The 144,179-nt window shown below is 39.7% G+C and overlaps 5 protein-coding genes, 1 long non-coding RNA gene and 1 pseudogene across 12 annotated transcripts; 2 read left to right on the top strand and 5 right to left on the bottom strand.

Annotated features, from left to right (window-relative positions):
- Positions 1-9,385: 9,385 nt before the first annotated feature.
- On the bottom strand, positions 9,386-20,021 carry ccp110 (centriolar coiled-coil protein 110). Of its 2 annotated transcripts, none has more exons than XM_088355854.1 (15): positions 19,893-20,021; positions 19,356-19,507; positions 18,366-18,581; positions 15,756-16,809; positions 15,537-15,658; positions 15,202-15,334; positions 15,018-15,127; positions 14,837-14,953; positions 13,615-13,716; positions 13,412-13,528; positions 12,445-12,518; positions 12,296-12,361; positions 12,112-12,168; positions 10,808-10,895; positions 9,386-10,331 (listed from the first exon to the last, which is right to left on the bottom strand). In XM_088355854.1, the coding sequence occupies exons 2-14, from the start codon at positions 19,500-19,502 to the stop codon at positions 10,811-10,813; spliced, it is 2,400 nt and encodes a 799-aa protein (XP_088211980.1). In that variant the 5' UTR covers positions 19,503-19,507; positions 19,893-20,021; the 3' UTR covers positions 9,386-10,331; positions 10,808-10,810. The 2 variants fall into 2 exon arrangements, with proteins under 2 accessions (XP_088211980.1, XP_088211989.1); XM_088355863.1 differs by having other exon boundaries at positions 15,744-16,809.
- An 8,539-nt stretch (positions 20,022-28,560) lies between these two features.
- LOC148374953 (uncharacterized) lies at positions 28,561-37,190 on the bottom strand (annotated as a pseudogene). Its single transcript, XR_015851185.1, has 6 exons — positions 37,049-37,190; positions 30,463-30,657; positions 30,354-30,389; positions 29,025-29,175; positions 28,836-28,954; positions 28,561-28,747 (listed from the first exon to the last, which is right to left on the bottom strand). The product of XR_015851185.1 is annotated as an uncharacterized LOC148374953 (transcript).
- LOC148374954 (uncharacterized) lies at positions 32,908-37,191 on the bottom strand. Of its 2 annotated transcripts, none has more exons than XM_088342901.1 (4): positions 37,049-37,191; positions 34,558-35,167; positions 34,340-34,486; positions 32,908-33,784 (listed from the first exon to the last, which is right to left on the bottom strand). In XM_088342901.1, exons 2-4 carry the CDS (start codon positions 35,149-35,151, stop codon positions 32,945-32,947), a joined length of 1,581 nt encoding a protein of 526 aa, XP_088199027.1. In that variant the 5' UTR covers positions 35,152-35,167; positions 37,049-37,191; the 3' UTR covers positions 32,908-32,944. The 2 variants fall into 2 exon arrangements, with proteins under 2 accessions (XP_088199027.1, XP_088199022.1); XM_088342896.1 differs by lacking the exon at positions 37,049-37,191 and adding an exon at positions 36,930-37,008.
- Positions 37,178-43,319, top strand: rnps1 (RNA binding protein S1, serine-rich domain). Its single transcript, XM_088342938.1, has 7 exons — positions 37,178-37,288; positions 38,274-38,420; positions 40,141-40,326; positions 40,406-40,529; positions 41,718-41,871; positions 42,144-42,285; positions 42,994-43,319. Coding segments are annotated over exons 1-7 (861 nt in total). The 5' UTR covers positions 37,178-37,286; the 3' UTR covers positions 43,100-43,319.
- A 1,812-nt stretch (positions 43,320-45,131) lies between these two features.
- On the top strand, positions 45,132-62,449 carry LOC148374956 (arf-GAP with dual PH domain-containing protein 1-like). 4 transcript variants are annotated; one of them, XM_088342932.1, is made up of 11 exons: positions 45,132-45,344; positions 47,865-47,995; positions 48,138-48,229; positions 49,530-49,612; positions 54,220-54,332; positions 56,384-56,530; positions 57,506-57,589; positions 57,746-57,945; positions 58,014-58,029; positions 58,090-58,242; positions 60,234-62,449. In XM_088342932.1, the coding sequence occupies exons 1-10, from the start codon at positions 45,254-45,256 to the stop codon at positions 58,207-58,209; spliced, it is 1,077 nt and encodes a 358-aa protein (XP_088199058.1). In that variant the 5' UTR covers positions 45,132-45,253; the 3' UTR covers positions 58,210-58,242; positions 60,234-62,449. The 4 variants fall into 4 exon arrangements, with proteins under 4 accessions (XP_088199058.1, XP_088199044.1, XP_088199052.1 ...); XM_088342918.1 differs by having other exon boundaries at positions 57,746-57,808; positions 57,874-57,945; positions 58,014-58,242; XM_088342926.1 differs by lacking the exon at positions 60,234-62,449 and having other exon boundaries at positions 57,746-57,808; positions 57,874-57,945; positions 58,090-58,508.
- On the bottom strand, positions 61,339-99,423 carry LOC148374957 (ras-related protein Rab-26-like). The gene is made up of 9 exons (XM_088342945.1): positions 99,047-99,423; positions 94,547-94,657; positions 78,247-78,288; positions 74,373-74,439; positions 73,485-73,537; positions 65,398-65,463; positions 64,234-64,290; positions 62,069-62,145; positions 61,339-61,990 (listed from the first exon to the last, which is right to left on the bottom strand). The coding sequence occupies exons 1-9, from the start codon at positions 99,200-99,202 to the stop codon at positions 61,891-61,893; spliced, it is 729 nt and encodes a 242-aa protein (XP_088199071.1). The 5' UTR covers positions 99,203-99,423; the 3' UTR covers positions 61,339-61,890.
- A 16,553-nt stretch (positions 99,424-115,976) lies between these two features.
- On the bottom strand, positions 115,977-122,081 carry LOC148374958 (uncharacterized). The gene is made up of 3 exons (XR_015853037.1): positions 121,874-122,081; positions 121,755-121,790; positions 115,977-116,372 (listed from the first exon to the last, which is right to left on the bottom strand). It is a non-coding gene; the product is annotated as an uncharacterized LOC148374958 (long non-coding RNA).
- Between the last annotated feature and the right edge of the window lie 22,098 nt (positions 122,082-144,179).

Genomic DNA, 144,179 nt, shown 5'->3' on the forward strand with positions numbered 1-144,179 from the left:
ATGCTATTTTTAATCCTGCATGTGTATTTATCAAGACGCATGATTTTTAGATCTTGAAAAAATATATATTTGTTATTTGAGACAAACCTCTCCGCATATAGGTGTTGGGTAAAATTACAGTGTATGAAGCTTACATTTTCAGTTGCAGGAAGTTCTCAACCGTCACAATTCACCACAGGAAAGGTTTTGGAAGTTTTTGTTGGGCCCATAATAAATGTCGATGATTGATATGTAATCCATGTATTAATAAACATTTCATAGTGCCCTGTTTAGCTGCACTATGGACCTGTACTCTTGGACAAAACTCATAGGGGGCGATGAAGCTTCATAGGACAATGCCGTACAAACTAATGCCGGCTGCAGTTAAACACAAGGGAAGAAAAAATGCAATGGCAAAGCAAAACCACTAAAGAGCAGTGTTGGTGTCATTTTTAAGCAGACTTGTCGAGAAACATAAATGATTACAAGCATTTACCAGCACTTAATCCAAAATTCAAGCATTTTACAATCTTTTTCAAGATTTTTAAGCAGCCGTACTAACCCAGAATATATGTAGGAAAAACACACAGCTAATCAAAACTCTATGTTCATTTCAGATTTTATTCACTACACTGTGTTATGCTTTTTGATGTTTTAACATCAAACAAGGTAGATAACTGGCTAGCACATAGGTACAGTAGAAGATTCACATCCCGAGTCCAGTTTTCAAGCTTCCTGAAGTTTCTTCACACATTCTAAAACAAACAAAGGAGGTTAATTGGACACCAATCGTTGTCCAAGGACATAAATGGGAGAGTGTAATGTTGTCTGTGTGCCCTTTGATTGGCTGGCAACCAGTTGTGAACAACGCCTAGCGCCCGGAGACAGTCGGGATGGGCTTTAGCACGTCTGTGAAGCAGGTGAGGTTAAGCAGTTCAGCTATTGGATAGATGGAAAAGGGCCCTTTTTAACTATGATATACTTTTGAAAAATCATTTTTTTCTGATTATTTCTGCACTACTTGTCTATAAGAAGTTTTCAAGTGCAGACAGAAACCCAAAAAGACTACAAGAAGAAAAACAGATTATCCATGTCAGTTTGTCAACTAGTGGATTAATCAAGTCAACCTATTCACAGGTTATTGCGACTATTTACTCCAACTGGTGGGTTAGGACCCAAAAGTGCTTTCCAGGCCTTTGCCTTGACATATTACGGCTAAGAAAAGAAAAAAGACCGAGGGTCAATGACAATTACAGTCGATGGTGATAATTGTAAAGGAAATTATAGTTTGGTTATAGTTTGAATGTGCCTTTATATGATTTTAACCTCAAAAGTACCTTAATGAAGACAAAGATTATATCCAGGTGCTGTTTGTGTTCTTATAACAAATGTATCATCTTGTGGCCCACTAACTTTTAATCAAGATGTACTTCACTTTAGTGCCGAGAAGTCTGGTCACAAGCTTGGCTCCCCTTGATTTTACAGTAACTCATTGTTCTTTTATGTTACAAAAGTTTCACTTTTCTTACTGTCCATTTATTGTGCTTGCACGCCATCTAGCGAGCACCATTATATCGCTCCATTTAATCATGTGATTTTGTTCAAGCCATTCAGATTCCCTTCATGTATTCATGTGATCTTGTTTAAGCCAATCAGATTTGTTGTTTTACGCCTGTATTTTGAATAAATGGGCTAGTAGTTATCGGGTGGGTGTTTTTTTTCTCTTAGCCGATCCTGGAAAAAGTAAAAAAAGAAAAAGGACAAAAAAGAAACAAACATGATAAGAAGAAAAAAGTACAGAAAAAAGAGGGAGAAACAAGAAAGCTGAAAGAATGGTAAAAGAAGAGAAAGGTGCGATAAAAGGGATAAAAAATGGGCACAAGGTCGTTTTTTGTGTAGTCGTATCAGCAAGATGGCCGACACTGATGACAGCTCTACAATAAAAATATATGAAAAGTGGAAATATTTTCTGGATTCCCATCAATTAAGGTGGGCTGGTGGGTCTTAAAGTAAGACTAGTTGAAAACCACTTAACTAGTCTGCTGTACCTCACCCAACTGGTAATGTTTGGCAATAAATATGTCAAGTGTGTACACTATATTTGTATACTACCAGCCATATTCTTTTTCCAAGTGGGTATTAGCACATGTGTTGAAGTTGGACTCCACTGCAACAGAGACAGCAGGACACATGGCACCAAGCTGACATGACCTGAAGACCCCAACATACTCACACTTGACCCCTTGAGAACAGTGACATGAAAGATGATGCAAAATAAAAAGGATGTTCATCTGTTGGAGACCAAAATAGTTTTTAGTCAGTTGCAACATGACACTACGTCAAAAAAGAGAATGAAAAAGGGAGAGATTAATTTAATTAACGCCGGTAGCGACAGAGGAATTGAGGTCTCAGTGCAAAAGACAAGAAAGAACTTGATACGTGTCTCGATTAAGAACTATGTGTTGGCACTGGGGATGGGAGACCAGAGGCCATTGATTGGCTTTTGTTGCCCCCTACAGGGGATACATGTCTTGCAATATAACACACTTCTATAATGAAATTGTGAATGTATTTAATCGCTGTTAAAAGTGTCGATAAAAGCTCATATTGTTGCGATATTATATAATGAAATGAATGTGAATGTGTTTAATTGCTGTTAGAAATGTCGGAAAAATTGTTAGAACGTCATATTGTCAGATATAACGAAATTGTGAATATGCTTAATTGCTGTTAAAATTGTCGAGAAAAAATGTTCAAACTTCACATTGTTTATTTGCTGTTAAAGTGTCAATAAAATTGTTCAAAAAAAATAAATAAATAAATAACACACTTCTTGGGCAGCACGGCGGCGCAGTGGTTAGCGCGTGTGCGGCACAGTTCTGAGGTAGTGGGAACCTCCTGAGTGGGTTCAAATCCAGCTCCCGGCCTTACTGTGCGGAGTTTGTATGTTCTCCCCGTGCTTGCGTGGGTTTCCTCCGGGCACTCCGGTTTCCTCCTACATTCCAAAAAAACATGCATTTCAGGTGAATTGGCCGGTCCAAATTGTCCCTAGGTGAGACTGAGCGAGTGAGTTGTCTGTCCCCGTGTGCCCTGCGATTGGCTGGCAACCAGTCCAGGGTGTCCCCTGCCCACTGCCCGATGATTGCTGGGATGGGCTCCAGCATCCCCGCGACCCTACTGAGGATAAGCGGTGCAGCTGATGAGATGAGATGAGATAACACACTTCTTAAAGAGAAGGAGGAAAATACAGTGAGAGCGAGAGAAACAGAACAAAATATAGAGGAAGACAAAAGAGATAGACTATGTAAAACAATACAGACATTCGAAGACATTCTGAATGTATTGCTGCCTTCAGAGTAGGAATTCACGGGTAAATATTATATATAAATATTATATATAAATATTGTATATATATATATATATATATATATATATATATATATATATATAAAACCAGCTGTATTAGTCATAGTCACGAAACCCACGTACTTCATGTGCCACAAAAGGAGCTCGACAGTGGCAGCAATTATTTCAGACAGAAGATGGCGTCAGCGAATAGAACATTTCCAAATTCCAGACAGCAACTTTAAGTAAATATTTTTTTTATTTTACAATCAAACAAAACGTTGAAATGTGTTAAAAGTTGAAGAGTTACACCTCAAATAAGTTATTTAAGTCCAAGTCAAGTCATGTTATTTGTGACGCCCTTAATCAGTAGGAGTCTCAAATGGCTGCACAGACCACAGATTATTGCAAACTACAAACTATTATTACACCATCCCCTGATTTAAAACCAACATGAGGGCAAGAAAAAACTTAAAAACCTCAACATGAGGAAATTAAGAAACCTTGAGAAGGGATATGAGGTAATCACCCTTCCAGGATGACTAGGCTGCAATGGCCGCAATAACAAACAATACACAGATATTGTCAACGTAAAATATTGGTCATTCATAAGCTATAGAATAGAAGTGTGTTTTAAGCCTAGATTTAAACACTTCCACTGAGTTTGCGGATCGGATCTCAGAAGGCAGACATTCCAAACCACCGTGGCCGGAATGGAAACGCTCTCGAGCCTGTGGATCTCTTCTTGGCTCTTGGACTGGCATGTGACTACTTTCCCCACTTGGGCCAGCTAATGCCTTCATTGAGTTCTAGATGCATTTCTAAAAAGGCTTATTAAACGGCACAGGAACTGAGGTTTGCTGGATGCAGGCAGTTCAGCCACATGTTAACGATTTGGGCGGGCCGCACATACACGGCAAATATTGACGCCAACCTGCGGGTTTTCCTTTTTGGACAGGGCACTTTTTGCACGCGGGCCATAACGAGAAGGACAGCGTCTCCCTCCTTTAACCGATGGTGCCATGCCTGTTTGGTTTTCCGCAAGGTTCCCATGCACCCACCATCAGGCGGAAAAACCAAAAAGGAAGTGTGCTTGGAGTCAGCTGCTCTTCCTCAAAGTGGTGTTCTGTTTGCGAGGAAGCCTTCAAGGAGGACCCCAAATACTGCCGCTCTTTACTGCCACTGTCAAATTAGAGCCCCCGCAGTCCGATATAGTTTTATTATATTTGCACTTGTCAGAACAGTGAAAGTGATTTAGCCGACATCCGAGTCTGCAAATAGAGATTGATCGTGTAAGCCAACATGAAAACTGTGTACTGTAAGGACTGTACCGGAAAATCCAATTCAATTTTTTTAACCCTTCCTGTACTGTCAAAGGTTTTCATTCTGAAACATAATGGATTACTATCTGCAGTGGATATGTCAAACCTAGTCTGGCAAGTGTTCTGAAATTCTTTCCTACCAATCGAGACATTCTACCTATAAACACAATGAGATTTTTTTAAAGTCATTTAAAAAAAATGGAAAAAAATAGGGAAAAAGAAGAAAAAGTTTGTTTTGCATTCAAATAATTTCCAATTATACCAAGTCAATCTTGTTGCCAACATTGTACTTCCACTAAAAAATGTGATTAAATACAGTTGTGTATCGTACTACTAACGACTTAGTTGCCACACTTTGAATTGCTGTTGCTCACTGTTGTTTCAAGCGTTGCTCACCGACTTTGTGTGAACGCTCAGACCCGTGGAAAATTAACGGGAACATTGGTATGAAGTATGTGGGAAGAAAGAAGGGTGGCAAAAAACACTGCACAACCAGAAGAGGTAACCAGATCCTGAGGAAAATTGTGTAGAACTGCCAATTCCAGACACTGGGGGACCCAGGGGCAGCGGACTGAGTCTGAAGTAGAAAGATCCAGAGCCACAGTGCACAGGTGCGTGCAGGAAATGGGCTGCAGGTGAAGAATTCCACAGGTCAAGCAACATTTGAACCGGAAACAGTGGCAGAAACTGCTGACCTGGGGGTCAGAGAAGCAACACTGGACTGTTGGTCCGATGAAAACAAATTTTGCATGTTCTTCAAAAATGAAGGTGCCAGGATCCGGAGGAAGAAAATGCCAAAATGCCTGAAGTCCAGTGTCAATTACCCACAGTCAGTGATAGTCTGGGGCACCATGTCAGCTGCTGGTGTTGTTGCACTGTTTTATCAAAGGCAGAGTCGATGCAGATTGCTAGCAGGAGATTTTGGAGCACTTCATGCTTTCATCTGCTGAAAAGCTTTATGGAGATTAAGATTTTATTCTTCAGCACGACCAAGCACCTGCTCACAGTGCCAAAACCAATGGTAAATGGTTTACTGACCATGGTGTTACTATGTTTAATTGGCCTGCCAATTCTCTTGAGCAGAACCCCATAGAGAATATGTCGGATAATGTGAAGAGGAAGTTGAGAGACAGTAGACCCAACACTGTGGATTAGTTTAAGGGCACTATCGTAGCATCCTGGGCCTCTAAAACATCTCACAGTGCCACAGGCTGATTCCATCTATGCCACGCCACATTAAAGAAGTTATTTCTCCAATAGGATTCCCGACCAAGTATTGAGTGCATAACTGAGCATAATTATTTGAATGTTATTTTTTTCTTTTAATTAAAAGCACGCTTTTTGTGTTGGCCGGATGAAATGGGCTTATTATTTGAGATAGGGATTTTTTTCCCTTACTATTCTTGCAAAAATCATCAATATTTAAACAAAAAAGTTATCACTTCAGTTGTGTGTAATGAATTTAAAATACTGCTGGTTTTACTTGATTTAAAAAAAAAATGCTGTCAGACTAGCGTTTCGGAAGGACGTCTTAACAGTGTAGCACAAAATATCTTATCGAGACTTTATGTTTTTAGGCAAGCTGGATCGGTAAAAGAAAAAAAATAAGCTTTGTTTTCTGGTATTATGCTTTGTCATCCGGCCTACATTAGTAACCTACCATAAATATTCGAATCGCATATGTCAAGGGATCGTTTCAATACACAACACATTTATCTACAAACAATGGAGGAAAAATGTTTTCATGTTTGGCTTTAAATGTGTTTACTGATTTATTCTAACAGTTGGGTGAAAGCAGTTTTAGACCTGAACCAACTCACTCACCGCGCTATACAAATTCAACACTGCTCTCTAGTGGCTGGAGAAAGCATTTGATTTGCCTTGATTTAAAAAACATATATAACTTTTGAATTTTTTTGACAGACTCAGAAATTAAAAATCATCCATCGGGTTGGGTTTCAGCCAGCAGATATTCTTGACATGCCCGAGCGGTTCCCTTAACCGGGAAAACTACTTTTTGATTGTAATGTGGGTTCGAATAAAAAATTGAATGTTTACAGGGGAGGCCGAACAGCGACTGAGTGGATAGCGCGTCAGCGGCACAGTTCTGAGGTCATGAGATCGAACTTTCCTGTGTGGAGTTGCATGTTCTCCCCTTGCTTGTGTGGGTTTCCTCACACACTCTAAACACATGTATGTCAGGTTAATTGGCCGATCTGAATTGTCCCTAGGTGAGAATGAGCGAGTGAGTTGTCTGTCTCTGTGTGCCCTGCGACTGGCTGGCACCCAGTTCAGGGTGTCCCCTGCCCGCTGCCCGAAGATAGCTGGGATGGGCTCCAGCACCCCCCAACCCTACTGAGGATGCAGATAATGGATGGATGGATGTTTACAGGGGTCTCAAACTCAATTGAGTTGAGGGCCGTTGTAGCTAGGATCCGGGCTATCCACAAAAGTACTGCTGACAAAAATAAAATCCGCTGTTCTTAAAGTCACAGTGTTTTATATTTCTCCACTATATGTCGCTGTAATGTTAAGAGAAGCCACAAATGAGTCCGAAAGAATGCAAACTACAGCAACTGAAAAAGAGCAAAAAGCAGCCTTTTTCTCACAATTTTTACCCAGAAGAGAGCAAAATGGACAATGGAGAAAAAGAAAAAGTAAAGAAAGAAGAAAAATAGATTAAAAACAAAAAAGACAAAAGATCAAACACACAAAGTTCAAAAAAAATCCCAAATAAAGGAAGTGAAAGTTCTGAAAACCTAATTTGATATTCACTATAGAAAGTTATACACTCTAAAAATGTGTGACCTGATTTTTCTTCCCAAAACTCACAGGAAGGAACTACCACAACTGTACCTTTCCCCACCTTGTTTTTCTTTCACTCACTACAGCTCAGAATGGAAATTCTGCAAACAGAGAGCAAAAATAAAGAGAGTAAAGAAAAGCGAGAGTAGGTCTCATGAGATCCCCTGCCTAACGTTGTTGTCGGGTGACCTGAAGTGACTCCACCACGGATAAACTGCGTTCCGTTTTCTTCATTGCAGCATCATACAACACAAAACAAATGAGAAGAAATAATTCAGTGCTTATCCATTCCACATTTCATCTGCCATATTTAAATAGACACCACATGCGAAAGGAGCCACAGTGAACATTTCCGCTAAATTTGACTTGGATTTGGACTTTAACAAATTTTAGAGCCTCAAAAGTTAAACAGGAAATATATTGTCATGCACCACATCAAAGGCTGCTCAATCCAACTTTTCATTTTCCAGACGCTTGTCCTCACTTGGGTCACCATGCTGCAGCCCATCCCAGATGTCTTCGGGCAGTGGGCAGGGAACATGCTGAACTGATTGACAGCCAATCGCAGTGCACACAGAGACAAACATCCACAGGCTTACTCATAGCTATTGACAATTTGGACCTGCCAATCGCTCAAGGTGCTGTATAAAACATTCAGTGTACAATAAGAAAATAAAACACAGAAACACACAACGGTTAAGATGAATGGTGCCAATCATAGCTTGCGTTTTCTGTCCGTACATGAATGTTGTCATCGTGAGAACATCATATATCTTAAAAATTAGACCAGAATACGGGCCAATGGTATTTAAAACCCCCAAAAATATCTGGATAAAGGGAAAACAAAAAACAATTAATACTATAAAAATACGGTAAATAAGTAATCAGAAGTCAGAATTTGTAGTAACCTAAAATTTAAAAGAAAACAAAAAAACGCAACTTTTAGTATAGATCCTCAATACTATGCTTTGCATGAAGCCAAATCAAATACAGCATTTTCCTGAACATACATGTGCTGAAAATAATAATAATACATTATTGGACTGACAAACAAATAAATCACTAATGAATAAATGAAAATTTTAATTAAAACAATAAGTTTAACCCTCATGTTGTATTACAAATTGGCACCAATAACTGTTGTTAGCGAGTTAGCGGGCCTGTTTATGGCCATACCATCCTGAAAAGGCCTGATCTCGGGAAGCTATGCAGGGTTGGACCTGGTTAGTACATGTATACCAGGTTCTGTAAATAGGTAATTCGGCTCACGCTCTGCTGGAACAGCACCAACTGTACCCCCACTTCACCTACCCCCCTTTGTAATGTCAGTGAAAAAGAATTTCCCTAAGGGGACCAAATAAAAAACGGAAATATTAAATTTATTATCATCAATATATACCCGGGGTCTACCTCAGTCTAGCAACACTGAAAAGAAAGGAGTATCACTTAATATAGTTAATACAATATCCTAACAAACATGATCTGCATCCATAACAATATATTTCAATGGTAACTGATTTTATGGCCCCTGAGACACATCAGTCATTACATTTTTTAACCTTAAAACGGGTCACTGGAGACCCTAACACAACATAAGGGTAACAGGAGAGGTTTTTTTTTTTTGTTTGGACATCGTCTTTGTGTTGCCTTTCGGCTTGTTGTTAAGGAATTGTCCATGTAAAAAAACTGTGTGATGAAGTGTTGACACGGGAGTGGAGTTAATGTAGGGATAAGAGATAGTCCTGATTCGAACACGCAGCGTCACTACCTTTTTTGGACTCTTGAGTGGAGCGCGGAATAAAAGGTGGGAAGAGCCACGGGACAATGCAGAGTGTCAGGTTGGTTTTGTATATATATATATATATATATATATATATATATATATATATATTATATATAGTAACAAGGTAACAAAAGAAGATCGCCATCGCCTGGCTGGTGAAAAATCAGAAGCAACGCTCGTTTATTCGGCAGAGACAATGTTGAAGAAGAACAAGTTCAATTACACGCTCAAAATCACACTGATCAAGGTCATATTTTGCTCAATAAGCCATGAGAAAAAATTCTAAAATGAAGAATACCAAGGAAATTGGTATCTATGAGGCTATTTAAGAATTTATGATGTCTTTTGCTCTGTGGTATTAAGGCCACATGCGGCTGCACTGCTGCAAAAATATAATATAATTATGAGAAAATAAAAACATTACAATAATAAATTGGTAGTCTTTGTTGAGCACTCACTTTCTGTAATAGCTAGCCAACCCACATCTCCACAACATTCCAACTCCTTACTAAACCACAAAAATAAGGCTGTAACAGAGATATTGGAGCAGTATGTAAACATACACGTTAAGGTCTTGTTCGGTGCTCATTAAAGAAACAGTTTTTGCAACAATAAAAGACAATTTCAATTCAGTTAAAAAAGAAAGGAAACACTAAGAGCCCTTAAAACCCTTGAACTGATCGTCTTAAATAAGTTAAATTATACGTGATGTGCCATCACAGATAAATACCTCAGTTTGTCAACAGTGGATTATATGAGGACTAGATTCAGACTATCACAGAATATAAAGGCATTTTGAATCGGGCACATTCCCAACAGTATTTAGATAAAACGTCTATAACTGCTGCTAGTTATGTTGCTTGACTGTAGTCAATTAGCACACATTGAAATACCGGTACTTGAAAATGTGGATTTAAGAAAGTTCTTAAAATTGTAATGCGAATAATATATATTATTTTCATCACGGTACGTTATAAATCATTATAGTGGTCCCTTGACTTCAGGTTTTCCATCACTCATCAGGTTTTGTTTTCAGTGTCTAAACTTTGCACAGGATGCTGACAGAGCTTCGAGGTACTCCAAAAGAGGACCGTAACCTTAAAAAAAAACACATAAAATCAATTCTAATAAATAATGTAAAAGACAGGAGTCTGATAGCTTCATGTTTACTCAATTTTCCACTCCCTTTCAGTGTCCAGTTCAACTGAGGTTTTATTTATCAACGGTTGTTCTTATGGGGCAGGGGTCTCCAACATGGTGCCCCCTGAGGACAGCTGGGGTGCCTGCAGACCTGTTCTCAAAATAGCTCACCAGTGTGTCATTGTAATTTTCTAGTAAATTTATTTTTTTAATGGTTGACTGAGTATTTAACCCTACTTTCGATTACTTGTTAATAAGATAAAAACAACATAGTAATAACATGAGTTGTTATTTTAAAAACGCATATCTAATTGCGTGCCCTTTGCGCTTATTACTAACGAAAAGTAGCTCTCAGCGTGAAAAAGGTTGGAGACCCCTGCTATTGGGTAACATCCGTGTATTTTAGGGTGATATCAAGGGACGTGTTTGACACCTGTTAGCCCAGAGAATTTTGCTTCATCAGGTTCTTCGGGTGATCTGTGCGCTTCACTCTAGCTTCGGGGGTCTTCTTGTACCAGCTCCTGCAAGGAACAGACAGAGATAATGAATGTTTGGATTGAAAATGTGCAACTTTTTTAATGTATTAGTTTTTGTATTATCACTGCTTAACAGTGACAGAGACATAGTTTTGGGAGAAATGGTCAAATAGCATATCCTAATAATTAACTCACACAAAAGGTTTCTTAAACATCTTGAAAGTATTTTAATTTGTTGTTTTGCTCCATAAGTTCCAAGTGAAATCCGTTAGCTGAAAATAAATGTTATGGTACCAATTCAAAACATGGTTTGTACAGTCAAAAATGACACCCACAATGCACGATAGTTATAGGAACTGTGAACCATCACATATTTCAAGTGAAATTTGTATGCCAGTTTGTTTTTTTTAACAACAAAGTGTGAATGCTAGTACATACAGTACATATTCTGGTTTTATAAGGACTGACAGTAAATTTGTACATCCGCCGGCCAATTTGTTACACATTTTCACAGAATTCTTAATTCATGTGTTTTGTTATTATAATTTTAATTTAATTTGATATTGCCCCCAAACTTGTGTTTACTCGTTATTTAGACCATACACACCCAATAAATCCAAACCACCATGAGATGCTGTTCATTAGAAATACAGTAATCCCTCGTTTTTCTAAGGGTCGCGTTCCAAAAAGATCCTGCGAAAATCAAAACCCGCTAAGTAGAAAATATATTTATATCCTGTATTATACATTTAAAACAGAAGAACAACCCCAGTTTACAGTCTTAAGCATTTGTTTAACACAAAATTAAAGTACTTCATAGATTTTCTTTTACAAACAACTTCTGTACTGTTGAATTATAATTTTGAAAATATATTTGGATTTCAGGACACTACATTTTTACTTCACATTATACTTTGATGCCATCATGTGGACGATATAGAAAATGTACTTTTATTTTACTTATGCAGCGATTAGACAGCCAAAATATTGAAAAACCCATTTTGGACATTCCGACACAATGTACGATGAAAATCCGCCAAGAAGCGAAACCGTGATAAGTATAACTTGATACAGCAAAAGGTTATTGTACTTCCAATCTTCTGACGTATTTGGTAAACATTGAGCGAGATCAATGCCAGACTTTTGTTTTGCATCACTGAACGATGGCATTTGATAGCATAATTCTCGCTCGACTGCTCTACTTTTTAGATCAAATGTAGCATGGTAGCAAGCAGAGCAGTGAATGAAGACATGAACTCACCCTTGGCGGTTGAGCTGGCTCAGGACACATTTTTGGACTTGGCCAGATTTTTGGACTCTAAGAAAGTAATACATCAGTGTTGACTTCTAAGCACATGATAAAAAATAATAATGAACAGAACTTGGAATAACAAAAGACATAGGTAGAGAGGCTCAAAAGTGTGGGCACTCGGGGTTTTGAGTACCTGATGGGAGTGGGACTTTTCGGCTTCTGCATCACCTTTCGAGCCTGTCCTGGTAACTCTCCCTCCCTGAAAGAGAACCCGCAAACTCGGTTTCATGATTGGAGAAAATGTCCCATTCAGAATGGATTTTTTTTCCACCTGTCCATTACCTCTTTTTTCGGTCGAGAGATCTTTGTGTGGCAGCAGAAAGCGCCGCTCTCTCCTTTTCTTTCTTGGCTTTCTCCTTCACAGTCGGATCAACAATTCAGATTTATACAGGATTTGTACACCTTTTTCATGGCCAAACTTAAGCACTTTTTAAGGACTTTGAAAGACGATTTTACAATTCCTCCAGCACCATTTAAAGAATAAATCTGGTGTGAATCATGTATTTTGCAGAGCCACAAATATATCTGTGATTTACAAATGAGAATTTTAATCTTGAGCATGGCATTTATCAGGACAGGATTTTCAGATCTTATTTCTGATTATTTGTTTTTGAGACTTATCTCTCTCTCTGTATAGGTTTTGGGTAAAAATGAGTAATATGTAGCTTACCTTTTCAGTTGCAGGAAGTTCTTCCCATAACAATTGACCACTGGGAAAAGCTACCTTAGTTTTTTGCATGGCCCCTATTAGATGTCCATAATGGATTCGTAATCCTTGCACTAATATACATTTCATTGTGGACTGTTTGGGTGAAGCATGCACCTGTCCTCTTAAACGCAACCAGTAGGGGGCGATGACGCTTCATTGAACAATTTTGTACAAAATAACGCCAGGTGCATTTAATCACGAGGAAAGAAATGCAATGGCAAATCGAGGCCACCAAAGAGCAGCGTCAGAGTCTTGTTGAGAAATATAGAAACAATTTAAAGCATTTGCAAGCACTTCACACAAAACATTACAATTCAAGCACTTTCTAGGATTTCAGTCACCTGTACTAACCCCGTTTAAAACAATAATTACTGTTATTTTTGGTGAGCCAGCATTTCGCCATGTAGATTTTTGGTGCCCAAATGGAATGGCCTGCTAAACTATTATAAGATTGGAAACAACCTAATGGAAAGTAGAGTAAATACAAATGACAGTTGCTAAGAGCTAGCATGCCAGTAACTTATAATATTTGATTCTTACCATGTCTCTTTGCTTCTTCTCAGCACAGAGCTCCCTGTCCTGCTGCAGCAGTGCTAATCGATCCGCCAGGGAGATTTCAAAGAAGATTTCGTGGATATCATAAAGGGCTGCACGTAACTGTAAAAAGCAGATATTATGCAAAGTGAAAGATAATGTGAAGTCTTTAAAAAAAAAACTAACTGCTTGTTAGAGCACATCTGTACCTGTGCTCGAACTCGGTCTTGTAAGGAGAGATCCTGTGCCAAGAAAGTACTTCTCTTCTGTGGCCCTTCGGTTTGGAAGGACCCAATGAATGCCTGAGTGTCCTACAAGGACACAAGGATTACGAAACAAATGTCCTTCCAGGTTATTATACAATAATTACATTTCAGAATGACTTTTTTCACTGATGGTAGCTTGCAAAATTTTAAGCCAATCATAAATAGCTGAATTACTACTCAGCACATATCCTCAAAATGTATGACCGATGTAGAATTGTTTAGTGTTTAAATGTGGATCTACAGCATGGGTGGGCAACCTACGGCCTGGGGACCACATACATAGGGTTCCTACTGCTCAAGGCAAGTTAAGACTAAGGTTCAAGGCTTCTTAGGACTCTTTTAATGGATTTGAAATTAATATAAAGACCAAGTTGACAAGAACAGTTGAAACAAAACAAAACAAAAATGAAAAATATTTCCTGCGCACAAGTCAAGTTTATTTTTACAGCCCTTAATCACAAGGAAAGGGCTGCAAAGACTACAAATTATTGCAAACCACAGACTAATATTATACAATCCCCTAATCTAAAACATACATAAGGGGAAGGAAATTCTGCGTGTTTCAAAACAAAATTGATGAAATTGTCTTTTTATAGACAAATAAAAAATGAAATACAACAAACACCCATGTCTGCCTGTTAATTCATTCAGAATTGCCTATTCTTAATGTTAATCTAAAAATACTTATCTCAGTTTTTATTGCATTATTGGAATTTTTACTTTGAAAATGCAAAAAAAAAAAAAAAAAACGTCCAAATCTGGAGATAGAATACGTCTTTTTCAAATAGCAATGACGATATGAAAACATTTTATGAAATTGTCTTTTTTCCTCATATATTGCCAACGTATCGGATTAGAGACTGTATCAACAGTTACAAAAGTTTTAACCATTCTTTGTTTTTCTCCAGGCCTAGCCCTAACTGGCAATTCTTTTTAACTCAGTGGCTCTCCAAATCAAAAAGTTGGCCCACCCCGATCTACAGTTTTCTTCCATTTTTCTAATTGGAAATGAAGCACACATATCCTGTTATTTTAAGTTATTTTACACTACACTGTAGTCATTAAGACTGTAAGGAATTTAAAATTAATTAATGCATTTTCTATTGAACTCATTGTCATAGTACAAACACTACATCATTTTATTTTTCAAGTGTTTAGGCCTCACCACGATAGTCTGACGCAGATGTACAACCTTGTGCGTTTTTAGAAGTCGGCGAACAAGGAAGCCGCGGGAGATGGCACTAATTCGACACAATGCTCTCTGCCGTTCTCCTTTGTGAATCTGAAAATAAAAACACGAAAAGATCAGAACACCAAGCTAGGCTGGGGGAAAGAAAAATGTTCACCTGACTTAGCCTTGCAAGAGGTTTATGAGCGCCTGAAGTGGGTCCATTTTGGTAGATGTGGGACTGTGCAGAGGGAGAAGTCACATTTGAACAAATGGGACTTGGAAATCCTGTAAAAGGAGGAACAGCAGCGCTAAATCATTCTATTGTTAAAACAACATTTTCATCCGGTACTTTAACTGACCTGGTGATAGGACAGTTGGACTAACAGCTGGAGGTTTGTCCTTCACAGACATACATTTCCGCTGACACGAGCCTGAAGTTTGGAGATCGACCATATGCTGTTCCTTCAGTCTTCGTTTTGTCTCTTCAAACTCCTTTCACAGAGCAAACAAAGAGGCGAGTTATTAAGAATTGGGACTGATTCTATTGTACTACTTGAGAAGTCTGCATTTTTGAAAGGCATTTGATGTTACGGTAGCTAGTTTGTGCATTCTGACTTGCAAAGCGATTTAGTATTGAAGGAACTAATAGCCATTGAACAAGAGTGCACAGAAAATAGTTATGAAACAGGCTCACCAAACGGAGGCACTGTTGTTCTTTTTCCTGCTCGGCCAGAAGCAGCGACATCTGTAAAGCATGTTCCTCCTCCAGACGCCTTTGCATGTCAATCAGAGCCTGCGCTCGCCTCTGGGTTTCATCTTTGAACCAAAATAATAACATCATTTTTCAAGACACTGTATCAAACCATTTTACTGTAAGATTTTAGATAGGATGATCACATGCCTTGTGCATCACCTGCATGTCCGAGGAAATTTGGTGAAGTGTTGCCACAAGAAGAAAAAGGATCACCTGACTCTCTCGGCTTAATTTCATGGGAAATGTTAGGTGTTTGTAGACAAGGCAAAAGATTATCTACATTGACTGAGTTGTTTAAGGGAGTAGCTGAGTTTCGCCAACTCGAGGGGCGCATTGTGATCCCCGCAATGAAGCGAGGTGCCCTTTCTTGACTGCGGTCAATCTGGTCAGATCTTGTGTGGTCAGTGTGCCGCTGAATGTCAAACGTTTGGCAGCGGCGGCGGAAGGTTGAGGGCAGGCAGTCCTGTTGCCCAGTTGGGCTTTCCAATGATGGGCTGACAGGGCTGCGGCTTTCCTGCATTGGACTGATGACGGAATGACCCGACTGATGACTACCGGACCTGTTTTGAGCGTCCCCTCTGTTGTTCGTTGATGGGCTCCAGTGTTCTGAGGACCGTGTAGCCACAGTGACTGCTTTTTCTTCCCTTGAAATTTCTGGGAAGACAATGTTGATATTCCCTGTGGAGAATGGGCGTGGTTTACGTCTCTCAACCTGAGGGCTGAAACTCAACTCCAGGCTGTGCTGCTGAATTATGTGATTGGATAAAACAGGTGGTCCATACTGCTGCGACTTAGGGTCATGCGTAGTTTCATTGGAAAACATTTTAGGAGGGCCAATTGGACTGTGATGCACTCTAAAGCCAGAATTAACATTATTTTTTGGGCTGAGCATTTCTTTTTCTGAGACGGCCCCTGGGGAAAGTGGTGGTGAGACACCTTTTGCCGTATCCTTACTGGGATCCTTATTTGCGTCTTCCTTTGTTTGCTTAAGAAGGCTGTCTATGCTCATATCGTCCTCATCACTCTTCTCTGTGTCAAGCTCTGCTTCATCCCCAGTGAGGGTAGGATTTGTTGTCTGGTTACTGGATTGTAGTCCCATTCTAAAGTCGATTGGAAGTCTCGGTGAGTCTGTGATCAGTGTGTAACCATTGTTGAGTGTTGGTCCTTTAGGACTTCTTGACTGTAAAGCCTCACCACATAGAAGTTGAAGTCTCTGTTATGGGCCAAAATTTACAAAGAAGATATTTGAAACCAACCTGTGATTAGTAAAAAGTGCCCACATTGCAAGTGATCGAACCTAGCTGGACGTTTTTATTCAAACATAACTTATACATTAAACCTAATGAAGTCAGTTTAAAATCCCATTCTGAGTAACCACCCTAAGCAGCCAAAAACTAGAGCAGTAAATACCTAGCGTTAAATTAGGCCCAATCCCGTAATGTTTCTCTAACTCATACCACACCTGATTTAGAGTTGAATGTTAACCAAGACTTGAATTCCAGACTTTTTATAGCCCTATGCATCATGTCTTTGTCAAACAATCAATGGCAACACAGTCTGAGGGTAGCGGAAATAACAACACAAGCCTTTCAAAGTAAACAGTTTTGGAAATGTTGGTGAAACAATTCCAACATTGAGTTACAGTAAAAATAGAAATGTCTGTTGGCGAGGTCTGGAGTCTAACAATCTGTACTTAAGAAAGCAAATAACATCAGGCATTTTGTGATCCTTTTGCTAGTGCTGCTTTGCGTAGATTCTTAAGTAGGAAAAATTATACTTGAGGTAGCAAATATAGGATTCATCGTGTTGTCCCCCAAATACACACATATAATATACATAACATAACTTATATTTTGAGTGGATCATTTGTTAAATTGATATCACACTGAATACGTTCAGATGTATTTCATATTGATTTCTAAAGTTTAGACTTGAGATTCAACAACTTTTGGATTAACAAATTAATCGACATATATTTCAAAAATCGATTACCTTCACCTAGTCCTCAGACTTTGATCTTATCAACAATAGATAGTTACCAATTGTATTCATATTTATCACATGTGTTGGTAAAAACTTGGTAAATTTCACAATTTTTTTGACAATCTTTAATGTTAGGCAGCCCACAGATCTAAGACTATTTAGGGGGTAAATATTTTCGGCTTGACTCACTACTTTACTTTGTAATGAACATCAACATTCTTGCTTATATTTAGACATGCCATGAATCAAATCGGCAAATAAATGACCAAATGTGTGCTTTCTCCAATGACATTGCGAATTAATATTCTGTTTTAAAATACATGGATTACGGTACAATTTTAAAAAGTTCAGTTCATCTGATTATTCAACAATCAAAATAGTAATGGACTGATTAATGGATAATTAATGGCCACTTTAAGCAATGAAAAGTAATACATGTGCGAGCCCTTACGTGCATTTGTACGTCCAGCTGAGTTCAGATTGAGCTAAAACTAATGTGACAAGAGAGCAGAAAAAGCACAATTTCCTTTAATGCATTAATATAACCGGTATTATAACTTGGGCCAGTTTTTGTAAGCCCCATGTTTCAGGCTTGGGAGCAAAGCGCTATGCAAACAACAGCCTGAAGAGGGATGGGCGCCACCAGGCTGTACTTGTCCATGACACACCTCATTACCCAAGACACACAAAAGAAAGTGGTGCCCCTACGTTCCTGGTGGTTAAGGGATCCGTAAGACAATCAGACATACTAATGACAGCGTTGAATGTAAATACTTTAGTAAATACCTTGGAATCAGGTGTGCAGCTGTTTTTTGTTTTATCTTCATGTTCAACTGGACTAGACCCTGCTTCACTGCTTTTCTGTGACTGCACAGTAAGATACACTGGTTTCTCTCGCAGTTGGGGAGAGGGCCTGCTCCATTGCGGGTTCTGTCGTTCTATTTCCAGCTGGACCGCTCTCTGTCTGAGATCACACATCTGTTGACGCTGTTCCAAATTCAACTGTGAAAAAAATACAAACGTCCAAAATAGTATTCAAGGAACAGATAATTGTTCTAATTTGTCAGTTAAAGATCAACGGAATGCTGTGAATGTTATGCGCGGACCCTTTTGAGACATTCTGTGATTAAAGACTGTACAAATACATGTGACCTGACTTTAGTGTAGTAATAATGTTGCAAAATAACGCTAGTCTTACTTGAATACCATTTTTAGCTACTCTACACACCATTAGTTGTAGCTTTCAGGTTGGTTTAGGGATATGAGTTGGAATTTGGGTCAGGTTCTTGACTAAGGTTTTAACTTTAGGATTAGTTTTAACGATCAGGGTCCAAAAAAAGAGTAAACAAGAAAACTGGTCAGAGTTCTGGGTTAAGGTTTAAGATATGGAGTAAAGTTTTTGTGCATTTTCAAACTTGTTACCTGATTCAGACCCAAAAGTGACAGAAAGTACTGACTTTACGGGGTGAATCATTTTCTCCCAAAATGAAAATGTATTTTTTTTTACCGTAATGATTGTCAAAATAAGATTGTGTTAACCTGGCATTAGCTATATCACATGGAGAAATTATCTAGCACACAAAGTTGTGTTCGCTATAAGGAGCACAGACTTGAATGTTTCTTATCTACTACAGTTGCTCTCCCATTCAATGATCACTGATCTTATTAAGCGTCAAGGTCACATGTTTGCTGTTTGTTTTCTTTTTTTTACTGCATATCAGATAAACAAGGGGAAATCGTTTGTTAAGCATTTAAAAGTGTAAATTTTTGTCTTACCAAAGGGGACAGGGCACCTTTCCCACAGTAGACGATGACGGATGAGTATGAAACGATCGGCTCACATGACGTTCTCCTAAATGTACCCTCTTTCTGCAGCTTGGCCACATTTTGGAGACAGAAATCTTGATAGTTTTCCATCCACATTAGCGCTGTAGCGGGAAATAGGCAGTTAAATGTACGCTTGTGTTTTAAACTACAATTGTAGGGAATTCTAATCACATTCATCACATTTCTACCATTCCTGGTCAGGCATCAGTTGACTATTTTTTTCTCCTGGTTTTAAACTAGGCAATCACGATGATCAATGTCAGTGACAGTTTCAGCCAGTAAATTAATACAATAAAATACCACTGACCTACATACATTATCATACAAACTAATTATTAATGAAATATAATATTTATCATGATAGCGTTTTCGAGATGCTGTAGTACAGATGTTCACGTGACGTGACACAGCTGATCCACCCAGACCCGAGTGGGAAAGAAAAAGCCGAGTTCCCCCCCCTTCCTTTTATCTTGTTTTTGTTGATACCTTTAAAGTGTGTATGGGTGGGTAACCCGACTAAGACACGGCGGTTATTAAAACGCTCCCGACTGTCCTCGTTGTCCAGGCTAAACCATCACCGCCATCGATGTTCCTTCTTCCGGCCTACAACAGCGCCTCCTAGCAACAGAGCAAGGGCTGCGTCCCAATATATTTTTCGAATCGACTGGTGCACATCGCGGCACACATGATTCCTCTATTTTTTGACAATTTAACATAATATGCAACAAAACAAGTAAATAAAATTCCAATAAAGGGTAATGTTTGATTCATATGAACCGATTCATAAACGCAAGGGATGTACAAACTATTTCAGGAGAGCTTGTCAACAAAAATGGGACGAAACCTTTTTGCCACCTTATCTTGGTGCCATTGAACACCAGCACATAGCGCCCACTGAATTGGATTGTGTTGACTAGACGAATTTCGTTACTAAGCTCTGCTAACAGTTAAATTACAAACACTTACTGTAAAATGGAAAAATAATAATTAGTGAACAATCCATTCACTGTGAGTGTAACTATCAAAGTAAAGTGGATGTGTAAAGAAATATAACACAATTTTATCATTCTAACCCCTACTAATTATATTTCTTCAGATGTGGAGTATGCACAACTAAATTAAGACCTATGCTTAATGCATGTGTAACGGGTGTAATAATAACTTTTATTTTATTGAAATTCCTGCTAAAATATGTGTATAGTTTTTGGTAAATGTCCTGCAATGCTGAGTCCAACAGTGCCATCTGCTGGTATGGGGTGGGGTTTGGTTTTGGCTTCTAACATGTGACCAGGAGGCGGGGTTTTGTCAGTTTAACCAGAGTACTACAAAGAGATCAAAGAGATCAAACCCAGCAGAAAAAGCTAATGTTGTGACTCATCCATTTGCAGAACTGTAATAATAAAAACCTCATCATCCAGTCCAGCGTGAATGTGGATCTTTGGTGGGACACGTACAACGCGGTTACATTGGTGCCGTGACCCGTGACTTCTATCAAACTCGCCGAACCGAGGACTGTCCTACCTGCCACATGAGCTCACAGTATTTGAAATTTTAGTTACATGAGCGATATTGTTTAGCTCATTACAGTGCAGTGTCACAGTGATACGAAGGCTGCTGATTTATTTTGTGATTTTGACTTATTTACATTTTTTTCTGTTAATCTTTGAAACATGTTTAATCAGAGCAATGTGTTAGCTCCACAATTTGACACACCTATTCACTTTGGCAGGGGCAGGGGCATGTTTACCCCCATCCCCTCTGATAATAGTTCTACCCCAGGTGGTGCGACACATAGAGTAGAGGCAAGTTCCAGTGTGAGCACCCATAATGCAGCTGACCAACATGCTAGCCTACCTTCACCTCAGGTCAGACCCACATCTACGCCAAATTCCGCGAGTGAAATTTCTGAGGGTTTAGCTGATCACATGACAAATATTATTCAGGAGATAGGACATAAATTGGCTGATAGCATATTCTCAAATATACAGTCACATAATATAGTAGCTCCTAACGCTGCTGCCACACAAGATGAAGCAAACAGATTGAGTCAGGTGGTAACGCAGAGAAAGGTTAAGGAACCGCCGTCATTTATTGGGGATGGCTCAGACTCAATAACAATACATGAGTGGGAAGATCTAATGAGGACATTTATAAAAAGGAGTGATGTGAAACTTGAAGAGCAAGCAGAGGAAATCCTTATACATTTGAGAGGAAAAGCTAAAGATGTAGTTAGGTTTAGCATTAGAAACAGTAATATAGACGTCTATACCCGCCCTGACATGATTTATAGTCTTCTCAGGAAATACTTTAGCTGTACCAAGTACTCTGCTGTCCCTTTAGCTGACTTTTATTCAACTTTGCCCAAAGACCAGGAAGACCCCTATGACTACTGGCTGAGACTAAACAGAGCAGCTGACCTTGCCTCTGAGTGCTTGAGAGAGCAGGGCAAAACATTTGACAACCCTGAAATAGAGGTTACTCGCATATTTATTAGGAACTGCCCATGCAAGGAACTGGCACTCACTTACAGATCAAAAACCATCGAAAAGTGGTCAGCATGTGAGGTACTAGAGGTGCTGAATGAATACCACGCTGAGAAGAGCTACAAAGCAGATTCCCTACAACAACCTGCGAATAGAGCGGAAATTGCCGTACACAAAGCTGAGGTGAACCATGGTCCAACCCTCGTGCACGAGCCACCTCAGACTTCGAGCCCACAGTATGTCTCTCTAACGGACGTTATTAGTATGTTGGAGAAAGTTCTGATACGTGTTACCTCGAACCAGTTTCAAGAGAGAGGGGGAGCTCCAACCAGGCGACCTGGAGCCAGAATAAATGGTTTCACTGCCAAGCCATGTATCATTTGCAAAGAAGTCGAACACAGTGCTCTCTCTCATTGCCGAGACAAAAAACCTTTGCTTTCACTGCCATGCCCCAGGGCATTCTCGACGTGATTGTCCAGTGACGAAAGTTGTCCCGCTGCCTCAGGGAAACTAACTGATCTGCGCTTAGGGGAGAACAGTGCAGACCAACTGAGTATACCTCCCACCACTAATGTGAAGCCTGACATGCAAGACAATAAATCAATTTATGAGTTGTATAGCAACAAGATACCTCCATCGAAGAAGCTGATCTTTCAGGGGTTTCAGAGAATAGCGGAGACTGACGAACTGTTTTACACACCTGTACTTGTGCAAGAAGGCCCCACTTTCAGAGCGCTGTTGGACAGCGGGTCGATGGCTTGTACAGTAAGTGAGGACACAGCTAAGTACCTCCTGCAGCAATTCCCTGATATGATGAGTTACACGGCCGATGATTATGTCATTGTAGGCTGCGGTGGACACCAAGTTTCTCCCAGAGATATGTACGACATTCACGTCACAGTTTACGGGTGCCAAATGATAATACCAGTAATGGTGGTGCCAGGCCAGACAGAACAGATGATCCTTGGCAGCAATGCCATCAAATATATTTTGACTCAATTGAAAAGTACTGATGGCTATTGGAGATTAGTTTCCACTCCTGACAACGGTCTGTCCGATAACCACAGTCAATTCCTGTCAATGCTTTCCAACACAGAGAGATGGAGAGGTGATTGCATTCCAGACAAGGTAGGGACAGTAAAGATCAAGAGTTGCGTGACGCTGAATCCACGGACCGAGTACGTTATTTGGGGCAAGTTACCTGAGTTGGCCGGGGCATCAGCGGGCAGCACAGTGGTCGTTGAGCCAACCCAATCTAAGGCTGCGCCCAGACAAGTCCTTGTCGGACGAGTTGTTACTCCACTCTGGGGAGATGGATGGGTGCCTGTTAAAGTCTTTAATCCCACGGACAGAGTTGTGGTGCTGAGAAGAAACAGGAAAATTGCAGATGTGTCTCCTTGTATCGCAGCGGAAGACCTGCCCAATGCAGAGGAGGTCAAGTGCAACGTGCAGAGTGTACAGAGCAAAGAGGTCCGACCCAGGTCAGAAGAGGACATGATGCGTGCATTGGAAGCTCTGGGACTGCAAGACATTGACCTGAAGTCATGTGAGGTTTCGCTGCAGTGTAAAGACAAGCTCCTTCATATCATCGAACAATTCGAGTCAATCTTTTCTCGCCATAAGATGGACTGTGGAGAGGCCAAAGAGTTTGTACATCGTATCCACCTTGTTGATGATAAGCCGTTCCGTCTACCCTACAGACGTATACCACCAAGTCAGTATGAAAAACTGAGGACGACTCTGAACGAGATGGAAGAGAAAGGAATTATTCAGAAGTCGACTAGCGACTATGCATCTGCGCTTGTTCTCATATGGAAGCGGAATGGAGAACTAAGAGTATGTACTGATTTCAGAAGGCTTAATGCAAGAACCATAAAGGATGCCTACCCACTACCGCATCAAGCTGATGCTTTGGCCGCACTTGGGGGAAATGCCTTTTTCTCCACAATGGATCTGACGTCAGGCTACTACAATGTCCCCTTGCACCCTGACGACAAAAAGTACACGGCATTCTCCTCACCATTCGGCCTTCACGAGTACAACCGGCTCCCTCAGGGACTTTGCAACAGCCCAGCAACATTTATGAGGATGATGATGTCAATATTTGGTGATCAGAATTTCATGAGCCTATTATGTTACCTCGACGATCTGATGGTGTTTGCCCCCACAGAGGAAGTTGCACTCCAACGCCTGCAGATGGTGTTTACTCGCCTTAAGGAACACAACCTCAAGCTCGCACCCAAAAAGTGTTTTTTCCTCAGACGGACTGTGAAATTTCTTGGGCATGTCATCAGTGAGGATGGAATTCGGACTGACCCCGAGAAAGTGAGAGCGATAAATGACGTACAAGTCACTGATCTAATGGAGTCGGATGGCAAGACGCCATGCCCTAGTAAAATCAGATCTTTTCTAGGCATGGTGATGTATTTCCAAAGCTTCATTGAAGCATGTTCTGCGAAGGCAAAACCTATGTTCAGGCTCACATCTGAATCTGGTGACAAGCATAAGCGCAAGAGAGCCCGCAAGAAAGGTCAAGTGAAGCTGACGCCTGCAGATTGGTCCGATGCATGCCAGAACGCCTTTGAAACACTGAAGCACGACCTCGTGACAGGTGTCACTCTGGCCCACCCAGATTTTGATGCGCCGTTTATTCTGGCTGTCGACGCATCCTTTGATGGGATTGGAGCAGTCCTGTCACAGCTGCCACCTGGTGGAAAAGTAGCCAGACCAGTCGCCTTTGCAAGTAAGACGCTCTCTCGCTCCCAGCTCAACTACCCTGCACACAGGCTCGAATTTCTTGCCTTGAAATGGGCGGTATGTGATAAATTCAGCCATTGGTTGAAAGGAAGACACTTTACCACGTGGACCGACAATAACCCACTTACATACATTTTGACCAAACCAAGACTTGATGCGTGTGAACAGCGGTGGGTAGCGAAGCTAGCTGCATACAATTTTGACCTGAAGTACATTCCCGGACCAAAGAACATCGTAGCCGACGCTCTGAGCCGTGAGCCATTTGTACGGTCATGTGTGGGTCATCGCCTTGTTACCGAGCCCTATACTTCGCTCTTGGACCAAGTCAACAGGGTGAACAACAGTACTGTGCAAGAGGTGTTCAGAGTATCCAACAATTGTCACGCTGTTGTAGACGAGAGTGCTGGGACATCAGACGAGTCAGTAAAAAAGGGCAATTCCATCAGGCTCCAATGGTTCTGTGACATCAGAAGAGGTTGCTGCTGTCTTCAGTGCTCAGTCCACTGGTGGCGTGGGTCAAGTGATGGGAACAGACGCCAACTTCAATCTTCTGCAGAAGGGAGATCAGTCAACGGCACTCCCACAGAGTCAGCTTGTTGGTTTACAAGAACAGGACAACACAATAAGCAGGACCATGTACTTTGTGCATAGACATAAGAGACCTACCAGGCGTGAGAGAGCTGTCGAGTCGCCTAGTGTGATGAAACTACTGAAGCATTGGAGCAGACTCACCATACAGAATGGCATGCTCTACAAAATAAGGAAAGATCCTCACATGGCCAAGAAAATCTTCCAGTTTGTGGTGCCTGATTCATTGAAACAGAAAGTCCTTCAAGGTTTACATGACTCAGCAGGTCACCAAGGCCAGAACCGTACTTTGTCTCTGGTGAGGCAACGATTCTTCTGGAATGGCATGGAACGTGATGTTGTGAATTATGTCAAATCCTGTCAGCGCTGTGTAGTAGGGAAAACACCGGAACCACACAACCGTGCACCACTCAAGAACATAGTCACCTCTGAGCCTATGGAGTTGGTCTGTATAGACTTTTGGACTGCTGAGCAAGAGAACAAGTCTGTAGATGTCCTGGTCGTAACTGATCATTTCTCCAAGATGGCGCACGCCTTCCCTTGCAGAAATCAAACCGCCAAACAAGTTGCTCGCCGTCTGTGGCAGGATTTCTTCCTTGTCTATGGTTTCCCACGGCGTATCCACTCTGATCAGGGAGCTAATTTTGAGAGCAAACTGATCAAAGAGCTTCTAGAGATGGCAGGGGTGCAGAAATCCCATACCACTCCGTACCACCCCATGGGAAATGGCATCGCAGAACGATTCAACCGAACATTGGGAGATATGATCAGAACCCTTCCCCCTCAGCCCAAAGCAAAGTGGCCACAAATGCTGCAGCAGCTCACATTCTGCTATAACTGCACAGAGCATGAGACAACAGGGTTTGCACCGTTTTACCTAGTGTTTGGTAGGATCCCTCGTCTCCCTGTCGATGTCATGTTTCAACATGCTAATACCAATGATGCTGTTGTCAGCTACTCTGACTTTGTACGCCATCTGAAGAAAGATCTACATGAAGCTGCTCAAATTGTACAGAGGAATACTCTCAGAGAACAGACTCGTCATGCCAAGCTGTACAACCGTAGCGCCAAAGGATCACCTCTCGTCGTGGGAGACCGGGTGTTGATCGCCAACAGAGGTGTCCCGGGGAAACGCAAAGTTGCAGATAAGTGGGAGTCAACCCCGTATGAAGTCATATCAGTCAAGCCTGATCTCAATGTCTACAGAGTCAAGGATTGTCTGACGGGCAAAGAGAAGGTAGTTCACAGGAATTTGCTGCTCTCTGTTAGCTTCTTGCCCTGTGAGGATGATCTGGCCAGCGAATCTGAACACTCAGAGTCTGACGCTGCTATGCATGGAAGTGATGTATGCCCTGATTTACCTGACGCGGTTGAAGACAGTGATGTCCATACAGTAAACTGGGTGATACAGGCAGGTGAAGAGCAAGTTCATCCAGAGGTAGAGGATAACTCACTAGACAGCAGATCTGATGCCCAGTCTGACTCTCGCAGTGTTGATACATCCAGCCGAGGAAGTCAGCACATCCCCGAACAAGATGTTGACCATACTTCAAGTGACAATACGGAAAGCCCATCACAGTGCTCTGAAAACATGATCCCTTTGGGTATGGGTCTCCCAGACGAGACCCCATTGAACACTGACCATCTGGACGCAGACTCCCCTGATACTGACTGTTTAGACTTGACTGCCCCAGACCTTCAAGCTCAGGTTATTTGTGCTCAACCTAACCGTTATGGTCTTAGGGTCCGCCAGTCCATCAGGCCTCCTAGTCGTCTTATTTGTCAGATGAATGACCATGTGGTAGGTGACAATCATCTGTCCGCAATATCTGCAAGTTCCTAGTTTAAGTTCAGTAGAGATGCACTTTCAGTTTGAGTAACAAAGCTTGAGTAAGAAACAAGAATTGTGCCTATGTGAGCACTTACAACTACAGGAACAATGTTTGATATTTCAGAGATGTAACAGGCATCTTTGAGTCTGTGCTTAGTTAGGAGTTTGATCGCCTCCTTTCTTTTCACACTCCTTTTTGGGAGAGTTTTAGAACTGACATGCACTTCAGTTTGTTCCTTGTAATACTGTACCAGTTTTCGTGTCCTCTTTTTCATCAGTATTTGCCTTTTTGGCATGTGATTTTTTTTCTGTTTAGTGTAGCACACCCATATTTAGCAGAATTTCAGGGGGGTGTATGTAACGGGTGTAATAATAACTTTTATTTTATTGAAATTCCTGCTAAAATATGTGTATAGTTTTTGGTAAATGTCCTGCAATGCTGAGTCCAACAGTGCCATCTGCTGGTATGGGGTGGGGTTTGGTTTTGGCTTCTAACATGTGACCAGGAGGCGGGGTTTTGTCAGTTTAACCAGAGTACTACAAAGAGATCAAAGAGATCAAACCCAGCAGAAAAAGCTAATGTTGTGACTCATCCATTTGCAGAACTGTAATAATAAAAACCTCATCATCCAGTCCAGCGTGAATGTGGATCTTTGGTGGGACACGTACAACGCGGTTACACATGTAATTATAGCATATAAAGGATTAATAGTTTATGAATGCAAAACTAACATTATATTATTACAGAATCATAATGACACCAAGACTGCCAAAATGTGATGTCAAACGTTTGGTCAAATAGAGAGCTCCTTTCACAATGCCGTATATTCATCTCATTCAGTTGGTTATTGAATATTTCTATCTGGCATTTCTACAGCATGTCAGATCAGAAGACTTGTCTGCTACGGGTAAAAATGGAACCCAGGACTACATTTTTCATTGTAGGGTAGAAATCTAAACTTAAAACTCACTTCTACTCCATAGCATATGAATAACCTACTCTTCTCGTCGGCTGAAAAATAGTCTGTGTAATATAGTGTAATAATCTGTGAAGCCCTTTGAGACTCTTCGTGATTTAGGGCTATACAAATAAAAATGACTTGACTTGACTTAACCCTTGCTTCCCCTCAAAACAGCCTGGAGAGGAATGGGCGCCACCTGGCTGTACTTGCCAAAGACACACCACAGGATGTGGTGCCCCCAAACCCTGGCAGTTAAATGATCTGTGTCCCGTGGTAATAATGTTGTAGATGTTCATTTTTTCATCTTATCTTCTCAATTTCATGCTAATCAGTGGCCGGTGCTTCCTGATTGGCACTAAGGCTAGTAAAACATGAAAATATAGTTAATGTAGTTAATTGAATGTGTTGCTTTTCACGGAAAACACCCATTTCCTGGCCTTCGTTGACTCGGTGCCTTCAAAGGCATTGAATGCATTATTATCCATTATTTCTTTTAAAATCCACAGATAAAGGAGTCAGTCATACAACATATGTTCTGTAAACACTCTTTATTGTACCGCACACATCTTCTGAGACCTCATAAACCCATCACAAGGTATGTTGTAGTTTTTACAACTCATCTTTTGAGCCCGAATGTATAGGTTGACTAATTCGAACATTTTCTTCGTTGTCTCGGAGAAGAGTCTGAATGTGGGCGTCTGTGAAAGGGATTTTGGAATCCTGCGATAGGTAAAGTCACAATGAAGCAGCAAAGGGGATGACATTTTTTACCTTGACAGTTGAAAAAAAAAAGGCAGAGTAAACTAACCTCAAAAGAGCGTCTTTTTACTCCCACACACGCTGTGGATTTTTCATAGCAAAGTGCGATGTCCAAACGATTTGGTTTGTTACTCAGCAAAACAGCGTGGAACTGGTCATAGTGGGAATCTGAACATGGGAATTGTATAAAGGTGAATACTGAACTTCAGTGAATGACGGCTCCAATGCACAGATGTACCTATGAGTTGTAAACAGGCAGTTGCAAACTTGTCCTTGATATACGGCCCATGCGAGTTAAGTCTGCTGCACACCTCACCAGAACTCATTAAGTCATCCAAATGCGCCTAGGCGGCTTTCAGCAGTGGTTTCTAGCATTTCTTTCTCAAACTCTAGAAAGCAGAGTATGAATATAAATGTGAGGTAATTTTTGGGGAAAACACCAAAACAGAAGCAAGTGTCATTGTGAAGAATGCTTCGTGCCAAAAAACAATTTCAAATTACAAAGAAAAACTCGAGCCTACAACGTAATTGCATCCTATTTCATGCTCATGCACGATACCACTCCACCTCAACCCTCTCCAAAAAACTCTTTGATATGAAATGAACATTTTAAACTGAATAGAGACAAGCAGATAGATACAAGTACAGAGATCTTTGTGCTTATTTGGGAATTGGTGGCGCATGTATGCAGATGCAGGTCAGATGTTTTATTTAGTAATATGCAGGTTAGAATATAACGATACAAATTTATCCATCCATCCATTATCTGCACTGCTTCTCCTCAGTAGGGTCGCTGGGGTGCTGGAGCTCATCCCACCTATCCTTGGGCAGTGGGCATGGGACACCCTGAACTGGTTGCCAGGCAGTCGCAGAGCACAGAGACAAACAAGTCACGCGCTCATTCACACCTAGGGACAATTTGGACCGGCCAATTAACCTGACATGCATATTTTTGGAGGGTGGGAGGAAACCGGAGTGCCCGGAGAAATCCCACGCAAGCATGGGAAGAACATGCAAACTCCACACAGGAATGTTCGATCTCATGACCTCAGAACTGTGCTGCCGTGCTAATGATACAAAAAATTCTGTAATTAAATTAAAAAACAAACATGTCATGCATTCTGGTTTTATTACAAAAAAACAACAACCAATCTATGCAGGTAATTTATTGTTTAAGTGTTGCCAACAATGGCAAAAACTACTTTCGCATTTGAAAACATTAGAATATAATAAAAAAGTATAAAAGTAGGCTGTAATTTCGAATCAGCAAAATCTAAATATAAGGCTTCTGATTTTTCCATTGATTTGTAACAAATCCAGAATGGCGACTTTTTTAATTGCATTGCGTAAAAAAAAAATGTATCTATGTTCCAATTTTCTGAAACAGCCCTGTAGTATTTAAATCAGGTATCAATTACATTTCCCCATTTGTGGCAATTATAGCATTGGTTTAAAGATACAGCGATAACACACTTATATCTATAGGTGTAGAAAATTGGAACAATTAAGAAGTCTAATCATTTATACCACAGAAAACCGGATTAAGGTTTTACCCAGCATACGGTACCTTGGGCTGCAAGTAGGCAACTTTCACAGTAGACATCTGTGGAGGAACAAAAAAATCAATTCTAAATACGATGGAATACAAAATGTAGTGTAGTGAAGGGTGTACTTACAACGGTCTATTTCTTCAGGCTGGACATGCAGAAAGAAGCCACAGAGAGCAAAAACGAGGATTTTCATGTCGTGTTGGCAGCAAAACAAATGGGTTAACTGATAGGAGATACTGTAAATTCATCTTGAACCTCGCGTCTCTTCACAACAATAGTGTCGCGCCACACATGACAGATTTCAGGTCTGTCTGGTTTTCTCTGAAAAGAATTGCGTGTAAACAGAACTATTAGTGTTGGGGCTCTATTGTGTCACTAAATGCATGTAAAAGATTATAAATGTGCAATGGTTTTGCACATAGAAAGGAGTGAGAACACTAGATATCTTAAATTAATTTGATACAATTTACAAAGTAATATGGCCACTATGCCTGTTTGAAAAACTGTTTTAATATGAACAAGATCTTGAAACAAATACAAGTTCAGTTCTTTTCTGTTTAATTATAAACAAACTTTTTAAAATTTTAGCTATTCTAGGCAATGTGTTTTTGTCAATGGTCTCCCCCCAAGAAAAACTGATTAATCCACAGACGGGTTCTTTGATTACCTTACTAGTGATGGGTCATAGTGGTTTTCTGGGAAATTTCCAACTGGCAAGAGAAATCATTGACATGGCCAGTGTCTTGAATACATGATCAGTTCTTCCGAAATATTTTAAAATTAGCCTATAATTGATATATCAGTCAGTTCGCTTATACAAGGCAGATGTTGAGCCTAATTTCACCCTACTTCTAAAAATTACAACCTGGTAATAACATAAGAATAACACAGTAAAACACAATTCCTGGCTAATTTGGAAATTATATCAAACTGGGACCTTCACACTATTCAGTAGCCAAAAAGGAGCTCTTAGTTGGTCACTCCACGTTTTGTGCTATTTGAGGATTGAGGGGACCAACAAAAGCAAAGAGCGCAGGAATGTGATGACGACCATGTAAAAGTAAACTTTGCACAGCAGTAGAAAAACAAAAAAAAATCATTTCTGCCTGAAAACTTAATTTAGGAAAACCGCCAACGAAGACAACATGGCTTTATTATTTACAACTCAGCATGCAGCTCCTGTTCATAATAATGGAACTAATCAGACCTGCTACATTAAACCATTGACAGTGGATCATTTTGGTAATTTCACTACAAAGCGGCGAAAGCAGGATACGCTTAATGGTTTTCAGACCTATTTTAAAATAACGTAATCTTTCTATTTAGCAAAAGCAAAATATTTATAAAATATCGGTCGGGGTGTCAAGATATTGCTTAAAAAATTACACACATTGTACTCATAAAAGGTATTGTTTCATTAAAAACGTCAAAAACACTTGTTAAATGCATATGTTCTAAGAATGTAGACATTGCATCACACTCTAATATTTCCCTGTGTTTCAACATAGACAAGTTAGTGGTACCATTACTAAAATTGTCAATTAGTACAAGGGACTGGTAATTATAAAAGAAAACATATGTGTGTGGAAGCACACTATATTCAGATAAGGAATACATCAAACACAATAAGAACAACAAGTAAATTGTGATTTTTTTTTTCAATCGTTGCCTTGTGTTATATCTTTCTTACTAAAAAAGTAGTGTCCAAAATAGGAATGTGTAGTTCAGTGCTTAAGTTAAATATCATAATGGCAAGAAAATACCTTTCTCAAAAGAATGTGCTACACATGGAGTGAATTAGAGGTGGGGCATATGATGATGATCGTAAAGAACTAAACTGACAATGTGAAAAAAATCAATTAAGGCTCTTAGATATTCTCAAGGGCAGGGGTACCCAACTTGGTGCCAGCGGGCACCCAAAAAGAACCTGAGTAGCCCGGAGACTGGTTCTGAAAATAGCTCACCAGTGATGGGTCAGAGTGATTTTCTAGAAATTGTTATGTCTAACTGGCATCAAAAAATCATTGACTTTGAGAGTCAATTTAGCAGCAAATACTAATCAACTTAGCAGGTTATGTGTCATAGGCACTAGTCGCATAAGCAAATATAATCGCGTGGTAGGCAGGGGTTGCTTTAGCAGCTAATGTATGTGTCACAGATGCAGTTGCTAATTGCCACTGTTAGTGTTGCAGTAATAACTGCAAAATGGTCACTAGCATTTGTGGCTATCACCATTAGTATTAATTTCTGATCAATTGATGATTTATTCAAATTGATTTTTTCCCCTTTAATAAAAAATAAAAGGAAACTGGTCATTGCAATTCATACTAGTCCCAAATACAGTATCTTAAAATATTCTTGATAAAATTGAAATTGGGACTGTTAGAAAGACAAAAAAAAAAATTATGTTAATCATATCGCGCACACCACATGAAGAGTAAAGAACATAAATAAATAAGTTAAAATAATTTTGAAATTGACATTAGCAACTTTTGCAGATGATGGAATGGATTGACTTCATTTATATTGCTATCTCTGAGATTTTTGGACTCAGAACAAATTGGTCCGAAGTAAAATACATGTCTTTAAAAAAAGCTTTAATATGCTACTAAGGACCCTCCACTTTGACAATATTGAGCTGTTGTTCCTGCGTGGACATGCTGCAGTCCCTAAGATTCCTTCCCGAGCAGCTAGTCTGAGGATGCGATTGGTCATACGCAGGCATGTAAGACTGGGAGTAGGGTGCCACGAGAGACTGGCAGTTATGTTGGGGGTACACGCCAGTGTATAGTTGCTGTGTCTGCGGGGGACTCTGAGGGAGCGAGAGGTTCTCAGAGCCACTACATGGTGGAAATCCGTTGATACCATCAGGACTCAGGACTGGTAGTTTAAAGGCCTCGACAGGTTCCAGACTCTCGAGTGAGTCGTAAGCTGTTTGTGTTTGGCTGCATTGGCTGTAGCTAACTTGGTTAAAGTCAAAGGTTTCTTGGCTGAATGAGGATGAGGAGGCAGGCAAACAGGAAGGGGGCGGTGTCTTGTCCCGCACTTGCGGAGCCGTGTGGCAGGATCCCATTCTGGAGGCGAGGCCCTGCAGGGTGCTGAGAATCTGCTTTTGGATGAGAGTCTGTTGCGCATGCTCCCTCTCTAAGCGATTTTGCTGCTCCACGAGCGTCTTCACAGCCAGGCTGAGGCAATGCACCTCGCAGCCCAAAGCCTGAATGTGATCCGGAAGACTCCCTTTTGGCCTAGCATCTCGGCTTGGCTCAGATCCGGAGGCTTGAATGCGAAGAACGGCGCCTCCAGGAGCAGAAGATGCTAAAGACGCTGCTGGACGGTTGGGAAGGCGGATTCCAACTCGAGGTGGCATGTGAAGCGATCGCACAGACAGACCTGGTTTCTGTGAGAAAAAACGCCTTGGTGTCTTTGTGCCGCCGTCCTCCAGTCTGGTCTGAAAAATGACAATGAAACATATACTTACAATTTTTTTTTATTATAAAAGCTTATTTTCAAAAGTCCCATCACATCGGGTACAATCAATGTAGAGTCTGACCAATGACATTGTCGAAAAATGATTGGGTCAGCTCATGAAAAGAAAAATACAAAAATGGGTGTCCATGCCATGCACAGCGCCACATACATACGCTGTTAATCAAATTTTAAATGATACACGTTGTGTCATCTCATAGACCTAACATGCACTTAAAACCTAGGCCAGCCTCAAAGCAATAGCTTTTAAATATTCTTGCCTATATATTCTGACATTATTTTTATTTTTCTCATTAAGTCTTTATAAAATGTTAATCTTGGAGTATCAGGTCTAATCTCGTAAGCAATGATTACTACGTTGTTGTCAATGACAAAGAAGGATCTAAAATTCTAAAAGAAATCCTTGGTTCCTTTCTAACTAATACATATAATGCCATCAGAATAGTTATTTTTCCTATAACTGAGAGGTACATCTTGCGTTGGAACTTCATGCTTCAATGCATAAAACATTCATCACCTTTAACGTGGCCATGTTGTATCCTGTTGATGTTGCTGCTGCTTCTACTGCTGTTGATGATGATGATGTTGGCGTGGAAAGTTGTGACGCTGCTGACATATCTGAATTCTGAAGGCTTATGTGATCCCTCCTTGGAAATGATGTCACCTGGTGGAATAAAATCCCAAACCGTCAATTCATGTGATAATTGAGAAATGAAGGAATGTTAATGATAAAACCTTCATTCTGTGTGTCAGCGCTTTATCCAAAATCCGTTTACGGGCTGCCAGGATAGAACTGGTGCCAGAGGAGGGAGTCACTCTTCTCCTGGTTAATTCTGCGGTCACTGTTCCAGGAGATAAAGTTGCACTTGTCTCCACTCTTTGTTGACTCTGTGCTAAAGATGTGACGCTCACAATCTGGACATCATTATCCTCCAAACATTCCTGTTGCTCCGTTTCTGTTTCTGTGCTACTTTCTCCACAACTGGACACTTTGGCATTGCTGTCTGCTTCTGTTGTTGCCTGTTTACCAAATTTGGTAAAGTTGGCACGGTGGGATGGACCCGGTAGCAGGTGTTGTTGACGTATGCTGTTCCAGCGACTTTGTAGACCCCCAACAACATTCTGTACAGGAGCCGTGTTGCTCCCAGCCTCTGGGGGTTTGACCCTGCCTGGTCTCCTGCCTTGGAACTCCCTAAGGAACAGATAAATGGCCTGCGCTGACACTTTGATGTTCTCGAGCTCAAGCACAGCTTTGATCTTGCGAAAACTCAGTCCGGCCTTACGCAGCTCCACCACTTTGCGCTTGGCGGCATCATCCAGGCGACCCATGGCAAAGATTGTTTCACTGGTAAAGCAAATGCCATAGTCCAAATTAAAAGGAAAAATGCAAAGAGTCCTTAACATGTGGGAACTCTCCATTTTTTAAAGGAACATTAAACCATATTTGCAATTGTAAATGTACATCTGGATTAAATAGTCAGGCAAGTTTATATTCGAGCAGCATAAATACTACGAAAAAGCTATTCAAATGAGGACTCTGAATTTCTCACTATACTGTACCCCCATTATCACATAACATATCTTGCTTCATCAATATACATAGTCATCATTATACAACATGTTCATATAATGTACAGGCCACAGTGATGAGGACATGCATTTCACACTTAAGCCTTCAGTAGTGCTGCATCTGAAAAAATCCAACCCTCAATAGTCATTAACAATTTTATGGTTATAAAACATCAACTGCAGCTATGACAGAAAAAAGCATAAAAGTAACCTCGTAAAATTACACTTTTATTTTAATAGAACCACTTGTACTCACCAATAATATTTTTATTTGTGAAAAAAAAACCTCCATTCTCTCCTCAAGAATATTTCAACTACTCTGTTTTATATCTGTATATCTATCTATATCATATTTCTAATAGAATTCAGAGCATGATTTACACCCCACAATTTTATTGCATGCGCCAAGCGTGTTATACATTTTTCTGTCCACATGGTGGCTTAGTCGGGGAAATGTATCATCTTGAAGACCCCTATGGGTGTGACAAGCCTTTCTCTGCGGGGGTTCACAGCTTCGTAGGGCTTCATTTTGCCTTTACTAGGGGAAAACAATGAACATACTGTAAGCTGACAATTTGGACTTTTTAATCTTTATTATAATTTTGTATTATTTTAGTATTTAGGTATTCATGGACAAAATATAATTAAAATCACACGATTCAGTTGTTTTTTTAGGCCAACAGATCACTTGTCAAACAGGGTGCTCCAAATTACAATGTTTTTTAAGGGCCATTTAAATATAACTATAATACAGTATAACAACTGGTAACAGCAGTAATTAATGCGGAGGCAACTCAAATATTGTGGTTGTAACACCATAATGGCAAATCTTTGCAGCCCTTTCAATCTTGCAAAATGATTGTGCAACCAATTTTACCAAATGCATTTGATTATAATAGCATGTAATTGGTATAATGGCGGCGCCCTCTGTTGGCTGCGGCTGCATCGGCTCGCTACAACGGGTCAGGTGTATCGACATTTCGTTCTGTGTACATTGTTACAAAGAATGACAATACAAAGGAAATTATTATTATTATTATTATTATTATTATGTAACATATTCAAGATCAGGGGCAGCACGGCGGAGCAGTGGTTAGCGCGCGTGCGGCACAGTTCTGAGGTCGTGGGAACCTCCTGTGTGGGTTCAAATCCAGCTACCGGCCTTACTGTGCGGAGTTTGTATGTTCTCCCCGTGCTTGCATGGGTTTCCTCCGGGCACTCCGGTTTCCTCCCACATTCCAAAGACATGCATTTCAGGTGAATTGGCCGGTCCAAATTGTCCCTAGGTGTAACTGAGCGAATGAGTTGTCTGTCCCTGTGTGCCCTACGATTGGCTGGCAACCAGTTCAGGGTGTCCCCTGCCCACTGCCCGGAGATGGCTGGGATGAGCTCCAGCCCCCCCGCGACCCTACGGTGCAGCTAATGAGATAATGAGATATTCCAGATCAGATCCAAAAAATGTATACCGTGTGTTATTAACTTTGGACACATGCAGCAGATTATAAAAAAGAAGAAATATAAGATGTTTACCCCAATACCTGTAAATCATACAAAACCCCTAGTCTGCTCAAGCAAGGGTTGTCCTCACACTCGAAACCCCGAAACCTTTGATGGACCATTCTCGACTAAAAAGAACAGTTTTACTACGAGTGCTCACCTGGTGAAAGTAAGAGAGGACACTCAATTACATTCACGACGCCTCCCGTTCCAAAGTGGAGCATCCGCAGGCATTCGTGTTTTTCTCGTTCTTTAAATCACAGAGCACATAAGTAAATAAATTAGTCGTAAGTGGCGCTCAATATGGTGCGTCACTTCCGATCAATGTCGTCATCATACAGCGACTGTCCTCGAGGCCTGTAGTCGCCCGTTTCTGTATCACCTGAGACAAAAAAAATATGTAAGTCTACCCTTTTATTCACAAATTACAATTGAGAACATCATTGATTTGGTTTTGTAGTTTTTATTGCATTGAATTGTTTGCACTTCATCCTTATGTTTTATATGCCTCATACGTCGCACATTTTACATTTTGAAAAAAGCGGCGTGTTCCCGTTTGCGATAATCCAATCGGCTGAATGAATTTCAATGGCGCATTTTTGTTTAATACAAAAATAAATCCTCTAAGGATTTTTTGTTTTTCCCTGAATCTGTAACTGGCATTGCATTTTTGGATTTCGCGTCAATGTTGTTCAAAATAGTTTCTATCCTTAGGGAGAGATGCATTCACTCGCGGGTGTTTGTCGAGCTAGCCAGCTAACGTGTACGCAATTCTCCCACATTCATTAAACGTCATTGCTTAATTGATTTAATGATATAGTTACTACATTGTTAAATCTCCTCTTGCTCCTTGTGGAAAAGCATTAATATAAGAACACACGTGTGCGTTATTTCATGCACAGTTCGAGGTATTCGTAATAGTTTCCTTCTATCCATTATCTGCACCGCTTATCTTCAGCAGGTTCGCGGGGGTGCTGGAGCAGTGGGCACGGTACACCCTGATCTGGTGGCCAGCCTGTCGCAGGGCACACAGAGATAGAAAACTCACTCGCTCATTCACACCTAGGGACATTCATGTTTTTGATTGTGGGAGTAAACCGCGGTGCCCGGAGAGAACCCACGCAAGCAAGGGGAGAACATGCAAACTCCACACAGGAGGTTCGATCCCATGACCTCAGAACTGTGCCGCACCCGCGCTAACCACTCCGCCACCCCTCGAAATAGTTTCGAATTTTTGAATTTTTATAATTTTGCTTATTGTATTAGAGAACAGACAAAAGCTTTAAGGAACATTTTGGGTTGGTCACATGATCCTCATGGTCAAAAATATAACCTAAACCCGAACGTTGCACTGAATTAATGTTTATTTCATTTTCGTGTTTTAGGGCTCCGTCTCCTACTAAGCGAAAGGAGGAGGAGAAAACTAAAGACCGTCCCAAGGAAAAATCTGCCATCAAGGACGGTGAAAAGGATAGAGGTCGGGATAAAGCCAGGAAACGTCGTAGCGCATCCACTGGAAGCAGCAGCAGCAGGTCTGAAGCGCACAAGTTAGCTTGTCAAATTAATAGGCACATACATACAAGTGATGCTTTAGGCACAATTGATGCCCACAGCCCGTCTTTCTTATACACATTGGCTTAGTATGGCGACCTCAAATGGACTCGCACACCACATACACATTTATTTCCTGTCAGGTAGATTGTCTTTCTTTGGGCATGATACCAATGAGCTCATACAAAGCGCTTCGGGCGGAAGTAGCTCAGGAGGTAGAGCGATCGTTTTAGGATTAAGGGATCCCAGTTCGAATCCCGGCTTGTCCGTGTTACATGCCGAAGTGTCCTTGGGTAAGACACTGAACCCCCATTACCCCCAATAAGCAGGTTAGCGCCTTACATGGCTGCACAGATCACGGCCGCTATTGGGAAATGTGAAGCACATTGTAAAGCGCTTTGGGAAGTAATTGACTTGAAAAGCGCTATATAAATGCAGATCATTTCAGTTCATTTCATTGTTGGGTAGTTACTATATAAGCCTACTTGTTGGGCTATTGCTCTATTAAGCATTGCCACTCCTGGCCTAAAATGAGGCAAGGCAAAAGTGCACTAAGTATAAACTGTAAAGTGCAAATATCATGCCGTGTTGGGTAAAGATCAGGTCCATAATTGTAACACCTGCTTAGCTTAAAATTAGTCTATGTTGTTGACAAAAATCGATAATGGAAATAGTGACAGTGAAATTTATTGTTGACTATTGTTGCCAGGCATGATTTTCCAACAGAATGGGGCATCGCTAAATGAATACATTTTCTACTGAGAATTGCACATGTGCAATAGCGTCTCTGACCCCAGCAGTAATGTATGTTACTGCTGGTATGGGAGACTTTCTTTATTGAAATGGCGGTGTCAACGTCAAGTACATGTACCAAAACCTCTAAAGTTTCAGACCATTTTAGCCTGGATACTGTCACGAAAAGACTTCTTGCAGTGTGCAAATCAGACCTTGTATACAATGGCGGTATATCTGTGAGGCATGAACATATCAAGTGCACGTTTGACAGTTGAATGAAACTGGGTCTGGCCTCGGTAAGATTAAAGTAACGTTCGAGCCTATACTGTTTGGATGACTGTACATTTTGTTTGCGTATTTTTCACTATGAAGGAGAGGTTGAGCGTTATGCCAGAGTGTTTGACAGATGTATGAAATTTGAAATGAAAGGTTTGCAGTGTGGAGAACAAATTTTGGCTGTTAAATCTTTATAAATGTCAGTTGTCAAAATTGCATACTGTTGAGAATCATCACGTTCTTTTGTAACAGACTTTGCGGTGGACCACTAAATGTACTTCACAAAATGCACCTAATTCTTTTACTGTTGTTAATGAGCCTGATCTTGTTTTACAGGGATAAATGGTGTTGATTTATTATTTAGTGACCTGTCGCTAAGAAAAAGGACAGAGGTTTATTTATGTATTTATGTCTCTAGTGACTCCGCCTAATCAATTGGTTTTGGATTTTTATTTTTTTTGTACAAATCTGCAGGATGTTCAATAAAAGATGTATTTTTCACTGTACCCTTCTTTATCATTTTCCACAATTAAATCAACTCCATGCTAAATGTAAACAAATAAAGAAATAATGATCCGATTAGTCAACTGATTGTTTCAAAAGTCGGTGACTAGTTGTCTGTTATGTTTGTTAGCTGCAGCCCCATACCTGTTGGATGTTTAAGTGTTGACCATTTGCGTTTCCACTCAGGTCCCGATCAAGCTCCTCTTCCAGCAGTAGCTCCGGTTCTAGTTCAGGCTCATCCAGCGGCTCCAGCTCCTCTGGAAGCAGCCATTCGGGCTCTTCCAGCTCGCGATCCTCCTCTTCATCTAGCTCTTCGGGTTCTCCCAGCCCGGGCCGCCGGCGCCACGAGAACCGCCGGCGCTCCACTTCGGCGTAAGTCCTTTTATTTTTAAATAAATGGTATGAGCTGAGCTCATTTGCCAAGTTAATCATTATTGTTTTTCATTTGCAGGTCCAAAACACAGAAAAGGGGAGAAGAAAAGGAAAAGGAGAAAGATAAGGAGAGGAGGAAAAGAACCCCCAGCCCTAAACCGACCAAGGTTCATCTGGGTCGGTTGACTAGGAATGTCACCAAGGTTTGCTCATTCAACATTATTTCTTCTTAGTGATATACAGTACTCAAATTTACAAGTGCTACAAAATAAAGAAAATGGTTTAAGTGTCATATTTGTGGATTTAAAATCTTTATCTTACTGGGGCATAATGTCAGAGGGATGATGATCTCTTCACTTATCTCTACAACATAATTTCCTCATGTTTCAGGTGGTAGTCAGATCAAACATGATGTATTTACTAATGTGTTCTGAAAATACTATTTTGTATCTCCACTATATACTTTATCCTGAATCATGTTGAACCCATGGGAAAATGGTCAAGTCATGTTCATGTTTGACGCCCTTAATCACAAAGAGTCCCAAAGGGCTGTACAGACCACAAAATATTGCAAACCACAGACTGTTATTTCAACATCCCCTGATCTAAAACTTACATGAGGGTAAGAAAAAACTCAAAAACCTCAATATGAGGAAAATGAAGAAACCTTGAAAAAGGGCCGCACGTGAAGTAATCCCCCTTCCAGAATGACCAGGTTGCAATAAAAATAATACACAGATATTGTCAACATAAAATATAGCTTATTCATACGCCATAGAATAGAAGTCTATATATAATATAAGTCTAGATTTAAACATTTCCACTGAGGTTGCAGATCGAATCTCCAAAGGGCAGAGCATTCCACAACCCCGGGGCCCGAATGGAGAATGCTCTTGAACCTGTGGAACTCTTATCGAGCAAAAAATAAAATTAACCATCTAAAGGAGGGCATGTTGTTATTGAGCTCTTTTATATGGTGGCGAAATGGCAGCTCCTGGGTGCGGAAATACTTACATGTGTTTTTTTTTCCTGCTTAATATCTATCACTAAAGAAAATGTCATATATGTTTAATAGGGCTGCAGGAAATCCGAAATCTGGTGGTTCAGATTGGTCTGCAGATCATTCATTAGATAACTTTCCTCTTAGCTAAAGAAAAGAGGTGAAGGACAAAAATAAACATCGGCATTTATGTTAACCCTGAGTGAGTTACCAGTGGAATATTGTCTCCTAAGTATGTGTTAACAATGTTTAACCGAGTTCCGAACCTTTATGAAAAGGATATGTCATCGGTCGAGTATGACATTCTCAAGAAACTTAAACTAGACAAACCTTGAAGAGGTTTGCCTTTGATTATTGAATAACGGCACAATTTTCCACGTTCCATGCACAGGACCACATCCAGGAGATCTTTGCCACATACGGGAAAATCAAGTCAGTGGAGATGCCGATGGAGCGGCAGGTCCCTCATATGTCCAAGGGTTTTGCTTACGTGGAGTTTGAAAGCCATGAGGAGGCCCAGAAGGCACTTAAATACATGGATGGAGGTAGGATAATGTTGAGCTTATGTTTAATTGTCAACACATGTACAAAATCTTTTGTTGTTGGTCGAACCAACAAGTAATTTTGAGTGAGTGTGTACCCACTTTTAGTTGATTTGCAAAAGAAGGCATGCTACAATCGAACCATTTCCTAAAAACTTGCAAGAAATTACTTTTTTTTAAGTGTTTATTCAAATTGGATTATCTTTTAAGATTCCTGCTTTGTACTGATTTTTTTTTTCTTGCAAGACTCATTTGCCGTTCAAACGTGTTCGTAGGTCAAATCGATGGACAGGAGATCACAGCGGCTGCTGTGCTGCCCCAAAGAGTCCGTCCCCCTCCTCGGCGCCTGTCTCCCCCTCGTAGAATGCCACCGCCGCCACCCATGTGGCGACGGAGCCCACCCCGCATGAGAAGGAGGTACATTTTTCTCTACTTATTGGTTCCTTTCTCCTCTGGAGCCATTTTTTATGAAGGAAAACACCTACCATTCAAATTGGGGCTGCATGATTTTGGAGAAAAAAATTGTCCTTAAAATAAAGACAACACGAGAGTTAATCATATTGACACGCATCAACCTTAAAAAACAGCGCCCTCTTCTGGGGAGCTTTGTTATAGTTGCTGTCTTACACAAGGCTCATACATGGATGTGTGGCATAGTGTGCTGCTTGCAAGCTTTGCCTCGCCATTATTGGCTAGTGCTGTTATTCATTGCCTATTATTGGCCGGCACCGTTAAAACCTGAACTGCGACAATTCTGGTTGGCCAAATACTCAACACTAATATTAAAAAAAAAAATGCAGTGTCTTGCGATGACACAATTCGTCACATAGCATTTTAGATTTGAATTGGTTTTGTGCAGCGCTCAATGTCAAATGCGCTTCATTTGCAACATACAAAAATAAAACTTGTGTCAAACATACATGAATTCAGGGACCAAAAAGTATATATTTTATTTAAAAAAAAAATAAACAAACACCCCTAATGTGGTTGCACACATATGATTCCATTGACCCATAGAACATACCGAGTGAAGTCACTTAGTTCCATTGTATGACCTTTTGAGGCTAAATTAACCTTTTTTTTTCTGAAGCTTTTCATGAAAACCACTTTTCAATTTCCTTTCAGGTCCCGCTCCCCAAGGAGGCGCTCGCCAGTACGCCGCCGCTCTCGTTCCAGGTCCGCTGGCCGCAGGCGTCACCGCTCTCGTTCCAGCTCAAACTCGTCAAGATAAAGTCGTGTGGAATTGCATTTGGGGCAGTAAATCACTTTTTATTACAAATCAAAAACAAAAAAAGCAAACGTAGAAAAGTTAATATTACATTGGATTTTTTTTATGTCATTGTCATTTTCTTGCCATGTTTTGTGATCATTCTGATGAGTCTAAGCTGAAATTTAGTTATTTTTTCTGTTTTGAATATTCAAGTTTGAGAAATAAAAGTTGTGAAACATTACCATAGTGAAATTTATTTTATGACTTCCTACAAACACCAACATACAATTGTGAAAAAGCACCATTTTACAGTTCTGCTTTTCCTCCGTCAAATACTGTACTTGATTATAAACCTCAGAACTGTAGGGTGTGTGCGTACTGAATTGTTATTTTGTTTGTGTTTGTGGCTTTTTAAGTAGGTACAGCTAAAAAAGTCATTAACAAAGGGAAACAAACCATTTTCACAAAAAAAAAAACATCCGTGCAGTAAAAAACATGTGCCCTGAGCGAGGAGGCCAAAGCTGAAGCTCGTCATTGCTCATCACAGTGCTGGATTTGATGGTACCCTCTTTTATTAGGAGAACGTTGGACTATTACCATATCTTCCGGACTCTAAGGTGCACCTAAAAACTTCAAATTTGACATTTGAAAGTGTGCCTTATTGCCCGGTGCACATCTTGCTGTAAAATGAGGTGGATATAATTGGAAATGGACAGTTAAAATTAAATATTACTGCATATGGTAACTGTTCTGCCTTTTAGAAACACCTTGTTATGGGATGTGTTGCCTATGGGCGTCACTGTCATAGTTATGCTTTCATGTTCCGTTAGTCAGATTAGCTTTCTTCTTGGCTTTTAATTAGTTTTCTTTTGTTGATATTCCTATATACTGGTCACTATTATTCGATAATCCTATTCAATGCGGCCATTCTTTAGTTTTACTGCTACCTTGGGTTGTGCTCCCTCTTTTGTTTTGCTCCAGTGCACTCAGACTCTCATTTCCATGTTTGGAGTTATTCCTGTTGCCCACCATTTAAAACTTGGTAACACCGAGACTTACGAGTCGTAACATAAATGTCTGTGTGTGTGTGAATTTGTGTTTAACCCTATTTTTACTTTCAATTTGAATTCCTTACCATTAATAAATATATTTTAAATGAACCACACGCTCTCATCGAATCGACCCAACCCCAATGCAAATAAATTTAGACATTTTTCTTTTCTTTTTTTCCCCCCCACTGATCATCAGACGTTACAATGAACTTAAAATGAACTGCTTGGATAAACAATTGACAAAACCGAAAGAAAAGTTGGCTGATAGGAAAAAGCCGGAACTTATCTTGGTCCCATCCCTTTGAGAATCTCAGCACTTCAAATTAATTAAATCATGTATGTAAAAGGTCCCAGGTTTGAGAACAGGTGGAAACATTTTTTGGCCTGGAGAGGATGGAGGGTATCAGGCTGTACTTGCCCAAGGCACATCACAGGAAATAGTGCCTCCACGACTGTAGGGATAAACCTCACCCATTTATAAATATATAAATGTGAGTGTGTTAGAGTGTATGTAAATATACATGTGTACACCCACCCCCACATCATTTGTTTCAACATAATTATATCTAGTACTCCATTCAATAAAGTTATTTTATTTTCATTAACTTGCTCTCCCCTCGCCTTGCCTTTCTATTAGAAGAGCTAAGATAACAAAAAAGTCATGTAAAAAGTAGGCTTTCCAAAACTATCATTATATATATATAATATATATATATATATATATATATATATAATTTGTATATACATTTATGTATATTTTCATCTTTGTTTTTATAAAGCCACCCGCTCGTTTCATGTTGAAAATATACACACGCACACACACGATACGCATTTCATATGTACATTCGTGCGATATTTCAAATTTTTGAGACTGCGTTCTGTTCGTTATGTCGCCATCGAAGAAACCGAAATCAAGGATGCTCCTGCTAATTATGGGAAAAAAAAAATATATATATTATCGCACGGAGGCGCTTCAAACTCACACTCCCACTCTAGCTGATTCTGAACGAAAGGGGAAAATAACTTTCCGAGCACTAGTGACAGTTCCTCCTCAAGCACCGTGCTTGACGCCGTCGTGTCAGACGTGACTTTGGAATTGAAATTGAAATTAAGCTGTTTGAGAATGTTTCCAGAGCGAGAAAAGAGCAGAAAAAAGCTTATGGACATTTTGGACAAACCCGGAAATCGAATCTGCGCCGACTGTGGCGCGGCAGGTACGGTCTAACGCAGGGGTCTCAAAATCAAACTTTTTTTTCCTATTTCTTTTAATTTTCTATACAAATATATAAGAATAAGAAATCCAGTCAGTAATGAATTATTCTATAATCTGCTTGGGATGCACTTGGGGACAGTGTGTATTATTTAGTGGCTCCTAGTGGTACAAAATCTTCACCAATTAAAAAACAATATTGATTTATGGGTGTTGTGCGTATTTTGAGGTGTCCTTAAAAAGTAAAAATTAAACTTTTTTTCTCTTTTGAAAGTAGACTTTTTCTCTGAGTATGTGTTAACAATGTCCAGCTAAGTTCAAAGAGCCTTTATATACATTTGTTTCTCCACCGCGCCTATCTGCTTTCATCATACTTTTACCCTTGGTGTTCAGGCCACGGAACGTATTGCGGCAGTGGAAAAGAGGCAAAAGTGTGGGGTGTTTGATTTTACACATGTGGTCGCGATTTTCTTTTATTCTAGGATAAATATGGTGAAAGTAAGAAAATGACTGATGCCAATGCTGTCCAAATGCCAACCCTATCTATCTATCTACCTTGGTCATATCCCTCAAGAGGGGTGACCGACAGCAGGACAACACATACAATAACAAAGAAAATAAAAGGGGAAAAAAAACGCACACAAATTTTTTTGGACCATGGCCAACCCAATTGCCCAAACACCCAAACAAGTTAGGCACCTCGGCACCCAAGTTGGTCATGCTTTCGTCCCTCCAGATGAAACGGGACACCAGAAAGCGGCCATGTAACTCGGGTCAGGGTGACACAACACACTCTTTTGTTCAACAGCAGGGACCGACAGCTTTCACTGGTTTACCCCTGTCGCATTATACGGGTGCCCAGCCCATCCTTAAGAACGCGTCCACAATCCCACTATCCTTTCACAACAAGAAAAATGCCAACCCAAACCCCACAAAAATGAAAAAAAATTGGGGCTGCATGATTTTGGAGGGGAAAAAAATGCAATTTCGATGCGATTTTCGATTTTAAAAGAAAAGTGCTTTTCTGTACTAGTTTTGTTTTCTATAAGTAATAATAATAATAATAATAATTTCCTTTGTTTTGTCATTCTTTGTAACAATGTACACAGAACGAAATGTCGATACACCTGACCCGTTGTAGCGAGTCGATGCAGCCGCAGCCAGAGGGCGCCGCCATTATACCAATTAGGTATGTCTCGGTCGAGGCGCGAACCAGCGACCTCCCAGTCTCAAAGCGGGCACACTACCATCTAGGCTACTGAGTACTTAACCATCCTGCTGTTCTTTGGTCAAAATCTACTGCCAATGTGTTGTTAAGGACTCAAAAAATTCACTTGAAATGTTTTTAAATATTAGATTTAGTGACTTTCCCTGGATTGGTTCCAACAGTAGAAACATGTTTTTGTTTTTTTATTCACATTTCCATGTAATCTTTGTAAAAAAAAAAAAGGTACAGAAATGGTCCTTAAAATAGTCAACACGAGGGTTAATCATATTGACACGCATTAACCTTAAAAAAACAGCGCCCTCTTCTGGGAATCTCTGTTATGGTTGCTGTCTTACACAAAAAAAAAAAGAGATCGGTATCTGAGCACATCTAAAAAATTAACATACTTGCACACGCAGTAAAAAGGACACCAATGATGATTTCAGCCAGAAGATGGCGTCACCAGTACAATACAGTATTTTGAAGTGTCCACCTTTAAATGATAAACAGAAAAAGAGTAACTCTCATAAATGTGCATTTTTTACTCGTAGGTTTATGAATTTATTCGACATACCACCCCATCCAATTTGTACACTGCTTATGCTCACCAGGTTTACGGTGGGCTACAGATACCCCAAATTCAAAAACCTTGCGAAAGGCTTGGGAATAAAAATAGATTAAAAAATGCGATCTATGGTCACATTGAGTCTCTATAATTTGTATGGTCACTTTGAGTTTCCACAGTTTGTCTTCTTTTGTGTACTTTTTTTGCACGAAACACTTTGGCAAAATTTATCGGTCAAATGATACACAATGGCACTTTATTTTTCATATCAAGGCAGGGGCCTCAAATTATTATCCCGGCGGCGGCCAGGGGGCAAGAAGACTCCTGCTCCGATGGAATACTAATTCAAACAAAATAAAATCATGATTTTTAAAAAACAAACCAAAAGAAAATATCCTCCAAACTTTTGTCGAACAATGGAAATTTATACATTTATACAAATGTTTGTATATATATATATATATATATATATAAAAATAGATTATATGGGGTAAGAATTCTAGATGATACTTAAACTTATTTGTAGCCGTATCACACAAATAAATTGTTAAAAAATCATGCGTTGTGATTTCTGGATTTTTCTTTTTAGTATATCTCTCACAGTGGAAATGCACCTACGATGAAAATTTCAGACCCCTCCATGATTTTTAAGTGAGAGAAACACAGGGCACTTTCAAAGATTAACTACTTCTTAAAAAATGTAGCTACTTCTATCTTCTATCTAATTGAATGTGCTTGTGTGTCTGTTGTAGATCCACAGTGGGCATCATATACACTTGGTGTGTTTGTATGTCACAGCTGCTCAGGGCTTCACGGGAACATCACACAAATCAGTAAGGTTAAGTCTCTCCTGCTGGACCCATGGACCACAGCACAGTTGGAGGTGAATGCTTATGTTTGTTGGTTTATGTGTGTTGGGACCAAAAGGAAAGTAGTCTGCGAGTGTGCCGCCGCAAAGCAGCATGCATGCACAATGATTGCATATCTCTGACAAATGTCACATTTCTCTTCCTTCCTCCATGCAGTTGATGGACTCATTGGGGAACCATGTAGCCAAAGCGAAGTATGAGCAATGTGTCCCCACTTTCTACTATCAGCCCACTCATAAAGATTGTGCGTAAGTGAAACTTGGTCATTGACACATACATTTTCCCGTACAGAAAGCACACTGCTGCTGCAGATACATTTAAAAAGGCAAATACAATGGTGGCTACAAATCAGTGGCGGGCTATGCATTTCACTCCTAGGCCTTCAGTAGTGCTACGTATCAATCAGTCCAACCCCCACAAAACACATTTAACAAAGCATCAATTATAACCCCATTAAAAGTAAATATTATTATGGAATATAGGCCCATTTTAATCACCAAATATAATATTTATTCGTGCACAAAATCCATCTTCCTTGCTTTCCTCAAGATTTCAACAACTCTATTGTACATTGCATTTCAGTTACATCAAGAAGTTCTTTTCTATCACTATTGAAGCTAATGCTGAAAGTCGAGCATGTCTTTTCACATTTCGGGCATCCGTTTTTGTTCGATTTAGGGTTAAAAATGTCCGTTCGACAGAGGCGGTGCTCACAGCCATTTTTTGTCATGTTTTTGTCATGATACTTCTGTTACCACCCCTTAACCAATCCTAGTTTGTGAAACCAGTGACCTTTCCCAAGGCCCGCTAGAAGGCCCTGGTCCTGCAAACTCAAACTCTGATCGGCATCAGGGAAGATTACAGTTTTAGTTTTTCCTTGCCCTTGTGTAGGTTTTAGATCAGGGGATGGTGTAATAATAGTCTGTAGTTTGCAATGATCTGTGGTCTGTGCAGCCCTTTGAGACTCCTTGTGATTAAGGGCTATACAAATAAAAATGACTTGACTTGACTTGACTTACTGACCCTGGCAACAAGTAATGGCTGAAATATGATTGGTAAAATGCTTAAATATGAAAGCAGTGCACCTGGGGTAAAAGAAATTAAAGGAAGCTGACAGACAATTTAGAATTATTTAACAAGTATAAATGGATACATATATGATTAACATCACATGATTCAGACGATTTCTAGGGCAGCAGAGGAGGCCTTGCAGGCCCTGGCAGCTCACCACTGCTACAAATACAAATAAGTTTATTTTTTTGACTGCATTTGTGTGCGCACGTTGGTCACTTGATAGCAGTAGAATCCACATGTAGAGCCGGAGAAACAGTCGAATTCCACTATGGACTTAATAGGCAATATTGGTCTTTTTATTGGTGCAAAAGATTGAGAGTAATTCAATTCCTGTCCAAATGTACTACTCCAAAAATATCCTGGAAAAACTCACAAGCAGGTATGCTCTTACATCAAGGCATTGACCATTACACATATTTAATAAGAGTTATTAAAGTAGAGCTTTGAATGCACTAATTTCAGGTTGTTTGGCAGGCTCTTGCGTGAACAGTGGATCCGCGCCAAATATGAGAGAATGGAGTTCATGCCTGGAGGGTTGCAGGAGGCTTATTCAGTCGGTGAGAACTAGTCATGCATCATGACTCTCATCAATTGTCCATTTGTTTAAAATTGTTCTTCTTCTTTTTTGTCAGTCGAAGGCAAACCATTCTAATGCAGTAAAACCAAACTCCTTTTTCTGTTTTATTTTGTTTGCTGTGGTGTCAGTCATCTATATCAAACCATAATGACACTTCAAATTAAATTTTTAGGAATTGATTAAAATTGCTATGTTTCTGACTGAAGCCATTTATTACTCTTTTTACAACATGTTACTGCTATTTATTCTGCTATACCTCATACAAGGACTCGAAAATAGTCTTCTTTAGCAACTGGTTAAAACGCAAGATAAAAATAAATCAATAGAGGGATTAAAAATACTTTTTGTAGAAGTTCTCCAAGGTACCATGGATAAGGCAGGTATTCAACTGACACCGCCATGACAGTCTGACCAGCTTTTAAAAGAACGGAGTGGCCTCCGAAACCATCTCAGTCCAGTCTGAAGCAAAGCTAGAAACACCAACCAACGGGCAAAGTATTTGGACTGGTCGAAACGAAAGCTCGACGTGCAGACGCTACCCTTCTTACGACCATTCGACCTAGGTAAAACAGTAGATTCGAACATTTTTTTCGGGACGTCGAAAAATATCTGGACATTGCTGTAAGTTAGATTTTGTATTGTGTGCACATTTTTCCGAGTGCAGGACATTACTGTAGTGCTTCTTTCCGCCGCTACAGGCGTGTGGCGCTGTGAGAGGTCACCCAGCATCCACTCTGAAGTAAAAAAAACCTGCCTCCTCTTCCTAATTTGTGTTTAAACAGTATATACTGTCTACGTCTATATGATCTCCAGCGCATCTTGACGTTTTTATTGTTTATTATCTTGGGCATCCATTCAATATGGTTAGTGTAAAGGAGAGGCGAGCCGTTTCTTTTGAAATGAAAGCTTTTTTTCGGCCACTTCTTACCACAGAGGAGGACCTCTTGAAGCGCATCTTCCAAAAGTGAGTAAAACTCAACTTTATTTATCTTTATAGAGCATATTTTTTATGAAATGTTTATTTTTTAGTACAAAACAATACAGGTTACTTATACAAGCCTTAAACATACTTATATAAACTTTAAACATACAAAATATAGCACTGAAGCAACTTACGAACAAATTCGAGTTACCAACAATCGTCCGGAACCTATCTCGTTCGTAAGTAGCGTCTGTACTCCTTAAAGGCATCTATCAAAGCACATGGGTAATGATACCAATATAATTATAATAGATTAACGTTTTTTGCAGAATGTTTGCTTAAGTTCAATAGACATTCTGCTGCATACCCTGGTGCACACTCTTCACCATCTGGAAGTTACACAATAAAAAACAAGGATGAATATAAGTTATCAAGACGGTCAGTCCTCACTAGAGGCTAAACAATATCTTAAAAATGAAGAGTGTTTTTTTCAAACCAGTCCGTGTAATAATAATAAATCCCCTAAAGCATTCTAAACACGTTTTTTATCATTTCTTATCATTGTGAAAACGTTACGCATCTGGGTCCTCCTCCTGTTCTGGTTCTGACATTATTTCAATTTACATTTAAATTCATTATTCTGAAGCAACAGAATTTTAACTTGAGTTGTTCCTGGTATGATCTCACACTTCTGAGTGTGTTGCTTGCAGTAGGTGCATTTTGAAATTTTTTTGTAAACAAATAATAATGATATGCGTCTATTCACATGGTCTGTTTTCCATCGAAATGTATAATTAATTATCCCCATTTTTTATTCTTAGGCAAGTACACAGCTCCACTTTAAAGCACACCCATGAAATATCTTGGACACATTACTCCCTTTTTTATTCTAAATGTGTTGGTCTAATATTTTTTACTTAAATAGGCATTGTGTCAAACGTGATTTTGATGCAATCTGTTGGCCCTGTCAAGCCATTTTGAATCTTTTTTTATAGTGGCAAAGCTACAAAAATAGAATAGAATAGAATAGAATAGAATATACCTTTATTGTCATTGTTACAAATGGGCTAACATATTGTGACAACGAAATTGGGCATGACACTCCAGTTTTACACATAGTGAGGGTATGAGCAAGAAGATAAAGGAACAGAGAAGATAATGTTATAAAACAAGGGGAATAAGGCTATAGTTATAATTTACATGGTATTTACACAACAATGTCAGCATGTGGGATGTTACATACAGGGTTGTCGTGATAACGTTGTATCGTAACGGTTGTGCAATATTGCATTTGGTGCAAAGTCATCATGGTGCAAAAATAGTCCGCATATACATTGGTGCAAGCATAGACATCATAGTGCAAAAAAAGGAAATGGTCAGACATTGTGCAATTTGAGCATTAAACGTAGTGCAGTCGACATGTGCAAGAACAAGACTTGAGTAACATTATATTCGTATGAGGTAGTGTTGGCACGAGTTTTCAGTTTTTGTGCGGTGTCTGTTGAGCAGTGAACAAACATAGTGCAGACAGCATGTACGTGAGTACCATTTTACATACGTGTGAGGTATTTTTTTTTTTTTTGCAACAGTTTTCAGTTGTTTGTGCGGTGTCTGTTTAGGGTGGTAATGGCTGTGGGGAAGAAACTGTCTCTGAGTCTGTTCGTTTTTGCTTTGTGTGACCTGTAGCGCTTGCCGGAAGGCAGCAGGTCGAAGAGATGGTGGCCGGGGTGAGAAAAGTCCTTGACGATGTTTTCTGCTCTGCTGAGGTAGCGAGAGCAGGCAATGTCCTCCAGACTGGGCAGAGAGCAGCCGACGATTCTCTGGGCTGTTTTTATGATCCTCTGGAGCTTTTTCCTGTCTGCTGCTGTGCACCCCGCATACCACACCGTGATGCAGTGTGACGAATCTATGTTTTTCCTTTTTCTTATTTAGTTTGACAGTAAATTTAAATTGCTGCCTGTGGGGCAACACAGAACTGTTTCCTTTCAAATAACTTCAAAAGAACAGCTAAAAGAGAACATTTTGTAAGGGCCACGCACATCTGGAGGCTGTATTTTCTTCTGTTTTACACTTCTGTTAATAGTCAGGAATTCTATCATGTTTGTGCCTTCATGAATTTTAACCAGTCTGTATATTCAAATGCAGCATATACCCGGCGGTTATTAATTGTATTGTCCAGGTCTTGTGACTGGCACTGTCTTCCTCAGAGTGAGTGTCCTCTGCCAATAGCGCTTTGTGAGGTTATGCTTGCTGTTCAACAATATGGCTGCAAAGAACATCCATCCCTCCATTATCCCCACCGATTATCCTCAGTAGGGTCGCAGGGGTGCTGGAACCCATCCCAGCCGTTTTCGGGCAGTGGGCAGGGGACACCCTGAACTGGTTGCCAGCCAGTCGCAGAGCACGCTGGGACAGACAATTCGCTCACTCATTCACACCTAGGGACAATTTGGACCGGCCAATTAACTTGACATGCATGTTTTTGGGATGTGGGAGGAAACCAGAGTGCCCGGAGGAAACCCAAGCAAGCACGGGGAGAACATGCAAACTCCACACAGGAGGTTCGATCTAATTATCTCAGAACTGTGCCGCACAAGTGCTAACCACTGCGCTACCGTGCTAATGATAAAAATATTTTCCGTAATTCAATTAAAAAAACAACCATGTAATGCATTCTGGTTTCAATACAAAAAAACAACAAATTATTGCAGGTAATTTATTGTTTAAGTGTTGCCAATAATGGCAAAAACTAATTTCGCATTTGAAAACAATAGAATTTATTTATTATGGTTTTTTTTTTTTTTTTTTTTTTTTTTTTGGGTGTATATTTTTATTTATTATTTTTTTATATATTTCTTTTTGTATGGATGTATTGTATGAACATTTATTCTTCTTTCTATTAATAGTATTTTTTCTTCTTTATTGTTCCTTCTGTTATTTATGAGTGTGTCAAGTGTATATATTTTGTGTTGATGTAAGATGGTGGAATCAAACCTCTGTCAAAATTGGTGTGAGAAATAAAAAGTTAAAAAAAAAAAAGAATTTAATGAAAAAGTATAAAAGTAGGCTGTAACTTCTGATAATCAAAATCAAAATATAAGGCTTTTGAGTTTTCCATTGATTTGTAACAAATCCAGAATGTCTTGACTTTTGCGTAAAAAAAAATAATCTTATCTCTATGTTCCAATTTTCTGAAACAGCCGCCCCTGCAAAGAACAATGGCTTGCCTTTTGAACAATTTGCCATCCCACTTATTTCTTTTGTATAGCACATTTTTATTTCCTGTATTTCATTCTTTGACTTTTCAGAATGGGACTTTAAAATACTCTGGAAATGCTCCTGGTTGCAAATTTGATCTCCTGCAACACTGTATTTCAGTTAAAAGAAAACATGGCAGGGTTGTTTTTGCCTTTTTATTCAGTTGTGTGACTCTGTGGGTGCTTCTGTGACGTCAGCCTCTGTAAGGACATGATAAACCACATCCTCCTGCAACGCAATCTCTCGTATGCTGACAGTGTGCTAGAAAAGAAATTGAATAATTAAAATGTGAACCAGGTTAATTTCATTCAGGACTATATAAAGTAGGTGAAAAGGGTAATTTTGTGTAAAATGTTACCCATTTCATAATTTGATTATTATCCCTCTGTTTTGTCCTTGTGTGGCAGGATACAGAGAGGGGTTTCTGTGGAAAAGGGGCAGGGACAACGGGCAGTACCTCAGCCGAAAATTTATCCTGTCCGAGCAAGAGGGTGTTCTCAAGTATTTCAACAAGCAGGATGTGAGTGGTAAAGAAAAACAACATGGGTTTCCTTATTAGATAGCTTAGTTCGACAAGGACAGAAAAATATCTGAATTTGTGTGATTCAGTTTTAGCCTATGACCACAATATGATGTATATTTGAATGCCTTTGACAGTTCTAGTTTTGAGTAATTTTTTGAAAAGCATTTCATATTGTTAATTGTATAAGTGTTTTTGCTTCTTTTCACAATCAACATGCAACTCGTTAAACAAAATTAGCCCATTTAGATTACAGTACACCTTGTTTTTTGGCGGGGTTGCGAAAACACTCCGTGATAGTCAAAACATAAAAAGTGGATAACTTTATTCATTGATAGATTTATTGATATAATACTCAAGAGCAAACCCAATTTAAAGGCTCAGGTGTTTGCCTCACAAATAAAAGTACTGTACTTTATAAAAGCTTTTTCTTATCCTTTTTCAAATAATTTCCATACTGTCAAAATCTAATTTTTGAAACAATCTGCCGTTTTATTGCACAACAGTATGGATTAAGCACATGATCTAGAAACCATATACATAATCAAACATTTTTTGGAAAAGGGTCAGGGAGCCACTTGGAGATGCTAAAATCCCACATGTGGCTCCAGAGCAAGTTTAGCGGGTTGAGAAATCAACATTTTTCGTCTTCTTGCTGCTTTTGTGGGTCCACGCAGAGCTTTTGATTGACATGCTGGCTTTAGGAGGAACTTGACAATAAAAAGAAAAGATTTGTGCACTCATAATGTAGGTTCGTCAAACTGTTTTACGTATGTGTACAACTCAGACCGCAACATAATCGATGCGCAAGACAATCAGAAAAGGGGTGGGGCAACTGTTTAGCCTATCAGAATGTAGAACACAATGCATGATGAAAATCCCCAAGTTAGTAAAACTGCAAAAGAAAACTACACTCAAAGCTTTCATTTCAAACCCCAAAACCCCCCTTCTGAACATTTTTTTTAACGTGTAGCCAATTCAAGAACAACATTTGTGTGGATGTAAAACTTAAAGACTGCACTATACAATGAAGTGTATCAACTAACCCGGAGATCACCTCAATTCCATCGTTGACAGGACCACAGCAGCACAGGGGCGAGTTGCCAACATGGCTGATAGCAGGATATTGATCAAGAATGGAAAACAATATCTGCATAAATGGCTGATAGCAGGATATTGATCAAACAATAAAAAACAACCCAAAACATTAACAGCCGTTTTGCAACATCTCTGAAAAATCTGTCACTTTTACACTGTTGCAAGAATGTAACCTATGGAGACATCACAATGGGGGGCAGTAGCTCAGGAGGTAAAGCGCTCATCTTGGGATCAAGAGATCGCAGTTTGAATCCCGGCTTCTCCATGTTACAGGTCGAAGTGTCCTTGGGTAAGACACTGAACACCTAATGCCCCCAATAAGCAGGTTGGCGCCTTGCATGGCTGCACGGCCGCTACTGGTGTGTGAGTGAGTGTGAATGGGTAAATGTGAAGCACATTGTAAAGCGCTTTTGGGAAGTTTTCATGGACTTGAAAGGCGCGATATACATGCAGATCGTTTCATCATTTCATTTTCATTTCACAATGCTGTCCAGAATATTTGGTGGATTAAACACTTCTCAAGGAGCAGTTAATATCCATCATGTTTCTACTAATATTCTCATTAACCAAAATTTAACAAACATGCAAAACACCAAAGAAAAAAAAAATACTGTTTTTCAACAAACTGCAGAAAAATAATTAACCGTTAAACATTTTGCACTATTTGAATGTCCTGGGCTCCTGGCACAACAAAAGGATGGATATTTGGATCTATATTTGAAATCTAAAAATAAATTGAAAATTGGCAAACGGCTTGATTAGTAAAATACTCAGAGCAATCACCCTTCAACTGAAAAGTTTGCAATTATGTAATAGTTGATATTGTAATTGTTGTGGTCGTTTCTCACTCGTCAATGATTGTACAGAATTGGCAACTGAAAATGGTAGCACCTGTCATACTTCTATGCATATGTAAATGTTTCTTTTTATCTAAACTGTATTCTGTTTCCCAGGGGAAAGAGCCTAAAGCAACAATGAGCATTGGTACGGTGAACGCTACCTTTCAGCCTCATAAAATTGGCACACCCCACGGTCTTCAGATAACCTACTTAAAGGACAACCGAACTCGCAATATTTTTGTTTACCACGAGGACGGCAAGGTTTGTGACTCAGTCAAGCTCAGTGCTGGTTCACAGTTTTATTTTAATCAGAATTGGCAACTAAGAGGGACCTTAACTCAATATACCGGTAATTATTATTATTGAATGAGCTGTTTGATTGAGCATGTTTCCAGTTTTTGCAGAAGTGGTGAGATTCTCATGAGATGTCTACAAAAATGACTTCAACACTTAATATAATGGGACACTGTGTATTATTTAGTGTCTCCTCATGACATAAACTTGCAATTTTTGGATGGAGCTGACGTAATTGTCGGCCATCTTATTGCTACGGATACCGGAAAAACACAAAATCTGGCGAAGGACTGGGGTGAAAAATGTAAAGAAAATGGTGCAGTTTGGTTTGTATTCTCCTTTGTGCTTATTTTTGGTTGCACTACACGATAAGGTGACATCTAGTGGTAAAAAAATACACACTGATCCTTAAAAATGATGATGATTTCAGAGTTTTTTTAACTTGTATTCTAGAACACATTATTTACATTTTGTAACAAGTTGGACTACTTGGGTTAGGTTGAAATTATCAGATCAAAAGCTTCGAATTAATCGAAACGGCAGACTTCCTGAGTTGAGTCCAGGAACAGATCAGATTTGGAAAATTACGCAAGGAAAATTACTCTTTAAATAAAGATGTATTACTTTTGTGTATTTGAAACACAGTTTAAGAGATCTTCACATAGACCCTCTTGAATTTCACGTTGCAATTCACAGTGCCAATTACACAACGTGTCTTGAACTCATTTTTAAAATAAATTTGGAAATAGCAGAGTTGAGCAAAAAATGGGAGATGCAAGAAAAAATGACTTTCTCTGTTGTAGATCTTTTTTTCAGGTCCACCCCAGATTTACTAAACACACTGAACTAAATTTCTAATTGAAAACGGCTTTGTGTCTTGATCCAGCAGGCATGATTAACTTGCATTATGTCACACAGCAACTCTAGTGTCCTTTTCTGAAGGAAATCTTGGACTGGTTCAATGCCATTCGAGCAGCCAGATTACACTACTTGCAAGTGGCATTCCCAGGAGCTCTCACAGCTGAAGTAAGTCACTTAGGCTCCCACTGTTGCTCTAAATACCAGTCGCATTATCAAGAACATCAATGCCACAAAATCAGATGCTGTACAGTTGAATCCTGCGCCTCAAGACCAGGTTTTTTTCTTGCTCACATAAGATTTACGTGCTTACCGTTTTTGTAGTTGTTACCGATGGTGACCAGGAACTATATAAAACAGGGCTTCATGGAGAAAACTGGCCCCAAGGTGATGCTTTTCCGTCACAGTACGGAGTTTATCTTGACAAGTCATCATGCCTATCTTATGTACAGTACACAGAGGGTTTTAAGAAGAGATGGTTCGCCTTGGATGAAAGGAGGCTCATGTACTTCAAAGATCCACTGGTGGGTACTTGAAATTTGGCTTAATGGCAATAGCACATCAGATAATGCAATGTACTCCATTCTTCAAGGATGCCTACGCACGAGGTGAAGTGTTTATTGGCTGTAAGGAAAATGGCTACAGCGTAATGCCGGATCTCCCTTCAGGCATTCAGAGTTCTCACTGGCAGTTTGGAATCACCATTGCAACGCCGGACAGGAAGTACCTTTTTGTGTGTGAGAGCGAGCAGGATCGAACAGACTGGTTGGCTACATTTCAGTTGGTAGTCAACCGACCCATGCGACCTCAAGAGTATGCAGGTACGTTCAAGCTAACAGCCGGGATGCCTCATTGTAAAATTAATCGTTAATTGTCTAAAGTGATTATCTTTGTTTTTTAATTCGAGTACATTACTGCATTTTTTGCAATCGACGCATCTTATGAGTGTTTCAGAATCCGATTAAATTCTTCCTCGTTATAGTCAGTGACAAAAGCAGATAATCAATAGAGATGTTCGATGAAAACTGACTGAAACATTTTAAAAACATTCTGATATCTAGACAGAAAAGACAAGACCGAACTGGCACTGTGTGCCAAGACATTTAACTGACTTTTTACATTTTATCATTTTCATTCAGTTGTTGTTGTTTTTTTTTTGTTAACTTTTTTTTGGCTGATAAAGCTTTGTACATTACAGTAACTTCATCTTTTGCATTTCTTTAGCCTTTGTAATTAAATGTCCCACTTTATTAGACAATGGTTAATTTATGTTAAGGTTTGTGTCTTTTGGCAAGTTTTACTGCTATTCTCCCCACTTACCAGGTTAAGAAATTGACTTTTTATTTTTATACCATACCTGTCAACCTCAGTGAATTGCTCGCCTTATTAATGATTGTAGTTCCCCTTATTATGAAATATTAAACCTTTCAAAGACATCACAAGACGTATTCACTTACAGCAAGACCGATTGTGTAGAATAACGTGACAGTATTAGCAATCTAAGATGACGTCATTTTCTGCTACAAGGGACCAATCAGGATTAGAGCCGAAATGGGAAAGACGCGACCAGTCTAACAAAAATGAGCTTTGAAACAACAAAATAAAAACCTTTGTACGAAGATTGATATTCGGTATACACAATTTGAAATGACCAAAAAGATATTATATAAGGGGACACTGTATAAATTGACAGGTATGTCATCAGTATTATTTCAAGTTAGCCCAAGATATTAAATGTATCCCCCATCTTCTGTTCTCAGTATGGATTTACTGCTATACTGCTTTTTAAAGTTACATTGTGTATAATTTAGATAGTGATAAAATGTAAATTTAATTAAATACAAAAACAACAATATGGATTTGGATGATGGGCAAAAGTACAAAAACTATCATATAAAAGTGCTTTTTTTTAATATACTCGTATTTCGAGGAATTTGTATTCTTGAAATGCTGGTCTACTAGTGATCCCAAGAGCCAAGAAGAGATCCGTAGGTTCGAGAGCATTCTCCATTCGGGCCCCAGTGTTGTGGGATGCTCTTCCCCCTGAGATTCGATCTGCAATCTCAGTGGAAATGTTTAAATCTAAGCTTAAAACACACTTCTATTCTATAGCATATGAATAACCTATATTGTATGTTGACTATCTGTGTGTTGTTGGTTATTGCAACATCCATTGCAGCCTGATCATCCTGGAAGGGGGATTACCTCATGTGCAGTACCTTCTCAAGGTTTCTTCATTTTCCTCATGTTGAGGTTTTTGAGTTTTTCGTTGTCCTCATGTAGGTTTTAGATCAGGGGATGGTGTCATAATAGTCTGTGGTTGACAATAATCTGTGTTCTGTGCAGCCCTTTGACACTCTTTGTGATTAAGGGCTATACAAATAAACATGGCTTGACTTGACTTGACATGAAGCTTTCCTAGTCAGAGCTGACACGATTGTCTACTACCTTATCGGCTACGGGTAAAAAAACATCTCTTGTGAGAGGCCGGGCAAAAATATGAGAAGCAAAATGGTGCAGTTTGAGTCTCTGTAGTTTATGCTTTTTCTTGGGCTACGTGGCACTCAATTTCTGTTTCACTTCACAATAAAGCGGCGTCTAATGTTCAAATATTATACAATGTCCCTTTAAATAATACAACATTTGTCTATCTGTCCTTGCTTACATTGATCATCAGGCATGGGGCTAAGTGCTGTCTGAAAAAAGCTCGTAGTTTGTTTTAAGCAAGGGATACTTTGCTCCCAATTTTCTTGTGAACTTTACATTAGAATGTTTTGGTGATGTTTGTGTCACTCTGATTTTCTTCCTGCAGTGGAGGCCTATTTTAAGCACAAACCTTGACAAGTTTGGTTGTTCGAGGAAGGATTCGAGAAGCTGAATGAGTAGACGAACCCAATTACCAAACTTGACTGTCGCACTTGGAGGAAGAGGATGTAGGAGAACAAGATGTGTCCCCCCCAGCAAATTCACTGCTGCGCCTCATACACAGTCATTGCTGTTTACTCAATATTTAAATGTTATAACCTAATGTTAGAAAAATGACTAAAGACTCATAATCTCTTCTAAACAGTGGGAAATCGTGTACTCTTTTAGTTTTAATCTACTCAAATGTTTTTTTAGCATCTGTTCATAGCCAAATGCCTTTGAACTAAAATGAGATCCAGTGCAGTTATTCTAAGGGTATTTTCTCAAAGTGAAAAAAAAGGCTTGTATTTTTAAAGGGACACTGAGTAATATTTGACCTCGAGAAGTAGCTGTTTTACATAGTTCTACCAAGCAGGATATTTTTAAACTACAGACACTAGAAATAACCAAACTACACTTTTTCTTTAAAATATTTTTTTGCCCTGCCTTTCATTACGTTTTTATATTTCTTATTTTTATTTTTCCCATTAGCAGCGAGATGGCGGACAATCATGTCAGTTCCCTCATGCTGTGTAAAATAAAAACACATTTCTTGACCTTAAAGTATTTAAAAATGCATGTTTATATGATAATTTATGTTTTTTTGCTTATTTTTTTATTTTAGGCACTAAAAGCGCTAAATAATACACAATGGTTGATTTTTTTTCTAGTTTGATCTAAAAATGGTAAATGATCCAAAAATGGTAAATGATTCAAGTCACTGAAGACCTCCCAAAGCGCTTTACACTTACCCATTCACACACACTCACACCGATAGCAATGTCAGCCATGCAAGGTATGAGGCATGAGTGATTCAGTGTCTTGCCCAAGGACACTTTGACCCGGAGGAGCTGGGATTCGAATCTGTGACCTCTTGATCCTAAAATGAGCGCTTCACCTCCTAAGCTACTGCCACCCCAAAAAGTATGACTTTTAGGAGGACAACATGCATGCTTCAAATTATTGTACACAATTTTTAGCAGTGCTCCATTCGTGATGACACACAACATATGAAATATTCTTGAGTTTTATTTTAATTGTACAACCTTAGTTTCACACTTAAAAACAACAAAAACACAATCAGTTCAATTTTGACTACTCTATAATACATATGATAATAGTCATATTTTACTACTCCATAATACATATGATAATAGTCATATTTTTTCCAACACAAAGAATATATAAAAACATACATCGTCACTGTAAAATGATTAAATGAAATATTACGAAAGTGCTTGACATGACTACCCAATTAACAGTAAGTCAATCTAACCATGTGAATACATCAATGAACATACTCCACCAAATGCATATGAAATACAATATTATACACATAAATAAACACAATATCTTGTGTTTTAACACTTAGCACTGTAAACATTCTGTTGTCAGCTTTTGTATTTGAATAATTTACATGCAGTATTTACAACTTTATTCAAATATGTCTATAAATAGGTCACACGAGAATTATTTCCTTAAAAGGTTTGCTTCTGGCTGTAAAGAAACAACGGATTTCCTTGTAACCACACAGAAAGAACCCATTTTCTTGGGGCCTTGACGGTTTAAGATCTGCAACAGCTGGCTTTTGTAACCTCATTGTTCACAAAGTCCTGTAACTTAAAGTTTTCGGAGGGATCCTTTCCGGAACGATGCTTGAGCTCCCTTGGACGAAAGAAACATACTCAGTACGGATTATATGAATCTTACATTTCACAAGAATATTGTTGTTTTATATATTACTTGGCTACAGCTGTAAACGCCAACTCCACATTTAGACCAGACCTGGCACTAGTCTCCATAAAGGGAACCCCGAACTCCTGCATCATAAAAACAAACACAAAGTTATGTTTGTTAGTTGATTGGTTGTTTAGCTGTTCTGTGAGTCTATTTTCAGGGTCTGTACATACTTTTAATGGGCAAACCTAAGCACTTTTAAGGGACATTCAAAGCCAGTTTTCCAATTCCTCCAGTTCCATTTAAGGAAGAAACCTGGTGTGAATAATGTATTTTGCAGATCTACAAATATATCTGCAATTTACATATGCAATTTTTACTCTAGCGCGTGCATTTATCAAAATATACAATATCTAGATCTCAAGTAAATTACAAATATATTTTTGTATCTGAACAAGACATTTCGAAATATTTTCGAGACAAATCCCCATATAGGTGTTGGGCAAAAATTACAGTAACATTTAGCCTGGCCTTTTAGTTGCAAAGTTCTTGCCGTTACAATTTACCACTGGGAATTGTGACCGTAACTTTTTGCAGGTCTTATAATAGATGTATATAGTTGATACGTAATCCTTGCCCTAATACACATTTCATAGTGCCCTGTTTAGCATGCACCAGTCCTCTTGGGCGCGATGACGCTTCATGGGTCAATGCCATACAAACTAATACCACCTACCGTTAATCACGAGGGAAAGAAATACAATGGCAAAGCACAGCCACCATAGCGCAATGTCCGCATCAAATTTAAGCAGACTTGTTGAGAAACATTGGAACTATTTTAAACATTGACAAGCACAAGCATTTTTTAATCCTTGAACACACACAACGATAAACTGTAACTGTTGTTGAGGTTTTTAGCACCAGTACGAACACCTTTATTTAATCTAAAATACATAGAATAATATTCCTGAAATGAGACCTTAGAGTGAACCTAATAATAATTGATGCTTTGTGTCTGTGTCTGATTAAAACCTCAAACACTGTAAAGAAAATAATGTATTTTAATAAAAGCCCCAATCTTTACTTAAACTGTGATCTTTACCAATAACCATCCATCCATTATCTGCACCGCTTATCCTCAGTAGGATCACAGGGGTGCTGGAGCCCCTCCCAGCCATCTTCGGGCAATGGGCAGGGGACACCCTGAACTGGTTGCCAGCCAGTCGCAGGGCACATAGAGACAGACAATTCGCTCGCTCATGTTTTTGGAATGTGGGAAGAAACCAGAGTGCCGGGAGGAAACCCACAAAAGCACGGGGAGAACATGCAAACTCCACACAGGAGATTCAATCTCATGACCTCAGAACCTTGCTGCACATGTGCCAACCACTGTGTCGCCGGGCTGCTCGATCTTTACCAATATGATTTGCTAAATTCTGAATCCCTACTTCTGCATAAGACCTTAAAGCAGGCGTTTTAAACTCATGGCCCGGGGGTCATTTGTGGCCCTCAGGATGATAGTTTGATGTGCCTGTCTTAATATAAAAGTCAAAAGTGTAACATTTGACCACTAGATGTCACTGTATTCTGTTGTGCATCTGAAAACATGTCCAAAAAAATCACAAATTAGAATACAAACTACGGAGATTCAAAGTGAAAGTAATGAACAGAATTGTGACATAGGTGAAGCCTTGGCAGAATCATCCAACTGGAAACAAATTTGATTTACTGCCAGCAATGCAACCAAACTGTCCGGTGCCCCATAGTTCCGAAGCACCCACCACAGGGTGAATTCTTGTCTGTCTCTGTGTGCCCTGTGACAGGATAGCAATCAGATCAAGATGTCCCCTGCCCACTGCCCTAACATCAGTGGGATAGGCTCCAGCACCACCGCGACCCTGCTGAGCATAAGCGGTACAAATGATAGATGGATACATCAGATCAAACTAAACCTGAAAGTATATCCTTTACTGTCCTCTAACAGCCAGAGGACAGTAATTGGTTTGCATTTATTTTAACCTTTGATAAAAATGACTTAAACCACTTTTTTAAAACCTATGGTGGGCCGGACTAAATCATCCAACGGGCTTGGTCCGGCCTGCGGGCTGTATGTTTGACATGTATGCACTACACAATACAGCGACAGATATTACTCAGTGTCCCTTTAAGTCTTTTTGGAAGTTTAAGTCCTAACTTGAACCCACACTGTCGAGTCATGATTTTTTCCTCACCTTCGCGAGCCTCTCCCCGTCCTCTCTTTTCACCGCCCGTTCATGAGTGGCATCAGCCTGGCAAAGACAAAACAGACGTCACTTACTGATATGCACACCCACTATCTGTGTAGACCCGCTTGCTCTTTCGTTCACACCTGCAATCGCAGCTACGGTTGACATGCAGGTAACTGCAAGTTTAAATGGCCGCCAGGATGCTAATCTAAGGGCCTAGAGAGAGGTCATTCAACCATCTGTTCTGCTCTGCTGTGAGGGAGGCATGCAAATAACAACGTGTAGTGCATTTACTGAGTGATATTTGCAAATGAGCTGAAAGCGTGCGTGTGAGGTGTTTGTGCTAGAAATTGATAAAATCCTACTTTTGGGAATATATTAAATCAGTAGTTCTAAAGTAGTTCTACTAAAGGACCCATCATTCCACGAGAATGACAAGCAGCCACCCAAACTGAGAAAAGAAGTCCCCTCCGCAAATTTGCGGAATTAAAAGATTGTGTAGTTCAAAGCAGAGATAGCAGTCTTCACATTGTTTTTTTAAAAAAAAAAGACCAGCAAAACCAAAACTACTTGAGTACTGAGTATACTCGCATATACTGTATGCCTACATCTCTTTTAAGACAACTCATTCTAAAAGGAGTTCATACCCAAAATATGAAAAAATTGTGTACCTAAATAACAATAATTAGATAATATAATGAAGATGAATATACTGGTAAAAGACTTTATGTATATATATATATATATATATATATATATATATATATATATATATATATATATATATATATATATATATATATATATATATATATATATCAAGGAAACTGTGCGGGTCAGATGTATCGACATTTCGTTCTGTATACACGTGTACTAGAATGACAATAAAGTAGATCTGAATCTGAATATATATATATATATATATATATATATATATATATATATATATATATATAAGATGGGGTTCCTCTCAAACACAATAGCGACGGCACCAGTTGATTGAACAGAGGACAGCAGATCAAGCGCAAGATGATTTCTTCATCCGAGGGGGCGCGACAGAAAATAATTGAAAAGCACTGGCCTAACGGCATAGGTGCTACGAACACCTGATATCTGTACTTGTCCATCCCTCATTAAAAGTCAATAAAATATACACTTTTATTTTCTTGCCTTGTTTCCAAGAAGCATGAGAACCACATCCTGTTGGGCATACTCGTGGATTTCAGTCAGCCAAGCCTGAAGAAAAAACATGGTCAAGTAATCGGCCAGTTGTCATGCACTCCAGAAGCACGCACCGTACTGAATAAACTATCTTTATATGCACTTTGTATAAAGTAGTCACAGGCAAATGCAGTACTTATACTGTATTTTACCATTTTTCTGTGCACTGTATACAAATACGTAAAGTGCAATCTCTCTAGCGCTCATTTCCATAATAATGTGCAAATGGAAAGTATTTCAGTTGACAGGTTGACGTGTTACAGTTTTAAGTGCAATATCCCAGATCAAAGTGCAATATCCTAGCTGAGAATAGTTTTTATTTCAGATGTGAGTACTTTATATTTTTCTATTTGTTAGTCTTTATAACATACATTCTTGACAACTGGAGTGCAACCGTAATTTAGTTGTAGCAATACAACGATAATAGATTCTAATTCTGATTGTGATGTACTTCTGCTTCAACTGATTAATCGTTTAAATGGCTTTTATATCCATACCATGCTTGACTTTCTTGCCATGCACATTTCAAAAAAGCACACCAGCAATCAATCGGGGTGTGTTCGGCAGAGCTTGCAGAGCTGTTTGTACACCTTGACAAAAAAATCTGCTTGTAAACAAACAGTGATGGTTTGCTGTCTGCCTGTCAGGATTTTGTTCAGGTCACCTCCAATCAAAGGAGGTGACCTGAGTGTGTATGGGCTCGGGAAGAGGTGGGCAAACTTTTTGAGTTGCGGATCGCATGAGTTTAAAAATATTGTGTAGGGGCCATGCCAGGAGGGAAAACAATGGCTTATTGTATTTAATTTTTGTAAATGCGGATTGAGTCTTGGATCCGATACCTCAATTATCACGGTTCATGTATCCCTTAACCGCATGGGTCATCAGGGTACCAATAGGGACGCAACTCTCGATAGCCTTCTACACTGTTGACGATCTCTGGCTCGTTCTTGGGTTGTGGCAAAGTTGGCACCAGTCCATTCCTTAATGTTGTCGGCCCAGGTCTTTTTCAGTGTTCCTCTCCTCCTGCCCCCTTGGACCGTGTCCTGGAGTATTATCTGGTCACTCCTGATGACCACTGAAGTTTCCGTCTGCGCTTAGTTGACAACTGTTCGTCGTACAGTCCAATGTACCATCTGATGGTGTTGCGCACCGTTTCGTTTGTCACATGTGCTAAGTAGCTGATGCCTAGAAGTTTCCTGCAGCATCTCCAAGGCCTGGATTTTCTTTTCCAGTTTTCCTGTGAGAGCCAATGTCTCACAAGTTTAGAGGAAGATGGAGGTAACCAGCGCTTGCATGAGTCTGATCTTTGATTTTACTGCTATGTTCTTGTCCCTGGCCATGATTTCTGTTTCTGACCTCTCTTCTGATACGACAGCTCCAAGATATTAAAATTTGGTGATAGGTTCTAACTCTCAGTAGTTGATGTTTGTGATGATACCTAGGGGATTGTTGGTCATTAGTTTTTTTTTTTTTCTGTGCTTATTTCCGCCCCATTCTGGCTTGATGCTTTTTTATACATGAGGAAAAAAGGGTAAAAAACCCTATCCTTTTATTCTTGTTTGCATTTACGTGCACAAGTTATGTATCATTGAATACTTGTGTTTGTGTGTGTGTGTGTGTGTGTGTGTGTGTGCGCGTGTGTGTGTTTGTGTGTGCATCTTCCAAGACATGAACACGCACAAAAATAATCTCCATCAATAGAATATATAAGGAATATGTGACTTGTGGATAACTGTATAATGTGCTGTCATTTTTTTCGTTGTGTTAAGTAGAATTTTATGTATGAAATGTCCATTAAGAGGTTTATCTCCAAGGTATCATCAAAGCGAACAGCAAAAAAAGGACTGCCGGCTTTAGAAGTAGATTTGCCGGCAAATGTGACGCCTGTCGGGGTGACTGACGGGCTTTGAAAATTTGCACACAGTCGGGTACAGTAAGAGTTCACTTGTCTTCACTAGTCTTCATTCCTAACCCTTTGAAAACGTTTTACCTTATTACAATGTCAGCTGTTTACATCCATCCCAAAGTGTCAGTTAACTACTTCACAACCTTTACATTATCATAACGCTGCTGTTGAAACTGTCATGATTGCTGATTCGGGGCACCTGCGAATGCCCCGTTGGCGCCAACTACCCTGAGCGCTGATTGGTTCATGGACTCTTTTTAAACTCCCGGCTTCCAAGAGGAAACTGTCAGACCGTCCTGCGAACCTACACTTTTGCTAGGCAAGCACCGTACCCTCCGACAATCACCTGCTCTGTTTTCTCCTGCCTGTTACCTGTTGTCAGGGGCGGCAGTAGCTCAGGAGGTAGAGTGCTCGTCTTGGGATCAAGGGATCCCAGTTCGAATCCCGGCTCGTCCGTGTTACATGTCGAAGTGTCCTTGGGTAAGACACTGAACCCCTAATACCCCCAATAAGTAGGTTAGCGCCTTACATGGCTGCAATGCCGCTATTGGGAAATGTGGAGCACATTGTAAAGCACTTTGGGAAGTCATTGACTTGAAAAGCGCTATATAAATGCAAATCATCATCAAATCATCATTGTCGACCTGTTTCTGGACCCGTTTCTGCCCTGCTCTTCCGTCCCAGCCATTGACCTGTTTTGCCCTGTTTCCTGCCTGATACTTTTTGCCGACCTTTTTTCTGGACTCGATTACCGCCCTTGCTCCCCTGTCCCGGCTACCGACCAGCTTTCCTGCCACCCACGACTATCCCCGCTCGACACAGATGTGCTACTTGCGCGTGCCTGTCATCTGCTACCCGTGTCCTACGATCATCGGATCGTGGAAGCAAGCACTGCTCTCGTTTTCAATAAAACTGAGTTAAACGAACGCTATTGGGTCCTGTCTCCGTTTCTGGATTGTGACAGAAAAAAAATTTGTGACTACATAGAATTATTAAATCTGTAGCATGGTTTAATGGGGTCTTGAACATTTTTATTGGCACTAAGAAACTGAATTTAGTGATGTTCACCTCCAAATAAACAATAAAATGCGCAAACTTTACACGAATTACCACTTTGTTACAAAGATGGAAGCCGTTTCATGCGTCTGTGCGGGTAACTGTTTCCACAGGAATGCTGCAAAAGAACTCAAACAACGAAAATATTTGTTTTAGAGATGTAAGAAAAGAAGAGAGGGAGCCTACCTTGATAAAAGAAAAAACCGAGATAAGAATTAGATGCTTTCACTTAAAAGCCTGAGCTAGACTGAGGTGAGATTTCTGGAAAAAACTTGCTGTCTCCTATCTTGGGTGCAAATACTACCATTTTTTTAATGAACACCTGAAAACCCCTGTGTATTTATTTTCAATAAAGGAGCTAGGGTTTGTGACAAGACAATCTGTAGTTTTTAGAGATATGGTTTTGCTGAGTGAGAGGGCTGGAGTCTTGTAAGACCACTTGCAAATTACAGCAAAATGTCAAAATAGGGACGTGGGGACTCATCCGAGGCTGGGGTCTTTTTAAACCACGTCAATCTCCTGTATAACAAGGGTTAGCCACTCTGTCTGTATTCTATATTCTGTTCTTTTTGTTTTATTGGAATAAAATACATCAATAGAAGTACTTCTCTCTAGGGCTTTTTTACTCGTCTAGTCTCGCGACCCAAATGTTGATTAGAACACGCGGAGAAGAAGCTCTCCTGCACTAATAAATGGGTTTTGAAGTTCAATCAAATATTAGAATGCAAATATTAGCTTTTGGAAATCACTGTCGTACAAATGAATAGCCAATACAGTAGCTTGATAGTTAGCAACGACAACCCCTACCATGTTGCAAACATAGAGTGCTGTAACAACTATTTATGTTGTATTTATGAATATAACTTGTTCTTTTCACATGAAGTATTCTGAAGTAGGTTTCTTGATAAATTATTTATTGTAACATTAACTTTAATCTGCACATTAGTGGCTGGAGGCGGCACGTTAGAAACTTTTGCTTTATGATGCGTCGACAGAAGCAAAATCAGTTCAGTTGTGTTCTAAGCAGATGAAAAACAAGGAATAAGCCCATTGAGAGTTATTTCTAAGGTGACACACATGTGAGGTCTCTTTTTTTCCATCCCTCCATTTTGCTCCGTCTTGTGCTTTCAACAGCGACATAATGACATTCACACGCGGTTGGCCGTGCGAAAAAGTTTTGAGCTGCTCAAAACTTTGAGCACGTGTTAACCGCGGGCGGCACACGAGGTAATGACGCGGAAATGACGCGGAACGACGTGCTCTGGCCGCGGCCAGGGCGTGGTTACACATGGGTAGGACGGGAAATTTCAGCGGGTAATCGTGGGTGGAGCATGGTAATAGCATGTTCTGCGCCTGTATCGCGGTGTTATTACGTGAAATTAGCGTATTACGCGTGTGACGGTCAAACGCCTTTCTCCGCGTATATACAGCGCGATTTGCCGAGCACACGTCAGTTGTGCTCGAGACGTCAAGGGGTGAACATAGATCTCCGTCACCGTAGTGACCTCGTCTTAATCCATTTTTATTTCTTGACATTTATTTTCATTTTATAACAAGATAATAAAATCAAAATGAAAAACTATTACAATAATAACATATTGGCTTCTTCGGTGCCATAGCTTGAAATCTTGATCTTCACGGGACTGTGTCTTGAGCGGTTATGATTTCTACAGCCCGGTGTTATGCCGAGAAATGCATCCCTGCCGAGATTTGCATCCCCTCGCTACTACAACCACTTTTACCTCGTTTTATCTCACTTTTATATCACTTTTAGGGAATGCAATGGCAAACATATAACCAAAACCACTTCGTCTTGCATTTGTTGTGAATGTAATACAACTTAAACCATTCCGTCTTTGTTTTTGTTGTGAACGTAATCGAACGGTAATGCACACCGTATATAAAATAATAATAATAATAATAATAATTTCCTTGTATTGTCATTCTGTGTAACAATGTACACAGAACGAAATGTCGATTGCACCTGACCCGTTGTAGCGAGCCGATGCAGCCGCAGCCAACAGAGGGCGCCGCCGACCACTTTTTAAGTCTTAGGAAAATCCTTCCCCCCTCGTGTGAACACGCATTCTGCTGCGCTTCCAACAAAAGCGATCGTATTCTATTTAAAACGCTTATTGAAACAATAAAGCGAGCTAATTATAACAATTGGGAGATCCTACTCTATATAACGCGTTTATTACGTGAAATTAGGGCACAACACCGGCTTGGGAGCTTTTATACCCGTGGTCCACAGGAGAAAATGACGCGGAAATGACGCGATGAGGAAGCGGAACAGTCGCCGGCGTCTGTTTTGCGGGCATACCACCAATGAACAGCGGGTTGGCCAATTTTGCGCATTTTCCATCGCGTGTAACCACGGGCAGAAAAAAAACCCGCAAAAGTTTACCCGCGATACAGACGCAAACGGCTGTGTGACCGGGCCCAACACTGACTTTTAAATAGTGTTTAACGTCAAGTCAAGTCATGTTTATTTGTATAGCTCTTAATAACAAGGAGTCTCAAAGGGCTGCAGAGCCCACAGACTATTACAAACTACACAGTATTATTACACCATCCCCTGATTTAAAACCTTCATGAGGGCAAGGAAAAACTCAAAAAAGCCTCAGTTTGAGGAAAATAAAGAAACCTTGAGAAGGGACCACATACAGTATGAGGATGACCAGGCTACAATGGATGTTAAATTTACAAACAGTAAAATAAGAAATAAAAACATCCTGCGCACGGAACTTGCGTATTGTGAGTTTATATAATTTTGACCACATACACCGCAATTGTGGCCGCATTTCCAAGTGCATTGGTCCCAATTTCAAGTGTTACCTTTCTGATTATCACATACGTAGCGTCCATACCGAACTTGGACTGGCCACACTTACCTCAAACCTTAAAATTTAAGCAAAGGCTTCTAACTATCAGCCAATTGTGACACATCGGTGCGTAGATTATTGGACACAAAGTTGAGAGGCAGTCAGAGGATTTATGTCTCTTTTTAAACACATCATTCATAACTGCAAATAGATAGCTGAAGACCGCAACCAATTAGAAAAAAAGCTAAAAACGTATCAACCAATCAGGAATGTGAGTGACAAGTCCAGCGCTCAGTGTTTTGCACAGAAATCATCTGTCAGTTCAAAACAAACAAAAAAGTCCCAAATACAGGCGTGGATCATGGGAACAAACATCCACACATAAACAGAAGCCGCAAAGTGTTGGTAAAAAATTGCAACATTTTGTCTTAATCTGCATTCCCTAAAACAAACAGACGATCGATGTTGCTATGGAGGAAATTGAATGTGCATCTGTAACGAAGGCTTGGCACTCTCATTATTAGTAATTGAAAGGATTTTTCCACACAGATCATGAGCTGAATTAGCACACACTGAATTGTGTAAATTGGGATTTTTCATTTCTTTTTACATTTGTTGTGCTATTTTTCCAATGTTTTTGTATTTTGCTTGAATACTTGTGTTTTTATTTAGAAATTTAACAGAAAAAAATAACTCAAAAAACATTATCCACCAATCACAACGAATAATTTAGAAGTACTTTGAGGAAATGTAATTGTAAATAATTTTACATTCAGTATATCAAAAGTTTCAGAGCTGTTAAGGTTTGGTACGCCTACTTCCACCAGAGGGCACCAACCCGGTTTGGAACTGGGCATAAGTGTGCGCAATCACCGCACACTCGTCCCCATTTATTCTGACCCCATTAATGTCATATTTGACCGCATAGGTTTTTAGTTAATTTGTATTTCCACTATCATTGCTACCGCTGATAGTTTTTTTTTTTTCGGGTTTCTTCTTAGGACATTTTGTTATTAGTTTAGTTCCCGTTTGTTCGTTATTTTGTTCCTTGCATCTCATTGGCATTTTATGTTAATGATGATGAAGACAATCTTGAATCGCCATATCTGATTTGGTCATTGTTTCTGGTTTGGATCATTTGGCTCAGGTTTTGTTTTGTTTGGACGTTTCCTTGTCTTGTGAAGCCTTGTCTCTTTGTGCCTCCTTTTGCTATTAAATATCATCCCTTTTTTTGAGCACCGTTCCTGCTTCCCCCACTTAGGTCAACTCCACAAAATCCTAACAAGCATGATTTTGAATGGGAGGAAGTCAATATCTCCCACTTAAACCCTGCAAGGGGTCATATTATTCATTTTCCTTTACTGTTCTTTGTGGATTCTGTAAAATTACTTACTGAATGTTAATAATATTCATTAATTTATGACATTTTAAAGATTCAACGATACTCTCCATTAAGCTTGGTAATAACAAAGCCAACTTCAGTGTTTGAGTCCTGTTTTTCGATGAGAAAACATGAAAAAAAAAAAAAAAAAAAAAAAAAAATGAACACCTGAAGCGTGAGGAAACTACACATCATTCATGGTAGCATTTGGCGCTGACTTACTGGGATTGACTAATGAGGACCCGCGTCCGGCTTGACATTTCCCATTAAGATAGAGAACAACTTGTTGGTGTCACCTTCATTCGCATTTTATCGTCTGACTGGCTGATGCGCAGTAAGACAGATGATCGTTTGTCATTTTGAGCAAGACTTATGAAAAGCCTCTGTTTGTTCGATCAATAATGAGAATGACCATTAGCGACATAATGACAATTATAACTGAATACAAGTAGAATACCAAAATAATTAATTTGGTCTTTCAAGCTCACAAACAAATGAGCTAAGAGGAAGGCTTTAGAACAGGATGAAATTCTCTTATCTGAAGGCCTCTTTCCCGGTTCTTACTGCAAGTTCAAATTCCATTATGTCTTCTCTCCTTACATTGAGTGTCTACTACAGTTAAACTTGTGATATTTGATTATAATTCTTACTTCAAGCATTATTTCTTACTCTTATATTACTTTAAAAATACAAACAATTACTGTCATTATAATATTTATTAACCTCATTTGTATTTTTATTTTACTACAAAGGAAATGGAGAGACATATCATAAAACATGGTTTGTTAAATATTTGTTGAAAAACAAAAGAACAGGGAAAATTCTAATTTCATTGAGCAAATACATCAGCCAAGTGAAAACAACAGACCTGAATGTTGTCAAAGGATGTTTTGTTGGTGACGTCATAGAGCAGAAGCAACGCTAAAACAGAACAGAAATTATTCCATGTGAACACTAAATAATGAAACGAACAATAGTAAATCCTTTAGTTCAATTCAATTCCTTTAAAAAAATATCAAAATATTACCTCAGTTATCACAGTTAATAACCTCCCACGAAAGGTGAAAATCCGCATAGTAGTAACCGTTATTTATTATCATTACAGAACAACAAAACAAATTTACAGGCTCAAGTTTTGTTAAAAAAATTAAAGTACTGTACTTTTTTAATAGATTACTTCTGTACGGTCCAATTATAATTCTGAAAATAATTTTGCTGTTTAACTGCACTATTTTATGAATTTAGCAACTGATTCACTTCACTTAACATGATACTTTGCTGACATCATGCGGACATTATGGAAAACGACGTTCACGTTTCTGTTTCTAGAGAAACCAAACATCTTTTCATTATTAAACATTTTGGAAAATTTATCAGGGAGCCACACGAAGCGCCAAAGGCCCGCTGGTTCCTTAACAGGTTTAGCAGGTGAAGAGGTCCACAATTGTTGGCGATAGAAAGCATCTTCCTGTGTTTAGCCATTCAGAATGCAGAAAACAATAGACGATGAAAGTCCACGAAGCAGTGAACCAGCGATAACTGAGGCGCCAAGCAGCAAGGTGTCTATGTGTTAGGGAAAATTATAAGCCTAAGTCTACCTCCTAACATTTGAAAATGTAAAAACCCACTTGAAGAGAAGATCATTAATAATATTCTAGTGAGATTAAGACGGTTTAATTGGGTACCTTTGCACCATTATTTTGGATTAAGTCATAATTAAGGGATTCATTGAAGAGAGTGTCAAAGTCTTTCTCACCGTTAGCATCGCGGTAGTAAGCATGGGTGACACTGCGGAACCTCTCCTGGCCGGCCGTGTCCCAAATCTGCAGAGGGAGTCGGGAAGGTGAGAAGCAAACTTTTTTCCTTTCTTCCTTATAAGTGCAGTCTGCATTGAGATCCAAATAAAAATTGCTGCAGGTGAATTTGGCCATCTATTGTTGAAATACCCGCCTTACCGGAAAAGCCCACAGGATTTTACCTCTTCAACCTGCTGCTGTCAGGTAAAATACTGCAGAGTCTCAGAGCCAGAACCACAAGGCTCAAGGACAGCTTAATCCATCAGCCTGTCAGGACTCTGAACTCTGAACCTTTATTTTTTAACAAGTAACTATCAATCCATCCATTATCTGCACTGCTTATCCTCAGTGGGGTCGCTGGAGCCCATCCCAGCTATCTTCGGGCAGTGGGCAGGGGACACCCTGAACTGGTTGCCAGCCAGTCGCAGGGCACACAGGGACAGACAATTCGTTCGCTCATTCGCACCTAGGGACAATTTGGACCGGCCAATTAACCTGTTTGGAATGTGGGAGGAAACTGGAGTGCCCGGAGGAGACCCATGCAAAGTCCACACAGGAGGTTCGATCTCATGACCTCAGAACTGTGCCGCACACGAGTTAACCACTGCACCGCCGTGCTGCCCCAACAAGTAACTACTGCACGTCAAATAATAAGCTGGGAGACTGTTTATCTAATCAGAAGGCAGAACACTATGCACAATGCAGATCCGTAAATTGGCAACACCATGAAAACCAAACCACGTTATAGCGAAGGATTACAGTAAAGCAAATTAAATAAAGTAGAAATTAGGCATATCATTTTATTACCTTTATTTTACTAAAATAAATTTAAGTTCCTGTGGCAGATCATTTTTGCTAATTTTAGACAAACTAGATAAAGATGTATTTAACCTTGAAAATGCTAATTTACAGCAAAATTATTAACTAAAACAAACCTGTATTACTTCCTAAGCCAAGGTGAACATAAATAGTTGAAACAACTTCATACGGTTAATTTGGACGACAGGGTAATTTAAACTTGAATAGATAAAATATAAATAAACAAAGACGTAAATGAAACTGGTGCTGTTATTTCATTTTCAAAACATTTTCGACAGACTGTGTGCCTCAGGATTTTTTTTTATGAAAAAAAAAAAAAAAAGCGTTCCTTCGCTCAACAAAGATTGGAAAACATTAAATTGTTCCTTCTCTCAGAAGTAATCATAGATACAATAGTACAGTATTTATTTGTATTTGTTTGGTTTCTATTCAAGGTAGTCAACAACCACGGGTCATGCTGTTAACGCCATGGAACATTAAAACGTGGGGGTGAAAAATAAATTCTTCTGAAGTGCTGGAGAGCCAATTTAAGAGAAAAACAGTGCTCACCTACACAAAAGCATACAGTCAGTCCTCTTCCAGCAACCACACAATATAATTCACATAATGACTGGATGCTGAAAATATTGAGCATAGACTAACCGAATGAAGCCATCTAAAAGTGCGTCGGTGGGTTGTAAAATGGCAGAAGCGCGTTCCCCTAGAAGACCCAGTGATTTCTGTACCCCGTTGGACGGCCAGAGAGGGATCAAATGATCTCTTGGTCCACCCATCACCCTACTCTCCCGCTGATTAGGGCCAAACTCTGAGCTCAGATGGCCCTAATCAGCGGGAGAGTAGGGTGATGGGTGGGCTGATCTCTAGACAAAGGAATCAAGACCGGTTACACGGACAATCTGCTATACACAAATGTGTGAAGTCCAGAGGCGTGTTCAGGAGAGTGAGTGATTGCTATCGCGAGCTATCGCTAGCTTCTGAACGGCCAGTGATTATTGAGCGCTCGCGTGCCCGAGTAATCACGGGAGAAAGACCGCTTACTTTGATTTCCAACATGGCGTCGACAGTGCAGAAGATGGAGGATCTCACCCTGACGAGTGCTGTTGGCGATGTAATATATCGTCTTACATTGCCTGGTAATGTTTGTGAACAATGCAAGACAGGTATGACCCTTCCACTGCGTTTAGGATAACCTTAACTGTGTCAATATGCGAACTGTCGCTCATATCAGCCAACTCGCTCAAAGCAAGCTGTAGAACGAAATCCATTGTACTGTCGTCGGCCATTTTGGATCAGTAAGGCAATCACAGTGAGCGATTACAAAACGTTCAGCAGTGCGCGGCAAGCGATTATCAAGAGACTACATGTCTGATCACTCTCCTGAACACGCTTCAGGTCATTGCTTATACATTGCCCAACTTTTTTAAGCAAATTATTTGATCTTGATATACCTGTAGTACAGGTAAATATATTCAATAACTTATTTATTTTGACAAAGCTTCATACACACACACACACATAATATATCATATATGGAAAATCTAATTTGCTGTTTGTTTCATAAAACCCATTTAGATAAAAATCTCATCTCATCTCATTAGCTTCATCGCTTATCCTCAGTAGGGTCGCGGCGGTGCTGGAGCCCATCCCAGCAATCATCGGGCAGTGGGCAGTGGGCAGGGGACACCCTGAACCGGTTGCCAGCCAATCGCAGGGCACACAGGGACAGACAACTCGCTCGCTCATTCACACCTAAAAATGCATCACATGTCAGACATTAAAATGGAAATAAAATATTTATTCAGCCAAAGGACAATGACATTAAGGCATGTTAGATGTCAGACATTTAGACCAAAAACAGGACATTTATCAATAATGCGGTATACATTCATAATATAAGAAAGTAATGTAAAAAAGTAACTTAAGGAACTAACAGTTACTTGATTAATAACTACTAGTTTTGCAATTGTAATCTATTATATTATTTAGTTACTTTGCAGAAAACAGGACATTTATCAATAATGCGGTATGCATTCATAATATAAGAAAGTAATGTAAAAAAGTAACTTAAGGAACTAACAGTTACTTGATTAATAACTACTAGTTTTGCAATTGTAATCTATTATATTATTTAGTTACTTTAAAAGTAATATAGTTACAGTAACTCATTACTTGGTAACTGCAGTAGTTACAGCCAACACTCATCATGAAGTTCCATGACCACTGATCATGGAAACTAATATTTCAGATCATTTTCAACAAATTTTTACCACATTGTCCTGAACTGTACTTACACTAACTTAATACACTACAGGACAAAACTATAAGCATGTAACCACCGCCCCTCCCCACCGGTTATCCTCGACAGGGTCACCGGGGTGCTGGAGCCCATCTTAGCTGTCCTCAGGCAGTGGGTAGGGGACACCCTGAACTGGATGCCAACCAGTCGCAGGGCACACAGAGACAGACAGAGAACATGCAAACTCCACACAGGAAGGTTTGATCCAATGACCTCAGAACTGAGCCGCGGACGCGCTGACCACTCATCTGCCGTACTGCTCTAATGTACAGTATAATGTTCGAATTTCTCCAGCGCATTTCCATTTTAAATGCCACAGTCGTATCCATACTGATACAGTGCAAGTCTATGCTTTTGGTAAGCCACATACAAGTTGTTAGCAAGATGCAGCAATGAAGCACACTTAGAGTAGGAGGATCCAAGTTTAGTGCCTTTTTCGTTTTTGTGTGTGACATCAACAAAATAATCAATTATTCATCGTCAAAAGTTCAACACAGAAACGTCTATTTGCGTAATGACGTCGCTAATGCTCCGCCCCGGTTGTTTGTCACCGTGCATTTAAAACGATTCATTCCTATTGGTCTAAAAAGCTGGATTGTGATCCAACGACTATTCCCCAAATTGAACCGCAGTCTGTACATTGTTCAACTGACATTTTTCATGAACTCAATTTGAAGACATCATGATTGAGATAATTGTACAAATTACAAAGGTTTTACCTGAAGCTTCACCTTGAATCCATCAATACCGAGAACTTTGTTCTGCAAATGAGAGCAAAAGAAATCATTAATATGACCCGCAGATCTTCTGCCCGCAATGAATAATGCAGGTCTTCATCTTGCGTTGGTACGGCTTGATTAAGCCTTCCCCCACTTGGGAGGTTTGACACTCTGTTTGAAGGAAGGACACAATCCTTCTTTTGTGAACCAAGCTGAGGAGAGTTGGACCTTCCAAAATGCTCCTTGACAGCAAATGGGGACAAAATGTGAGTTGGATCAAATCTTTAATATTACCTGACTTTGTGCATTGTGGACACAGTTTCTTCATGGAAATCAAGATATTAAACCCCAGAGATAAAAGGTTCAAGTCCTAAAAGGGAAAACTGCCAGTTTTGATCCAGCCAAGGTTGCATTTAATCAACTAATAGATAAAGTAGTTCCTGAGTAAATACCAGTGACGTGCAGTCAGGGGGGAGGGGCGTGTCAAGCGAGGGTGTGCCTCACCTGACATTGGGGAAAAATAAAAATAAAATTATATTGAACGGTTATATTTATTCTGTGTTGAATTTATATCTTATTTATTTTTGCATTCCTGGATTTTCTTCTCCAAATTTGTTTACATTTCATATTACATTATGAATACAGTAATCCTTTGTTTTTCGCGGGGTTGCATTCCAAAAGGAGAACGACAGAAGGTGCTAGTTTGGCTAAATCTGGGTCACCAACCTGCAGATCTAAGAGCTCTTGACAGAGTTTGTACACCTTTTTCCATGACCAAATTTAAGCACTTTTAAAGGACTTTCATAGCCAATGTTTAAATTTCCCCAGCACCACAAAAATAAACATCTGGTCTGATAACATTGTGCAGATCCATAATTATATCTTGTGTGTGCATTTATCAAGACAGGATTTTTAGATCTTGAGTAAATATTGAATATATTTGTGGATCGAAACAATACGAACGTATATATATATATATATATATATATATATATATATATATATATATATATATATATATATATGTGTGTGTGTACTATGTAGAGAGTACTATGTACTATGTAGCTTTTATTTTCAGTTGCAGGAAGTTTTCCCAATTACAGTTTACCACTGGGATACGCTGTCTTGATTTTCTGCACGACCCATAATAAATGTCCATAATTGATTTGTGATCCTAGCACGAAAACACATTTGTTTAGTGACCTGTTTAGGTGTAGCATACACCTGTGCCATACAAACTAATGACAGCTGCCATTAATAATGAAGGGTGAAAAATGGCAAAGCCACGCCACAAGAGGGCAGTGTCAGTGTCAATTTTAAACAGACTTTTGAAACATGGCAATTTCAAGCATTTACAAGTACTTTTCAATCTTTGAAAACACTACATCAAAATTTAAGTATTTTTAAGGATTTCAAGCACCCGTACCAACTCTCTCTTTAGCATTGCCCTAAATGCTGCTCTAACTGCTCCAGAAATGTTTCAAAATAGAAAAAGATAGGGCAGGGAAATATACCTTTATATATTGTTTTGTTTGTTTGGTTTTCTAGACAATAGATATGAAATGACTAACTTTTAAGTATGAATCCCCTTTTTCTTTTCAAAAAAAGTTTACATAAGGCCTTTAATATTTTAGCAGCTTCAGACATACAGTATTTGTTTTTTTTGGGGGGGTTGGTGCGTTACTGCTCTTTCGAATCTTCAGGTTGGAATGTACCCTAAAACCTTAAAATTAAATGGCTGAATTCCAACTGCCATAATTGACCTGCATACTCATTTGTTTTCAATCATTTGGAACAGAATTGTCTTAATTGTCATTAATATCAACGTTGTGAAACATTTTATGTAACGAGATTAGACATGGCACTCCAGGGTAAACATGAAAAGACTTTAAAGATCACAAAAGATGAAAGACTATAATGATAAGACAGAAAACATATGTACAATGTAGTGTTTAGAGACTGGTCTGAGTTATAAAAAAAGTGCAACGTTTGTGAATGACAAAGAATACCACATGGTAACAATAGTGAAAAGAAGTGCAATAACATGCAGCAGCAATAAAAAAAAAACTAAATAAATCCCAGGGTATACAGTATATTTGCAGTTTTGTGCATTTAGCAGCAACTAAAATAAGTCACAAGATATATGTTTTAGGGCAGCACGGCGGCGCAGTGGTTAGCGCGTGTGCGGCAGAGTTCTAAGGTCTTAGGAACCTCCTGTGTGGGTTCAAATCCAGCTTCCGGACTTACTGTGCGGAGTTAGTATGTTCTCCCCGTGCTTGCGTGGGTTTCTTCCCGGCACTCCGGTTTCCTCCCACATTCCAAAGACATGCATTTCAGGTGGATTGGCCGGTCCAAGTTGTTCCTAGGTGTGAATGAGCGAGTGAGTTGTCTGTCCCTGTGTGCCCTGTGATTGGCTGCCCACTGCCAGATGATTGCTGGGATAAGCGGTGCAGCTCATAAGATGAGATGAGATATATTTTTTAGTATTTTGCTCTCATTTAGGGGAAGAAGCTGTCCCTGAGCCTGATTGTTTTGAGGGACCCGTGGATCATACAAGAAGGCAACAGCTCTAAGAAGTTGTGGCCAGGGTAGGAAGTGTCTTTCATAATGTTGATGGCTCTGCTACAGTGTTTTCTGTGTTTGTTTCTTCTACATTGCTTTGAAAAGTTCCCAGAACGTTTCAGGCATTGTCTGAGATTCTGAGAGTTATGTTCTGAATATTAACACAAACATACATTTGTGCCAACTTTCCAATAAATAGGATACATTTATCAAAAGAATAATACAGCAAAACCAATCCAAAGAGTAAACTAAAATAATAATGTGGTGAATTAAATAGTCCCAAGTAATGCAACTTTCCTTTATAAACTGTACATGTTTTTTTATTTTATTTTTTTAAAGCCATTTTGTTGTGATTGGTGTGCTGTGAGGCTCAGCTACAGCATCCAGATTGATCTGTAAATCGATTCCTGGGAGAATAATTTTATAAATTCCCCGTAGACATTCTTTGCCTTTGATATATGTTTTATTAAATCTCCCTTGAAAGGTTCTGCCCATGAAACCGACGTGGCAACCAAAAATAAGCAACGACTTCACCGAAGTCTGAATCCTTTTTTCTGATTTGGGCTGCATGTGAGCTGTGGGCTCATAACCCAAGTGGTCGCCAGGCAATCATTGAGCGAGTGAAGACAAACAACGGTTCGCACACATGGACACTTTTGATCATTTGAGCTGATATGTCCCTTGTATGTGGGAGGAAGCATAGGTTTGCCTACAGGGAATCCACACAAATATTTGGAAAACCTTGAAACTGAAACCCACCAACTGCCTAATACATACCGTATTAACTGCACCATAAGGTGTGCCAGATTGTAAAGTGCACTCTCAAAAACATGGTCTTTTCTGAAATATTTTTTTATAAATAAGGCACGGACTACCAGGTGCGTGAAATTGACACTACAGTAAAAGTTATCTTGTGTATTTGTGCATAACTGTTGGGCTCTTCATACACTTGCGGTACATTAATCCCTCGCTTATCCTAGTTAACCAGAACCCAGAACACCTGCGCAAATCTAACTTCAAGATGACAGCCTTACGGACGGAGAGTTTACAACTTTAACAGAATAACAACCATAGATCTACAATTTAAAAACACAGAACACATTTCTGCAGTTGAACGAAGGGTCTTTGTTATTATTATACAAAAGTACAATGGAATTGGAGGGCTTCTTCTTTCAGAAAGAGATTTAGAGAGCGGCTGGCAAGTAACACGCTAGCATCGGGTATCCTTGGCTGAAGCTAGGCCTTTGTGATGGATAAAATACAAATGTCCAGAATGTAGCGGTTTCCCACGAGTTTTCACTCCAGGTCATCTGTTAAATGAGTAATGGATCTGGCCTGGTGAGAAACAGGCTCAGCAGGGGTAGCTTGCGTGACTTATTATGTAGCCTAGCCACAGTAGGCCGAACCTGCAGCACGGCTAGTTTTCTCTGCCGACGCTTCCCAAACCCAATAATAATCCGAAGAGCACCCGCTGGTGATCCCCATTTCTTTGCGCTCTTCTGACTTTAATTAGAGTCTGATTTATTTGATGATTTTTTTTTCTCAATGTAACCAGCTTCTAAAAGCTAGCTGTTACCATGCTTCAAACCGTTAATTTTGGCGCTCACTTTGCAGTGCAAACTTTAAACCCCTAGCTTCGTAGTTCAGCCGAATCGCAGTTACGCTGAAGTAAAGCTTTGTGTTTACTTTGGCGGTGAATTAAAGCTTCAGCTTTATGTCAGGCTCAGTTATCAAATCGAGTTAATCCGTTGGGCGGGTTTGGGTTTATATACCCGCGACTGGGGTCAGATAGGGCTAAATTGTTTAGGCTCGATCTTACCTCTAGTGTAGCGCGCCATTGTGACCATGTGTGGTACTGATTCATGGTTGCATGTTGCAAAACAAATTCATGCGAGGAACTCCAACATTTCTAACACTTTATTTTTTATGAGTAGAGAGCTTGACCAAATTTAACCTTATACCACAACTTGAGCATCATTAGAATGAGACCAACTGTTTTAGGGATGACAACATCTTTATTTTTATTACTTTCTGTCTCTGCAATTGACTTAGCCACCCATTCCGTAACTCGCTAAAATATTCATGCCTGGTGACATTAGACTAGCAGGGCGCCAAGCTGCTTTCCATTAATTGCACGCAAATGAGCAGTTATCGGACACACAATGACGCATAGCTTCAAATACTCCATTTTACGGATTGGAGAGTGCATCCTATTGTAAATGCCATCCCCCCAAAATGGTTGTATGTATTGGCCACAGATCCATGGCTTTGACCTTAAAAGATGCACCATACAATCGATCTTTTAAATTGTGTCTTTCTCTATAAAATAGTGACTGTTTCTGATTAGTGATGTTTTTTCCTGAACGTAACGGCTCTATGAGCCTCTTTGAAGTGAGGCTGATTGTTAGGGAGCCAGCTACAGTAAAGATGCACTTTTCTCAAGGGATTCTGTGTTGTTGTTTGACTAAAAAGTTAAAGTGGTTTTGTAAACATTTGAATTTATATTTCATGTCTTTTTTTAGGGATCCCTGGTTTTGCTTTCTTATATGCACAAAAAAAAATCAAAAGTTTGTTCCTGTATTTCATAGATTATATGTCATGATTACCGATATGCATCTCCTGTGCCCGCTCCTTTGGCGCCAACTGCCTCGGACTCTGATTAGCTCTCTGTCCCTATTCAAACCCACTCCTATACGTCCCCTTTTGTCAGTCCGTCTGTGAACCTCAGTTAACACTAGGGAAGCCTTTTTTGACCCTGACACCCACCTGTTTTTTGCTCCCGTCTGTCCCTCGGCTTTAACCCGTTTTTGATCCTGACCACGTCTACTCTCCCGTCCCGGCTTTCGACCTTCTTTTGTCCCCAACCACGTCTACTCTCCTTTCCTGGCTTAAGACTCGCTTCTGACCCCAACCACGTTTTTGCTCTCCTGTCCTGGCGACTGACCCGTAAATGGTCCTGTCTCCATTCTGGTCCTGACATTATATGTCGTGGCACTGAAAAGTAAATCCTTTTAATCACTGTTTAGTCATGTCGTTGGAATTTTAGGGATTCTGTGTTGTTCGACGTGAAAGTTTGTTGGCATCAAAAAGGTTAAACCTTTAAATTAGTTCAAAGTTCGTTGTAGATAAGGCTATTAAAATATAGTATAATAATAACAATACACTTTAAAAATTACTGTGTGCATTATTGGTAAAGAAACAACTAAAATCTGAAGAGCATTTTGGGGGATTAAAGAGACGACTCTTATTTGTGAACCAAGCCAAAAGAACCGGTTCTCCCGAAAGCTGGAATTCCTCCCACTACTGACGATCTGTGTGAGGGACGTTACTTCTCAGTAATAAACTATTTTTAAATTGAAATGTTAGTGTCATTGATATCAACATTGTAAAACATTGTATGCGACTAGATTAGACATGGCACTCCACGATGAAAAAATAAGATACAAGACCATCAGGATAAGTAAGCAAAATAATTTACTAAGTAATGTTTTTGTAGTGCAGTGGTTAGCAAATATGCCTAACACATGAAAGGTCCTGTTTTGAGACCGGGTGGAAACATGTTAACCTGGAGAGGGATGGGCACCACCAGGCTGTACATGCCCACGACACACCACAGGAAATGGTGCCCGTACGAGGCTAGTGGTAAAGGGATCCACCCAAACCTACTAATAACTTTTGCCATGTTTTTCTGGAAAACATTCTAATTACTGACTGTATGTAATATGTACTCTATGCGTCATCCTCCCGTCCTCCCTTCAACCTTTTGTGACTCATATTCAGTGTGCTCTCCTGGATTTAATTAATGTGCAGCATTCATCTCGATGACTAACATACACTTGTTTCAGAGCACAAATGTCAGCCACCTTCATTTACGTATGCAAGGCAAGAGGGTGGCTAAGGAGAGGTAAGAGAGAGCCAGGGTGGGCGTAAAGCTCAACAAGCCCATGTCAAGAGGTGATTCATTGCCATGGACTGACTGGCTCGGGACTGACGCGAAGGTAAACGGACCCGTTGGGTTTGTGAAGCGTGTAAACGCAGTTTCAGCTCATTTGCTTTACAGAGCTTACGTCAATGCTATGACAATGTGCAGTTTTGTCAAGGTCCCATCACAAAATGCTAGAACCACAGGCGATCCCGGGCTTGCTGAAGAACTGTACGTCACACCAGGATCTGTAACTGGGTCCCCATATTCTGGGTTAAAGGTTGCAGAATCTTTTTTGAAATGAAATGAAATGAAATGATCTGCATTTTTCAATACCATGTGCCAATAAAATAACAACCGTCTGCTTTCACGGGGCGTCACTGAGATGCTTTATCAAACTAGAAATATGTCTTGGCAGAGAAACATAGTGTCACGACCGGCACAACCAGGGGACCCAGATGCGTAACGTTTCACACAATGCTTTATTAAGGGATTGGGGAAGTCAGGACGAGAGGAAAAAGACACCGATTTGGTGCTCGTTGGGCAGGAGCAGCGGGAAGCCCTTGCGAACGAAGTGTGGTCGGAGATCGGAATAAGTCGGGCACCCAGGACGGGAGAAAGGAGCGTGGTCGGTGATCGAAACGAGTCGGGTAGCCAGGACGAGCGGGAAGCCAGGGATCGGGGATTGATACAGGAAACGAAATCAGGCAGGATACGGGTAGCTGGGATAGGAAAACGGAGCTTGCCTCTGGGATCGATACAGGAAACTGATTCAGGCAGGATATGGGTAGCCAGGGCAGGAGAACGGAGCTTGGATCGGGCAGGAAACGGGTAGCCGGGACAGGAGATCGGAGCTGGGATCGGGGATCAATACAGGAAACAGAATCAGGAAGGATGCGGGTAGCCGGGACAGGAGAACGGATGGATCGATACGGGAAACGGGTCGGGATCAAAACGGGAGCCAGAGTTAAAAGTGCTTGCCTCGCATGCTCTGAGGTTTGCTGACGGACTGACCAGGAGTGAACGAGACTGACAGGCTTAAATAGGAGGATGACTAATTAGGGAACGAGTGGCAGCTGGTGCTGACAGAGTGAGCTCTGGTGAGGGCAATTAACAAATAATGACACACAGCAAACAGTGAAATATTTAAACTGCAGTTAACCTGACAAGGGACATAGCAACAGGGGCATAGGATCTGACTTGGTCTCGTTGGGCCCTCTTAACTCACTTTCTTGGTTCACATCCAATGCTATTTCAAAATTTACACGAGAATAATGCCTCTTTGTCTCAGGTTTTACATATTTTATTGTTGTTAGAGTGTAAAAAGGAAAAAGATCGGAAAAAAACATAACAAACTGTAAAATATATATCGTGATTTGAACAATGTGATTATTTCTAAATATATAACTTGTTATAAGAATGTAAGATATGATAATTTGTTTAAATGGTTGATAGAAAAAGCATTTTGGGGACAGGTCTCTTGTAAGGCTTTGATCTCAACCTGTCATCCATTTTTTTTTCTTTTTTCAGGTGATTTGTTCATCTGTGATATGATGTTAGTTGTAACATGATTGAAAAAAAAGTTAAAAATACAAAAAAATGTATCGTGAAAATTTCGACAGAAAATCAGATATCATCGAAAACATTTCTGTTTCCATCAATTGTTTTAACTGTGTATTCCACACAATTAGGCGGATACATTTTCCACTGATTTCGAGGCAGCATGTTGAGCTGCACGTGCTGGAGACACTGGGTCTGAATCGGAAAGATAAGCTTTGGCTGGTTCCTGCCTGCCTCGCCCCCGTATACATTCTTAGGACACCCAAAAATAACCTTAAAAGAGGATAGAGGAAAATTGGCATTAAATGGTCTCTACAAGCACATACGTTTGTAGCTTAGTCTTAGGTACTCATGTGTTGTTTCCACAATGTGTTTGCATCCTCAGCTCTTATTTGTTGGTTCTTTATATTGATATTTTGTATTATTTTTTAACTCATACTGTATAACTCTGATGTGTATTGTTACTGTTTCACATTACCTTGCTGTCCGCAAATGCATTATTTTCCAATTAGAACAATTAGAATATCTAGCATTTATTATTTATGTTATGGTTCCATACACAACACAACATTGTGCTCTTTGCGCTATCCACATTGCAAGCATAAAATTGGAATTTTCCCAGTGCAGCGATAATAAAGCTCATTCTATTCAATTCTACAGTCTAATAAATGCCTAGTGCGTATGAGCGGAGCTATTTCACATTTTGCTCACACATTTCAAAGAAGCAGAGAAAGTAGGAAGAGAGGAGAGGTGACAACCCCTCCCTCAGACCATACGGGTCAAGGCTGATCGTGCATTTCAATAGGAGAGGCTCACGCTTCCGTTTACTCAAGTCTTGCAAGTGAAAGAAGACTCTCCCTGAAAGAAATTTGCAGGGTTTTTCGGAAAAACTTAAAATGACGAGTACAGCCTGTTGCTTTCATAACTGAAATGCCTAGCTACCATTGTTGGGAAGCCATTGCTATCGTCAATGCTGAAAAGAATACAACAAACATTAATAAGTTTGCTCTTGCCATTGGTTGTTTTAAGTGATAAGTGATAATGTTGAATAATCGCCTGAACAAGTCTCCAGACTGATTTCTTCATTGCGGAATTACAATGCTAATGCAAACACTGACGTTAACTATATAGGTAATATCAGCTTTCATCGCAGAGAATCCTGTGCTCTTGAAATTAGGTTCAAAAGGAGATTCACATGATTTCATTTCAACTTAATGGCATCTGAATTCAAACTGCAATGCTCAAGAGTGCAAAGCTCATATTTTAGCACTTTGATCTGAGAGAGATTCAATGATATGGTTATTTCTAGTAAGATTGTTAATGGATTCCCCTTCTCTTTTTCATAAAAAATTAAATGTATGCATGATGGGTTACATGATTTTTAGCTCTCTAGAATGTTTGTCTCTATTAACTTTCAATTAATTTCCACTGCCCGAAAAATATTTTTTGGGGACCAAATGTAATAATCCTGATCAGATGATTATTTTCACAATCTGACTTTGAATTTGTAAAAACAGTTTTTCCCTAATGCAAGGAATAGTTGTGTGTTGAAAAGTGAAAAACAAACAAACAACTTTTGGGTGTAAACTGTGACAAAAAACGCCACTTCTATACTTAATATATACACTTTTTAACATGCCATGAGATCCAAAAATCAAAACAACACAAGTGAAAATAGGCACTTGCATTTTGGGGGTGGCTTAAGCAGAAGGCATCAACTCCACAGCAGCAATGATTTGAAAGAAAAACTCAAGGCACGGTTGCAAACACTTCAATCGCTTTTGGACGGCCATTGCAGTTACCATGATTATTTATTTGTTTATTTAGTTTTTTTATTACCGTAGCATAATATGCAGGGATATTTTCACTTATCCACACTTCCATAGCGTAATTAAGTCTGGCAATAGTTGCGTTAAAACGTTTACATCCTTGCCAAATAGATGGATGGATTTCCTGCATTTCTGTTTTTTTCAAGGCTAGTTAAGCAACAAGCCCCTAATAGCTCTGATTTGACATTGTTTTATAAAGCTAGACATTAATATCTCTGAGCAAAAATATTCGGGGAGCGTTACTCTTGACTTTCTTCTCGCGCTGGAAAAAAAATGTGCGGTTACATAAGCATCTCTGAGGTCGGCTGTCTGTCACTAGAGGTGAGAATAGCTTTGCTTCAACAGAACAGAAGAATGCTAATGAATCCATCAGAGAAACAGAAATTCAAGTATTTTAGGAGGAACCTCTCACCCTTGTTTGTTTTTTTAAATTTTCTAATTTCATCACTGGTAATGTGGAGCCAATCCCCATTTGAACTCAAACAATATTAATTTATTTTTAATACTTTTAAAATATAAATGACATTTGGAACGTTTGTACTTGTTTCTCTTTTTAATTCAGTATTTTGTTAAAGGGGACAGCCGAATCTTTCCACCTGAGCAAAGGAAATTCAAAAGAATAAAGAACTTGCTTTATTGTACAGTGAATGTTTTTATACAGCAGTTTGAATGGCAATTTATTGCGTGAGACGTGCTTTACAAATGCGTTTGATTTGATTAAAATGAATGCATTATTTTAAAGACAAATTGCATGTACAATCATAACTATGATTAATGAAAACTTTTGTGGCGTTAAAAGTAAAAACATCTCTAAACAGCTTACTGTAAGTGCAAGACACTAAAATGCGGTTCGATCATTTGTTTACCGGCCAGCAAAGAATGTGTCTCCATCCCTTTTTTAACCTTGATGAATTATACAGGAAAATAAGAAGATTTAGTCATGGATTAACCCTGAAAAAAAAGACACACATGCTTGTTTCGAGTTCAAATGTTAAAAAACTACAGAAGACAGTAATTTGCATTGGGGCTTGTGTCTGGTGAGGCACAGTAAGATTTAAAAATAAATGAATCTACGTCTTATTCATCATTTGATTGGCAGACCAAGAAAGCAATTAAGAGTACCATAGAAAACACATTTAATTGTCTCATCTTAATAAGAGCATCATTTGATTGGTAATCATTTGTTATTTAAACAAATCCATGCAACATGAAAAAACGTTACTGGACTTTCTGTTAACTTGCTAATTCTATCATTAATCTATTGTTTGGGGCTGAGGTGTGTGCCGAATCAGATTCCTTGGTCTCACAATTGCCCTGTGCCAAGAGGCAGGAGAATTGTGTGCCTCTGCTGATGCTCAGGACAGGGATGTGTTACATACTAGTTGTATTAATAGTGTTGACGATACAAAGCAAATAAGCCCAGCTCAAATTGACGTCCGAGTAATTCAGAACTTTGGAATGGATGGAATGACTGGCTCCCCTTTTGGACAGTTACCGAACGTATCAATTCATCATGTACCATAATAAAATCTGATAACATGAAGTTTTGAATGTATTTAAAACATCCAAGGCTATGTTTTGATGAAATAATGTTCTCACCGTACGTAAAAATGTCGTTTGGAGGGGCGTTCTCAAGTACAGAACATTAGCAAATTTCTCACTTCTAGCTTTCTAACAATTTTAGCAACTTTTAGACCGTTACCTGATACTGGGCGTATCAGATATCTAAGACCACGCCTGTAGAGGCATGATCTGGTCAGGCAAGTATCAGATATCGTGGATCGTGCTCATAGAGGCATTGTCTGGTCAAGCGTCCCTGGTCGATATATAAAGGGGAACTGATCGATAGTACGCTCTCTCTTTTTACCTGGCACTCTACCACAGCCCCTCTTGGCGGGGACTTGATGTGGCCATGCAGGCCTGCTCTGCGGCCTTGAATTAATCACGTGGGTCAGACGTTAAGACCAACAGGAGCACGAGACGAAATCTCTCCGCAACAACAGGTAGGAGGACGGTTTAAAATTAACAACATGTTTGCTGGTTCTTGGGAAAAAGCATTTTTTCTGTACAAGGGAATCTCCCCAAATCGACAAGCATTACAACGGGAAACTTTGTTTTCTGCTAGTAACTTTTAGCGGTCGAAAACTCCCATAATCTCCCATAATTGTGTGTATTATTTCCATTAGCCTGGTTCCTTGATTTCATTTTCTTGGGATTTGAATTAATATCAGAACTCAAAATAACTCAAGTAACAACAATTTATTTTTTATTTGTGTATGAAATTCTAGCATCCTTCACAGAATGAAACGATTTATGGTGGAGCACAAGCAACACCTAGAGGCAAATTTGTTTATTAATTGCAGTAAAGAATGATTTGTTTCAATCCGAACGATTTTCAAAATTAGAGCTAGAAAAATCCCTACAACAATATAATGTGAAAATTCATTGATGTTGAAAACAAAAAACCAAATATAGTGAAGTTTAATTTAATTTTATTTTATATTTTATAGAAATATGACTGCAAAGAAATGAATAGTCAAAATTGAGAAATTTACAAAAACAAGTCTACAAATCACAAGAAATGGGTTATAAAATGACTCAATGAAAATGAATGGAATCTTTTTGCCAAAATGTCAGACAGAAAAAATATTATTGGTGCTTTCTTTTGAAAATACCCTGTTCTATCTCTAGAAAAGACCCTTGCCTGCTATTCCTAAAAAAATGTTTCCACCAATTCAATCCTTCTGACTTATAATGTCAGGGTGCACTTTTAGGTTGACTGTACACCTGCAACGAATCCATCTGTCTACTTTTTTGTAAAGCACGAAGGACGTGTGGTAAACTCCTAAGTGAAATACTAAAGAAGGCTCGGGAGCAAATGGCCACCATCTTTGGTCTCACAGATAACCAAACACCCTGCCTACCTTCATCGCCTTGGCAACTGGATACCTGGTTGGTGACCTTTTCTAAATCACCCGTGAAAGTAGTGTGTTGCTTTATGAACGGTTGGGATTACCATTTCATTTTCCTCTCAAGAATACTAGAAAACTGATCAATCCTTTGCAGTAAAACATTTGAAAGGAAATAATGAACCTAAAAATAGAATTCCAGTTCCTACAAAGAGTGGAAACCCTGCTGGTGTTTTAAAGTAAATTCTAAAAATCCTAATATTTTTTTTAAGGAATAGCCAAGTACTGATTAAGGGCTAATACCAGGTTAGTAAAAAGCCTTATATGAAGTCACTCAGAAAAACGGATGACTCGAGAATTGCCATCTCATTTAAACATAAACGCTATGGCTTGTTTGTTGAATTGATGGTATTTTTGGTTTGACTCTCTTGGCTTTTGGCGTTGTTGTCGTAGAATTACTTTATTTTCTGTAGTGGTAAATGTTTTGAGACTGTATTGTTTACACTATTTACGTTTCCTGACTATTGTGCAATGGAAGGTATAATTGAAACGATGACTACATTGTTATATTTGCATTGTCGTTACATTACTGCTTCTTTATTTGACTCTCTTAGCTTTTGTTCTGAAAAAGTTGTAATATAAATATTTCTATGCATCTTTTTATACTGTTAAAATTTTAATTGTAGTTATTTCAAAGAAAATGAAACATATTTGTGCCTCAAATGTTTGTTCCGTGTTTAATGTAATAGGTAGGGTTTAATTATTCAATGATAATGACATTTCCAAGCAAAAAGTATTGGTATTGGCTCGCTATCGATAGATACCACCATGTATTTACTCAGATCGAACTGATACTAACATTCTCAGTATCACCCTACCCCTACCACACACCCGTTTGTTGTAATAGTTTAAAATTTCCGGCAAAATATTCACATCAGCCTTCATTTGCTGGAATGCGGTGAATACGCTAAGGCTTTAACAACACCATATGAAAAAAGACGGGCTTCTTGTGTCTTTGAAGCGGAAGAAATCCAGAAAAAATGCTTACATGAATGAAAAGAAAAATAAATAACCTCATTAGGCTGAATCACTCGTGTAAACTCCTTGTAAGCCTAACAGTGATTGTGCATTACAGTGATCTTATTATGTTAATGAGCACAGTGCCAATATTTACTTGCCTCGTAATTACCACCATACGCACACGCACACACACACACACACACACACACACACACACACACACACACACACACACACACACACACACACACACACACACACACACACACACAAACCCTATGTGTGAATCAAATCAAGTTGCTTTGATTTTTAAAAACAGAACTGGGTCCAGAGGAGGAAAATATTCATAGGATGAATGTATTAACGTCACATTTTGGTGGGCAATTATAATTTTTGTTTTTGTCATGAGGTCAATTTTCTCCTTCTTGTTTCAAGTAAAACTCCTTTATCTCAAAGCACTTAAGGGATGAGAAACTAGTTTCATTACTTGCAGCTTTAACACACGTAATATTACTAGAACAGTTTTTTTCCATCTTCGCAACATTGCTAAAATTCGCCCTATGCTGTCTCAGTCGGATGGGGAAATTATAATTCATGCGTTTGTTACTTCCCGCCTCGACTACTGTAATGCACTACTCTCCGGTCTCCTGAAGTCCAAAATCAAAAGTCTTCAGCTGGTACAAAATGCTGCAGCAAGGCTTTTAACTAAGACAAGAAAGTTTGATCACATTACCCTGACTTTAGCTAAACTGCATGGACTCCCTGTTAGCTTAAAATGTGATTTCAAGGTTCTGTTGGTACTATACAAAATCATGCAAGAACTTGCTCTCTCATATCTTTCAGATTTAATTTCCCCATATGTTCTGGTCCGGAGCCTTCACTCTGAAAATGCTGGTCCACCAGTGATCCCAAGAGCCAAGAAGAGATCCGCAGGTTTGAGAGGGTTTTACATTCGGGCCCCTGTGCTGTGGAATGCTTTTCCCCCTGAGATTCGATCTGCAACCTCAGTGGAAATGTTTAAATTTAAGCTTAATCCACACTATTATTCTATAGCATATGAATAACCTATATTTTATGTTGACAATATCTGTGTATTATTTGCCCTCATGTAAGTTTAAATGAGGGGATGGTGTAATAATAGTCTGTGGTTTGCAATAATCTGTGGTCTGTGCAGCCCTTTGAGACTCTTTGTGTCATAATTACTGATGCGGGGCACCTGTGGCTGCCCCGTTGACGCCAACAGCCTTGGACCCCGATTGGCTGTTGGACTCTTTTTAAACTCTCGTCTTCCTAAAAAGAACCCGTTAGATCGTCTGCGAACCTATGCTCCCAGCTAGGCAAGCTTTTGTGACTCTCCGACTCTATCCTGCCTTGTTTTCTGTCTGATACCCATCGCCGACCTCTTTTCTGGACCCGTCTATGTTTTTGCTCCTCCGCCCCGGCCATCGACCTGTTTTCTTGCTGTCAATGACTACCTTCGCTCGACACGGAAGTGCCACTTCTGCATTCCTGCAACCTGCTACGGATCGTTGATGCAAGTCTTTTCTCTTCTAAATAAAACTGAGTAAACGAACGCAATTGGGTCCCGTCTCCGTTCCTGGTCTGTGACACTTTGTGATTAAAGGCTATACAGATAAACATGACATGACTTGACTTTACCCACCTTAAAAATAACAACATTTTAACAATAAAATCAAGAGCACTCAAAATACACTGTTATAGACATATGCACATATGTCTTTGTATTAAAAGTGTAACTTATATTAAAAAAATAACCCATTCTAATTCGGCTTATCCTCACTAAGATCATGGAATGTGTAAGGAAACCAGAGTGGTAGAATCCCACACAGGCAGGGGGAGAACATGCAAACTCCACACAGGTAGGCTGGTAGCTGGAATTGAACCTTGGACCTCAGAACTGTAAGCCGGATGTTCTAACCAGTCTTCCACAGTGGCACCCTTAATATCAACACGTTGAAAGCTATTCTCAAAGCAAATATTTTAACAAATCACACATTTTGAGTAGGGATTAACTACAATGAGAGTCTATACTATAATACTTGTAAGTTGTGTCCGTGAAAAAGAAAGGGAAAAGAAAATGTTAATATTCCATCCAAAGGGTCAATGGTGCAACATTATTCCCGAAAGTTTCTTTTTTCAGATCGGGCAGAAGGCATTAGGTTAAACACCCCCTACTATCATTCTGTGTGTGTCACTGCCAGTCAATGTATTTCAAGTCCGTGCTTTGCAGCTTTGATTCAGCTAGCTGCCGCCCCTGCTGCTCTGCCCCGTGGGACTTTTAAACTGGCACACTAAAGACAATCAAGACGAAATCGTGTCGAACTCATTTAAGCAATCAATACAGGCTGCTAATAGTAATTGGGCTGGACAGAGACTTTGGTATCCCAGTGGTGCATCTGGCCTTATTTTATCAAACGTGAAGGAAAGCAGATCTGTGTGATTTTGTAGATGAGAGGGGCGGGTCAGGAGCAACTTACCCTGAAGTCAATGCCAACGGTGGAGATGAAGCTGCCGGCCAAGAAAGCTCCATCTTTGAAGCGCACTAGCAGGCAGGTTTTGCCCACACCTGAGTCTCCAACTAGCATCACCTGAATAACATACAGTACAAGAAGTTAAAAAAAGCAGAAAACTAAAGTTAAAAATGGACTTCTGTTTTTGATGTGTGGCTTCTTGGGGCGATGAACAAAGTCAACACTGTTTCGAAATGCTCTTTATCTGTACCCAAAAATAGTTGACTTTAATGTGTGCGGATATTTAGCACTTGCTTTTAAGGCACTGCTTGGTTCTTTTGAGTAGAGCTGTGCAGACAATTAAAATCAGGATAAAATCATTCTGAAGTCTGGAATTTATGTTTTTGTCTGAGTGTGTTCTGTGAGGTAATAAATGACTCTTCCATTAATATGATCACACAACTATCTCACTGTCTCATCTCACATCATGTCTCTAAAAATGAACTACTTAGGGATTTTGCTATTCCAGCATGGATAGTAAGCAACAACATTCAGCAAATGGCAATAAACCACAACTTTTGCCTGAAAGAAAAACTCCTCTGCAGGAGTTAGTAAAAAAAATTAAATTGAGAGCTTCTTTTTATTACTGATAGCCCCGAGGGGCTACCAGTTTGATATGAGTTTATAAACTGACAACTTATTTTATATTGCAGAGTAGTAAGTATTAGAAGTAGAGTAAAAATGTTTAGTCGACCGCTTAAACATCATGTCAGTGAGATATCAAATTTCCTAGAAAATCACAATTACCCATCACTAATGAGATATTTTCAGAACCTGTCCTTGGGCTATTCAGGTTTTCCTAGGGGGGTACCGGATGCACCATGTTGGAGACCCTTGATCTAGTGAGTTCAATAAGGTGTCTTTGCACCAACATGCCACCAAATGGCAGATAATGTGTACATGTGTCAAAAAAAGCTATTTTTTGCAGCATATGACAGTTGAGAACTGCAATGCTACAATTGCATGATAATTCCACATGACTATGCTGGTAATTCCCGAATGTCCTTTTGTGCATCTCCTCCCATAAAATAAAATAAAAAAATCACGAGGCGTAATGTATACTGCATTTAAGGCCAACAATCAAAAAGCTGACAACATTTTTCTGAACCTTTATTTATTGAGATATTATTCAATTTAAAGCATTAAAAATAATCTTCTGAGCTAGCACTATATTTGTTCAGGCCAGACTAAGTAGGACATCACTAAAGGCCTGGGTGTGAAATAGGGCTGCACAATTACCCGAAATCGAATCGATATTGCGATGTGACATAGTGCATTTGTGTAGTCGCAAGTCACTGCTTTTCCTTTCAAGGATTTATGATTCCGTCTTTTTCATTTGATTGATGTAGTGTTTGGCCAACCAGAATTTATGTTTCAACTGCGTCGGCCTATCAGAGGCAGGTTTTAACGGCACTATCCAACAAAGGACAGGCAAACTTTGCAAGCAGAGTGTGCGCAATTGTTATAGGCTGGTGTATTCTATCAGACAAACTCCGTTTGCCCAGCCCCAGTTGCCTCCCCAAAAAAACTGCGCAGCACAGCTATACAGCGGAGCTATTATTTAAGAGGCTCTTTACATTGAAAAGAAATAAATCAACTAAATCGGACTCTAAGGAAAGTTAGAAACGCGCAAAGAAATGCTTATCACCAGTGGGTGCTCTGTGGATTGTTATTGTGTCATGTGTTGTGCCTAATTCCGACATCCCTGCAGAATCCTCTTGTGAACGTGCACTCGTTTTTTCCAATGCTTCTCAGCGCTTGACAGGGTGAGTTCTAGGCTAATAACTCTCTTAGGACTCTAAGAGTTGTAGGTCACCAGCTCCAGATCCATTACCCATGAAACGGATGACATGGAGCCAGAACTCGCTGGAAACCTCTATATTCGGGTCTCTTTTATTTGGATCATCGTGGAGACCTTGCTGAAGTTGCTAGCCAGCCAGTCTCTAAATTGGTTTCTTTCTCTGAAAAGAGAAAATCTCTTATTGTACTTTATATAATGACAATTAAGACCATTTATACAACCGCGATTCTGTATTGTTTATATTTGTAAGCTATAGTTGTTATTTTGTCACAGTTGAATACTCTCAGTCGGTAATGACGTCATCTCGAGGTAAGTTTGCATGTCACTATGATACAGTTCTCACAAAAAACAAAACTAGCGCAGAAAATGCACTTTTCTTTTAAAATCGAAAATCGCATCGAAATTGCGATACAAAATCGCAATTAGGTTTTTTTCCAAAAATCTTGCAGCCCTAGTGTGAAATGCATGGCCACCCACTACTTCAAACACATGTCTAGGTGATACAGGTAACTGCAGGCCGTTTTTCCGCTCCGTGGAGAAGTCGGAATGTTTTCTAGCGCTATAGACGGCGCCGCCATTTTTGTGTGTGTTACTCGGGCAACAGCACACCTCAGGGTCAAGGCACATTGTGCGCTCACAAGCAGCCCTTGTGTGTTGATTGTGTATGTTATCAGGCGGTGTGGCGCTCTCCACCTTATCGATTGTCTATTGACACAGCTGGCTGCGGGAGCGTACGGCTGTGTGATGAATTGAAGGTGCTTGCGTTCAAAAAATGGTGAGGCTTGCAAAACAAAAGTGGCGTAAAAGCACCGGAGATGTCACAGCCACAATATTACAGCGACTGAATGTGCGCAAGCTTGCTGAGGGCTAAATATATTTGAAAAATATATATGTGAAGAAATACCAAATAACTGAAAAAACAAAAACAACAATGAAATGAAATGATCTGCATTTCATATAGCGCTTTTCAAGTCAATGACTTCTCAAAGCGCTTTACAATGTGCTCCACATTTCCCAATAGCGGCCTTGCAGCCATGTAAGGCGCTAACCTGCTTATTGGGGGTAGTAGGGGTTCAGTGTCTTACCCAAGGACACTTCGACATGTAACACGGAGGAGCCAGGATTCGAACTGGGATCCCTTGATCCCAAGACGAGCGCTCTACCTCCTGAGCTACTGCCGCCCCAATGACAATAATTACAATGAATTCTTATTAATATTCCTATTAAAACGTTTTTTTCTGGTTTTATTACAGGACACCTGCAAAGGAGATAGCATAGGAAGACAGTTCATTATTTTGACTGTTATACCTCACTGTTGTTCGTTGTTTTGACTATTTTGCACTGGTTACATAATTGTCTCTAACAGCCAATGATGTTGCTGTTATTTGATTACAACACTCTTTAAGGCAGATCTACTTTGAGTAACCTAGGAGATTTGATTAAAATAAAGGGTGGAGAGGAGGGCTATTTGAACACATTTGGAACTTGGCACTGTGAGGGATTTTGTAGATTCCTCTCCTGTTCTCCTTGCAAGTTGAATATGTATTTATGTCTTCTCTCCCTATTTTGAGTGTCTGATAAGTATCCACCCATTATCTGTACCGCTTATACTCAGTAGGGTCGCGAGTGTGCTGGAGCCCATCCCAGCCACCTCCGGGCAGTGGGCAGGGGACACCCTGAACTGGTTGCCAGCCAGTCGCAGGGCACACAGGGATGGACAATTTGCTCGCTCATTCATACCTAGGGACAATTTGGACCTGTCAATTAACCTGACATGCATGTTTTTGGAATGTGGAAGGAAACCGGAGTGCCCGGAGGCCCACGCAAGCACGGGGAGAAGCTGCAAACTCCGCACAGGAAGCTTGGTAGCTGGATTTGAACCCATGACCTCAGAACTGTGCCGCACACGCGCTAACCACTGCGTCGCCGTGCTGCCCCTGATAAGTATCATATATCAAAATTATGTTGTAACGGAGCATTAAGGAAATTTTTTCATCCAAAACAACATTGCAAAATGTGGCACCGTGAGTAAAAATAGTGTAATGATGAGATACAACCTAACACTTTTTGTTTTAGCACCAGTAATCCTAGTGAACTTGTGGCATGGATTGGCCGTTTTTGTAATCTCTAAATTGGGCCACGTTGTTGGAGTGTGATGTAGTGTGTTCGTGTCAATAAAATTTGTTAAAACCTTACTATCGCGATCTGTGTTCGATTCCCACTGCACCCAAGGCTAAACGAACGAGGCTAGAAAGATATATCGACTGATCAATCATTGCTCAATTACGGTGATCTACTACCGTAAAACCTCTGTGCAAGGTGCAACCAAAAAAAAGTTTATATACACAATTAAATACAAAAATGAAGGCATTTTCATGTTTTTTGTGCAGCCCAGTACCAGCCCAGTGGCTGCCGACCACTGATTGAAAATACCAAAACTGAGAATAAAAATAAATAGAGGAGATCAAACAAAACAAAATCAACAAAAGGTAATATTCAAATAGATATCAAATGGATTTTTATAATGTTCATGTATATAAAAATTATTAAGTTATAAAGATTATTAGTTGTGCGTTAGTGCACTGTAATAGTAAAGCTTTTATTCTCTCAAAGGCAAAATAATGCAACGTATGATTGAGTGTACTGTATTGTGATGTGACACGTACCTTAAAAGCGATGTCGTAAAATTCGCTGCTGTGACTGATGGGGGGTCCGCTGGGATGGACCACCCCGTTCAAGTGCACCACAGCCGGGCTGCTCCTCGCACCTTTGCCGGTAGGGCTGCCCCTGCTTTTGCCCCTTGCAGTCTTCTTGCGGGACATGATATCCTCCAGAGAAAGGAAAGTAAGAAAATAAGAAAAGATAACCTTCACAAGTTGAATAAGGCAGTTGAAAAGAAGAGACGTGCTGGATCAGATTTCTTCTAAATCTCTTGTTTGTTCTTTGACGCGAAAGCTTTTGGTCCTCCACTAAGGCTGCACGGACACGCGCGTCCACTTCTGGTGCTCGTGAACGCACCTTCCGTTTAACGCTAATTTGATGGTAGAGGGCGCTAATTCCCCGCACCGTTGAGCAACATCCGCAGGTGAGTGCGTGTGATTTCAACGAAAGCACGCTAGAGGGAAATACAGGAACACAAGAAGAAACTCGTGAATTATCTATCAGTGTAAAACGGGGGCGCTTTTAGGTTCAGAGTTTCGGGGGTGGTGAGCACCCAGTTTCTGGCCGGATGCGTTACTTTAAGAGAATAATGAGTTATAGTTTCTCACTACTTCCTCCCAAAAGTAACTCCATCAGTAACTGAGTTACTCTATGGTAAAGGTAACAAGTTACCAGGGAAAGTAACAATTTTTGTTACTTTAGAAAGAAGTTGCAGACCAAATAATTTGAAATTTGCCGAGCAGTACTGTATTCGAGTCAGTTAAATAGAGAATAACACAGATACCTTCTAATATTGAGTGCACCTCACTGGCAACAATTAACAGTCAGCGATATAACAATAACAAACACGACTAAACAATATAAGGTGAGTTTTTGAAATAGATCTAACTCGAATAGTCCATTATAGAGAAGGGAATTCCGACTTTATCTAGAGAACTGTTTTTTTTTAGCTTAGCTCTTTAAAAACAGCCGGCTCCCATATGGCTCTTCAGTTTGTTTTTGCTGTTTAATCCATATATTACTATTTTTAATGTATTATCATAAATGAATTAAGAAAGGGGGAAATAAAGCAAAATTAACACTCAAACGTTAACACTGAAAAACAAAGGAAATAAATGGAAATATATATAAATCTACAAAAAAATATATAAAGTACACAACTTTTTAAACTTTTTTTAATATTCAAAAAATGAAAATTCAACAGCACAGAATCCCTGTAAAAAATGCATTTTGACCATTCACAAGAGAAAAATAGCGTCACGAACGGGACCGGCTCTCGATTGGTGTGTTGCCGACTGCCACTTACAAGAGACAGCTCATAGAGCTGTTTAATTCACGAACGACTCGAGTCGGTTCCCACATACACTAACTCGCCTTTTCTTTCATTACATTAGCAGATACTATATTCGTCATCGCTATGGATCTATATAGTAGTCTCCATTTTGAATGGGGACATGATCCCAAAACACGTGTTGTAACAAATCGTAAAGGAGCGAACAACCGCATTTCTCTTATAGTGATTTCGGAACATTCACCACTGTTCATGAGTGTGAACATCACATTACAGGTTGTGGCTAAAATAAACACTTTCTCCAGCATGCCCAGTTTTTAATCATTTATTTCAGCTATAGTACACACACACACACACGTACACATTCAGAAAGAGAAGCATGTAACTTACTAGACTGTGATGCTTTCTATTCAACACATTATAATTCCATCCTCCACTTACAGATTACGTTGTTTCGTCTGATCTTGAGGGTTGCAAACCTGTCAATGAGTTTTTGGTTTTGCACTTGGTCAAGCACATATTTTTCAATCGCCATCACAGCCAGCTCAGGAGGTAAACCGCTCATCTCTGGGATCGGGAGGTCGCAGATTCGATTCCTGGCTCCTCCGTGTTATATGTCGAAGTGTTCTTCGGCAAGACAGTAAATCCCTAATGCCCCTGATAAGCAGGTAGCCTTGCATGGCTGACGCTGCTATCGGTGTATGAATGGGTAAGTGTGAAGCACATTGTAAAGTGCTTTGGGAGGTCTTCATTGACTTGAAAAGCGCTATAGAAATGTAGACCATTTACATTTACTTTAGTCTGTTTTGACCAGTGGTCCCTCAAAGCCAACCCTAACCCTTGTCAGACAGGACGAAAAGAAGACAGATCACTTGCGCTCGTTTCTTGGTTTTATTGAAAGGAAGGAAATGACAAGGTGGGACTCTTCGATCCGTTGGTTGGCGGATTGACGGAACTTGACAGGCGGGTGAAGGCTTGGCGGGAATGGTAGCGGACAGGCGTAACCGTAGTGTTCGGAAAAGAGTTCAGGAGTCAGACGGGGAGGGCAGATTTACAGAAACGGGTCGGCAACGGAGATCAATCAGAAGAGAACAGGGAGCAGGCAAAGAGTCAGAGGTACGGGCTTACTGAGCTGAAGGCAACAGGTAGCATGAGTACAATAGAACAAAGTGTTACCGGAAGCTGGGGATTTAAATATACAGGGTGCGCCAATCAGCTGTCCTGGCTGTTGGCGCCAAATCCTGAACACAGGTGTTCCCGATCCGGGTGATTGTGACAACCCTGACCCGTATATATCCTTTTTTTTAAATACTCGATGAAGTTATTGTCTGCTACCAGGGACCGAGTGATCCGGATTATTGCCAAAATGGACAAGACACAATCCGTCTCACAAAATACATGTTTCTTTTAAAAAAAAAAACAACAACAACCTCATTTTCTTTTCCCGTAAAAAAAAAATTGACGCGATAGATAGAAATGAGGAAAACGTAGAAATTGTCAGGTATACAATCAAGAGTACATTCTGCATGCCTCAATAGGATAAGCAGTGTCAAAAGTGCTGCCTATTTGTACCACTAGATGTGTTTATTAGAGCTAGCAGCCACGTGTTGATTATTCTAATTCTATTTGTGCTGACAAAGGACGCCTGTTGTGTCTTGTTAGTGGCCTGTGCAGAGATGACATCCAACGGGAGGCTTCACTAAAATGCAAGAAGTATTTCCTTAATTAAAACTGAAACTTTGAAGACATTTTCAAGTCTTGGAAGTGGACTGTGCAGTTCTGGCAAGGCCTCGGACATATCCCACCAACTGCTGCTGTCACCAAAGCGTTGGATTTGTGCTTGTTTGATGAAGCTCCAAGGTCGTAGCGTTGGCCTAACGGCAACGGCGATGGGCTGTTTCTGAGGGGTAAGGTTAACTCGCCTTCTCTCGAAATCATTGGGTAACCCCTGCAGAATTTCGACTGACAGCTGTGATTGGTTCTGCTTTCTCTTAAACATCCAGCTGTCACCACAGCAACAGCTGGACATTTAGGAGGGAGTATGATGGGCCGTGATCCCCCTCACCATCTTGTCAATATATGCTCATAAGGACCTAAATGTTCATAGCTCATTTATGAAAGGTAATTTTTTTGCTCATATTTTTGGGGTTTGCAGAGAAATAACTGGAAAGATTAAGTGTTTTTCTATTTTCACACACATTGAAAGGCACATTTTGGAGGGAAAAACGATTATACTTTGCTTTAATAATATTAACATTTATTTTGGTATTCCCCCCTGGATGATTACATGTTTACCAGTTGTTAATATAATTTCCTTTGGGCTTTTGGACAACCACATTATTATTTAGGTCTACTATCCACCCTGGTCATATCCTTCGAGAGTGGTGACCAACAGTAAGATATAACATACAAAAACAGAGAAAATAAAAAAGGGTAAAAAGTAGCAAAAAACACACACAAAAACAACTGAACAAACACCCAAACAACTGAAACACCTTGGCACCCAAGTCGGTCATGCTTTTGTCCCTACAGATGAAACGGGACACAAGAAAGCGGACCTGTCACTCGGGTCAGGGTGATACAACACACTCTTCTGTTCAACAGCAGGGCCTGACAGCTTTCACTGGTTTACCCCTGCCGCATCATTGACCGTATGATACCCCCTTATTTAAGTACAACACTGAAATACAGGATGTGAGAAGGGTGGGGGGGAGATATGTCAAATGATGTCAAAAGCAAGGGCACAGGTTTGGTCTTTGCATTGGTGGAGACAAAGAGCATAATTTTAAGTGATCAAGTCTATTCAAATTTGTATACGCGTTAACCACAAGCTATCTCAAAGGGCTGCACTGACCACAGACTATTACAGACTACAGACTATTATTACACTATCCCCTGACCTAAAACCTACATGAGGGCAAGGAAAAACTCAAAAACAAAGCATAAGGAAAAGGAAGAAACCTTCAGAACGGATCATTTAATAATAAGAACGCATAATTTTGTTTGATACCAACAGAACCTTAAAGTCACATCTTAAACTGACAGGAAGCCAAATTCGTGTTTTTTTTTCTCCTGTTTTTAAGGTAAAAATATTAGATTGTAGATTTCACCAGGGGCGTAGTTTTGTCATGGATAGAAGGGGCGTTTCCCCCAATAACATGCATTCATTGTTTTGTCATTAATAATATTTTGTGATTCCTTTTTTTTTGTAGTGCTATGTCCCCATCAATATTGAGTAATTATTGTTTAATCCCCACCAATATTATTTGATCACAGTTTTGTCCCATCTTCGCAACATTGCAAACATTTGCCTCATGCTCTACCAGTCTGATACTGAGATTGGAATTTATGCATGTGTTACCTTCCATCTCAATTATGTAAGTAATTACTCTCCGGTCTCCCAAAGTCCAAAATCAAGAGTCGGAAGCTGGTACAAAATGCTGCAGCGAGGCTTTTAACTAAGACAGAAAGTTTTGATTACATTACCTCGATTTTAGCTAACCTGCATTGGCTTCCTGTCAGTTTTTGTTCTCATAGGATGCCGTATATATTAGCATATTCAATCCAACCACTCTTAATGATACTAGTAAGTTAAATGTTTCAATATATATAATACATCTGTCTTTGAAATTTGTGCTTTGGCTGCATTTTCTTTTTACACCACTAGAGAGTGCTTAATTCCCATACTTTCAGAACAGATATTTTTGGTAATTATTTTTTTGTGCTAACGTTTGTGTTAAGCACAATGAGTTGGCGTCTGTATCAAATATGAAATTGCATTGGCTACGGTAAGTTAATGTAAAACATTGTATTAGTCCTTTACTCGAATCATGTCTATAGGTTTTGTTTGTACATCAAATTGTTGAAAAGTGTGTTCATGAGTTCATTCTGGACACAGTACAGTGTTTTTGAGTATGCAGGCCAACAGTAAGCAAGCCTTCATTCGTCCGTTTAGGCGAGGTCAGGTGCCCAAAAATGTTGGACGTGGTGGCAAGCAGCCGTTTGACCACTCGCTTAAACCGACTTAGTCCCGCCAACTGTTTTATTTATTGGCCGCCATCACTTTCTCGTTCAGCTGTGTGCGTGCATGTATGTGTCGAAAAGAGGTGGAAGGGTGGGCTGGGAGTGAGCTAGGGTAAGGTGGGGGTGCAGCCAGCTTGCCGGTTGGGCCTTGGCAAGAGCAGCCATTGCGGGTGTTGGCCTGGTACTGCCTGGCACTTCTGAGGCATAAATGTGTGAGTGAGTGTTTGTGATTGTGTTTTTGAGTGAGTGTGTGTTTGTGTGTCTGTGTGTGTGTCTGTGTGTGTGTGTGTGTGTGTGTGTGTGTGTGTGTGTGTGTGTGTTAGAGAGAGAGAGACAGAATAATGAGTAATTAGAGAGAGAGAGAGAGAGAGAGAGAGAGAGAGAGAGAGAGAGAGAGAGAGAGAGAGAGAGAGAGAGAGAGAGAGAGAGAGAGAGATTATGCAGACGGGACAGTTATTGTCAAATTTGTAATATTCTTGTTTCACTTTTATTTTTATCTTTTTTAAATTGTTCATGCTGCACGACGGTGCAGTGGTTAGTGTGTCCGCGGCACACTGCTGAAGTCATGGGATCAAACCTACCTGTGTGGAGTATGCATGTTCTCCCCGTGCTTGCGTGGGTTCCCTCCGGGCACTCTAGCTTCCTTCCACATTCCAAAAATATGCATTTCAGTTTGATTCCCCGGTCCAAATTGTCCTGAAGTGTGAATGAGCGAGTGAGTTGTCTCTCTCCGTGTGCCCCGCGACTGGCTGGCAACCATTTCAGGGTGTCCTCGGCCCACTGCTTGAACATGGCGGGGATGGGCTCCAGCACCCCCACCACCCTACTGAAGATAAGCGATGCAGATAATTGATGGATGGATGGATAATGATGTTAATTTCACTTTTATCTGTCACACATACCAATTTAGTGTACTTTTTAGTTATTTTTCCTGTACTCAAGTACAAAGCTGTATTCAAACATGACTATGTATATAGAAACTGGCTATTTTTTTTTCAAGAATTAAATGTCTTTTTAGAATACTAAGTCTAAATTAGGAAACATTAAGGAAACATGTAGCTTTCCTAGTTATTGTGAACCTTAGGTTTTTTTATTGTTATTATGTATTATATTAAAAAAATGTATATTAAAAAAACCCTATCCATAAAGTTAATCCTCAAGCTATCTCATGTCTATGACTGTCAGTTTTTCTGATTTACGACCCATTTAAAGGGGAAACACTTTTAGAGGAGGCAAGCTGAAGCAAAACAACCGTCAAAAATTCTTCCTCACCTCTATATTACTTTATATTTTCAAAAAGTACAAAAATTCCACTCCAAAGTTCTACCTTAAAACAAACATTTTACCAAATGTTGTAAAACACTTGAAAACGGAAATAAAACCCTCGGCAAAGGTAAATGTTGCCTTATTGGCAAATTGCTTTGGCGCGCTCCATTTGACCACATCTTAATGTTTTCCACCCACAAATCCGAGACCTTAGTCATCATTCCACGTACGTCATTGCAGTATCGCAACGTTTCACCGCACGCTCTTTCAACACGTTTAACGTCCTTGTTCCCCGACAGGGAGTCGGTCTGCAGTATTCTGAAGTGTTGCAAATTATTATATGTGGAGTCTCTCAGGAACATTTAAACTATCCAGACTAACGTGTGTGTGCCAGGCTTCTCCTATGGAAACAAGTCCAATGGTAATCATCACCAGGAGCCCAATTAATTGCCCCAGACGCCACCTCACAGTATCGGCCCCATACTGCAGAGTTATTTTCCGTTTGTGATGTGTGGGGTTTCATTTCAACAGGACACATTAAAAAAAAACTGATATTTGTAAGCAGATTCATGTTTTGTGTAATATTTCTTATTCCTTTTTGTTCTTTAGGGAAAGGGGATTACCCCACTCTTGGGTTACACTTGACAAGGGGCAATTGTTTTGATGAGAAATATAAGGTCAAGTCAACCGAAAACAAAGATGTATCATTTTTTCCTTTATTTTGAATATCTGTCCACTAATCCAATTGCAAAATATGAACACGTTGTATGAGTGTTGAAGCGCTGCTGAAAGGTAATGTTAATGGTTTAAAAATGTAATATTTTTGCTTGTTTACCATATTCTATTGTTCCTCAACATGAGGAAAATGAAGAAACTTTGAGAAGGGACCCAAATGAGGTAATCCCCCTTCCAGGATGACCAGGCTGCAATGGATGTTGTAATAATAAATAATACACATATTTTATTCATTTGCTATATAATAGAAGTGTGTTTTAAGCCTATATTTAAACACTTCTACTGAGGTTGCAGATTGAATCTCAGGGGGAATACTTATATTTTTGATGAGGCTGTTTAGAATTGCACTGCAAAAAAGTAATAACTTGAATAAAAAAATGAAACATCTTGCACACAATTTTGCTGATTTTATTTAGTATTTTCTTATTTTACAAAAATAACAGAAAAAGTTACATTTTAGTATTTTTTTAATGTTCAACCGACATTTATTTCTTTATTTGAAGTGTAATTTTTGCCATTTTTTTCACAAACAATGGGGAAAATATTTTTGGCATTAAATGTTTGTTTTAACAGTTGAGTAAATGCAGTTTTATACCTGAACCATCTCACCTTGCTATACAAACTCAATACTGTCCTCTAGTGGCTGAAGACGGCATTTGTTTGAAAACATGTAAATGTTCTGCATTTATATAGCATTTTTCAAGTCAATAAAGAACTCCCAAAGTGCTTTACACTTATCCATTCACACACACTCACATACCGATAGCAGACACTCATAATCGGGAACATTATTCGCCGAGAATTAAACCGTGACTTTTTGATCCCAAGACAAGCGCTTTACCTCCTGAGCTAACTTTTGAGAGAAATGGATGTCAAACTCACACAAAGGGCCAAAACTCAAACCACACCTTTGGTCGCAGGCCGAACAATATAAATATTCATTGAATACACTAAAACTTGACTTATTTTTCTAAACATAAATATGAATTTAAAACAGACAGAAATATTATTCCAGAATGAACATACTTAAACATTAAATAACTTAAAAAATTGCCCTCCATAAAAATATCACCAGTAAAAACTATACAAATTCAAAATATGAAAACAAATATAAATATAAATAAAATGTTTGCTTTTCGGGGCAGCACGGTGGCGCAGTGGTTAGCGCTTGTGCGGCACAGTTCATGTCATGGGAACCTGTCGTGGGTTCAAATCCAGCTCCAGACTTCCTGTGCGGAGTTTGCATATTCTCCCCGTGCTTGCGTGGGTTTCCTCCGGGCACTCCGGTTTCCTCCCACGTTCCAAAAACATACATTTCAGGTGAATTGGCCGGTCAAAATTGTCCATAGGTCTGAATGAGCGAATGAGTTGTCTGTCCCTGTGTGCCCTGCGATTGGCTGGCAACCAGTTCAGGGTGTCCACTGCCCGGAGATGGCTGGGATGGGCTCCAGCCCCCCCGCGACCCTAATGAACCCTTCATATTCTTCTTTAACTCTTCAACCTTCTGTGTTTTTGCTCTAAATTCATTTTTAGCCTACTCTGATGTTTTGTCTTGTTGTGCCATTTTACATTAAATTCCTTAATTACTGCTTTTTAGCTCCACAAAGAAGACACACAGGTTTACCGGATATGTCAGTTATCAAATATTTAACCTGTCCTCGGTTTTGAAAGACTAGGTTTTACGAACCAACGCTTTTCTCGGCCGTTGTGAGGATTTAGCGTAATACAGACGCTGCTCGACTTACAAACAAGTTTCGGACAATCGTTCGTGAGTTGAATTTGTTCGTAAGTTCCTTCAGTGCTATATTTTACATGTTTACGTTTTATATAAGTATGTTTAAGGCTTGCATAAGTAACCTGTATTCTTTGTATTAAGAAATAAACATTTCATAAAATAATATGCCCGCCAAAGATAAATAAAGTGAGGTTTAACTTACTTTTGGGAGATGCGCTTCAGGAGGTCCTCCTCCGTGGTAAAAAAGTGGCCGAAAAACCATTTTCCTAACTGCATCAAGCGTTCTTATTCCACTTTCATTTCAAAAGAAACGGCTCATCTCTTCTTTACTCTTTACACCAACCTTATTGAATGAATGCACGAGATATTAAACAATAAATAAGTTCTTAGCGTGCTGGAGATAGTGTCGGCGTAGAATTTGAGGTGCACATGAATGATGTTAGTGACAAATGTCGCGAGAGTTTAGGGGAGCGCGAGGGTTTTGGAGAGAGTTCGGTGTATTTACAATAGACGGGTGTCGCTCCCCAACGAGACTGTAAATGAATTTTTAATGAACGAGGCACAATCCATTACCCACACAAAACAACACGCTACATTGGTGGCAGTGGTGGGATTATGAGCAGGTGAAGGAGAGATGTTTACATACGAAGTAGGAAGAGGAAGTGGATTTTTTACTTCCGGATGGATGCTGGGTGACCTCTCACAGCGCCACACGCCGGTAGCGGCGGAAAGAAGCACTACAGTAGAGTACTGTACCTCTGCAAAAGGTGCACACAATACAAAATATAATTTACCGCAATGTCCGGATATTTTTCGACATCCCGAAAAAAACGTTTGACTCTATCATTTTTCGTAACTCGAATGGTCGTAAGTAGGGGAGTGTCTGTACAAAGCAAAAGAAACTGCTTTTTTCTGTTTAGCCTTCCCTTACATCGTGATTGATTGAAGTTCATCCCTGTGAATTACGTCTCCGCTTCCTGACACTAAAGACTCACTATTAATGCACTTGTCGGTCTTGTTTTTCAACCGGTCGACGTTTTTAAAAGCTGTGCTCGTCAGGCTATAGCTAACTCGATTTATGCTGGAATAATTTCGGGAAATCTTGTGGCTGCAGCAGAAGTGCTGAGTTGTGGGATCTGTAAATTGAGTGTAATCAGCCTTTCATTGAGCCGGGCCATTATAGTAGATGTATATAAAATGATTTCCCGGGCCGGATATAATTGTACACCGGGCTGAATGTGGCTTTATTTTGACATACTCAGACATTTATGGCCGGCTGGATTGAATCCTCCAATGGGCTTGATGTGGCCGCGGTCCGTATGTTTGACAAGCCTGTTGTAATGCGTTACCCCAAACACAACACACGCACACGCCCACAAACACACATACGCACAATTGCGCACAACATTTCGTATATATTGGTCACAGATTGTAGGAAAATAATCGACGGGCCACACTTGTGTCATTGCGATGTTGAATAGAAGAACGACAAATATACACAAGCATAAAAAACACACACAAGTGTGTAGTAGCGGGTAGACACCAACTGGAGCCGGCGGTTGAGAGCCTGCAAAGGTGCGAGCGGGAAAAAGACCGTACACGAGCCTATGGGTGTGCGTGTGGGTGAGCGGGTGTGAATGTGTGAGTGTGTGTTGTTGTGTATTTGTGGAGTTGTTGCAGTTGTGACAGCTGGGATGAAGGAATGGAGGCGGTGTGTGTGATGGGAGAAGGTGCCAACAAGACCAAGTGTCTCTTTATTTTCACATAGCACGTGTGCATGTGTGTGCGCGGCTGCACTGTACCTTCACTTGCATTATGTACATCTGTGTTTATCATCTCTGTAGGGTCTAATTGGGTACAACATGGAGCTTTGTTAAAACAAGTATACGGTATGCAAATGAGTGGGTTGTTGATATGACACATAGATTTACTTGCTAATGTATATTCACCAAAGCTGCCAGTCATTACACTCCTTTTTGCTTTACACTACAGTTCAAAAGTTTGGGGTGGCTTAGAAATGTCCTTCTTTTTGAAAGAAAAGTTGTGTTTTTTTTTTAATGAAGATAACACGAAATACATCCCATGCATTTTTAAGGTGGTCAACGACTATTTTAGCTGCAGAGGTCTGCCCACTTCCAGCAACCAGCACTTCAGTCTTCTAATAGTATATATTGTGTTAACTAATTGCAATAGAAGGCTAACGGATAATCAGATAACCCTCGTAAAACCAAATGGAAGCTATAAAAATGACCTTCCTTTGAACAAGTCGAGTATCCGGAACATCCCATTTGTGGTTGTTATCTACAAAAGAGATTTTTCGTGTGATACTTGATGTTTTATACTAAGAAATGAAATTACCAGGAAACAACGATCTCCTACAACAGTGTGTATTATTACCTCAGAGAACAGTACAGAGTGGAAAGAGAAGTGCCAACATTAAAATTTTTAGTTTGAGAAATAAATATCTTACAAGTTCTCGACAGGTAGCTTGCTTTAACAGAAGTTGCAAAACCAGTGGCAACATCAACTGTGTAAAGGCGACTGAGTTACGGAGTGGCAAATAAAATGCATATTTTACACTGGCCAACAGAAAAAAGATATCCATTTGGACAAAATAACACAAGCATTGGACAACTCGTTTAATGAATGAGAGTGAGACTTTTTCATGGAAAACACAACATTATCTGGGTCACCCCAAACTTTTGAACGATGGTGTTCATTATATGTTGATCCGTTCTCATTGGGGCAACATGGTGAAAGACTGGTTCACCCATCAGTCTCACGATTCAGAGGTCCTAAGTTTGATTCCAATGTGGAGTTTCCATGTTCCCTCTGTGCCTGTGTGGGGTTTTTCCGGGCACTTAGGTTTCTTCCTGCATAGCAAGTTCATTGGTGACTCCAAAATGCGTGATTAGCTTGAAACCTATCCAGGGTGTCCCTGATGTCACCCAGGATGGGCAAAAGCCCTCCTGCGACTTTCGAGCTGAGTAGCGGTTCGGGAAATGAATGAATGATTTACATTGCGTTTTCACCATAATGGTGCTATGCTCTTTTTTTGACAAAGTAAGAAAACAAATCACCAAAATAAACAGTAATGCAGCGTTTTTGCAAAAAAAAAAACCCCGACTGATTTCCTATTCACAGTATCTTTTTTGTTTTTTTACAATTCATTTTGTGAGGCTGTTTAATGAATTTCATGCCCATTGGCCAACGTGGTGTTCAGGGCCAAATCTGCAGGGTCCCTGAGACTAAAACCCATCAATACCTTTATGGGAAGTGTTGTGAAATTGAAGTTTGTCACTGCCAATAATTAGTCATAATTATATACTTTCTTCATTTCTAATTTCTTCAAGTATTTACTTAATATTATGTAACTTCGGTTATGGCATCATATTCTTTGAGTGGAATACTCATGTTATCAATTCTTTCATCCTCTAAGCAAAGGCCTGCTTACTCAAGCCCCATGAGGTCAGGCGTTGTCTAAGTAATAATTAATACAGGACTTTTTGCAGTTGTACAAGCCACCCAACTGGACATTCTATGGACATTTTGCCTGGACATGTTTGCATTTGCTGCTTGGGTAAGGGAGGTCACCCTTGCCAGCGAGGCTGGCCGCATGTGATGATGTCATTGCACCAGCCGGATTAAGTCAGTGACAACTGGCGCTGGGGCTGCTGCCAGGGCCGATCAGGACACAAATGGGCCACTCCTCCCCGTCCTCCTCTGGCCGCTCTGTTATCTTTTCATTACCCGACCACTGGCTTCTACCCCATGCACCGTGAGGCTTGCCAGAACCACAACAAGAAGCCGCAGTTGTTGTCGGGCTTCTTTCACGGGCGCCCTTTCAGTTCTCGTCTGGGAGCGCAGTAGGAGGAGAAGACGGGGGCGATAGAGTTACCACACAAACGTACCCATTAATTCAATTATGTAACACTTTGATGAGAAATTGAGATACGTTTGGGATTATTAGGTGGACAGATGCTATTTGACCAGAGTGGTGATAATTGAAGACTAAATGGAGGCCGAGGGAGGCACCAGACAAGGACCATGCAGACTTCAAAGGCATTAAAGGGAGTGTGTAATATTTAGTGCCACCTTGCGGTACAAAACAATACCTTTCAGTCAGTATAAAAACATTGATTTAAATACTAAGCAAAAACACATGAATATTCATACCAATGTCATTTTAAAAAAATAGGGAGAAATATGTTTTTCTTTTACATAGCGGAAACCATACATATTAGTCTGGTTAGCATTTCAGTTTTTGTAAAAGCTTGTCATGAGACACTTTATCAAAAGCCTTGCAAAAGTCTAAGTAAACAACATGACCAGCCATATTGTGAACAAAAAACATACTGGTAATATTATTCAAATGAGCTATCAAGTTAGTCATGGTAGAATGTCCGGACCTAAACCCATGTTGCTTAAACGTAAAAAGATTGTGCTCCTGTATAAATTTCCATATGGCATCTGAGATAATTTTTCTCAAACACTTTACAGACGCAGCTAGTCAAGCTAACTGGTCTATAGTTGGCTGCACTTGTTGTGCTCCCCCCTTTAAAAATGGGTATGACAATAGCACTAAGCTAGTCCTCAGGCAGCTGTGAATCCTCAAAAGATCTAGAAAACAGGTAAAATATTCAGTTTGTTCCTTGTAATACTGTACCAGTTTTCGTGTCCTTTTTTTCATCAGTATTTGCACTTTTGGCATGTGACTTTTTTCTTTTTAGTGTAGCACTCTCATATTCAGCAGAATTTCAGGGGGGTGTATGTAACGGGTGTAATAATAATTTTTGTTTTATTGAAATTCCTGCTGAAATATGTGTATAGTTTTTGGTAAATGTCCTGCAATGATGAGTCCAACAGTGCCATCTTCTGGTATGGGGTGGGGTTTGGTTTTGGCTTCTTACATGGGACTGGGAGGCGGTGTTTGTTGGCAGTCTTACCAGAGAGAACTGCAACGGTAAGACACATCTTTTGGTGCCCCGTGTGAGGCACTTCCGACCACGCTGAAAGAACATCATCAATTTTTACGCATTGTTCACGATTTGACAAATATGCAGTTATCCATTCAAGCAGTTTTCCACTAATAGCATTTCCGTGGTCACAGATATAAGTTACGGGTGCCTAGACCTACCAGTAACTTGCATGGAAACTTTATTTCTTTCAGGATACCAAAAATTTGGAATTTTTTGCCTGACCGGGTTATTAGTGCAAATACGGTGCAAACCTTTAAGCAAAGGTTGGCAGAAATAGATCTGTCAAATTTCCTTAGAGGAGGGGGCGTAAGGTGACCATATTTGGCCATGCTCACTCTCAGCATTAGTTTTTTTTTTTGTGTGTGTCATGTTTTGATTAATGTATCCAACAATACCTTCAATAAACATTTCAATTATGTTTGTCTGGCATCTTTCTGCTTCCTGTGACAATGGTTTTTGATCGCATTAAACAACATCTAGTGGTCAAATTGGACACATTCTGTCATTAAACAGTCAATGCAGTATTAGTAAACCCAAATTTTGAGGTCAAAAGAGGTCCTACTATCAAAAACAGCCCTAAAACTTCCAGGAAAGTACTGGTTGATAATGCCTGTTTGTATCCAAAGTTACTGTAAATGTTACCAACTGGATGTCACTGCAACTAAAATAGATATTCTTCTTACAAAACCTTTTTATAATGTTCACAACAGAATGAATACAGAATTTCGGATGGAATAAATACATACAGCTTATGTCAAAAAATTAAAAGATGTAGGTAGAATTACAACTGTCTTTATTGTTTTACAAGGTAGTGAACAATTTTATGAGATTAGACATGGCACTCTTGAATAAACACTTAATAAAGATTTAAATGATTAAAAAAAGATAAAGGTAGCACAAGGTAGTGCTTGGGGACTGGCCTAGATTGGACGTGCATTAGAAGCAATTGTGGAGTAAAAATAGTGCAATGACTTTTAGCAGTAACCTAATTCCCAAATAAGTCAAAATAAGATATGAATACAGATTTATTTTTACATAGGCAGGATACATATATTTTTACATAGTCTTGTTTTGGGTGGTGATGGGGAAGAAACTGTCGCTGAGCCCGTTCGACCTTTTTTTGAGAGACCTGTGCCTAATTTTGGGCTCCAGCTCCAAAAAAATAGGAAAACAAACATGCAAATAGTTGGTCCATCATCAAGTTTCCTGTTAAAAGCATCTGCACCACTGAAATGTAAAATTGTTTTTTTCTTTATTTTTCTCTTTTATTTGTCATGCGTTGTATGAGGCATGGGGTGGGGTGTATTCCATATCAGTGTATGCAATAAAACATTTTTATGACATTTTACGACCTTTTAGTAGTTATGTAATAATGTCGCTGGACTCAATGATGACCTGACAGCTCCCTTGGCAGCAAGACCATCGCAAAGGGACACGTGGAAACTTGTCACCTGGCAACATGTTCCACGTAACTGAGCACAACAAAATATTCAGCTTCCCTTGCGGGGATGGGCAAGTATCCATGCATCCATTTTTTGCGCCGCTTATGCTCACTAGGGTCGCAGGGGCGCTGGGGCCCATCCCACCCATCATCGGTCAGTGGACACCCTGAACTGGTTGCCAGCCAGTCACGAGGCATATGAGGAAGGACTATGGAATAAATTGTGAATTTGAAATGTTGGAAGTTTTTGGGGTACTTTTGAAACCGTGGAATGTAAGCAATAGGATAAGAACTCCTAAAAGATTTGAATATTTCATAGTTGGGATTTGAATTGTATGTTCTGTTGTTGAAGCTGATGGAGTAGTTTGCTAAATAATGCATTCTAAAGACAAACAATCAACCAAACAATCAACCAGAAAAACAAACAAATAAGCAAACAAACACATTAACTAACTGTAAGGACCAGAACGGAAACAGGACCCACTCGCGTCACATTTACCACAAATTTTATTCAAGGAACGAGGAAGGTGTGCGCCCATGCTCCGAAGTTCCCTGGACGCGGGAAGTGGGTCGCTCTCGTACTCAGCTTGTTATCCGAAACGGTAGTGGATCTTCCGTGGCGAGCGATGGCGGTGTCGGGGACGGAAAAAACAGGTCGGTAGCCAGGACAGGAGAGCAAAAACGTGGTCGGGGTCGGAAGCGAGTCTTAAGCCAGAACGGGAGAGCAGACGTGCCTGGGGTCCGAAACGAGTCGTAAGCCAAGACGGACGAGCAGACGTGACCGGGATAAAAACAGGTGGCAGCCGGAGACAAACGGGAGCAAAACGGCGCAGGCGGGGGTCAGGGTCGAAAAAGGCTTGCCTTGAACACACGGAGATTCGCGGACGGACAGACAAAAGGGGATTGACAGGACAGGGTTTAAATAGTGGGGAAGCCAATTTGTCAACAAGCTGCCACACGGGCCAATTGGGCGCCATGGCAACCGTGACACTAACTAACTAAGACAAATAAAAGCACAATTATTTTATATGTTGAGACTTCGATGTTTACATGAGGAATTTAGCGAAATAAGTCAGCAGATCAATGTGCATACTAAATGTAAACCACACACATTTGCTCACTCATCCATCGGACAGTCTTTGCCACCACCAGCGAACCGCCTGCTCTGCTGTCCTCATTAGAGAAAAAGCAAATGCTGTGTTTACCATCACTTAGAAAGAAACATAGACCCGTCCACAGGAAAAACCTTTCTTGCAAAGCTGCTGCCATCCCTGATCGACATCTAAGCACGCTCTTGACAACCCTACCTTAATTAAGCTTTTACTCCAAACTCTAGGAAAGCTGCCGCCTGGTTGCTCTTGAAACTCGGAGACAAAAGGCAGGGACCTGACGTTGGGTTCCACAAAAAATCAGATCAGAGCTGTATTAGAATGGTGTCATGTTTATTTAGTTATCAGCAGTGAATTTTTTTTTTTGAAAGAAAATGGAGATAAAGGAGCATTGAGTCAAAATAAACATTTCTGTTTGGAATAACAAGGAAAACATGTCTTTTCTTGCTGGAAAGTAGCACAGGGACAGGAAGAGCCATTCGGGATGGGGGAGCCCCTGGGGTTGACTGGGTCACTTAGCAACTTCCCGTCAGGGTCAGTAAGGATCATTGAATAAGTACATCCGGGTCAAACGAGGAGCCACCTGTCTGTGATTCTCTCCCTCGGCTCTGGATGACTTTGTTAACCTCAATGGCAGCCAGGTGGGCTTGTGGGAACTACAGAAAACGATGCGGGGACACCTCTGGGACGTTCAGGCGTTTTCATCCTTGCGTCAACCAGCAGGACATTCGGAGGATTGGAGAAAGGAAGCCCTAATAGATAAAAGAACAAGTTGCAAGTGCAATCAAATATCTGCAAACGTTTTTTTAAACTAGTATATCAATCCAAATTTTATACATATATATATATATATATATATATATATATATATATATATATATATATATATATATATATATATATATATATATTATATATATTCAATATATTGTATATATATATATATATATATATATATATATATATATATATATATATATATATATTCAATATATTATATATATATATATATATATTCAATATATTATATATATATATATATATATATATATATATATATATATATATATATATATATATATATATATATATATATATATATATATATATATATATATGGGATGGGCTCCAGTACCCCCGCGACCCTACTGAGGATAAGCGGTGTAGCTAATGAGATGAGATGAGATATATATATATATATATATATACATATATATATATATGTATATATATATATATATATATATATATATATATATATATATATATATATATGGGCAGCACGGTGGTGCAGTGGTTAGCGCATGTGCGGCACAGTTCTGAGGTCCTGCGTGGGTTCAAATCCAGCTACCGGCCATACTGTGCGGAGTTTGTATGTTCTCCCTGTGCTTGCGCGGGTTTCCTCCGGGCACTCCGGTTTCCTCCCACATTCCAAAGACATGCATTTCAGGTGAATTGGCCGGTCCAAATTGTCCCTAGGTGTGACTGAGCGACTGAGTTGTCTGTCCCCGTGTGCCCTGCGATTAGCTGGCAACCAGTTCAGGGTGTCCCCTGCCCACTGCCCGGAGATGGCTGGGATGGGCTCCAGCCCCCCCGCGACCCTAATAAGGATAAGCGGTAAAGCTAATGAGATGAGATGAGATGAGATATATATATATATATATATATATATATATATATATATATATATATATATATATATATATATATATATATATATATATATATATATATATATATATATGTGTGTGTGTGTGTGTGTGTGTGTTCATGTGTGTGTTTTTGTGTGTGACGTATAGGCTGAGCTGATTTTCTCGAAAATGTACACAGTTGTTCTTTATACCTCTGCAAGTGTCTTTTCTAGGTTTTGTGTCAAGGCAACCCAATAAAAAAACAACAAAAAACAATAAACCTACGCTTTTGTGTGGTCTGCCTTCATGGGGTCTATACCGCCCTCTGGTGACAAACCTGAGTACCGCAGCTCCCATTCACTGACCACTCCAAACAACCAAATTTAATCTTTTATCAGTCCGACAATGCCAGGCCATTTTGCTTGTTCATTTATAAAACACTCACCACTAAGTAGTATTTTACAAGGACATCTTTTAAATTTAATGGTGGAAGACTCATTTTGTCTTTTTTGTTGCTTACTTTTATGAACTTAAATCATTATATGCGTTCAAGGCTATGAAGTGTTCACATAACTATGGTCTACAATGCTGGGACATTGACCATAGAAATCATTGTGATTTGTTTCCAAAATATGTGAAACAGAGAAATGTTCAAAAACATGAAAAGCAAAAAGCCGCTTTCACAGTTAGACGGTGGAAGGATTGTTTAAGAAGATTTTATATTTTTCTAAGTAATTACAAAAACGCGAGTAATATACGTGCTAATTTGCTCTTTAGCACAATGGATTTTAGTTATAATAAGTGTTCTTATAGCAAGTCTTTCACAGTTGCCACGGCGCCCAATTGGCCCCGCCCGTGTGGCGCCAGCTGCGGCTCATTGACATATTGGCTTTCCGTCTATTTAAGCTCAGTGTTCTCACTCTTCGTTTGTCAGTCTGTCAATGAACCTCTGCCCCGCAAGACGTGGGTTTTGTTCCGGTCCTGTTTCCTGTTGGTATTTCCCCTCAGGTATTGTTCCCGTTTGTTTTTGTCTTGTTTATTATTCTCTGTTCCCGTCTAGTTTGTCCCGTTTATTTTCGATATCCTATTTTATTATCAATCCTGTCTGTCACGTCCTGTCCGGTACCGACCCCATCTCTCCGATATCTACTCGGGCAATTGGTATCTATCTCGTCGGCTTCTGGCTTGCTATCTTTTCACGCCAGACTACTGCCTAACGTGCATGACTCCCCATTTACCGTAAAATAAAAGGCTTGTGTCAGAAACGTCACACGTTTAGATTAGTAAGTGTACAGCCAAACACTAACCTTTAAATATGGACTGAACAAAGACAAAATATGAATCCCAAAAGAAGAGTAAGGCAACAATATAACCTATCTAGATTAAGTTAATCAGTGTGTATTTAATGTTTTTACTGTTCATAAGTCAGCCTTAGGGGTGAGCCACTCCTTGAGAGTATCTTTGAGAGGAAAACTTTGCGCCAATCCCTGAGGTAAACATTGGACAAATAAACTTCAGATGTGCATCCGAGTGTGGAACCGTAGCTCCTAAAAAATAACACAAGAGGTTTCGAGGTGGGCGGCAGGACCAGAGGAAAAGAAAGTTGTCATCGCGGCAGGCTTGGCAGCAACAAAGGACATTGAAAATTGTTCCATGATGCATGATGCAGGTTAAAAGAGTAAATCCATCAAGAATCATTCTGCAAAGGTTTTATTTCTTTGAGATGGCTAATTTTTACTCAATCATTGAAACAATTTATATCATTTCCTGACAGTGGTGTAACATCTTTCTCAACAGTTTTTTTTTGTAAATGAATTCTGAATTATCTCGGAAATGCCAAATTTCCTAATTTCATATGAGTAACCAGCAAATTCTTCCGTACTATTAACAAACTAGACCGTTGGCATGAAGTGGAGAGATCAACGATGACAGTCCACTGATTGTGCAGATGAAATATGGTTTACCACCTGTCTATGTGATCGCTATATAACCATAGGGAGTCTGTGCGATGCGTTGGAACACTTTCCGGGAATATGAAGATATTTCCTCCTCAAATCCAAAAGTGCCACGCCGGATAATCCGATTAGATTGTCAGTTTGCAGGCAAAAAAAAGAGGGTAAAGAAACATTTTATCTGAATATTTTGACATTGTTTTTATCCTCCACATAAAACACTTATGGACAATTTAAAATAGAGATAAACAAGACTTCAATCTAAATAAATGGCATTCAAATTTACCTAAATCCACAATATCCCCCTTCTTTCTCAGCATGCTCTGCCCGGCCGAGTCATTCCTAAGACTTAAAAAGTGGTCGGCGGCGCCCTCTGTTGGCTGCGGCTGCATCGGCTCGCTACAACGGGTCAGGTGCAATCGACATTTCGTTCTGTGTACATTGTTACACAGAATGACAATACAAGGAAATTATTATTATTATTATTATTTTGCAATCATCATTTGAAACACGAACATGAGAAAGAATATCAACATAACTCCAGGGATCAAAGGAGTTGTCCGTGTAAAACACAGCAAAAAGCTGGCAAGTTTGGAAGATGGACACTTTAATACTTTTGTGTGGGTTTACAAGGCAAAAGCAGGTACGAAGGGCAATAAGCGGACACACTTGTTGTCATGATTTGCCCATCGCCCTCACCTGTGCCCGCTCGTTTCGCTCCGGCTGCCGCTCGTTGCCCGATTGGTTCCCCTCGTATTTAAACTCAATACTCTCATTCACTCCTGGTCAGTGCGTCAGCGAACCTCCGCACATGCAAGGCAAGCATTTTTGACTCTGGCTCCCGTCTGTCCCGTCCTGTCCTGTATCCTCGTCTGCTCCTGGCTTTCCGATCGTATCTAGCTTCCTGACTTGATTCCTTCCTCGTACTTCACTCTGATCTCCCGTCCCGGCTGCCCAACTCGTTTCTGCCCTCCGACAATGCTCTGATCTCCCGTCCCGGCTGCCCGACTCGTTTCTGTCCTCTGACCACACTGCGATCACGAGGGCTTCCTGTTTTCCCCGCCCAACGAGCACCGGATTACTGGCATTAGTTTTCCCGCACTTGACTTCCCCGCTTCCTCAATGAAGCTTGGTGTGAAACGTTACGCGTTTGGGTCTACCGTCTGTTCTGGTTCTGACACTTTTATATGGTCAGGCTCTATACCTGACCACTTTCCGCACCTCACGCCATGTGCGTGATTCGTCTCATTCACTGTACATCGTAACAAAATCACCCGCTTTGGTTCTGTTTGGAGCAACAGCAACGTCAACCAACGGGAGTGGGACTTTTGATAATCAGACTTAATATTGTTTGTTCCGCTCATGAGCAAAAGTGTCTGATTATCAATGTCCTTTTTTAAATGATTCATCTTTCGTGGTTACCCTGTGGTGTAGAGGTCTGAGTTAAGTTTCCCTCAACAAAATTACTATGGTATAAGTATAGAAAATTTTCAATACTTTGTTCACAATAGCCAATGCTTGAGCAGGGTTTGCACATACTGACAATTAAACTGTCTTCCATTCTGAACAAAGTCAGCAACCGCTGACTACTAAAAGCCTCGATTGGTCATCATGTGGTGCTGGATATGTTTAATGTAATCTTTCCTCTTGATCTTCTATGAATATATTTTTGGCTGACACAGACAAATGTTTAACTTGTTAAACATCTACAAAAGTAAATCATATTAATAGTTAATTTTGTATCCTACTTTTCTCGCGATTATAGTCGAAAAGGCGTAGCTTGTAGCAAGTGTCTAAAATGTTAAGTCTAGAAAATGATTCGAAGTGTTTAGGGCGGGTGTCTCCGACGTGGTGGTCGCGGGCACCAATAGATCATTGAAATTTTACTTCTAAATGGCCTGATGTTTTAGTGTTTGATGGACCCTATTTGAACTCAATTGTTACTAATTACAACCTGGTAATAATATAGTAACAATATATTAATAACATGATAAGTTGTAATTTTAGAAATACATATTGAACTGTTTGCCCTTCGTGCCAATCAATAACAAAATGTAGCTTAGCTTCAAAAAAGTTGGTGACCCGTGGTTTAGAGTGACTTAAAATGGTTTAAGACCTCGATTGTAATAGAAAATACATACATAATAACTTATCAAGCCAACTTTAATTGTGAGGGATGAAAACTACCCAACATGGTGCCCGTAGGCACCTGGATGGATGGTTGACAGACCTGTTCTGAAAATAGCTCACCAATGCTTGATCCTTGTGTTTTTCTAGTAAAATGGTTGTTTTAGTCTATTTAACTCTACTTCCAATAATTAACCCAGTAATAACATAGTTACAACGTGGTAATAACATGATGAGGAGTTATTTTAGAAATTCACTTGACCTGATTAAAGCCCTGTTCTGAACTTGCGAAGCCATAATATTCCGTTTTTAAAAAAAATGGTAATAAAAAAAGTCAAAACGCTTAATCCAGCAGTTGTTTTCAACCGTTTTGTCTCGTGACCCGGATTTTGATTCAAACACACGAAAGAGGAGTTTGCCCTACCTCAGTATTGGTTTCTTCAATGAGGCCTGCACCAGACTAAAGACACAGAAAAGTTTATCTTCCGATTGTGAAGGTTTTCAGACATTCCTCAATTTAAATGAATAACAATCAAAAATTACCGTTCAACGACTCGTGTAACACGCTTAAAATGGTGACAAGTTTTCTTCGCCCATGTGGCGGTGTCCGGCTGGGCCACATCACACGCTAACACAAAGAGCAGTTGCCGTGGTGATATGGCTGCAACTCGGAAAATGGCCAACGCTCGAGGACAAATGAACACCTGCGAGTGTTCACGGGGAAGCGGACTTGGCGGCAAGCGCAGTCCGACTGGTAGTGGCCGGGTGAGACAATAACAATGATGTCCATTCTGCGGCGTCTCTCCCATCACACTTGTGACTAATGACCTCAGGGCAGGGGTGATTTAGGGGTGAGGGTTGCTGATGTGACTGCCACTGAAAACAGGCGGTTGAACCTAAAAGTATGCATTGGAAAATTCACTGAGGGTTAGAATGGGGCATGTCTTTTACTATCTACAAATAATTTAAGCATTGGTTCTCAACCGTTCTGACTTCAGGACACACCATCCCACCTGGATTACAAACTGTGACCCAAGTCAAGAAAAAATGTCCACTTCTCGAATTGATTTATTGCATTTGAACCAAAAATAGTAGAATATTATAATGCACTGGGTGGCAGGACGTATGGGCGCGCAGCCCCACAGTGCAGAGGTTTAGGGTTCAAGTCCAGCTACCACAGCCTCCCCGTTGTAGCCTTTGTATGTTCTCCCCGTGCCTGTGTGTGTTTCCTCCGGGCACTCCGGTTTCCTCCCACATTCCAAAAACATGCATGTCAGGTTAATTGTCCGGTCCAAACTGTCCCTAGGCGAATGAATGAGCAAGTGAGTGGTCTATCTCTGTGTGCCCTGCGACTGGCTGGCAACCAGTTCAGGGTGTCCCCTGCCCTCTGCCCGAAGATAGCTGGGATGGGCTCCAGCACCCCCACAACCCTACTGAGGATAAGCGGTGTAGATGATGGATGTATGGGCAACAATATAATATAATATAAAAACAACTTCAAGTAATAATACTCGTTTTAAAGCAGGGGTGGGCAAACATTTTGAGTCATGGGCCGATTGGGTTAAAAAATTTAGTCAGCCCTGGAGACCTACCCATGTTTTCCTCATTTATGAACACACATACAGCATTTTCTAATTCTTTTTATATTTTTTTGAATGGGACAAGTCTTATCAAATTGGTTTTGAACGCTCACAAGTTAAAGCAAAATTAAATATTAACTCCCTGTTTTAAGTGCAACATTTTATATTGAGCTTTATGTATTACCGTGGTTGAATTTTTGTAGTTTTTTGTAGCATTTCTGTAGTTTGATTGTAATTTTACTGTAGATGTATTTGTAGCATTTTTGTCCAAGTATTTTTGTAGTTGTACTGTAGACCTTTCATAGTATCTGTGTAATAGTGTTTTTTTTTTTACATTTCTTTATTATAGTATTTCTGTAATAGAATTTTTCTTTTCAGAATTAAGGTAAAATAATATAATAGATCCTAGTTTTTAAGCACTATAATTGATATTCAGTTTTGTAGTTATTTTGTAGTATTTCTGTAGTATGTTTGTATCAGACACACGAAAAGACAATAGCTGGCACAAAAAAACCTCTAGATTTTTTATTATTAGTACTTTATTTACTACAGTAAAACAATACGTATATATTGTTATTATGCTTTGACCTTTTTGACCTTCATCTGGCGGGCCAGTTTAAAAACCCTGCCAGGCCGCAGGGAGTTTGCCCACCCCTGCTTTAAAGGGACAGTGTGTATTATTTAGTGACTCCTAGAGGTAAAAAACTGTATCCATTAAAAAAACAAAACTTTAATTTGCAGAACATTATCACAATCTATTGTTAAGGAGGGTATTTGACCCTCAGTTTTTAGTTTTCAGGGTTCTTCTACTCACTTACATAATTTACATGTATATTATCAAGGATACCTCGAAAACTATGCCCAAACATTAGCCGTAATGTGTGAATGGTCATCACCATTCAATTCCAATGTCAACTATGGTTGACGATCATCAAAAGACATCATAACAAAACAACCATATCATGTTTCCTGCAGGAATAGCCCAAAATAGGCCGAAGGCAAGAGTGCAATATAGCTGTGTGAGGGTCACGCGTTTAGCGCTCAGCTGAGGGTTGGCATGATGCCCAACAAGCTCAGGAGAGTTTTGTGTGTGCACACAGATGTGGAGTCACTGACGGAGGTATTACGGACAGATGTTCACTTTGTTTAAGCATGTGCAGCTGTGTGGAGGCGCACATGTGAGTCTATTCCTTGTCGGTAGTCTGTTGTCAACTGTATGATGCGTGTTCAGTGTTAGCACATTTGTATTAGTTTTATACTCATCTACGCTAGTATATCAATCATTTTATCTGAATTCCTGCAAAAGATGTCTGTTTATACTTTTTTTTGCATCTGTTTAAAGTTTGCAGTGTATGTTATAGTAAATTGGCACAACTCTTCATTTTGACACTTTGTTTTACGTCACAACCGTTAAAAAAGGTATATGCAGTAATCGCTTGCTATTACACGACTTGCTTTTCACGGTTTTGCTTCTTTCTGGACTTTCATCCTGCATTGTGATCTGCTTTCTGATTGATTGGGATTGGGAACCCATATATGGCTCTTTTCATGAAAACGTAAGGCTCAGAGACAAAATTGAATCTGTGTAAATGTTTTCCCTCTTGTTGATTGGGTGAGCGGTAGGGAAATGTGGAGCTATGGAGACAGCGCAAGCACTCCCTCCAGTCTCTTGGTCTAGGCAATCTGCAATGAAGGTAAATACATCGGGATCCTCCTTTGCAGAATGTTGCGGCATTTTTACAAAATAAATTTGCAAGGACCTTGAAACAATTATTTATGAAACCCTGCAGCAACTGCGGAAGGGAGACAAATTTAAGTGTCACCAGGCTGTACTTGCCCAAGACACACCACAGGAAATGGTTTACCTATGATCCTAGTGGTTAAGGGATCTACACACACGCACTAAACAAATTTAAATGGGACGGAGTCTCATGTGTTATCATTATTTTATACATTTTATCAAATCATCAAATGTCACACAGTGATAAAATGTGCTGAATAATGAGCTGTGGTCTGGAGGACGGGTTAACTTACAGTATTTGGTTAAATTCTGTCTCAAAATATCCGATGTGGTTCTTTACCATAAAAAGTATATTTGACAACCTTACAGCCACACTAAAACAGATTCAACCCCTCTTCTTATATGCCCCACGATGCAACCCAACCAAGCAGCCTTCCCCTCATTTATCGACCCAATTGCTGCTTCCACGTCCTTCCTCACAATCTCCTGCTCATTCAATTCTCTGAACAAAGGCAACTGTCCACCAACCACCAGCACAATACATGCCTCCTTCTCATCAGTCACATTTAACAGTTCACGATATTGCTCATCCCATAGTTCACCCACCTCTTTCCCTTCTATCAGCAGCCTGTGATTCTGATCTTTTACACTCTGATCCCGACCTGTCTTTCTTTTCCTTATCATTTTCACCTTCTTCCAAAATGTCCCATTATTCTACTTAAAACTCTCAGTAAACCTTCTCCCCCGTCTATCATTCGTTGCATTGTTCGCATCTCTTACTACTCGCTTTACACAATTTCTTTTCATTCTATACTTTTCAAATAGTTCCTGATCATCACTCTGCAACCATTTCTCAAATGTCTTTCTATTTTTCACAACTGTTGCACTTCAAGCATGTCCTCAGACATTCCGACCCTTCCTCCACTCCCTCTACAGATCCCTTCCTCACCATCTCAAAACACTCCCTCACTCTTCCCTCATACTTATCCTGCTTCTCTCGCTTCATCAACTCACTGTTATTAACTTATTCTCTGGCATGCACTTTCTTTCCATAACCCGGCCACTTACCACACACTCTCAATTCTGCCTCTACTAGATAGTGGTCAGACATTCCACCAGCTTCATTTCTCAGTGCATTGTCATCCAACAATCTCCCACACACCCTCCTACTGATCAACACGTAATTCATCAATGTTCTCGTATACATTTGTGCATCTGCCACATTAATCCATGTGTACTTTTTGACATTCTTCTTCCTAAACATTGTAATTCTTACCATTAACTCCCACTCTGGAAACATTTCAATCAGTCTCATACATCTTTCATTCACTCCTGGGACACTAAATCTTCCAATCACCCCTTCCATCCTCTCGTTACCAACTCTGGGATTCAAATTTCCCAACACCACAACATGGCAATTCACTCCAAAATGTGCAATACACATTGACACATTGACAAATCATTCCAGAATTCATTCCTCTCTTCCTCACATCTCTCAGAACCTGGACAATACACACTAAGAAACACCCAAATCTCGCTTCCCCACTTTACCTTAATCTAAATCAATTTCGAGGACACTTTCTTTCATCCCAAATTTCTTTCTTTAATTCTCTCACTCAAAAACAAAGCCACACCTTTCCTAGTTCTCCCTGCAATCAAACCTGACACCATGCCTACCAAATTGCCAATACACCTCACCTCACCACTCCTTCTCAACTTAATTTCTCAATGCAAAAGACATTCAACATTCTTCTCAGAAACAAACTTCCAATCTCACCTCTCTTACTCTTAATGATTCTACAACCACGCTCATTCAGCACCCCAAGTTTTAGGGTGGTCGAGGGCACCACTCTTCCACCCTCTGTGCGATCTTGATTTCTTCTATGACTCCTTGATACAGAGGAGGGGATTCCCTGTCCCCTCGCTCTGCCCTTTTCAGACAACTCTTATGTCATACAGGAGATACAGTACGAGAATCCATGTTTTCTCCAGCAGTACACAGATGTGAGTATATGTAAGGGTCTTACTCACAATGCATGCTTCGTTCAGCCCCCCACCCACAAAGGGAAAAACAAAGGGATGTTTTCTTTCACCATTAAAAGCAACAATGTCCCAAGTAATTTGAGTATTTATCACGGAAATTAAAGGAAATGAAATGATCTGCATTTATATAGGGCTTTTCAAGTCAATGAAGACTTCCCAAAGCGCTTTACAATGTGCTTCACATTTACCCATTCACGCACACTCACACACCAATAGCGGCCATGCAGCCATGCAAGGCGCCAACCTGCTTAATGGGGTTCAGTGTCTTACCCAAGGACACTTCGACGATCTTTTGATCCCAAGACGAGCGCTCTACCTCCTAAGCTAATGTTGCCCCAAATCCGAAACTGCGTCTGCCTTATTTGCCAAAAGACTGGGGCTGTTTCAATAAAATCTGAAGATATATATATATATATATATATATATATATATATATATATATATATATATATATATATATATATATATATATATATATATACAGTGGCCTGCCAAACTATTTGGCCCCCTTGAACTTTGTGACCTTTTGCTGCCACATTTCAGACTTCTAAAATCAAGATATAAAACTGTAATTTCTTGTGAAGCATCAACAATAAGTGGGACACAATCATGAAGTGGAACACATTTAATTGGATATTTTAGATTTTTTTTAACAAACAAAAAACGAAAAAGTGGGTGTGCAAAATTATTCAGCCCCTTTACTTTCAGTGCAGTTAAGTCTGTTCAGAAGTTCAGTGAGGTTCTCTGAACGATTCAATGTTGATCTAAATGACTAACGATGATAAATGGAATTAAATGAAACTTGGCACCGCAGCCCAATTGAGGGGCCCCCACCTCCGTCTACGAACTGTTTTACCAGCAAAATAAGTGTCACTGAGAAATGGCTCAGCCACTAATGTCACTTAACTGGCTCCATGTATTACAGCTGCAAATAGAGATTTTCCAAAATGTAATATGAAGCACTAATTTTTTCTTCTATTTAAGGCGGAGGAGGAGGGGTTTCACCTAGACAGGAAGTGAATTTACAGGGCAGGGGCACCCACAAGTAATTACCTGGAACATGGCTTGAGCCGCGCCGTAAACAATTACTGGTATTACACCAGCGCCAAGCCTCATAAACAGGTTCTTTGCCTGAATTCTGTCTGCAGCCGCTACCTCATTGGCTAACAATGTTGGCCACATTTTGCCACAATGAATGTGGCCAGGTATAAATATCTTGTTCCTGTACTGATATATGTATCTGCCAGTGGTGGGCTGGGCTTCAGTGATGGCCTTTAGTGATGTGTAGTTTGTGAACGAACCGGCTTTATGAACCGACTCATGGAAGTGAGCAAAAGGAGCCATCTCCCCACCAATCAAGAGCTGGTTCCCTTCAAGACGCTTGTTTTTCTCTTGTGATTGGTTATAGGCAATTTGTTTTTGGAAGCTGACAGAAAATTTGGAATTATATAATAAGTATTCACAGACAGCCCTGCGACCGGCTAGCAACCAGTTCAGGGTGTCTCTTGCCGACTGCCCGAAGACACCTGGGATGCGCTTCAGCACTCCTGTGACCCTAATGTGGATAAGTGGTGCAGATAATGAATGGATGAATATTCATGGACTAAATAAAATTAACATCAGATGCTTCAGATGTTTCTTTTGGGCCAGCAGAGAAGGCCTTGCCAACCCTGACGGTCCACCACTGGTCCACCACAAAGTTTTGCTTTTCAAGGATTTGTTCGAAAGGTGAAGCAGCATCTGTCATAGGCTTATTTAAGAGTATGAGTGTCATTTGTATCAACATCAATATTCCTCAAAAACAAATACAAGAAAAAAAGAATCATTTTTTGAGCATGTGTTTGTATCAAAAGTCAGTAAAATCAATCTTGTACTAAATGTTGAATGATAACAGTTAACTTGTGGAACACAATGATTCGTTTATTCATTCATACATTGATTTTCATAGCAAGCACAAATGTCTTCCATGACCTCAGAAAACATCAACAGACGCATCTTTACCATCGGTCAATTCCCCGCTGGCTAATCGCTTCAGACAAATCCAATAACACAAGCCACAGACACTGGTATTCAATTAGATCAATTTGGTATGCATTTTTGGGGGATGGAGCTGCCATCCAGAGTGCTGTCTTTATTGAAAAAATGCTCAGCTAATTGTAAATTGTGTGATTATGTCATTTAACTGTATTTAACAATGTTAGGGAAATGGCAACACTAGCTGGAAAGAGAATCTCGTGTATTTAATTGAATCATCCCACGAGTTGAGCGAGACAAAGCTGAGATGAACTGGACAACAAGTTGCATCGATCGAGAATAATTCTATTTTATTGATTTGTGTTTGAATACTTTGCACATTTTGTTTGGGCATTGTTGATGTCCTGTCGTATTGGACATGTTGAAAATTAATAAATAGATTGATAATGAGTGACTGATAATCCAAGCTATTGGACTCTTATCTTTATTGTTCCATCTATAATGTGCTGTGTAAGAACGTTTTATTTAGTTCGTTTTCTTTTAAAAATGTGTTCAGGTGTCTCATCCGCGTGGAGCCACCCGCTGCAGTGGGCCGAATAACTCTATTTGTTCTTTTTGTCTTTTTTGGTCGAGGAGGTACTGTTGCTTTTTATTGGGTTTTCATAGTTCTTTTTGTTATTGGGCTGTTTTGTTTTTATATTACATTGACACTTTGTACAAACTAAGATAGTTTTGTGTTTTTATTCAGTTAAAAAAAAAGAAAGAAGGAAAAGTCATGCTAAAGCTAAAAGACAGGGGTGAAACGTTCAAAAGGTTGCGCTGTAAATAGGTGCTGGACGCTTAAGCATCTACTTTTTCCAGCACAGCACTGATTTTATGAATATCATCTCAAATGTCATTCTTAGATTGGGATATGTAGACTAATACACATTTTTTGAACAGAAAACCAAATACGTTTTAAGCATCTATCAGGTCTTTTATTAAAAAAAAAAAACACCCAAAATACTTGAGACGTTTATCCAGACATAAAACCCAATTAATACGTTTTTTGTCATTATCCAGCATGCCAATTGTCATGAAGTATCACCCCACCAGCGGATCATTCGGGACTTAACTTAAATGGACAATGCTGACAATCATATTCGTCTTATTGTTGCGCTTCTTGATGTGTCTCCCTTGCAAGGTTTTCACTCCTTGCCACCTGTGCCCTGCCCCCAAACGACCCCTTCGATTCCTCCAGTCATGAGTAGAACTCAAATTGCTTTCTGTTTTGAACATTTATTCCCTTCCTCCCCGTGCGTAGCACTTTTGATTAACTCCCTCTTTTTACCCAAATATGTCAATACTGATGAAGTCTCCGCGTTTGGTTTCTACTGCCAAATTTAACACTTTTGTTAGAAAAGGAAAACATTTACTGTTTACAAACAATATGCCGGTCTTGTCACATAAATACCTGCAAAACAATTACATTTCAATAGTAAACTGTAAAAAAGAATAAAACGCAGGCAGCACTAAATGCATTCCTCGAAATTGCTTTTGAAACAAATAAAATAAATTTTACACTGCAACAGGAATCACTGTATCATATACATTTTGATGTTGTCAATTCATTTATTAACTATCCAGTCACTGAGGACTGTGGTGATGTAGCACATCCCAGCTTTTTTCAGGCAGTGGGCAGGGGACACCTTGGACTGATTGACAGCCAATTGCAGGGCACAGTACTCATAAGCTCACTCACACCGAGGGACAATTTGGAACTGCCACACGTTTTTGGGATGTGGGAAGAAACCAGAGTGCCCGTAGAAAACGTAAGCTGGCACGGCAGATCATAAAAACTCCATACAGGGAGGCCCGTAGCAGAAATGGAACCCTTGACATCTGAACTGGGAATCTCTCCATGGCGAATATAGTCGTTGGATTCAACAAAAGTCCTCATTTCTCGTTCGTCATTCTGTTAAAAATGATGTGAAAGTTGCTACTAAGTTGACTGCTACGCATCACTAATTTACTGCAAGTCGTGAAAGAACTATGATGCCGAATGTATTGTTGTGTTGTTTATTTGGTGAATAAAATCGTGTTTACACAAATTATCTTTGTTCTTATTCTACTCAGCCGATAATTCTGTGAGTAAACAGGTGCCTCATTGGGTTTGTAAGGTTTATTATGGTTTAAAAATGAGAATTTAAAACATTTATAAAAAGAGAGATTGGCTGAGGTTGAAAGATATGCGTTTGATACTTTCCTAAACAACCTGCTGAAGCCTTTCCTATAAATGTTCAGGTATTTATGTAAACTGTGCTGTTTCGAGTTCCATTGTTTTCCATTGCATCACAATGGTCAAACATTTATGTCCTAATAGTTTAGGAAACCTGAGGAGAGGGTAGTCGATACTACAGAAATTAGTCAAGCATTTATAGTATTGTGACTGATGGTAATAACAAGAAATTAACACACTTCCGCCATATCATTGAGATTTAAATGCAACACATTAAATTCAAAACAATAAGGAGGATAATGATGATGCCTCAGAGATCCAGATGAGCAGCAGGGAGGCCACAAGGGCGGAAGTGTGGGTGAGCTGCAAGGAGGCCAGGACATGTGGTCAGGGTCAAGGTTCACGTCACCCCCATTATCCCTACATCCACCCCCACTCCCATCCTGCTGCATTGCACGCAGGAAGTCTGCACACGTCGAAACAAAAAGACACACGCACCCACCCATATCAGAGTAACATTCTCTGTTGCTCCTCCAGGCTTGAGTATCCCTGCAAGTCAGCAATGATTTGTTCCCGAAGCCCATAAACTGCAGACCACCCAGAGAGAGACAGCAGGGGTTGCTTAACACAAGTGTAGTCCTTCAAAAATGTAATATTGATTATTTGGGTGTACACATACATACTACAAATATCCATTTAGTTAAAAAAAGTATTTAGAAAGTTATCCCAATTTGCAAATTCTTTTAGTATTATTCTGCATTGTATTTAAATCGACTACGGAAGAAAAAAAAACAGAGGACAACCTTGATTAATATTTGTGAACAATAACTAAATTGTGTGTTCACTGAAAACTATTACTACATCCTCATGGTTCCAGAAAAAAAATATAAAATGCTACAGTTTAAATTAATAATTTGACGGTAATAGTATGAAAATGAATATTATTAAATAAAGTTAAAAAATAAATTGCTCCCACTTAGCTAGTAGGCCGAGCGCTCAAAACACTTCCAGGTGCTTTTCTTGTCTTAGCCATTGCTGTACGGTCACTGAATCTTGCTCTGCAGTGAACCAACAGTCTTAAGGATGTTAAGCTGCAGTCCAATGGTGGTGAGGGGTTGTTACCAATGTTCCCTCTAATTTTCCACGGGCCTGAGCGTTCACACAAAGTCCGTGAGCAACGCTTGGAACAACAGTGAGCAACAGCAATCCCATGTGTGGCAACTAAATCATTATCAAACATGTCCAAAATTTGACATCACGTTACATTTTTCTGAGTTTCCGGCAATGCAAAATTATTTTTCACTTTTGAATGAATTGACTAATGTATTATTGCAAAGGTTGTACGGCCTACAAACGTCATTTGTTTTTACAACAATTCTTTCACAAGATGTCGATTTCTTTTTTTTCTTGGTATCTTCTGTCGCATAATACTAACATTTTTGTGGGCTTATTCAGTCGGTTGCACGATACAGAACTGTATTTAATCACATTTTTGGTGGAAGTACAATGTTGGCAACAAGATTGACTTGGTATAATTGGAAATTATTTGAATGCAACACAAACTTCTTCTTTTTCCCTGTTTTTTTTTATCTTTTTTGAATTCCTTTAAAAAAATGTCATTGTGTTTTTGTTCCTATCTGTTACTTTTTTCTTTTTGATCTCTATTTACTCTTTTTCCTTTGTTTCTTTCTTTTCTTTTTATCCGTTTTTTTTCAGAATTTTTTCTTCTTTTTTCTCTTTTCACTACTTTTTCATTTTGGTATTTTTTTCTTTTTTGTTCTATTTCCCCCCCTTCCTTTAAGTATTTTGTGCACAATTTTACATAATATCTGGTCGTGTAGGGATTAACGAAGCAAAAACAACCTGAAGAGCCGTTTGTGACCCGAAAGAGCCGGTTCTTTTTAGAGAGCCGAGCCGAAGAAGCCGGTTCTCTAAAAACTCTACTGACTTTACTCAACTTCGTTCTACTTCGACATTGACTTCCAAATACAGCATTTAGAACACAGCGTCAGGGAAACCCGAGTATTTTTACCTTCATGCACTGTAACTTTGACTTAATACGCTTCTTAATTAGCAATTTCGAGCCCTGATTTTTGGGAGCTGGCTAGATTTTCTTGTGTGCGGAAAAGCTTTGGGTAGTGCGCAATTGCGCACACACGCAGCTTAGAGGGAACATTGCGGTGGATAGATTGTCTTGTGCGCTGAGAAAGTGCGGGCAGTGCGCGATTGGGAACATTGGGAAGTGTTCTGCTGGTTCGAGAGCGTTCTTCATCCGGGCACCGGTGCTGTGGAATGCTCTTCCCCCTGAGATCCAATCTGCAACCTCAGTGGAAATGTTTAAATCTAAACTTAAAACTCACTTCTACTCCATAGCATATGAATAACCTACTCTTCTCGTCGGCTAAAAATAGTCTGTGTAACATAGTGTAATAATCTGTGAAGCCCTTTGAGACTCTTCGTGATTTAGGGCTATACAAATAAAAATGACTTGACTTGACTTGACTTGACTTGGTTGTTACTTTTCAAAAACTATGATCTTTGCTGAACTGTGGTTTTCCAACGTAACCTTTATCAAGTCTTCTGGCTGCTGACGATCAAAATCTCCTCCAAGCCAAGCCAGCCACTTTGCAGGCCAGTTAAAAAATAAAATAAAATTGGGTTTTTAGTGGTCGAGTTAATTGTCACCCAGTTATTTGACATGCTTTTTTGTTAGGCAATCTCCTAAATAACTCAGATTCAGGACACTGAGTTGTTTTTCTTGTCTTTTTTTAATTGATATACTACTGATTTGATCTATCTTTCATTTCTGGTCGTATTTGTGTAAAAATTTTTATGAATCCTCTTTCATTTTCAAGGTTTTTTTTTTTTTTTAATTTGTTCTTAAAACTGACAGGTGTGCTTAAAGGCCCAAAAGAGTAAACAAATACTTTACTTGTCCCCTCAAATTATTTAATCAATAAATTATTTATTCAAATGACTTTAAGTTATTAAATTATTAATTGATTGAACCGCAGATATTTGCTACTTAATGACACAAAGTAAAGCTTTAACCTTGGCCACACTACTAGGTTTACCCACAACTTAACCCATTTTGTTAAGAAATCAAGCGTATACACAATCAACAAATATTCTTTTAGCTAAGAAAAATGTTTATAAAAGGCCTCCTTTCAGACCAACTGTTTTTTGTGGCTGTGCTTCGCTCCAACAGAGCTCGTTTTATCCGCCGGCATGTGTTTGGTACAGAAAGATGCCTGCCGGGTTGCCGTCCATGAAATAACAGTGTGACGACTGTTTGGAAGACCGACCCAGATGCAATTCATGACTGAGGCTCTGCTCATGAACTTGTGGCTCGCTCCAGTAATAAATGTGTTGGGGGTTCACTTTATGTCAAAGCAAACTTGTTAGGCCTCGCAGTTTTTTGGCTTCTCCATAGGGCCTTCATTTAGCTTATCAGTTTGTCCGCAGATGTGTGTAAAGGCCAGATGTTTCGGGCACCTGTAGCGAGCCATCAATAGTGAGGAGAGGGCAGACGGGACACTAGGGCCTGTCCGAGCAGATGGGGCACACAGGGCGGCCATTGTGCATGCATACACACACCTGGAATAGGAGCAGAACGGACTGTGGCAGCAGCTGTCTTGTCTCCTTCGAACTGGCTGTATGGTGGCAAGTTTTGGACTGTTGGCATCTTTCTGTCCACTTGTCACTGGACTGAGCTTCCAAATACAGCTGACATAGTTAAGATGATGTATTGCAATTTTTCTTGCAAATGACAAGCAAATGATAGCAAGTAGCAACCCAAAACAAGCAATAACGGATTCCAAAGCAGGGATAGGGAACAGGGGTGCTTATAGCCATCGTCCCGCCTGTTTTCAATGTAGCCCTCACTGAACACAGTTACGGCTCATCATCAAACTCTGTAAATGTCTGATAACATTCTTTTTCATCAAGTCAGGTCTTTTGGATGAGGAAGAAATAAAAACAGATTATAGTGTCTAAGATTCCCTAACCCTGTCCTAGTGTTCGGATCAATATTGATAAATGGTTGGATATTCTCTTGTTTAAAATCTTGTATTTAATACAGAGGTAAGATATCAACTTCGAGCCCGAACTGAACCAACCTGAAATTCAGGTTGGGCCTAAAATGTCAATCATTACATTGAACATTGGGTTAAAAAAAAGAAAACGACAAATCCTGCTGAAAATAAGACGTTGTGATGACTTCAGGTCAAACGTAGGGCAAGCCTTGCGAAGGTGGCTTTCACCAGAACTTTGTGCGCAAAGCGGCTTCTTATTTTTTATCTTTGCACTCAAGACGGAAATAAATTAGGAACGCAGTCACAACAGGAACTCTGCCGAGTTTTTGCCATCAAGATATTTTCTCCAAAGTTTGAGTGACTCTCCACTACCTTATTCAATAATTAGTAGCCATTACTCCGACTTTGGCTAACTTACTACAGTTCAGAAGTTTTAAATTGAAACATGTGCTTTGTATGTGAAACGTTTTACTTTGGTGATTATGCAAGCTCGTCTCATAGGCTGCATTTTAATCATCGTTGTTGGTCTCCTTCCTACACCCATTTTGCCGTCACTTTATCTTCTGTTCCTTAAAAGCTAAAATGACGCAAAAATAAATACAAGAGTTGAAAAAAAGGATAGAGGGCAACTATTCGATGCAGCAGTTACAAGCTATCTATTTTTGATCATAACAGGCCACTTTCCTCAAAGTACTAAAACTAATATGAACTTGCTTGTATAATTTTCATTTTGGATCTTGAAGCAGTCTTACTTCATGTCTTACAGGATTCTTAAGGCACATGAAAGACTGTTTCTGTTTGTATTAGAATGTTATTTAATACATTCTTAAAACCAGGAGCTACTATTATGGTCGTCAATATTTTGACACTTTACACTCTGCCTTTTTAGCAAGTCAGCGTAGAAGTAATGTGTTTCAGTTTTGTTTCGTTTTTAGGCATGATATTTCCCTTTTTTTTTTATTATGGCTCAAAACTTTCATTATTGTACACCCCTAATATACAACAATCAGAAATCTTGTGGTGAATGATAAAGGATAAGCTTTTGTATGATTTGTATTTGAGTCACTCATCTTGGAAAAAGGGACAAGTGCAATCAGTTTTGTTTCCTTTGATGGCAACCAATTTTTCCTAAAAACAAGTTCCATAAAAAGGATGGATCCCTTTATTCAAGAACCAAGGTCAACAATACAAACTTCACAAAATAGCTATTTAGAAATGCCGAGAGTTGGTACCCTCACTAGCCATGTGACCATAATAAACACCCACACAGTAACCAGCCCATAATAGAATTCTTAAACCGAAACCTGACAACAACTAAATCAGTCAAGACAGGTGTATGGGCTGATTGTTGTGCTGGCAGCCAGGACAGAGATACCATGGAGATCTGATTAGAGGTTGTCTCGCACATAATTTAACGCATAGTCCTTCGGCCATTGTTATGGTCCTGAAAAATCGCTCGCCGTCAGTGCTGTAGTTGAAAACTGCAGATGTCAGATCAACCCCCAGGCCATCCTGTCCTCTACTCTTCGTTTCTTCTCTTGTGATTCATTCATGTTCTAAGTGCTGGCAAGTAAGGCAGGACAATGGCGCCTTTCATTATCGAAGCTGTGTTCCACTAGATGTGCCCTTGCCCACAGTCCCCAGGACCCCTCATTCATTGCACCAGTGTGATAAAGTCACACAGGCTACCTCATCAGTGTTTGTTTGCTTCTGGTAACACCAACCATACTCAATCATCTTTAATCGATATTCTGATATGCTATTTTTACCTAAAATTTATGCTATACACAGATCTTCAAAAATTACAACTTGATACTTAATTTTAAGCTTATGTCAAAGTAAACCCCAAAAATAATTTGATGCTGTTTGCGTTATTGTCCCCTAAAGAAGTCGTTTAAGCTTGAAAGAATAAATTTGGTAGAGACTTAAAAGTCTAACATCTGTTGTTATATTTGATCCTAATCTGTCATTTCAGTTACACGTAAAAAATATCACGAGAATAGCTTTCTTCCAAATCCGTAAAATTGCAGATTCGCCCGATGCTGTCTCAATCAGATGTGGAAATGATAATTCATGCGCTTATCTCACCTCGGCTTAATAATTGTAATTATTGCTATCTTGTCTCCCGATGTTTAGCATCAAAAGTTTGCAGCTGGTTCAAAATGCTGCAGCAACACTTATGATTACGACAAAGAAGTTCGAGCATATCATCCCTATATTAGCTAACTTGCACAGGCTCCCAGTCCACTTAAGATGAAATGAAATGAAATGATCTGCATTTATATAGCGCTTTTCAAGTCAATGACTTCCCAAAGCGCTTTACAATGTGCTCCACATTTCCCAATAGCGGCCTTGCAGCCATGTAAAGCGCTAACCTGCTTATTGGGGGTATTAGGGGTTCAGTGTCTTACCCAAGGACACTTCGACATGTAACACGGACGAGCCGGGATTCGAACTAGGATCCCTTGATCCCAGGACGGCCGCTCTACCTCCTGAGCTACTGCCGCCCCAAGATGTGACTTTAAGGTTCATTTACTAACATACAAATGTTTGCATGGACTTGCGCCCTCTTATCTCTCAGATTTGATTTCCCCCCAAGTCCCTGCACGGAGCCTCCGCTCTGAAAATGCCAGTTGACTTGTTACTCCAAGAGCCAAGAAGAAGTCTGCAGGCTTGAGAGTGTTCTCTGTCCAGGCCCTGGTGCTGTGGAATTCTCTACCTCCAGAGATAAGATCTGCAACCTCAGTGGAAGTTTTAAATCCAGACTTAAGACCCACTATTTAATATCTTATGAATGATGACCACCTCAAACTTTTCTTTTCCTGTCTTTTTCCGACTGCCCAAAGGGATAAAGACAATTCAACATGTGTCAGCAAACCAGCGTCGGTATCTGAAGCATGTCAACGCCTGCACCGACCAAACGGCAGCAATGAGAAGCTGTTTTACAGGCTCGAGGAGTCGTTGCTGTCATGTACTTTATGGACAAATTTCAACATATTGTTATCTCTTACTTATGTTCACTATATTTTGTGTACTATTACCCAATGCTAAATCTATTGCAACCTGGTCATCCTGGACGGGAATTACCACTTGTGAGGTTTCTTATTTTCCTCGTACTGAGGTTTCGAGTTTTTCCTTTCCTGCATGTTGGTTTAAGATCAGGGGATGGTGTAAATGCAACCCGTGCAGTCATTTGACACATCTTGTGATTAAGTAGTATACAAATAAATGTGACTTGACTTAAAAAGAGAAAATGATTTAAAAGATTATCAGGATAAATAGGTAAAAATATTTACAAGGTAGTGGGTTTCCTCCGGGCACTCCGGTTTCCTCCCACATTCCAAAGACATGCATTTCAGGTGAATTGGCCGGTCCAAATTGTCCCTAGGTGTGAATGCGCGAATGAGTTGTCTGTCCCTGTGTGCCCTGCGATTGGCCGGCAACCAGTTCAGGGTGTCCCCTGCCCACTGCCCGATGATTGCTGGGATGGGCTCCAGCCCCCCGCGACCCTACTGAGGATAAGCGGTACGGCTAATGAGATGATGATGAGATTTACAAGGTAATGCGTGGAGACTGGCCCAAGTAGTAAGGGATATTTTATTTTTTGATAGTAATAGTGCAATGAAAAATAGTGCTATCACATTTAGCTGCAACAAAAGTCCCAAATAAGTCTATAAATAAGCCATAACAGACGGATCAACTGGTTTTATAAATTGGAAATAATGTATTTCAAAATAATTATCAGTCCAAAGCTGACATGGTGATAAAAAATCTAGTAAAAAAGAAAAACAATATAGCCAACCAACACAAGTAATTGTTTATCACGATTTTTTTGTGCTTTAACCACCAGACTGCAAAAGAAAAAGAACATAACAATATTGTTTTTAACCATTACTACTACTACTATTATTATTAATATTATTAGTATTATTTTGCAGTGAGTTGAACTAGAATTTTAAAAATCCCACTCATTTGTGAACTTCGTAAAAACCCCGCCGGGGACTTGAAAGTGATAGTTTCCCTCGCCATAAGTGATTTGAAGCATACAATCGCTGGGCTATCTCACCAGAGGAAACAAGGCCGTGTTCTCAGCTGACATGAACTTGAAGCAAAGGGTGTGGGAGGAAGATATGGAATGAGAAAAGAGGAATCCGGGCTGCAGGGAATGAAGGAGGAGTAAAGAGCACAGGCAAATGAGGAAGAGGAGAAGGGTTGTGTCTAGGGGTCATGTAGCCCCCTCACCACTAACGTGTATTCGTACTGAAAGCTGCGGGGAGGCTGACCGCACATCGCCGAATCTTAGAAAGAAGTCCTTTCTTTCCTGCTGGCCCTCGGCTAATGCGATTGAGAGGAATTAGTATAATTATGCGTCATATTGCAGACTGAGGAGGCAATGTGGGCAGTGGGACGACGAGCGGGGTGGGCCACGCTGGCGTGGGAATTTGCTGACGGTAGTAACCAATTCATCGGCTACTTTTCCATTTATTAGAGTAGATTCTTGCATTGATGACATTACGTGTAATCAAATCAAGGACTCCTGGAATGCAGAATCTTTCTCGAAATGTGATTCCGCTAACTCAAATATCACCCCTACCCCACCACCGTCTGGTGTCTCAACTTTTTCTCTGTGAAATAAATTCCACAGCTACTGTTTCATTAAATGAGTTCATATATTTTGAAACAGTTCAAATGCAAAGTGGCCTCAAAATAGAGGTCAGTCTGTTTTGGAAAACAATACAGGTACACAAAAAGAAAATCCCTAATCCTTAAATGCACTATGGCAAAAATGGCCACAATTACATTGTGTCTCTCTTTCTGTCTGGTAATTTTCTTTTATGTCCACCTGTGTCTTGTTCTTCCTATCTCATGTTAACCATTTAGTTCATTTAGAAATTTGTAGCATATATATATATATATATATATATATATATATATATATATATATATATATATCCAGCCATCCATTATCTGCACCGCTTATCCTCAGTAGGGTCGCAGGTTTCCTGGAGTCCATCCCAGCTATCTTCAGGCAGTGGGCAGGGGACACCCGCAATTGGTTGCCAGTCAGTCTTAGGGCACACAGAGATAGAAAACCCACCCGCTCATTCACAACAATTTTTTCATAAATAATGGTTTCAAAACAAGGTGGAATCAGAGTTATTTTGTAAAAGTGTCACAAAATACTGAAAACATGGATACTCTGGTGCAGACGGTGCTGGGCAGACAGAAGTGTGCTTTGCGCATAGCTCCGCCCACCCCTACCGCTGACCCAATCAAATTGCTCTGTGTGTTTGGCTGGTGTTTCTGGCTCTTTACAGTTTTTCTGTGGGTTTTCATCACAAAGTGTCTCAACTACAAACCTAAATTATTTAATAAGCTTCCATAAAACAGTTTCCTTAGAAACATACAGCCAAAACTGGGTCTGATGGTGTGACACCTTGACTGTCATCTGTCATGGGATGTATGCTCTTTTTACTCTGGAGCGAACCAGAATGCCAGCTTCGCTTGCACCAGACTCGATTGCACGCTCAATGGATTTGGAACTCTACAGATGAGGTTTGCATGAACAATATTTCATCTTTGGGCCATATGTACCCACAAAAAATGCTGTATATGGCTCTCGAGCAATGGGTTCCTTGACCTATACTGTTAGGCAGAAGGACGAAAGGCTACTGGATTTGTTCTAGGTTTGATGAAAGGTAAAAATGATGCCGAAAACACCAGAGTCAAAAGGCCAGTCATCCAATAAAAAATGGAAGAGAAAATAGGCAACATTCAACATAAATCTAAATAAATAAACTACTTTGTTCAAGGTGTTAAATGCGTATTTCTAAATGTGGTTAATCTTCATTCAATAACCCTGTTTTATTTCTAATTCAGTGTAATGAATGGTGTCTACTCTAATTACGGTTGATAACCCTATGATTAGTCGCAATATGTATTTTCATAGATATTAGTATTATCCTGAATCCGTTTTCGTGTGATGAATAATCAAAATCTTTGATGCAGAGCTCTATCATGTATAATATCCTTTTTGGATTCCTGGGGTAGCTCGCCACTAAGATCATCAAGATTTCCAACCGTCCAAGAGATCAAGGACATTTCCCGGGCAAAACTTGTCTAGTTCGAGGTTTTTTATCAGTAGTAAGTCACATCGTCTCTGGGTGGAGTAAAAACGAAAAAAAGGAGAGATTTGGTTTTCCAAGCAAAGTCTGTCTGTCTGTCTGTCTGTCCTTCCAACCCCAAATTTAAGATCCTGCCTAAATTTACAACGTAACACAGATTTTATAAGGGTAAACGTAAACATGGCAAATAGTTGTGTGTGTAATCATGTTAAAAATGACATTTTTCTTTTAGAACAAGGTCACATAATCCGAACTTGACAAGTAAAAGTATTGTTGGCCGGTTAGTTCCCATTATTTCTACACACGCATCCTGAAATCCAAATTCTACAGGACGTTGTTTTAGTAGGATTAATATACAACTAAGCAAAACGGAGGTTTCAGGATTTCATTTCAGCAATTGATGACATCCAGATGAAGGAAGCGTTGATGCCGTGACCTTGAGGATGACCACGTTTTTCTTCAAGACCGCACCCCACAGGCTTGGAGGGACTGTTCGCACCCCACGGAGCAGCAGGCCCACACATCTTTGCTAATATCCTGTTTGGGGAGCATCATCCATTGAAAGCCATCTGCTGGAATCTCCCAGTGGCATCATCACACACAATGATGAGAGCAGAAAATGCAGTGAGAAGAGGCTGCAAAGCAACAGTCGGGGAGGAAAGCTGTGTGCAACCAGAATTTGACACCGTGCCCGACCTGTGTTAAATGATGAAGGGCATTTTACTTTCAGATGCCACACCAAAAGAATCTTGGTCTTACAAATTCTGCTATCATGGGTTATCATGTCATACTGGGCTTATTTATAATACCCCAAGGAAATTGGTGCTACATATAAAAGTCCCTTGTGTCTTTTTAGGGGATTTTTTTTCTTTTTGGCGTTCAGCTAATCGATTAACACAAAATGACTTGTTGCTTGGTCAATCAAGTCATGACACTTCATCTGCATGTTTCCTCAACATAAATAATAATCTAAAAAAATACATAATAAAAGGTAAACATGACTGGTTAACACAATAACACAAGGTGACTAGTCTATCTGTGTGGAGTTTTCAAGTTCTCACCGTGCCTGAGTGGGCTTCAACTGGGCATTCCTGATTTCTCCTACATTGAAATGCATGTGTGGCTGGTTGAATGGTGGGTCCAAATGATCCCTATGTATGAATTATTGAAAGGTAAAACCAAAATGGCAAATGGATTTACTTTATTCTCTAATAGCTTCTTAGAGATTTTATTTGTATCTCTACATCTGACAGAGTTAAAGATAAAATACTATGTAATGTTTCATACGGCAATATATTAAGATTTTAAATAATTGTAGATGTAAGTAAATATGAATGGAAATACAAATTGGCTTCATACGCAAGTGTTCTTTATATAACTTTCAGAGTGTGCAGAGGTTTATAATCCTTATTTTAAATAGGAAAACATTTGCATTGTCAAAAAAAAGTAAAGGCTCTTTAACTACCCGGCAGAGTAAAAGCCCACATTAAACCACACCACCTACATTGCATATTACCGAATTTTATTGCAATATGTATTCTGTGTAGCACTATTTAGATATTCTGTATAACACGCTACAGTGGGCATTTGCACGTCACACTGGGTATTTGTATATTGTATTCTTTTTGCTTTATTATTGTATTGTTCTCAGCTCAGGGATGCTGCTGGAAATGTGAATTTCCCTCCGGGGATGAATAAAGTATCTATCTATCTATCTATCTATCTATCTATCTATCTATCTATCTATCTATCTATCTATCTATCTATCTATCTATCTATCTATCTATCTATCTATCTATCTATCTATCTATCTATCTATCTATCTATCTATCTATCTATCTATCTATCTATCTATCTATCTATCTATCTATCTATCTATCTATCTATCTATCTATCTATCTATCTATCTATCTATCTATCTATCTATCTATCTATCTATCTATCTATCTATCTATCTATCTATCTATCTATCTATCTATCTATCTATCTATCTATCTATCTATGACCGTTTCTTTGCATCTGTTATGCTGTCATATAAAAAATCCCACATTTTAAGTTTCAGCCCTTTGAGACTCTTTGTGATTAAGGGCTATCCAAATAAAAATGACTTGGAAAAAAAAAAAGACTTTTTCCTTTACATTTGTCCCTTTGTAATAATAATAACATTGTAACCCTGTACTCTTTATCTTTAGCTTGTTTTTCTTTACTTTTTGAGAATATTTACAATGTAGACATTCCATGATAACATCTACACTCAACACATTCCATAAAAGAAAAGTAAAAAATGAAAGAAAAATTCAGAGACGCAGTTTAGGCATGTTTATATTGTAAATTTGTTGACTATGTTTATATTGCATTGTATATTTAAACATCTACACTGTAATATTATAATCAAAACCCATCTTATCTCATTAGCTGCACCGCTTATCCTCAGTAGGGTTGCGGGGATAATCAAAACCATAAAGGAAAATAACAAAAACATTTTTTAACAGCAACTATAATTTGGAAAATGCAAACACTGCACTGATATCATTTACAATGTAAACATTCCATCAAGGCCAAAATAAAAAAATGACAAAAAATATAGATGCTTTTTCTTTAAATGACAACAACACAATAACTGGAAAGTAAATAACCCTTTTTTAAAAATGAAAAAAAATGTCTGTTAAGTCCGCATGTGGTAATGTCCATACACGCTTTGCATAAAAACGGTAAAACAGATGACTTCTACATTTATATGGCAGCTGTGCAATGAATGCGGTGAAAACGTGGCACTTCTAATAATCGTTAAATCATACTAATAAACCAAAAAAATGACTTACTGCTTTACAAGGAGGTACACAAGGGATTTGAAGTGGGCAGTGTAATCAAAACAAAGTTGGTGGAAGAAAATACTGTCAAGAAACCTTATGTTGGCTGTTAATCAGTCATTGGAAGGGGAGGCAGCTCCCACAGGAAGCAATTAGGCCTGTAGGGCCAGTCGCTCATAAAACACTTTGGTTACGAGGCACCCACAAACCTAATGTGGGGCTCTACGCGCGCGCTTGTGGTTGGTGGTTATTAAAGCAGCAGGTTAGTTGTTGGCATTGATTTATTTTAATCCTCAAAATTAATCCTCGGGTTTACTGTGTCAC

Source organism: Urocampus carinirostris, chromosome 1 (assembly GCF_059441175.1).
Source record: "Urocampus carinirostris isolate Australia breed hairy pipefish chromosome 1, RoL_Ucar_1.0, whole genome shotgun sequence".
In the NCBI taxonomy this organism is placed as follows: domain Eukaryota; kingdom Metazoa; phylum Chordata; class Actinopteri; order Syngnathiformes; family Syngnathidae; genus Urocampus; species Urocampus carinirostris.

What these genes read in the sequence shown, in the direction of transcription:
- ccp110 (XM_088355863.1), bottom strand. Translation starts at nt 19,502, where the DNA reads ATGTGGATGGAAAACTATCAAGATTTCTGTCTCCAAAATGTGGCCAAG. An exon ending in ACATGCAGGTGATGCACAAG is followed by an intron (nt 15,659 to 15,743) that starts GCATGTGATCAT and finishes TTTGGTTCAAAG; the next exon opens with ATGAAACCCAGAGGCGAGCG. An exon ending in AAGACCGAGTTCGAGCACAG is followed by an intron (nt 13,529 to 13,614) that starts GTACAGATGTGC and finishes TGCTTTTTACAG; the next exon opens with TTACGTGCAGCCCTTTATGA.
- LOC148374957 (XM_088342945.1), bottom strand. Translation starts at nt 99,202, where the DNA reads ATGTCCCGCAAGAAGACTGCAAGGGGCAAAAGCAGGGGCAGCCCTACC. An exon ending in GATTCAAGGTGAAGCTTCAG is followed by an intron (nt 74,440 to 78,246) that starts GTAAAACCTTTG and finishes CTCCCTCTGCAG; the next exon opens with ATTTGGGACACGGCCGGCCA. An exon ending in CATCCTTTGACAACATTCAG is followed by an intron (nt 65,464 to 73,484) that starts GTCTGTTGTTTT and finishes TTTTTTCTTCAG; the next exon opens with GCTTGGCTGACTGAAATCCA.
- rnps1 (XM_088342938.1), top strand. An exon ending in ACTGGAAGCAGCAGCAGCAG is followed by an intron (nt 38,421 to 40,140) that starts GTCTGAAGCGCA and finishes GTTTCCACTCAG; the next exon opens with GTCCCGATCAAGCTCCTCTT. An exon ending in CCACCCCGCATGAGAAGGAG is followed by an intron (nt 42,286 to 42,993) that starts GTACATTTTTCT and finishes ATTTCCTTTCAG; the next exon opens with GTCCCGCTCCCCAAGGAGGC.
- LOC148374956 (XM_088342912.1), top strand. Translation starts at nt 45,254, where the DNA reads ATGTTTCCAGAGCGAGAAAAGAGCAGAAAAAAGCTTATGGACATTTTG. An exon ending in CGCCGACTGTGGCGCGGCAG is followed by an intron (nt 45,345 to 47,864) that starts GTACGGTCTAAC and finishes TGTCTGTTGTAG; the next exon opens with ATCCACAGTGGGCATCATAT. An exon ending in GCAGGAGGCTTATTCAGTCG is followed by an intron (nt 49,613 to 54,219) that starts GTGAGAACTAGT and finishes CTTGTGTGGCAG; the next exon opens with GATACAGAGAGGGGTTTCTG.
- LOC148374954 (XM_088342896.1), bottom strand. An exon ending in CGCTGACACACAGAATGAAG is followed by an intron (nt 34,487 to 34,557) that starts GTTTTATCATTA and finishes TTATTCCACCAG; the next exon opens with GTGACATCATTTCCAAGGAG. An exon ending in ACAACATGGCCACGTTAAAG is followed by an intron (nt 33,785 to 34,339) that starts GTGATGAATGTT and finishes GTCATTTTTCAG; the next exon opens with ACCAGACTGGAGGACGGCGG.